The following is a 144,179-nucleotide window of genomic DNA, read 5'->3' as shown; positions in this document are numbered from 1 at the left end:
TCATCTCACAGTTACTCAAGTAAAAGAGTCTGTCAAATATCAGTTTCACACAATCAACGATTCCGGAATTAAACCTCGGACATCGGCCTTCTCAAAATCGCTCAGGTAAAATAGTTCATCAAATATCAGTTCATACAATTAACGATTCAGGAATGGATCTTTGGACATCGGCCTTTTTACAATCACTCAAGTAAAAGAGTTTATCAAATATCAGTGTCGCTCAATCAACGATACCGGATCATCACCGGGTATCGGCCATGCATGAATATGAGAGTGCATATGTAAATCGATCAAGTTCAATATCACAAGTACCACAACGGGGTACGCCAACAAGTATCATATCACAATACCAACAGTGGGTATGCCAACATATATCAATAAGTCAAGTACCAATGGGTACGCCAACAAGTATCACATCACAATACCAATAGTGGGTATACCAACATATATCAATAAGCAAGTACGAACAGTGGGTACGCCAACAATATATCCAAGTACAAATACCAACCACGGGTATGTCAATTCTATCCAAATCAAGACGATAAGACAGAAATTGATAATTACCAACTACACATGGCATCAAGCCAACACAATTGAGCAATCAGGCACACAAAACGGGGTGGCTAGTCCCAACACACATCTGGGCCCAACCTAAGGCAATATCCATCCCAACTTCATACCCGAAGGTTCACATGTTGTCTCCGACATTATAATTTAAATATGTAATTCACTATACGAAGTCTCACTAAGGTAAGTCATAACCTACCTGGACTGTCACACCGCAACACCAACAAGTCGTTGTTTTGCCTTGCCCTTCCTCTGAAGCTCAGAACCAATGTAGTCTAAGCATAATTGAATTCTATATTAGAAATCATGAAAAATGATGCTAACTTTGTTACTATTTCAATTCGGTCCATTTTAACCCTAGAAATTGGAAAATGGGCCCACAAGGGCAAAACAGGAAATTTGAAGGCAAAATATCAAATTGAGTCCTAGGTAATCATAACCCAACCATTAGTTGTTGAATTAGCCCAATGATTAGTCTAATTTCTGATCCAAGTAAAAACCCCCAAATTGGGTATGAACCCTGATTCTCCAAATCCGAAACTCAATGCTAAAAGTGGAAGATATGAGGTTACTAAGCATAGATTCATCAAATTTTAACATCAACATGTTTAATTTATCATATATGATCTTAAGGAAAAGTCTCCCAAAACCCTCCTTCAAATTCCATCTTTAAGGGATTGAAAAAGAGAAGGGGAAAATCTAAGATGATTGTGATTAAGGAAGAGTAAAGGATTAGGCAAAGTTTAACTCTAAGAATTTCTTCAAATTATCTCCAAGAACAATTTCTCTAAGCTCCAATATCGAGATATGAAATAATGAGGGTCTAAGACTTATTTAAAACACATTTAATGAATTTTAACTGCCTGTCACAACGGTTGGAGTGCCGCTACAGCGGCGCCACGACGGCGGATGGGATACCGCCGCAGCGGTATAGCCCATATCACACATGACCGCCCTAGCGGTCATCACACCGCCACAGCGGTGCCACTAGGGCGGCTCTGGTGCCGCCATTACGGGCACCAGACACCAGAATTCCAAAAAAATTCTAAGTCTTCAATCGAAATTCGTAGTTATTCTCGAGGCCATCTGCTCACAAACCAAACACACAGACCCACATAAAATTACGCTGAGAACGCGCTCGTGCTCTCGAAATTTCCAACGGAGGCCTCGTTGACCGAGTCAACCCCCGATGCCTTAATTTCAATTTCCCATCCTAAGTCCCGAAACGCATCCGAATGCATTAGGAACCGAACCAAATACCCATACAAGTTCTAAACAACCATCCATACCTCTCGGAATCGACAAACTTTTGAAAAAGGTCTGTTTGCCCAAAAGTCAACTTTCGGTCAACCATTTTTCACTTTAAGCCTATATTTTCACCAAAGTTGCCCGAATTCGATCTAGGCACCCCGGGAAGCATATCAGCGGTCTCCTCTGGTCAAAAGTGAGCTACTTAATGCTCGGGAACGGGCGAAAATGCCGAAAGAACTATAACGACCAAATGGATCGTTACAATAACTAACTCTACATATGTTTCGCTAACTGGAGTCTAACTAAAAGGTAAGCCGTAACCTACCTCACTGCCGAGCTGGTGCCGGAACAGTTAAATCTGAGCCTTGCCCTTCCGAAGAGCCTCAGAATATTCAAAGTCTAGCCATTACCAAAATCTAGCTTAGAAACGCGAAACAACGGTACCCATATTGCTATTCATTCGTTCGAATCATAATCAACTAATAGAAGGAGGCGAATCAAACCTACAAGGGAAAAACGGGTATTTCAAAGATGGAATTGTTAACCCAATGTGCTAGAAGTTCAATACTACTCTTCACTTGCTAATTTAGCTCAATTATTTATCAATTTCATCATTCAAGGCAGAACCCCCATATTAGGCATAAACCCTAGCTTTCCCATATTAAATTTGTCAACTCAAATTAAAGATCCAAGCCTATTGGTTACTAATTAATGAAATTCCATGCTTAGATTAGTCAAATCCATTAATTAATGTCACATTCAAAGCCTAAAATTCAAATAATATATTTAAGGTTGAAACTCATCTCCTCCAGCTAGCTTTCTAGATTTCCATCATTGATTTCAAGCTTAGAAAGGTAATAATGGATAACAAGGTGGAAAAGACTTACCCCAAGAAGAATCCACTCAGAAACACTTCGAATCGCCCTTGAATCACTATAGAGAATTAATTTTGAGAATGGGAAATGAAGGGTTTAGCTTAGGCATTTAATGATTCTGGTGCAGCGTCTTCCGCTCCAGTGAAAGTGGTCCCACTGTCGCGCATACTCCTCGGTGGAATACCATCCGTTGGGGTGGATTTCAAAAGAATCTCAAGAATTCCGCGCCTGCGGACCAAGCCTCGCTGAGGCGGGTTCGCTGGGGATAGGGGTGGGCATGGTACGGTGTGGTACGGTATTTGAAACTTCGGTACGGTAATTTCAGTTTTCAATTTCTAAAAATAGTATACCATTACCGTACCAAATTAATTTGGTATGGTTCGGTATTTTACAGTACGGTAAATCGATTCCATAGTTTGTCCGACTTCGACTTACATGTACTCATATCGTGGAGAATTATGACTTTCGCTACTTAAGAAACGTTTCAATTATTATATACTAAGCACCTTACACATGTAAAAATATTCAAAATAAAGTACAAGCAATCCCCTTCGTAAATTAATTACACACAAAAGACATTTAAATCAAGATAGAGTAGTCAAAGTTCCAACGTTTAAACAATTAGTTTTCTAATAATACTAGTTTATATATTTGTTAGTATTATAATTCTAAGATATGAATTGTATGTGTAATTATATACTTCGATATGGTATTCAATATTTCGGTATCTTCTTTATGAATACCGAATACCGTACTGAATACCAAACTTATTGAAAATGCATACCAAATACCATAATACCAAAATCGCGGTATAAAAAATTTCAATTTCGGTATGGCAATCGGTATTTACCATACCTCGCCCACCCCTAGCTGGGGATCACCCAGTCTCGCTGGGGCGAGACACCAGTAACCAGTGAAATTCTGATTTTTCACCAAGTTCACTCCAAATCCCGGCATACACTCGAGAAATCCCAAACACAAAACAGACATGCAACATACATAAAAACAATCTACGGACTCACTCGTGATCTCGAAATCCCATGAGAGGCCTATTTGACTGGGTCAACCCCTAACGGACAAAACAAACATTCCAACCAATAGCCCAAAACGCTCCTGAGTGCCTCAAGAATCGAATTGACATCCCACTAAGTCATATTCGACCCTCCGGACCTCACGAAATAGACGCATTTCTGAAAAATGTCTGTTTACCCAAAAGTCAACTATCTGTCACGACCCAACTAAGGGCCGCGACGGGTACCCGGGGCTAACCACCGAGCACCACTCATCTACTACTTATCATGCTCTTTTAACACTCTTTTATCACCTTTATACTCAAATCGTAGGAAAATCACATTTCATATGGAAACAAAAATACTTTTATATACATTGGCCTCTCGGCTATCAAAATAATATATATATATATATATATATATATATATGGTAGCAATCTCGTGAGACTATCTAACCCACACTGCGTATCTACGAGCCTCTACTGGAATGCTAAACATAAGGACGGGACAAGACCCCATCATGCCCAAAATACATATACAGGAATATACACAAAAGAATCGTCATAAGCACCTCCGGAACAAAAGAGTGCTTCTCGAGTCAGCTGACAGCTACTACGAATCTGGATCAAGCTCACCTCCCTGTCTACCTGTGGGCATGAACACAGCGTCCAAAGAAACGAACGTCAGTACGAACATTGTACTGAGTATGAGAGGCATAAACAATGAAATAAGACAATAATATAAAGGAAATATCAATATGGAACATCTATATCCGACTGTCAAGTATGAGGGAAATAAGCCATGCTGTCTTACTCATACTCATCATCATATCATGTATGCATATATGTATAAGCTGCACGTCCATATAGGTACGGTGTGGTAATGTGTAAGCTACCCGTCCATATCGGATCGGTGTGACAATCATAACATTAGCCTGCGTCCAGGCCTCCCGCGTCCGGGGTATCATCTCATGCCGCCCACTAGTGGTGTCTGCCCATGCCATCTGGCTATGGTGTATACGCTGCCCGCCTTAGCGGTGACTGCCCGGCCATATAGGCGTGGTGTATATCATCATTATAATATGCTCATCATGGTATGCTCATCATAACATGCCTATCATAGTACATGCATAAGGCTTAAGAACAACTATACTTTATCAGGGTGACGTAAGGTCGTGATCCCCCGATTTCATTATGGAACATTCATTGACATCCTGCCTCACTTTAAAGGAATTAGCATATAAGGTGAGTGTAAGCAATAAATGACATCATATCATACATTTTAGAATCTCTATACTTTAACTCATCATCATCATTACAGAGCTCATAACATGTTTCTTATCTTATATAGCTATTCATAGACACAGGCCCTTAGCTTTCCGGAATATAGGAACTCATGAAGAGGAAGGAAAGTCATGCTATAGGATTCATGCCATTAGAAAGAAAGGACTAGCCTCACATACCTTGTCGTTTAATTAGTCTAGTGTTCGCTTGTTCTCCTTCAATGTCACGTTTCTACCTTCAAGAGAGAATTCGCACTAACGTTAGTTAATCGACTATAAGAACGCGCTACTATTTCTAGGGAAAATTGGGCAGAATTTCCTTTGTTTATTCTACTTTTCCCCCATTCTATATCAACTCCCAAACGCTCATAACAACATTCACAATATTGCAAACGACAATCATCATTGTATACATTTACCACAATTCACCATTTCTCTTCAATTTCTCCATATTTATGGTTATAGCTCATTATCGCGTTTTCTCACATATAATACCTATTCCATGGTCTAGATGTCATTTATAACGTATTCACAATCACAGCATACCAACATTCATTATTCATACCAACCACTATTCAACAATGACACTATTCACTAATTTATGACCCATCTTCTATGTCTTTTCACAATTCAAGTGTCTTAGCTTTCCAATACCCTAAACAACATGATATGGTCATGAAACTTACCTTAGATGATGGAGGAACAAGCCTTGAATGGAAATACTCTTCTAGCACCAAAACCCTATTTCACCTCTCTTGGGATTTCTTGGTTTGGATGACTTTCTCTTGGTTTCATACATTTGTTTTCATGGATTTGGTATTGTTGATCTTGGTTTTCCTTTGAATTTCCTGTGGATGAGTGATGGAGAATATTCTAGAGGGTTCTTGACTTGTGGAGAGTGGGAATGAAATGAAAATAAAATGAGAAAGGTCCCTTATATTAAATCACAAAGCTGGCCCGACCAAGTTATACGGACAACCATACGGTCCGTATATTTTTCACTGACCGTATGTTGGACCGTATGTTTGGTCCAATGAGCTATGCTATTCTAGACTGAATCTACGGCCTGGACATACGGTTCGTGAATTTTATACGGCTAGTATGTCTGGCCGTATAATGTCCAGTTGTCCGGAACTTGTTTTCGTCGACTCGTTTGATCTCCGATCCTTATGGGACTTTCTTAACACTTGTTTAACACCTCAATACCAATCTAAGGGACGTCATTACTCGTCTCCAAGACATCATTATGCCATCATTAAATCGTCGCTCGTAATCCTTACCCAACACGAAAAACATATCCTTTACTCTATTTACCAAACTTCTTCCTTTTAATCAATTGTCTTCGAATCTCGATTAAGATCATCAAATGTTATCTCCTATTTATCAACTCATCGTATACGTCATGCCCTTCGCTAGCTTATTCACTGTACACTAACGGGGAATTTTCCAAGGTGTAACACTATCGATCAACTCTTTATCACTTAAAGTTTCTAATTCTCATAAGTCATCATACAACTCGCTCGATTACCTCGGGGATCACGTCGCCTATCCCCGCAGGTCAAAATCATACTAACAGGGCTCAGGGAAGGGCCTACGGGGGAAAATGGGTCAAAAGTGCAATAACGACCAAATGGGTCGTTACATCATATACCAATTAAACAATTGTTCGTCCTCCAACGACAAGGAGAGGAACGGGGAAAAGTACCTAAGTTGGTAAACAACTGGGGATATCTGGTACGCATATCTTACTCGGTCTCTCATGTGGCCTCCTCAACAGGATGGTGCTTCCATTGCACCTTGACTGAAGCTATCTCTTTTGATCTCAACTTTCTTAATTGCCTATCCAAGATCGCGATAGGCTATTCCTCAGAAGACAGAATCTTATCAAGCAATATGGAGTCCCAACGAATGATATAAGAACCGTCAGAATGGTACCTCTTCAGCATGGAAACATGAAATACCAGATGAACACCTGACAGGTCAAGTGACAAAGCTAACTCATAAGCCACAGCACCCACACGATGGAGAATCTCAAATGGACCAATGTACCTCGAGATCAACTTGCCCTTCTTCCCAAATCGCATGACACCCTTCATGGGTGAAATCTTCAGAAAAACCTGCTCACCCTCCATAAACTCCAAATCTCGAACCTTCCGGTCTGCATACACATTTTGCCTACTCTGAGCTACCAGAAGCTTTTCCTGAATCGGCTTCACCTTGTCCAAAGATTCCTCAGAAAATCTGTACCCCAAGGTCTCACCTCAAAAGCATCAAACCACCCAAGAGGAGAACGACACCTGCTACCATATAAAGCCTCAAATGGCGCCATATCAATACTCGAATGGTAGCTATTGTTGTACGCGAACTCTGCCAATGGTAAGAATTAGTCCTAATGACCACCAAAATAAATAACGCAAGCCCTCAACATATCCTGAAATACTTGAATAGTCCTCTCGGACAGACCATCAGTCTGCGGATGAAACGCGGTGCTAAGATCTAACTGAGTACCCAACTCACTCTGCAAATACTTCTAGAAATGAAGAGTTAAACTGAGTACCTCGATCGAAAATAATAGAAACAGGAACCCCGTGTAATCGTAAAATCCCTCGGAAGTAAATCCTGGCCAACTTCACTGCATTATACGTAATCTGAACTAGAATGAAATGTGCAGATTTAGTCAACCCATACACAATGACCTAAACCTAATCATACTTGCCCAAGGAGTTCGGAAGACCCACAACAAAATCCATAAATCTGGTCAGAATAGTACAAGAGCAACTAAGTACATATGTCTAGAATATACAAGCCGAAAATAATAAATCTGTCTCAAGATATGAAATAAGACAGTAGGATAGAAGAATCTCCGGGTAGCAGATCGGAACATGGCTCACCCTGGAAACTCACCCACGAGGCCTGAAGGGGAATCTGTAACAACTCTGCACTCAGAAAAGAATGCAGCAAGGTAGCACCAGTACAAATAACAAGTACTGGTAGGCATCATAGGCCGACAACAATTAGTTCACATATATGAAGAAAGAAATCAAAAAATAGGCATATAAGCAGTTAAATACAATCACTAAGCACATCCACGTAAGACTTAGAGTAGTATGAACCACAGTGGATCTCAGTAGTCTACAGTCATAGCCTAAGCGGAAGCCTGTAGTCCTCGAATCCATCAAGTGTCTAGGTAAGTGATCAACAAGCACACAGCAACTCAAATGAATCATCAACCAAGGAATCAATGCGGAAACATACCATACAATAAAATAAATGCAACAACCAGAATCAGTGATACGAGGGGAGGTAATGTAAATGTAGGTGCGATGCAATGCAATGCACTGGCCAACTGTCTCATACCGTACACACATGCTACGGACGAAAACCTCGACGTCTCAATAGTTATGACCCATGGGGAACGCGTGAAGTCCATGTACCAATCACTCCGCACACAGCCCAGAGATGACTTCCACAGCACCAGCCACTCCGCACAAAGCCCAGAGATGGCTTACATATCAAAATTGTTCATAGTCACTCCGCATATAGGTGATTTTCATACATTCACTTTCTTATCATACGTTTCCATAATATTTTTCTATCAATTTCTCTATTGGAACCACACCACATTACCATGAGAAATGCAAGATGAAATGCATATATGAATGTCGAATTCAACAATAATCATTAAGGTGGATAAACATAACAACATCCGTAAATCCATACCAATACAAACTTATTCCTAAATCTGTGCAATGTCACGCCCAAAACAACTTCCCTTCGGACCGCGTAGGTAACATCAAATAATAAATGAAAGAGATGCCATATGAAATATAAATGTAGCAAACACCACAATAAGAAGCCTCGGATGTTTCACTTTATCTCTTATCATTTCTAATATCAAATCACAGTTCATACCAATGAATCAGGTAGAATGTGTATGAATGATATGCTTGATATCAATCTCAAGTTTAAATCATAATCAAATCTCATTCGTGCCTCTACATGGGCACACATCACAATAACAATACCGAATCCAATTCTTGCCTTTATCTATGATTATGTCAAAATAAGTGAGAGATGAACGTATCACAACCACAATATAGAAATAAGCAACAAGCCCAATACCACACATATGGTAACAAGCCAAATCACGATAAACGAGGCGACAAGCCCACAAGTCATCAACAATACCAACCTAAGAATATCCACCCAACTTCATACTCAAAGGCTTAACATGCTTTCTCCATCAATAACTAACTTTTACATATGTTTCGCTAATTGAAGCCTAACTGAAAGGTAAGCCGTAACCTACCTCGCTACCGAGCTGGTGCTACGAATAATCAGATCTGAGCCTTGCAATTTCGAAAATCCTCAAAGTCTAGCCATTAACGAAATCTAAGTTAGAAACGAGAAACAACGGTACCCGTATTGCTATACATTTGTTCGAATCAAAATAAACTAACGAAAAGAGGGAAATCGGGCCCACTAGGTTAAAATGGGTATTTCAAGGATAGAAAAGGTAACCCTACATTCGAGAAGTCCAACTCTAATCAACTTTTGACGAAACATATTCTCTTCGATTCGTTCATCCTTTAATCCTTCCAACACTCACCAAACATGAACTTAAACCCTCGTACACTCATGATGAACACATCTAATCTCATATAGCCTTGAAAATTACTCCGCTTTCCGAATCCATATAAACCAACTGTCCATAGTCACTCTGCACACAGCTTAGAGGTGACTTTCATACATTCACTTCATTATCATACGTTTCCATAATCTTTTTCCATCAATTTCTCCATTCAAACCACACCACATTACCATGATAAATGCAGGATGAAATGCATGCATGAATCGAATTCAACAATAATCATGAGCGTGAATAAACATAACAACATCCGTAAATCCACTACCAATACAAACTTATTCCCAAATCTGTGCAATGCCACGTCCGGAACAATTTCCCTTCGGACCGCGTAGGTAACATCAAATAATATATGGATAAGATGCCATATGACATAGACATGTAGCAAACACCATAATAAGAAGCCTCGGATGTTTCACTGTCTCTCTTATCATTGCTAATATCAAATCACAGTTCGTATCAATAAATGTGTATGAATGATCTTCATGATATCAATCTCAAGTGTAAATCATAATCAAATCTCATTTGTGCCTCCACATGGGCACACATCACAGTAACAATACCGAATACAGTTCTTGCCTTTATCTATGATAATGTCATAATAAGTGAGAGACGAACGTATCACAACCACAACATAGCAAATAAGCAACAAGCCCAACACCACACACATGGCGACAAGCCAAATCACAACAAACAAGGCGAAAAGCCCACAAGTCATCAATAATACCAACCTAAGCATATTGATCCCAGCTTCATATCTGAAGGCTTAACATGCTTTCTTTGTCAATAATTAACTTTTACATATACTTTGCTGACTGAAGTCTAACTGAAAGGTAAGCCATAACCTACCTCACTACCGAGCTGGTGCCACGAACAATCAAATCTGAGCCTTGCCCTTACGAAGAGCCTCTAAATACTCAAAGTCTATCCATTACCTAAATCTAAGTTAGAAACAGCAAACAACGGTACCCATATTGCTATACATTCATTCGAATCAAAATCAACTAAGCAAAAGAGGGAAATCGGGCCTACAAGGGTAAAATGGGTATTTTAATAATGGAATAGGTAACCCAACATTCAAGAAGTTCAATTCTACTCTCCAATTGCTAATTTAGCTCAAGTATTGATCAATTTCATCATTCAAAGCCAAACCTCCAAATTAGGCATAAACCCTAGCTTTTCCTTATTCAATTTCTTAACTCAAATGGAAGATTCAAGCCTATTGGTCTCTAGTTAATGAAATTCCATGCTTAGATTAGTAAAATCTATCAATTAATCTCACATTTGAAGCCTAAAATTCAAATAACAAAGTTAAGGTTAAGACTCATCATCTTCAATTAGTTTCTAAATTCCCACCATTGATTCAAGCTTAGGAAAGATAAATAATGGATAATCAGGTTAAAGAGACTTACCTCAAGCAGAATCCACTCAGAAACACTTCAAATCGCCCTTGAGACACTTTGGAGAAATAATTTTAGGAATGGGAAATGAAGGGTTTAACTTAGGCATTTAATGATTCTGGAACAGCGTCTTCCGCTCCGGCGGAAGACAGTCCACTGCCGCGCATCCGCCTCAGCAAAATTCCATCCGCTGGGGCGGATTCCCATTGAATCCTATACTTCCGCGCCCATGGACCAGGCCTCGCTGAGGCAGGTCCGCTGGGGCGCACCCAATCTCGCTTAGGCGAGACACTAGAATCCAGAATTTCCTAATTTTTCACCAAGTCCTTCCCAAATCTCGACAATCACCCGAGACCTCCCAGATATAAACCAAACATGTACACACACATAAAACGCGCTATGGACTCACTCGTGATCTCGAAATTTCCATCGGAGGTCTATTTTACCGGGTCAACACCCAAAGTCCAAAAACCAATTTTCCAACCAATAACCCAAAATGCTCCAGAGTGCCTCGGGAACTGAATTGAACATGCCACCAAGTTATAATCAACCCTCCGAACCTCACAGAATCGATAGATTTTCAAAAAAAATCATTTACCCAAAAGTCAACTATCAGTCAAAGATTTTTCAGTTTAAGGTTATAATTCTCATAACTCATCATAAAACTCGCCTGATTACTTCGGGAACAAGGTCGCCCATCCCTACGGGTCAAAATCATACTAACAAGGCTCGGGGAAGGCAAAAATGAGGGTAAATGGCTCAAAAGTGCAATAATGACCAAACAGGTCGTTACATGTATCTCAAATCACGATACATCTTAGTCGCACCCGGATGAATAGAATACTTGGAACTATGAGCCTCCTCTAATATCAAACGAATCAGACCATCCACACGAGAAATGCACACGTGTCCCTTGATCCTCAAGACCCCCTCATCATCAAGCACGGCCTCCTTGGCCTCACCAGTCAACATATTATCACAAATCTTATACAACTTAGCATCATCGAACTATTGTGCCCTGATCTGCTCCAAAAGAGACGACCTCACCTCAACACATGTTGAGACCCTGATCGGATCCAAAATATCTAGTTACACAAGACTGTTAGCCAGAGACTGAACCTTCATGGCTAAAGGACATTCCAAAGCAATCAGCCGAGCTAAATCGCCCATACTCACAGCCTTTCAGCTCAATCTATCAGCTACCATATTAGCTTTGTCGGATGGTATAGAATGGCGATATCATAATCCTTAAGCAGCTCCATCCACCTACGCTGTCTAAAATCGAGATCCCTCTAGTCGAACACATGTTGTAGAGTGTGGTGATCGGTGAATACCTCACAATGGACCCCATACAAGTAATGCCTCCAAATCTTCAAAGCGAAGACTACCGCTGCCAACTTCAATATCATAAGTAGGGTAGGTTTTCTCATGAATCTTCAACTGCCTAGAAACATAAGCACAACCTTGCCCTCTTGCATCAACACGGCGCCCAAACCAACACGTGACACATCACAATACACGGAGAAATCCTTACCCTTCTCGGTTAATTCAAAAATCAGGGTTGTAGTCAATAAGGTCATGAGCTTTAAGAAGCTCTCTTCACAAGCATCGGACCACTGGAAAGTTACCTCCCTTTAAGCCAATCGATTCAGGTGAGAAGCAACTGAAGCAAACCCTTTCACAAACTGACTGCAGTAACTCGCCAAACCCACAAAGCTACAAATCTCAGTCACTGATGTGGTCCTCGCCCAATCCCTAGTAGCCTCAATCTTTTTGGGATCAACCATAATCGCGTCCTTTGACACTATTTGGCCCAAGAATGCCACAGAATCAAGCCAAAACTCACACTTAGAAAACTTTGCATAAAGTTTCTTTTACTTCAACAAACCAAGAACAATCCTCAAATGACGTTCATTCTCTTCCTTGCTTCGCGATTATACCAAAATATTATCAATGAAGACTATGACAAAAGAATCTAGGTATGGCTTGAAAATGCCATTCATTAAATCCATAAAAGCTACTGGAGCATTCGTAAGCTCGAAAGACATAACAAGGAACTCGTCATGACCATAACGAGTCCTAAAGGCCATCTTCGGAATATGCTCGGCCCGAATCTTCAGATGGTGATAGCTTGACCACAAATTAATCTTATAGAACACTGAAGCACCCTAAAGGTGGTCGAACAAGTCATCAATACGGGGAATAGGATACTTATTTCGAATGGTGACCTTGTTTAATGGCGGTAATCAATACACATCTGCATCGACCTATCTTTCTTTTTCACAAAAAGCATAGGAGCACCACAAGGGGAGATACTTGGTCTGATGAAACTGCGTCCAAGAGAGTGGAAGCGACCCAACGGCCCGACAATTAGCGAAGGACCTCCACCAAGTCTTCGCGTCCTCATGCAACTGGTAGGAATGAGGAAAATTTGTACCCATATTGTTATTCATTCGTTCAAATCAAAACCAACTAAGGGAAAGAGGGAAATCGGACCCACGAGAGCAAAACGGGTATTTCAAAGATGGAATTGGTACCCTAATGTTATAGAATTTCAATACTACTCTTCAATTGCTAATTTTAGCTCAATTATTGATCAATTTCATCATTCAGGGCAAAACCCCCAAATTAGGAATAAACCCTAGTTTTCCATATCCAATTTCGCAACTCAAATTAAAGATTCAAGCCAATTGATTTGTAAAGACCCATCTGGTCGTTATTGCATTTCTGACACTTTTGACCTGAGGGGACCATTGACACGCTTCTGGAGGTGTTTAGATTTGATTCGAGTGATTTCTTGTGACATTTTGGCTTAAAGCAAAAAAGAGTTGACTCAAAGTTGACTTTTGAGTAAACGGACCTTTTTCAGGAATCTGTCCACTCCGAGAGGTCCATATGGTCTTTTAGAACTTGTGTGTATATCTGGTTCGGTTCCCAATGCACTCGGGTGCATTATGGAAGTTAGGTCGAGAAATTAGAATCTAGGTATCGGATGTTGACTCGGTCAACGAGACCTCCGTTGGGAATTTCAAGGCCACGAGTACGTTCGTAGCGTGTTTTTATGTATGTCTGTGTATCTGGTTTGTGAGTAGATGGCCTTGGGAGTTAGTCGAAAATTCGGGTTGAGTTGTGAAAATAGGAATAGTTTTCTGGTGCTCGCTTTGGCAGCACCAATACCGCGACAGCAGTACCGCTATAGCAGTTACCCTACTGCTGAAGCTGCCCGTTCCATTTAGGCATGACCGCTGTAGCGGTCAAGGAACCGCTGGGGCGGCGCTGCTGAAGTGAACGGAGTGACTGCGGAAGCGATGATCGGGCAGTTAATGATATAAAACCCCAAGTCTTTTCATTCATTTATTATTTTGAAAGTGGTTCATATGGGGAGAAATTCTAGAGGATTCTTGGAGAAGATTCTTAGTGGTAAGTCCTTCTAATCTCCTTGTTAATTCATTATTCCTAATCATCTTAGAATCATTTTTCCTTGTTAGTTCATTAAGTGATGAAGATTAAAGTGGGTTTAATGAATGTTCTATCTAGGCTTCTAAGACAAAATTGATTGGGTTTATGCTAGATTATGATGTGTCTAAGGTTGTTAATCATGTACCTTCCATTATCAATATTGAATTCTTGAATTTAAGAGTTAGTACCCAAAATTGGGGTTTTGCTTGGATTTCGAAATTGGATGAATCCTTGAGTTAATTTAGCAATTGGTTGATAGGTTTCGATCATCTAGTGTTTAATTGGATAATTTACCCCCGAATTTCCCGTTTTGACCTTGTGGGCCCCGTTTCCCAAATTCTAGGGTTGGTTTTTGACCTAATTTGAATGATAGAAATATAGGTATTAATCTTCATGATTTCTAATCTAAATCTCAAATATGCTTATACTTTCTTGATTTCAAGGCTCTGCGAAATGTAAAGGCTAAGGAGTGATTGTTGGTGTTATTGTTGTTCGGCCATCCAGGTAGGTTATGGCTTACCCTATGGTGAGACTTCATTTAGCGAAGCATATATTTAGATGATATTTTCGGAGACAGCATGTAAATGTTTGGGTATGAAGTTGGGTTGGATTTTGTCTTAGGTTGGGCCATGTTGTGTGATTGGGGCTAGTCACCCCGTTGTGTTGTGACTTGATTGCTCTATTGTTATTGGCTTGTTGTCGTGTGGTAATAGTAGATATTGGAGACTATTGATCTATCTTGTTCATGATATTGTGGTACCTCACTTGTTGATGTTTGATATGAGGATAGTATTCCATATGACTTGTGTAGTCTTTCATGATATTGTTGGCGTATCCATGCTTGGTACTTGCGATATTGATCTTATTCTTGATGTTGTCTCATAAATTGCACGCATTCTCATCCTTCATGATATACTGTTGATACATTGATAATACTTGAGGAAACACTGTGATGAGCTGGGCTCAGTTTGGATGAGAGTGACGTGAGAGTCTGATATCCGATGGTTGTCCCAGAATTGTGTATTGAGTGGTAGCGGTTGCCGAGGTTTGTGTCGAAGCGGTGAGGTACATGGACTTCGCAGGTCCCCCAAGGGTTGTGCTAATGAAAATCCTCCGTGGGCAAAGATCCGGAGTCTCTTCTGTCTGTTGGGCAAAGATCCAGGACGAGTAGTACTTAGACTTCGCAAGTCACCCTGGGTTGTGCTACCGAGACGTCGATACTTCCGTTCGGAGTACATGTGTACACAGCATTGCATGCATTCATACATCATTGCATTGCATTGCATTATGGCTTATATTGTGATGATCTGGTGATTACTAGTGTTGGTTGGATTCGAATTGGATATATTGAGACTTGGCACACTTGAGTTTAGATGCTACAACATAGGTGATAGCGTGTACTTGGTTCTGACTTGTGTTTGACTTATACCTGTTGATTTATCTGCTTATCTTGCTTTATTATCTAAATTATGTTAGCTATACTTAGTCGGCCTATGATACCTACCAGTACTGTGGTTTTGTACGGACCTGCACTAGCTGCATTCTTTTATGAATGCAGAATTTTAGGTTGGACCTACTTCTGTCTCTCGTGGCTGATAGTCGCTATCAGTACTGCTTAGAGTCTACAGAGTGAGCACAAGACGTTCGCTGCCTTGAAGACTCCTCTTATTTATGTCTTACTTTCCATTCTGAGACATATTCAAACTTGATGTATTATTATATTTCAGACTTGTATATTTCTACTTAGATGCTCTTGTATGGATTAGAACCAGACCTTGGGTGTATTTTCTTATTTCCGTACTTGTTCTATATTACTATCGTTAGACTTATGTGATTTATTTCTTCCGCTTATTTAAGTAATTCTTAGTGTTTTTACTATTGTTGGGTTGAGGGTTCACCTACTAAAGTGGGAAAGGTAGGTGCCCATGCGACTTAGTTGAATTGGGTCGTGACATGGTTACTAATGGATGAAATTTCATGCTTAGATTAGTCAAATCCATCAATTAATCTCACATTCAAAGCCTAAAAAACAAATAATAAATTTAAGGTTGAAACTATCTTCCACAACTAGCTTTCTAGATTTCCATCATAGATTTCAAGCTTAGAAAGGTAATAATGGATAACAAGATGGAAGAGACCTACCCCAAGAAGAATCCACTCAGAAACACTTCAAATCGCCCTTGAATCACTTTGCAGAATAATTTTGGGAATGGGAAATGAAGGGTTTAGTTTTGGCATTTAATGATTCCGGAACAGCATCTTCTGCTCCAGCGAAAGTGGTCCCGCTGCCGCGCATTCATCTTGGCGGAGTACCATCTGTTGGGGCGGATTTCAATACAATCTCAAGACTTCCACACCAACGTCCAAAGCCACGCTGAGGTGGGTCCGCCCCAATCTCGCTGGGGCGAGACACTAGTAACCAGTGAAATTCTAATTTTTCACCAAGTTCACCCCAAATCCCGACATACACCCAAGACCTCCCACATACAAACCAAATATGCACATATACATTAAAACACGATATGGACTCACTCGTGGTCTTGGAATTCCCATCAGACGTCTATTTGACCAGGTCAACCCCCAACGGCCAAAATTAATTTTCTAACCAATAGCTCAAAACGCTCTGTGTGCCTCGGGAACCAAACTGAACATCCCGCCATGTCATATTCGACCCTCCGAACCTCACGAAATCGACGAATTTTTTAAAAAGTTCTGTTTATCCAAAAGTCTACTACGATCAACGATTTTTCACTTAAAGGTTCTAATTCTCATAAGTCAGCATACAACTCGCCCGATTACCTTAGGGATGGTGTCAGCCATCTCCGTGGGTTAAAATCCTACTAACAGGGCTCGAGGAAGGGTCAACGAAGGCAAAATGGGTGAAAAGTGCAATAACAACCAAACGGTTCGTACACATATATATATGTGTTGAAATTGATTTGGGATGAGTGTCTCACTTTGTTTGCTCAAGATCATCCCCTATTCTCCCTTTTCCCTCTTATTTGGTGTGTTGTGCAGAAGATATACACGAGGTATACAAGATATATATACCCCTTATGTACCTCAGTATATATTGAATTGTATATCGTATACCGTTGGCATATCATAATATTGCTTGCGAGCTGAAACTATTATCCAATGAGTGAGGCTTATCTCATTAATGCCATTTGTTTAGTAGTTGATTTGGGCCTTTCCCTGCTTATTCATATGTTTTGTCTTCGTTTGAGCCTTTTTCCTGAATTTTCCTTTGCTGGGTTATATTAAGATATTGGGCCTGTTTTCCTTTATCAATTATGTCTTGGGCCTTCACCATGTTGTTTTGTTTAGTGAAGTATATGAAATTGTGCTTTGATAAATAGGATATATGTTTAGATTACATTTGAGAACTAATTCGTGCTTAAATAGTTTGCTAAGTGGAGACACTAACCATATTTTTCCTTTTCCCCTTTCCCCTTTTGCATGGAACTCATCTGACGTGGGTCATTCAGGCCAAATACGCACAAGCCACGGGCCCAACATTCCTTTTTCCTTCTATCGAGTCCGAGTGGAACATTTGAAGGCCCAACTATGGGTGAAAATAGTTAACTTGTGGGCTCGGTAGGCCCACCAGCCTCACTTTCTCCTTTTATTTTTCTGTTGGTGTATTTAATGTATATAAATTGTATGAATATTTGTAAATATTGAAACCCTATTGGTTATGACTTAGAAAAATAGGTTGATGATACGTACATCATTTAGAATGGATAGGAGCCTAGTTATTATTTTCAAACTTAGATCCGACAAAAGATAAATGATTACATCTTCTCAAAAGTTGACAAGAAATAATCTTTTGCAAGTCTTTCTATAAACCAAAAATTGAAAATCAGTGGAGTATACATTTTAAGAAAAAATGGAACTTTTTTTTAAACTTAAGGATTTGCAAACATGACATCTTTGAAATGGAACTCAAATGATTTCAAGTTAGATTTATAAAGATTTTGGGCCAGGCCCACTATAAGTTGAAACAAACAAGAAGAACTATACTTGGGCCTTAGTTTGAGGAAAAGGTTCAAAATGGATTAGGGCTGACCTTCATTGTAATAATCACATTTGCCAAAACATTGTGGGCTTATGTATATCAATGGCACATTTTTTAAATGACATACACTTGGAGTCTTTTGATAAAACTTGTAAGAATAAGAGGACATAACGTTGGGACCAGATTAAGTGAAACTCTACTTAAGAGAAATCTTGTGTATTTTGGTCTGGAAATGAAGTGGCCACTTTAATTTTATATCCATTTTCCAAAAGGAACTCAACTCTTTTTTGTCAAAAACAAAAAAGGGATTTTTGCCAAATATTTCAAAATGATATGCCATGACAAGATATACAAGATTTTAAACTACTTTAGGCAAATAATTACAAATCACACAATGAAGCCCGAAGGTCAACCATATTCTACGGATTCTTAATATCGGGGTGTCTTAACGTCTTTCCCCGGGAATCACCAGAACCTTTACCTTGAACTAAGTTTTTTAAAGCATTTTTCTCTTGTTTTTGTTTGAATAAACCCTTTAACTTGGTTTTTCTAATTTCCCTTATAAATTAGGTGGCGACTCTAAAAAACAATAAATCCAAAAGTGTCCACAAATTCAAAGTAGCTTTTATGCCTCGGGTAAAAGTGACCGTAACAATCCTCCTTCAAGATGAAGTCAATGAAAGACCTAGATGGGTTCCTTGTCATGATGCTCTTGGAAGATTTGAAGACTACATGAACATGAACTAAAATTTTACAACCTATGACTTTATATGCCTAATTCTATTATCAAAACACAAAAAGATAATCCGCATGTACAATTATTTCATGCAATTGTAAAATCGTGAGTTCTGTTCTCCAGCTGTAACAATACTTGTCACACCATTTACAATTGAAGCAAACTCCTATTGGGATACTTGACTCTCTACCTTGAAACAAAAAGGAAGGATAAAACCTGAATAGGGAAGATAGAAGAGGATACATCAGTCACCAAAATAGATAAATTTTGACAAACAACGGAGAAATGAAGGGCAGAAATAAAGAGAAAAAATACAATAAGAGAATCGCAAATTCCATGGGAGAGAAAAGTAGATTTTGGTGTGTATACTCACAATCCGAGGGAAGCTGGTCGATAAGCATCCAAGAGGAGTGCAGCTAATGTGGTGGCTGTTGAATTTTTAGTTTGGACACGTTGAATTAGATATCAAAATGTCCAAAATGCCCTTAGATATGAATTTAATGTCATTAAGCTACATGTAGTTATAAATTTAGAATGTGTTTGTGTCACGACCCAACCGGAGGGCCATGACGGGCACCCGGAGCTAACCTACCGAGCACTACATACATACATCTCTTAGTCATACCTGAGTGGGCAATCATGCTTACTCATAAATATCATAAACTGTAGGGAACACAAGCCCAAAAGATAATATGTAACAAAATAATCATATACTGAAGGGAAGAAGGATAAGAATCAACCTGGCATTTCTGACTTTCCAATGAGAATCTAGCATCTATGTCTCTCTATACGCTCATGTGTTTAGCTACATCTATGTATAATACTTATCTACATCTATGTACAATACTATGTCTCTAACTTACTTATCATCCTTGTGCTAAATGCCCAACTGATCAGTGGTAACTGTCCGACCGGCCGTAGCACGGTGGTAACTGCCCATCCGATTATCGCTGATAGTAGAGCGCAACTGCCCGACTGATCAGTGGTAAATGCCCAACTGGCCGTAGCTCGGTGGTAATAACTGCCCAACCAGCCATAGCATGGTGGTAAATACATATTTTCCCAACCGGCCGTAGCTCGGTGGTAATAACTGCCCAACTGGTTGCATACCAGTGGTAAATATGAATGCATGTGCTGCGGAACGTGCAGCCCGATCAAAATATGAATACATATGCTGCGGAACATGCAGCACTATCCAAATATCCTTTATAGGTACCCTTTATATAATATCCTCTATAGGTACCTTTTATATACTTCTATTATTCACTCTTTATCTATTAGCTTCTGTGTAACCCTTGGTCTCGTTAACGTACTTCTAAATCATAAGGTGAGACCAACATCAACAACATTGTAAGAACATCAAGAATGTAAGCTTCTAGCATTTCTATGAGAGGAATCATTATGGACATCATTTGTGAAAGTTCATAAAAATAGAATCATGTCTTAAGAAAGAAAGGGACAGCCTTAACATACCTTGTCGTCTCCTTTACTACTTAACGTTTATCCTCCCAAACTTGTAAATCTACATTCAAGATGATTCGTACCAAGGTTAAGTCGTTGAAACGCTTATAAGATCAAACTACTTTAATTGGTATGCTAACAAAAATCGGACAGCATTTCCCCTATATCAGCTACTTCCTCCAATTTCCAAAACAGCTCCTAAACATCAATAACAACATCAACAACAACATAATCAAGATACTACATGACAAACATATACAAATCCATCCGAAACTTCCTTCGAAAATCAGTATGTAGGCCAACAACATCAACATATCAAATTACGACATTTATGCTATGTTTTCCTTTACTTAAGCTATTAAAATCCTCCAAAAATAACTCAATATCAAAGTCAAGATGAAGAACATACCTTATACTTAAAGAAATTCAACTCACATAACTTTCTTCAAGACCAGACTCACCACAACATTAATTAGAAGCAAGAACAATCATTTTTCACGGATTAGTTTAGTGTAATCTTGTTGAATGCTTGATCAATTGGGCTATATGTGCTTAAAGGATGTGTTGAGAGGTTTCTAGAGCTCTTGGAAGTATATAAAGATGAAAAATGGGGTTGATGGGGTATTTATATCCCTTTAAAGTTGGTTCCACTGACTCCAAGATTGGCCTTCGCATTCGCGAGGCCTTTGGCTCGCGTTCCCGGAGAAGCCTCTGGCAGCTCATCTTGAAACACCCACAACTTTCTATTCCGATGTCGTATCGACGAACGGTTTGTTTCATTGGAAACTAGAATAAATGAACTTCAATTTACATAGTTTATAGATTCAATAACTCTTCATTACCTCTGTCAAGTTGGGCCAGAATTCCCTGTCCAACATTCTGCTAAGTTTTTCCCAAAATTTTGACAAACTTAATTTCTTCGATTCTTTGATCCCGAAAATTTTAGACACTTCTTAGCACTTGTTAAAAGTATTCCTTAACCTTATAAGGGTTCCATGACCTCTTCGAGCTTACGTTATTTTACTTACAATGCAAACGACGCCAAACATTTTTGAGGTGTAACAGTTTGTGTGTAATAAGGTAGTTTTTTCAATTAACTTGTATCAGCAAAAACAAAAATAGAGTCAAGTGTATATATATATATATATATATATATATATATATATATATATATATATATATATATATATATTATTTTTATTTCTTATTTCAGCAAAAATACTCATTTTTTATATATATTCCCAGTTCCAAGATTTGAATGTCTTAGATGGTAATAACCTCTTGGATTTATTAAAAAGACTATCAAGGATCCAGAGCTTAGGTCTTAGATTATTGATATAGATTATTGATAAGATTAATGAAGCACCTGAAAAACCAGAAATTCAAACTGGTACAATTCAAGAATCTTCAAGACCATATACCACCATGTCAGAAGTTAAATGTAACGACCCGTTTGGTCGTTATAGTCCTTTCGGCATTTTCGTCTGTTCTCGAGTATTGATTAGCTCACTTTTATCCCGAGGGAACCGTTGGCACGCTTCCTGAGGTGTCTAGACCGGATTCGGGCAACTTTTGTGAAATATAGGCTTTAAATGAAAAATAGTTGACCCAAAGTTGACTTTCGGGAAAACGAACCTTTTCCAAAATTTTGTCGATTCCGAGAGGTCCGGATGGTCGTTTAGAACTTGTGTGTGTATTTGGTTCAGTTCCCAATGCACTCGGATGCATTTCGGGACTTGGGTTGGGAAATTAGAATTAAGCCATCGGAGGTTGACTCGGTCAACGAGGCCTCCGTTGGAAATTCTGAGGCCACGAGCGCGTTCGTAGAGTATTTTTGTATAGGTCTGTATGTATGGTTTGTGAGCAGATGGCCTCGGGAATGGCCCGGGATTTCGATTGAAGACTTAGAAAAATCGGGAGATTATGGTACCTAGCGCTGATGGGTCAGGTAATTTCACTAAGTGTGATTTAAATAAGCCTTAGACCCTCATTATTTCCCATTTCGAAATTAGAGCTTTGGGGAACAGTTCTTGGAGATATTTTGGAGGCATTCTTGGAGGTAAATCATGCCTAATCCTTTACTCTTCCTTGATCACAATCATCTTAGAGTTCCCCTCTTCCCTTTAATAATCCCTTACTGATGGAATTTGAAGGGAAGATTTGATGAACTTTTCCGTAGGCTCATGTATGAGGAAATTGATGATGTTCATGTTATAATTTGACTAATATAAGCTTATTAAGCATATATCTTCCACTTCTAGCGTTGAATTTCGGAATCAAAGACTTAGGTTTATACCCAAATTGGGGGTTTTGCTTGAAATCAGAAATTAGGCCAATCTTTGAGTTAAATCAGCAATTAGTGGTTGGGTTATGATCACCTAGTGCTTAATTTGATGTTTTGCTTCCTAATTTCCCGTTTTGCCCTTGTGGGGCCGTTTCCCCAATTTCTAGGGTTGAAATTGACCTAAAATGAATAGTAGCAATATTAGTATCATTCTTCATGATTTCTAATCTAGATTTCGATTATGCTTAGACTACTTTGGTTATGAGGTTCAACGAAAGGGCAAGACAAAGGAGTGAGTTGTTGGTGTTGCGGTTCGGCCATCCAAGTAGGTTATGGCTTACCTTTGGTGACTTCGTATAGCGAAGCGCATATTTAGATTATATTTTCGGAGACAACATGTGAACCTTCAGGTATGAAGTCGGGTTGGATATTGCCTTATGTTGGGCCCTGTTGTGTGTTGGGCTTAGCTACCCCGTTACGTGTGATTTGATTGTTCTAATGTGTCGGCTTGATGCCATGAGTCGTTGGTAGATATTGGATTTTGTTTTATCATGTTGATTATGATATAGTTGGCATACCCATTATTGGTATTTGTACTTGGATATATTGTTGGAGTACCCACTATTGGTACTTGTGATTTGGTTATATTATTGGCATACCCACTATTGGTACTTGTGATTCGGTTATATTATTGGCATACCCACTGTTGGTATTTGTGATTCGATTATATTATTGGCATACCCACCGTGGTATTTGTGATTTGGATATATTGTTGGCGTACCCATTGTTGATACTTGTGAGGTTAAGCATAATTGTTGATATGATTCATGCATTGCATGCACTCTCATTTTCATGATACACTGTTGAGATATTGATGATATTTGATGAAACACTTGATGAGCTAGGCTCAGTTTTACTTGAGTGACGTGAGAGGCCGATGTTCGATGTTCATCTCAGAATCGTTGATTGGGTGAAATTGATATTTGAGAGAACTCTTTTACTTGAGTGACGTGAGAGTCCGATATCCTATGTTCATCCCGGAATCGTTGATTGCATGGCCGATATCCGACGTTATTTTCGAAATCGTTGTTAGTGCATAGTCTCGGTGGGTCTCCCAGGGTGGTGCCGGTAAGAACCCCCCGTGGGCAAAGATCCGGGGTCCCGTTTGTCTGTTGGTAAATTTCCAGGACGGGTGGTACTTAGACTTCACGAGTCACGCTGGGTTGTGCTATCGAGACGTCGATATTTCTGTCCGGAGTACATGTGTACACCGCATTTGCATGGCATTGCATTGCATTCATACCGTTATTACATTGCATTGCATTGCATTATGACTTGGTTTGAGATGTTGGTGTTATATTGTGATGTTGGATTGGATTGGATATATTCAAACTTGACACATTTGGGATTAGACGCTTTACATTGGTGATGACAGATAATTGGGATTGGGTTTATTGTCTTATACTTGCTGGTTTATTTGCTTACTTGCTTTATTATCTGAATTGTGTCAGCTATGATTAGTCGGTCGATGATGCCTACCAGTACTATTGTTTGTACTGACCTGCACTTGCTGCATTATTTTATGAATGCAGAGTATCAGGTCGGATCCACTTCTGTGACGCGTGCCTGATCGTCGTTTCAGCTCTATTCTCGAGTTCCAGGGTGAGCATGGTCGCCCGCCGCCTTTAAGACTTTCTTATCTTATGTCCTATTTTATTCAGAGACATAGACATTTATGTATTAGTATTTCAGATTGTATTATTTCTCTATAGATGCTCTTGTATTATTCAGACTAGACCCTGGGGGTGTTTATTGTTATTCCGCACTTTCTACTACTTATAGATATATATATCGTGAGACTTACGTATTTGTTCAATTCTGCTGCTTAATTTCATTCTTTATGTATTTATTCATTGTTGGGTTGAGAGTTCGCTTACCGAGGTAGGAAGGTAAGTGCCTGGACGACTTAGGCAAAATAGGTCGTGACATTAAAAAACTTCTTGGGCAAAGGAGAAATATCATCAGTACTCATACCACAACTCAAGATTTGGAAAAAAAGATTCATAATCTCAAAAAGGAGATTTTCACTCTCAAAAAGCATAATATTATTGTAGATGAAAGGATTTCTCGAATCAAGGAATAAGGAAAACAAATGGTCGAACCAATTTAGGAACCTACTGAAATTGCAAATGCAATGAAAGGTACCAGCAATAACGAACATGGAGAATTTCTCAAAACATTAGAGATTATTACTTCTCAAAAGTTTTTTTAATAAAAGTCACTCTTTTAATTGATTATAATTTCAAAAAAGAATTTACTGCTCTAGTTGATAGTGGAGTTGATTTAAGCTATATTCAAGAAGGATTAATTCCGTGAAAATATTTTCATAAAACTACCCAGAGTCTTCGATCTGCTAATGGGCAGAAAATGGGAATCACTTTTAAATTACCAAAAGCTTATATTTGTCAAAACAAAGTTTGTATACCAGAAACTTTTGTATTGGTAAAAGATATTTTCAATTAAATTATTCTAGGAAACCCATTTTTTCAAAAAATATTTCCTATTCGAAAATGGGATAATAGAGGCATTAGATGAACCTTTGAAAATCAAGCAATAGAATTTCAGTTTATAACTGAACCATTTTCGAGGATTTTGAATGAAATCAAAGACAGGTTGATAAATAAACATCAACAAGTCAATTTCCTTAAACATGAAATTTATACGCTCAACATTGAGGAAATTTTACAAAATCCTAAATTACAGCACAAAATAGATTTTATAAAAAATCAGTTTTCATTACAATTTGTAGTGATCATCCTAATGCATTTTGGAATAGGAAAAAACATATTGTTACTCTTCCATATGAAGAAACTTTTTCTGAAGGAAATATTCCTACAAAAGCAAGGTCATATCAAATGAATTCTAAGTATTTAGAATTATGTAAAAAAGAAATTTTCTCTTGCAAAAAAGGATCTTATAAGATCTTCAAAATCTCCATGGTCATGCACAGCATTTTATGTTAATAAACATGCTGAACAGGAACGTGGAGTTCCTAGATTAGCTATAAATTATAAACCTCTTAATAAAGTTTTGAAATGGATTCGATATCTAATTCCAAACAAAAATGATTTATTAGACAGGCTTCATAATGCCCTAATATTTCCAAAATTTGATTTGAAATCTGGATATTGGCAAATTCAAATTGCCAAAGCAGATAAATACAAAACTGCTTTTAATGTCCCCATAGGTCAATTCGAATAGAATGTTATGCCATTTGGATTAAAAAATGCCCCTTCAGAATTTCAAAAAATTATGAATGATATTTTTATGCCCTATAGCAATTTTATCATTGTTTATATAGATGATATCTTAGTATTTTCAAATACTATAGAAATGCATTTTAAACATCTTGATATATTCAAGAAAATTATTATTCAAAATGAGTTGGTCATATCTAAGCCAAAAATGTCTCTTTTTCAAATAAAGGTCAGATTTTTGGGATATAATATTGAGAAGGCAAAAATCATTCCTATTAATAGAAGCATTGAATTTGCTTCTAAATTTCCTGATATTATTACTGATAAAACCCAGCTTCAAAGATTTCTTGGAAGTTTAAATTATATTTCTCCATTTTATAAAATTTTGACAAAAGACACATCTATTTTATATGATAGATTGAAAAAAATTCCAAAACCTTGAACTGATGGTCATACCCTAACAGTTCGCAAAATCAAGGAAAAAGTTAATAACCCTCCTTGTCTTACTTTAGCCAATCCTAGTTGGCAAAAGATTATTAAAACAGATGCTTCTGATATTGGCTATGGAGGAATATTGAAACAATATTCTCCAGATGATAAACAGGAGTATTTAGTCCAATTTTATTCTAGTAAATGGAATAACAGCCAGAAAAATTATGCAACTGTGGCTAAAGAAATCCTTGTTATAGTAAAATGTGTTCTTAAATTTCAAGGAGATTTATATAATCAAAAGTTTTTAATAAAAACTGACTGTCACGCAGCCAGATTTATGTTTAATAAAGATTGTAAGCATGATGTTTCTAAACAAATGTTTGCAAGATGTCAGGCATTATTAGCCCCATTTGATTTTGAAATTCATTATAAAAAAGTGTCAGACAATAGTCTCCCTGATTTTCTCACAAGAGAGTATTTGAGTTCATAACTCTTCTTTATTCAATCTGCAAGATGAGACCGCAGTTACAACCCCTCTCTTATAGAGGACGGGGAGCCGAGGAACTAATAAAGGAACAGGCAGAGGCACTGTCCTTGCCCAAATGGGCAACCAAAGGCTCATAGCTGCCAATATTGCAGGATCTTCCAGTAATAACAAGGAAGATATCACATATCAACAATATTTTGATTTTATAAAATCCCAGAAAAAGAAGGATAATATGCCACCTTCGTATTCTGATGCCCTCATTGAAAATAATAATGAGGACTAGGGCTGGGCATAAATACCGAAAACTGAAAAATCGGAATGAACCGAATTAATTTGATTTTTTCGGTGTTCGTTTTTTTGGGTTTTCGGTTCGATTTCGGTTTCGGTTTTCAGAAATTTCGATGTTCGGTTCGGTGTTCGGGGTTTAGAGTTCGGTTTTTCGATTTTTCCGATTTTTGGTTTAAACCGAAATTTTATATATTATGCAAAAAATATTAAATGGCTACTGGTTTGGTGCTACCTGGTAATTTTGGCTACTGGTTTGGTGCTACCAAACATAAAAATGGCTACTGATTTACCATTGAATTTTTGTTTATGATTCAATGTTCATAGGAAAGGGCAAAACATACAATTGGTTTTTTTGCATGTTCATCCACTGGACTAAGCTAAGACCGGGCAGACCTTGAGGATCCGTCATGCATATCAAAAAAACTGAATTGAAAAAATCGAAACCGAACCGAACCAAACCAAACTTCAAAAAACCAAAATCGAAAGAACCGAACCGAACTAGTTGGGTTCGGTGTTCAGTGTCCACCTTCAAAACACCCAAACCGAAATAACCGAACTGAAGTTTGAAAAAATCGAACCCGAACGCCCACCCCTAATGAGGACACAGACTCATATGATAAAAATGAGCATAAAGAGTTAATAATTCTCCTTGAAAATGAAGACCTTCGATGGAAGGATGAACCTTGGGAAATAATGCAAAGGTATTTTGATACAGCGTCATACACTAATTATACTTATAAGTACAGAATGAATTATGAGTTGATTCTTTCCTCTATAAGGTCAGCAGAATTTCAACATTTTTACCCTGCTAATAGCAAAAAAGTTTATAAATTTTCAAAAATTATTATAAAAAAGGTTTTTTCTCCAACAGAATGGGGAATAAGTACTCTCAAGGAAAAGGATTATACCCATCCTGAGCAGAAAATCCCTGTAAAATTTAATTATTGGGATTATATTGAAGGCTTTAATAAAGTCCTTTTATATGAAAACAATAATAGAAAACATTCATGGTTTATTAAAATATGTGCCAATGTTTATAAACAAGGCATTCCAAATCGGTTTTGTCAATGGTGGATTCATTATGGTCCAACCGTCCAAATTTTACCTGAGCCCTTCAAAAGCTTATATACTTAATGGGTTGAAGTTTCTCCCAAGATAATAGACTTGGAAATAAATAATACATTCTTTGAAGGAATTGCTAATATGTATTTCTTCATTGAATTTCCTATCCCATGGATTATGAAATGGTTTGTGGAAGTGGGTTACACTCCGCAAAATATACCTTGTCTTAACAGAATTTTTATACAAAATTCTGGAAAAAATTAATTAAAAAATCTACTGATGGCACCATCCCTGGCCAAGAGTTAATAGACCAAATTGAAGCCACTATAGCCAGCTATAGAGACTCAATCAATTCCAGATAGCAGAGGAAAATTCCCTGTCCTTTCCAGCACATCGCCAGAAGGATTCAAATGAAAAAAGGAGTCATATCTCAAGAAGAAATTATAGCAGCATACATGGAGGAATTAAAAAAGGATTTAATAAAAAATCGAGATATTGAAATCCCTTTAGATATATCCATGGCATCAGTTGGTAATACCACAGATAATGAAAATGATGATGCAGATGCAGATCAAGCATGCTTAGTAGGATAATCTCAAAGTCCTGATAATACTGAGGATTTTCAACAATTCATGGCCCAATTCAAAAGCCAGCAGGAAGAATCTTCCAGCTCAGCAAAAGATCGAGGAAAATAAAAAATGAAGTGATAAGTCGACCCCACCACAAGAATCTGCTTTTATAAAGCATATCTTTAATAAAGAAAAGTATTTTATTTTTTTAATTATTGTACTTTTACTTTTTAAAGTTGTAACTTTTTCTTGTCGGTCATTCTTATCTTTTAATTTTGTCTTTTTTATGTTGATCCATTATAAAAAGATCATTTGGTTGAAGAAAGATGGCAAGTTAAAAAAAAAACCCTTCTCTCTCTTGTGAAAACACTCTCTAAATAAAAATTTGTTGTTTGATATACATCCATCTCTGCTGAACACAACATTCATAAATTAGATAATTTTATTCATATTTCCTTCAGAAAAAGTTTCTTCATATGGAAGAGTAACAATATGTTTTTTCCTATCCCAAAATGTATTAGGATGATCACTACAAATTTGTAATGAAAACTGATTTTTTATAAAATCTATTTTTGCTATGATTTAGGATTTTGTAAAATTTCCTCAATGTTGAGAGTATAAATTTCATGTTTAAGAAAATTGTCTTGTTGATGTTTATTTATCAACTTGTCTTTGATTTCATTCAAAATACTCGAAAATGGTTCAGTTATAAACTGAAATTTTATTGCTTGATTTTCAAAGGTTCCTATAATGTGTTTATTATCCCATTTTTGAATAGAAAATATTTTTTGAAAAAATTGGGGTTCCTAGAATAATTTGATTGAAAATATCTTTTACCAATACAAAAGTTTCTGGTAAACAAATTTTGTTTTGGCAAATATAAGCTTTTGGTAATTTAAAAGTAATTCCCATTTTCTGCCCATTAGCAGATCGATGACTATGGGTACTTTTATGAAAATATTTTGAAGGAATTAATCCTTCTTGAATACAGTTTAAATCAGCTCCACTATCAACTAGAGCAGTAATTTTTTTTTTTTTTGAAATTATAATAAATCAAAAGAGTGACTTTTATAAAAATAAAAACTTTTGAGAAGTAATAATCTCTAATGTTTTGAGAAATTCTCCATGTTCGCTATTCCTGGTACCTTCCATTGCATTTGCAATTTCAGTAGGTTCCTGAATTGGTTCAACCATTTTTTTTCCTTTTTCCTTGATTCGAGAAATCCTTTCATCTAGAATAATATTATGCTTTTTGAGAGTGAAAATTTCCTTTTTGAGAATATGAATCTCTTTTTCTAAATCTTGAGTTGTGGTAGGAGTACTGATGATATTTCTCCTTTGCCTAAGAAGTTTTTTAATTTCTGACATGGTATATAGTTCTGAAGATTCTTGAATCTGTGTACCAGTTTGAATTTCTGGTTTTTCAGGTACTTCATTAATCTTATCAATAATTTGAGACCTAAGCTCTGGATCTTTGATAATCTTTAATAAATCACGTGGTTATTACCATCTAAGACATGCAAATCTTGGAACTGGAATGGATATTATAAAAATCCTCCTCCTCTTTGTTGCCTTTACTAGTACAAGGCTGTCCTATTTGACATTGTACGCATTCTTCATCTGAATCTGTTAAGGTATAACTCTCATTCTCAAGAACCCTAAGATCTTCATTTGAAGTAGAGTCCTCCGATTCATCTGAAGCCTGAATCCTCTGGTTCTGAATTTTGCAATAGCTTGAATAAGAATTCCTTTAAATCATCATCAATGTTAAGGCTCTTGAATTTTTCCTTAACTTTGCAGTTTTTATAATAATGACCAATCTGCCGCACTTATAACAGGCTTTTGGATTTTTGGATTTAACATAATCCTTTCATTTCCTGAATTCCTTTTTTCTTCTTGCTTTCTTCTGCAAGCGTTTGTCTTTCCAAGCTTAGAAATCTTTCTTTTTTTTTTCTTATGCCTATGAGGCGCTTTGGTTTGTGGAATATCCATGCCAAATTGTCCACAAAATTCTTGTAATTGTTGCCTTTCATTTAGACCATGTCTCTTAATTTGCTGATTTAGCTTAATCTCATTGCATAAGGCTAAACCTTCTTGCATACATATTCCTATTAACTTACCATAAGTATACACATCATAATTGATGCTAGCTTCTCCTTTCCTAAGAGCTTTTCTAACTCTTTCTGCAAAAAGGTTGGGTAATCCATCTATAAATTTGGACTTCCAATGAACGTCACTACATTCAAGTAATTCCATAACCCTACTAAAGAATACATCCTTGCACCACCTAAATGAGGTAAGGGTTTTACATTTCAGATTTTGAAGCAAGGTTCTAATAGTTTCACTATTATCAGACCATCTTCCTGAGAAATATTCTATAATATTGATAACTAGTGTATAAATAACATTTGGCACCTGGACAGATCCTTCCGTTCCTTGTTCTAATTTGATAGCGTTTAGAATATTACCACGCTGTCCTTGGGTTAAATAATTATCCTACCAACCTTTCAATTGGCCAGTAAAACCAGCAACAATCATTTCAACAATATTTCGCTCATTATTTTTATTAGCTTTGCAAATTGTAGTACATATTAGCATTCTATGTATCGTACAATAAATTTGCCTCTCACTATAACCATCTATATTCCATTCATAAATTTCTTTACCACTATAACTGTTGGTAATAATATGCTCATGTTCTTCAAGTAGAACATCTTGAGGAGTAGGGCGAGGATAGTAGAACATCCTTTGCTGAGGTTTTACAGCATAAGCCTTTGATATTTTATTTATTTCCTCCGATACTTTGGTCTTATAATTCTGATCGGAAAAGTCATCATCCTCTGGTATTAACGGACGAATTTGTAAACCTTTGAATATCTCATCAAGCATTTGCTCTAATTCTGAAAAAGGTTTTAATTTAAAATCTTTCATTTCAGGTGGAGGCTGTATACTCGGGGTGGCGATGGTCTCCTGCTTTTTCCCTTTAATAATAGCAGAATCATGTAATTTTTCAATTTTGGAAAATAATTTGTCAATTCTATCATGTAGTAAAAGAATTTGTTCACCCAAAATATTCATGTAAATATTGGCATAATTTTGTTGTTTCAGCATATTATTAATATGCCTAGCAGTAACCTGCAAAGTGTCAGTTTCAAATAATTTTGAAAAAGCTGCAAAATGAAGGACATAATCATCCTTACCAATTTGGAAAGACTATTGTGGAGGGAATACTGTATTAATAATTTCTCCATTAGTCAATTTATATTCCCGTTCTAAAATACAAATATAATTTCCAACATATTTAGCCATAAACCAAGGAACAAAAGATATAATCTTATTGTCTTTGAAAGATCTTTATAAAAATCTTCTTGGAAAACTCTTGTTTCATTATTATTAAAACTCGAAAAAAACCATTTTCTAAATGGTTCCCATCTGGGTGTAAAAAATTTTGCACTAATCTTTCCTCATGCGGGTGATCCCCGACTAAAATCAATTTTATGGTCTTGATCCATTAAATATGTGGAAAGTCCATGTCTGACTCGGTTAATTCCGGGTCTTGAATACTACTGACAATATTATCTTAATCAATTTTTAGACTACTGATTCTATTATTATCAGTTTTACTAATTTGAGAAGTAGAGGCTCTAGATGGAGACTGAACAATATAATCAACTGGTGAAATATAAGAATGACGTGAAGAATTTGATCTAGTTAGTCTAGATCTGGTGCTGATGCTATGACTTTCAGCTTTATCTAATAAAGATTTTGGTTCTGTTAACCTTAATTTAATAGTCCCATCTGGGGCCTGCTCAATTTCAGTAATATTAGTATTTAAATTATTTTGGGGAGGAGCAGCTCCCTCTATAACCCATTCTTTGGGAAAATCAATTTCATCCCATTTAATAGGTCTACGAGTAACAACTTTGGATTTACCAAAGTTAGTTTCTATCAAAATAGTTTCATTTTTGAAATTCATAATTTTACATATAGGATTCATAGTATATAATGGTTTAAAATATATTCTATAACAAATACATACAACTTCAGTATCGGGCATATGATCATAGCCATGTAATTTAACACTTAATATTAAAGCGTTTAAAGAATTCTCGTCCTACAAAGATACCTGCAAATTAGGATAAGCATTAAAATATACAGGACTATATGCCAAACTGGTTTGAACTGTCCCTATGAGGGATTTTTTTCAATTTTGATTTCTACCGTCTCTTAAAGCTGCTATAAAGCATTCTGATAAGCCTCTTAATGTAAGTGGTTTGAATGCAACCTCTACTAACCCAATATGCATGAATATATGAGTTTCCCTATAAGGGGCTAAATTACTTTCAGATAATAATCTAAAAGTGGCATGGTCACTATCAATCGTAATAGTATCAATGGTTTTTATCACTTGCTTGAGACCTAATTTTTCAAAAGTACCCATTTGATATATTAATTTGGGCTGAATTTAAGGAATAGTCCACTTATTAAGCAGATCTAATTGCTGAAGCATATCATATTCCTCTTTTTTACTATTTTTAATAGTATTTTTACTCATAATGATGTTCATTAAGAAGATGTGTGTTGAACTTATATCACCTATTACTACTGTGTACCATGGCTCTGATAGCATATTTCCTTCAGGATCGCACTTCGAGATGGTGCTGCAGAGGGACTTTTACTAGGTCAATAACCCTGGCAAGGAGGTTGTCCAATTCAGAACAAGTCCAACAACAGCCCTAAATGCCACATCGGCTTAGCGGGCACAACAATAGGACCACCGTCCGAATGTGAACAGTCCACTTGGGTTATTCTCTGTCTAACCTCAGTACCATCCTTGGTGAATCCTTGCCAATTAAAACATTTCCACCATAATACCTAATAGTCTAGTATGATATAGTTCAACACAAGGTGTTTAGCCTATCATTTAGGCTAAATATGAATATGTAATTTAAAATAAAAGAAAATAAAATTACCTAATTTATGGATGTTGTGTTTAGCAGAGATAGATGTATATCAAACAACAAACTTTTATCCAGAGTGTGTATATATATATATATATATATTTCCTTGTATCAGCAAAAACAAAAATAGAATCAAATAAAAAAATGAGTATTTTTTTTTATTTCTCCCCCTTTCAAACCGTGCATCTTCCTTGGCAATATCTTAAATCTCCATCCATTTTCTCTCCTTTTTTTGGCTTCTTCTACCCTCTTCTTGCCTATCTTTCCCTTTCGATTAATTATGTCTGCCATAACAGTGTCAGGGACTAAATCAGTAAGGCAGAATACCTCTGCTTAGGATGTGATCCCAACTGATTGAAAAGCAAATTTGATATAGAATTGGGATAAGGGAATATAAATATTGAATGAGTTCCACCTTCATTACCACAAAAAATTTGTTAACTCTTAAAAGGAACTAATTGTTTCAGCCATGTGATTGAGGCAAATCTTAATGAAAAGCATTTTGCAAATCAAGAAGTTCTCAATGATCACTTGGAGACGTGATTAGGCAAGACTTGACACAGTTGTTTGAGGCGTTGAGAATTATTTTTGAGATTATATATAATACGATGATATGAGAAGAACCCATGAAAAACGTCAAAATTTAGCAAATAACGCTAGAAAAGGAAATGATTTTGACTACAGATAAACTAGAAAATAATTTTATGCTGATGGTGCACAAAACTTAATTTCAAACAAAAATTATAAAAAAAAGAAAGAGAAGAAAACTTATCCACTTTTGAATTGTACAGGAAAAGACAACTTCTGAGAAGTAATTTCTCTACAAATTTCAATAGGAAAAAAGAAATGTTGCAAGTTACTCAAAGGGTACAATCTGATGGAAAATTTAGTGAGGAGCAGAGAAAGAGAGCAAATTTTCAGAAAAACAGTTGTTGCGAGATAACTTAGGCGGTGGAGAAATAACTATATATTATATATCTTATAATCTTCTGTTTCTTCCTCCTGCTTTTACTATTCAAACCATATGCCATTTTCATATTTTGTAAAAAAATGTTCCACCATCATTTCAAACATACAACTGAAAAGCTTCACCTTTGACTTCAAATAAATTAAGAAGAAAAAAAATAAGAACATCCACCTTCTTCCATCTCTTTCTCTGTCCCAACAGACTTTTTTTTTTCTTTTCTTCACTAAAGAACTCTCCATTTTCTCAAAAAAAAAAAAAAAAAAAAAAAAAGGAAGAAGAGAAAACGTTGCTTCAAGAGCGAGACGAAATGTGAACTTTGATTGGAGAAGAATTATCTCACCAGAAGCTCATGACAAGTATGGCAACAACAGTCACAGAAAATCATCGAAAAAAGAGGTATGAAGTTCTTTGATCATGAAGGAGGCAGAGCAAGAATCATGTTAGCATTGATTCAACAAAGAATGTGGGCGTATTGCGTGCAACAGCTTGAAATATTTGCACCTTCACTAATATGGGAATTTTATGCAAACACAGACCCTCAAAGTGATTCAACTTAGGTCAGAGGTAAATTATCGTCTTCTCTCAAACTGCGATCAATAATCTATATATGCTCGAAGAGGTAAATGACAACGATACTCAAATTGCAATTAATAATTTCAATGTTAATGAGGTTGTTGACACCTTGTGTCCATGCGGGGCGGACTGGATATATAGTGCAAATAGTCAACTGTTATGTTTTTGGGAAACAAATATGCAACACATGCATTGAGCCTTTAATATTTTGTTCATTGTCATCTGACGCCGAGATTGAATAATAATGATGTCAAAATTTCTTGTGTTGCCTTAGTTCATACATTATGACAAAATTTTCCATTGAATGTTGGACAAATAATCAAAAACAAATTAAATCATGCATAGATGAATGAAATAGAAGAACGTTCTGCTTTGCATCGCCAATAACTCGTTTGGTGGATACTGAAATAGGCATCCATGAAGATATACAAAAGAATCTGCCTAAATCTCCTATTAGATTATCATTTATGGTCATCTTGGTATATACTACTGATCTACTGAGGATGGCTGAGATAGCTGCAGGACAAAATCAAGCAACAGTCGAACATGTAGGAGATGTAGAACAAGAACATGTAGCTGTTGTACAAAAAAAATTGTCATTGGCCAACAAAATGAAGGCGGGAAAATTTAGACCCACAACAACCAAGAAGGAAAGAAGTCTAGGAGAAGGTATTAACTAGCTTGAGGAACAAAATGGGAATGATGCTGGTGCACCAGAAACGTATGATGGCTAACCGGGAACAAATGCAACAAGAAATTGTTGGGATAAGAAATCTGTAAGAAAATGGCTTCACATTTTCAATTTCAATGATGGTTTCAATAGAATCGCTAACAGGGAATCTCACACATATTTTCGATGTTTCTAATGTATAAATTTTCTATAATTATCATATGAATACATAGGATGGAGTACGGCCACCGGCACAAGCACTACCACCGAAAATAACACCACCCTCAATAGATATGTCTATGGGCGAAGCTAAAGTAATTTACGGGACATATAAAGAAAATTGATCTAGTCATAAGACCATACATTTTTTAAGATCTTTCTCGTGTGACTAAACCAATGATTTATGAGACTGGTGCTACATTAAGATCTGCTTCTCCGTTTTTTAGTATAGAACGAATAAAGTATATGGAGGAAAACTTTGACTATTTCAAGAAGGACGATAATGATGGATGATTCTTCGAGAAAAAAAACTCTCTCCTAGACCAAGTTTTACTCGAGACGAGTAAAATCTTAATTTTGGGGAAGTTGAGGTAGCTATCTCTGTCTCTCTCTCCCCCTCCCCTCTGTCTTTCTTTCTTCCTATGCTACGCCTTTATTGCTGAATTTATATGGTGAATGTTGAAGGTATGTTTTAATAGAGTTTGAAAAAAATGAATACTAGTATATGGTATGAGATAAGGAAATTATTTTAATTGTACATAACTTTCCTTATTCATATAAGTAACTTGGTATTACAATATGGTATATATAAGAAAAAACATTTTAATTGTACATAACTTTTTTTATTCGGATAGGTAGTTTAGTAGCGATATGTGGCATGGGATAAGTTAAGACATTTTGATTGTACATAACTTTTCTTAATATAATATCTATATAAAGTATGATTAATGTCAATCCTCTTAAGCTAAGTCAATAAAGGAGAAAATCTTGTGTTATGAAAGGCCTCAAATACCTTATTATAATTTTCATCTGTGCTTTGGATCTTTGCCTCTAATTATTTAAGTTATTCGATTGTCGTTTTGATTTCTTTATGAGAATGCTTCTTTATTATTTTGTTAAACTCTCAGTAGGAAAAAAAATGTATCTTCTCTTTTGGCAAACGATAGATTCATTTTTCAAATATACATACAAGTAAATTTGTAAGAATTATCATTAAGCTCATGAGTTTCCTTTTTTGGTATACGAAATACTAAACATGATAAAGAGCAATGACAGACAAACACTATGGACTATGAAATATATATATATATATATATATATATATAAAAGATAAGGTAAAAAATGACCATGAATTGAGCATAACAAATATATATTATATGGCGGAACTCGTTCACACGGTAATCACATTTGTCATTGATCTGTACGTTTAACCGAAATTGTTAATTATCATAAGAAAATCATGGAATAACAATAGAAATTAACAAAGTAAAATGAATGTACCTGGAAGTTTGCTACTTTCTTCTACTGTTTCTTCTAGAGATGAGGGTTATACATATTACTGTTTTATAAGTCCATTTAAATATTACGATTTTTATGCATATACATGTATGTATACAAATTTTAATTATATAAATTGATTAATCACGAATTCAAATACTTTTTTCAGTTAGTCTAACCCTCTGTATATCATTGATTTTACTTAAATAGTAGAAAATGAGAAAAAAAACATACACGATATAAGATGTTAAACATAAAGTTGGCCGACACATTTAAGATGACACTTCCAATCGAGCTTTAGTTTCGAAAAGATTCATAATTTTAGTTTTTGTGAAAAAAAAAAAAGACTCATTCTCGACCTAAAGAGATTGCATATACCATATCGAGGATTGTATTAAAGAATAGCTAGTTACTCGTATTGTTGATTTGTTGTGAATGGATCTTCGTAAAATTATGTGTATTTGAAAGTTTGTAATAGTATGTAATCACAAAGATTCATTTATAAAAGGAACATGAATATATGCTATTTATTAAGCCATTTATTAATGCAACACCTTAGGATACTATACCTTATTGAACTATGATTTGTTACAATTTTATTATTTTCATGTGTGACCTAGTTAATGTAAAGCCCATAACTAATATTTAATGAATAATAAATCTCGTCCGTTAGATCGGTTATTTGATGGACGTACCGGATTAAGTCAATTTTTTTATAAATTGGTCCTCTCCACACCCATTAGGGTTACCACATATTCTCTACACAATTCCATCACTGACGGCTGCGGTAACATGAAGTTAGGCCAAGGAGGTAGAAACCAATTTCAACGCTTTCGCTTTCTGATAATGTCATCCGCATAAGGTACATTTTGTATAATGATTTTATGTAAGATTATCATGTTCAAGATCCTGATATGAATTAAGTTAGGTTTACATGCTTTGCTCATTTGAAAAGATTGTATAAAAGTTTGAGAAGTCCCGATAGTTTTCGTAAATTGTGGCAGTTTTCATATTTATTTATAAAAAAGAAAAAGTACAATATTTGAAATTCAGATTGCATGTCGAAACACAATTAACTTCAATTAACTTCCATCCAAATCATGATTTTGTGTTTTAAAAAAATGGCTAAATGACTATTTTACCCTTTTCTAGAATATTCTCTCTCTCTATATATATATTTTTATTTTTTATTTGTTTTTGGTAATTAAGTTATTTTTAGTTTATCTTTGGGTCCTACTTCCACGTGTTAAATGGGGGCCAAAATTGTGAACTAAATAGTCACACCCAAAGTTCCTTTTAACCTTTGCAGCCTATTTTTTGTTTCATGTTCTCTTTTTTGTTTCTCTTCTCTTCTACGTTGATTTACAAGAGAAGTCCCTTTGAGACCTATAATTTGTCGTTGATAAAATTAGGGCTGAAATTAGGTCTTTTTTTTTTTTTCAAAACAATTTGAATGAAAATTTTTGCTGTTTGAGGCAGTGAAGTATTTAGGGTTTTTTGAGGTAAGTTTTTTTTTTCCCTTGTAAATTGTTAGTGTTCTAACACTCATGCATTGATCTTTAAGTGACTTTTTTAGTTATGTGTTTTCGTTTAAATCTAAATGTGATGTGAAGAATAGGAAAATTGGGTGTTAATTTGATGTATTTTATGAAAAGTTTGATTTTTTTTTTTTTGAAGGTGTAATTGTTACATTGTTTGAGTGGAATTAGGTTCTTGAAATTGAGCTAATTAACCCCTTAATTTTTGGTTTTCTTCCAATCTTTTTATTATAATAGAGATAATGGTAAAAAACGTACCTGAAATATCACTTTTTTGCGAGTTCCTTACCTGAGTGTAATTTTTTTTCTTTTAGGGGATTTTGTTTCAGTCCTTTTTAAGGTAGTTACATGCAAAAGTTGGTTTTTGGCTAATATGTGAATTACATATTTATTCTAATCTTAATGTAATGTGAAGAATTGGAAAATTGGGTGTTAATATGATGTATTTTGTGACAAATTTGATTTTTTCTTGAAGGTGTAATTGTTACATTGTTTGAGTTGAATTGTGTTCTTGAAAATGAGCTAATTAGCCCCCTGATTTTTGGTTTTGCAAAAATTGGAATTTGAATTAAAGGTGTAGTTTTTTTTTTTTTTTTTTTTTTTTGGGTTTTGGGTTTTGTTCAAGTCCTTTTCAGTAGTTACATGCATAAGTTGTTTTTTCGCTAATATGTGAATTAGATGAAATGTTGATAATTATTTCTATTTTTTCAGCATATCCTGATCTGGAGTGCAATGTTACTACGGTTTACTGTTGTTATGTTTGTTATATTGCTTCAGAATTTACATGCAGACTTTAAACCTTTGTGGTTAAACAAATTTAGTGAAATTCTAGTACTTTTCTTTTCTAATGTTAAGAAGAAGAAAAGAAATCCATGTTTTGTGATTGACTACTGTTGCTGCTAAACCTTGTCTTGTAGGTCAGACTATATCGAACTAGAATTATGAATGTTCAGGCATTTGTGTTTAAAACTAATTTTTTGTTGAAGAATGTATTTGGATGTAGGAAGCGAGTAATTTGTCCTTTTTTTTTTGAAGAATATGGCATGTAGGCACGGGCAAAGCTTTTTTTTTTTGGGGGGGGGGGGGGGGGGGGGGAGGGGGGTGCGCAAGGGGGTTTATCCAAACCCCTTCGCCGGAAAATGAGTTACACTATATATACAAGGTCTAAATTAATTTTTTGTGTATATATATATGTGTATATTTTATATATATAAATATATATATAGTAGATGTTGTATGTAGTAGATGTTGAATCCCCGTACTGAATATCGTGGCTCCGCCACTGCATGTAGGTGAACTGGAGTGTGTGGGGAAAACTATTTAACTGGTCCAACTGAATGAAATGCTTCACAGGATAACTGTTTTGTTAGACTGTGAAAAGTGGCATATTTCTGCAGACTTTTAAGTAATTTGTATGTAGCTAATTAAGGGATGGTGATTTCTATTATGCTCTTCATATTTTATCCTTATTAGTTGTCATCAGGAGATCATTAGTTTCCCATGCCTGTTGTTTATAGTGTGGATAATGGGTACTACAAGACTAATCTGAATTAATTTATGGTTTACTGTTCACAGGTGAACGTATGGCTAGTGAGACTCGATCTGGAAGGAAAAATAAGGATACTGAGAGCAATAATAAATCAAAGAACAAGTCTGATAAAGGTTCATTAAGTTCTGGCTGTGGGAAGACAGATAGGCCCAGTTTAAGAAGCTCAGATCGAGAAACAAAGCAAGCGGCTTCAAGCCCATCAAGTACAAGGAAGTCCGAGCGTCTTGAGAAGCAGTCTCCATCCCCGCTAGCTGTTAAGAAGAGAGCTGGAGTAATTGAGAAACCGAATTCTCCGAGCCCTTTAAGAAGGTCTGACAGGGGTAAGAAACATACCCCATCTAGTTTGTCAAGATCAAGTAACTTAGGAAGAGGATCCGGTTCATCTAGTGTTAAGAAGAAGGAAAAAAAAGAGAAAAGTGTGAAGGAGCTGATAATGGAATCTGAAAGTCATAGCACTAGCAGGGAAAATGGTGCAGCTTCTGTTAGCTTGAAAAGGACAAACATGGATTCCCATAGTTACAAGGCATTGTTCAAAACGCAAAGAAAAAGATTTACTGCACCAGGTAGACTAATCTCTCTCTTGTAGTTCTCATCCTCCTATAACAAGGGCTGCCCTTTCTTGTTAATGTTTTCCTTGTTTCTCCTTCTTGTAATTACAAATAGTCGCAGCATGAAGTACATTCTCTCCTGGAATGCTGGGAAAGTAAAAAGACTTACTGGATTGTCTATAGCTTTATCATGGCAAAAACTATATATATGCCCCTCAAAGTTCTCCTAATTTTTCATTTAGTGCAAGGTAAGGTTGCGTAGAATAGACCCTTGTGGTCCGGCCCTTCCCTGGACCCCGCGCATAGCTGGAGGTTAGTGCACCGGGCTGCCCTTTTCTTACACCTTAATTGAAGTCATAGACTTATTGACCACCAGATGGCTGTGCAAAATGTGCCTATTAGATAGGAGACACTGAGAAAGTTAAAAAAAAAAAAAGCGCTTAGTTCAGAACACGGCAAAGAAGCCAATGAAACAACACGTGGCCATCCCAAATAATTTTAATAATTTGAGCCAAAAAGATTTAAAAATCTCCTTTTACAGCCCCCTCCCCTAAGAGGCGAGTCCAGGATTTCGAGAAGATGTGTGCACTATTACGAAGGGGTGATTTAGGATCTAAATTTGATGGGTACCTTTAGTTTCTTATGATCGAACCCGTTACGCATTTGAATTTATAGGCTTATAATTTCTTACATACATATCTGTACTGCGTGTCAAAAATGCTAGGATCTGTTTAGCCCATTGACTATACATTCTCAATTACTACTAGTTTTAATATTCACATGTGGTTAAACTATATAAAATTTTACGTTGACGAAAGGAGAGTAGCGATTTCAATGTGTTTGACTTGGATATTTTGAAAGAATAAACCAAACAAACGAAGAAACAATAACATACCCAGTGAAATCTCACAAAACAAAGGAAGAAAAAAATAAGAAAAAAGAACTTAATTAGAACGCAAGGGCACGTCCATTCCCCCGGGGCTTCCAGAAAGAGAAAGGAATTAACAACAAGATAAACGTAGGATTTGATCCCCCCTGACCTTACTTAGAGAGGTGTACAAAATAATGACGACTCTTTGAGCTTGGGTGCACACATGTATGTTTAAGTATTTTTGAAAAGATATAGCAAAATATAGCATTACTTACATAGGGGTGTCAAAAAAATATGAAAAACCGACCCAACCGACCGAACCTAACCATGCCGAACCGATTTATAGTGTTTTTTCAATAAAATCGTGGATTTTATTTAAGCTTATAACTGTCCCAAATAATTAGGGTGGTCTTTTTAATTTATACAAAAAACCGAAAAATTCCCGAACCGAACCGAATAGCCTTACATGTATGAAATATATTTAATATATTACAAATATATTAAATGAATATATAAAATATATTTTATAAGTTTTGTTTCAAATATAAAAAAGAATTTTGCCCACTAAATTTTGGGCCTTTAATTGATTGGATTTAGTTTCAAAAGGATACCTCATATACATAGTCATACGGTCATAGATTTAGATGATTTAAGTAGGCATTTTTTGTTATAGTTAGCACTAACAAAAGTTTACCTCCATCTTGGTCTCCTCTACTATGTTGCTTGATGTATATGTATCAAATTCAAGTTGTGGTTTCTGTGACCTACAAGCTAATGTTTGTTTTGGCTCAATTCAACATTGTTGTCTTTGGCAAGTTATTCTTCTCCCTGGTCAATCAGTGAGGATTCACATCGCGATGATGCCATCGTTGTTGTCTTGCTACTTGATATAACACATTTCAGTTTAATTACTTTGTGTAGTTTTTTTAATAGCTTTTACATTAAATTTTCATAAGAAACAAATAGAAGCTTTATTTGATGGTGTACTACAAATAGGTTTGTGGACGTCTGTGTCGTTAAATTTTAATGGTGGTGTATTTTTAGTTGACACTTTAAAACTAAAATAACCGAAAATTAACCGAACCGTACCGATACCGAAGAAAAACCAAGATGATGGGACGGTCTCGAAAAGTCTAATTTTGGTTATACAAAATAAAATAACCGAAAAATTGGGATGGTATAATTTTTTTAAAATAACCGACCGAACCGTCCAATTGACACCCCTAAATATACATGATCTAGGGAGGGGGGAGCATGGGTTCACGCGAACCCATGCCCCCACCTAGATACGCCACTGCCTTTTCTCATCCTTTCTTCTTCGCTCATCTCAGTTTTATGTTTTTTGGGAGTAAAGTCTGTTGATAAGTTCTGTGTCCTTCAGGTATGAGTCCAAAAATGCTTTCCCTTGCCTGTTAACATTGTGTAGTGGTGCAGTGCATATTCATATTGGTTATGGGGGCTGCGAGTGTCGTTTAGTGGTAGCAGTAGGAGGGTTTTTATCAAGAAAAATGGAGCAGTCCTTCCCCATTAGGTGAATGTGTTTATGTACTATATGGTCTGTGGCAGGATGGTGTTTTGGATTTGTATGCTCAGAGTTTCTATGGGGGTCCTGTTGGTTTCAAGAAGGCGCAGTGGAGTCAAGTCTTTATTGTCCCGTCTCAGCATGGTGAAGAAATTATAAAGATGAGTCTTTGGTGTATGTGGGTGTTACTATGAGAGAAAGGTGAGTGTCGTGGTTCAGGGATTCCAGTGGTGAGGGTTTCTATAAGATATGGTGGTTTGAGGTGTTTATTTTTGATTGGAGTATGAACAGTGATGGAATTTTCTGCTGGTGGAAAGAAAGTGTATCGTGATGCTGTGTGCTTTGGGTGGTTGAGTGAGGAGGACTTATCGTCTCTGATAAAAAATGATGATGTGAAGAAGCTGGAAAAGCTCAAGTTGGCTTCTTATGGCAGTGAAAAAAGGGTGAATATTTTAGTTTTTTTTTTTTTTGATTGGTTCTTTTAGGGGTTTTTGGGAGATGGAGTCAAATGTTGAAAGAGAAGAAGCTTGAGAAAAAGCAAAAATAAAAACGAAATAGTTATATGTTTTTCTTGTATTGACCTGTGTCCTTGGATGTGTCTGCATAATTTAAAGTCAGTTATTGTACCATGTCATTAGTGTGGGACACATTTTCGACTTAACAATAGGTTTTCCATAGGTCACACCCTCAGATAAGGTGTCTAAATGAAAAATTCGGACAACTTTGAGAGGCTATCTATGTATTCTTTATAATTTCAATAAGAGTGAAGTTAAACTAACTGAATTGGTATTGTTTTATTTTGGTGTTTTGGAATTGCTGAAATTTCTATACTGATGTAGATGTTTGTTTCTCCTGTGTAGAAATTAATGACAAGTTGGAAAGACCAAAGAAGAAATCAAAAGTTGATAGCATTGCCAGTGGTGAGACAGACTGCAAGCTAATCAATGGGGATAATGAATCTCATGAAAGAGTTGCAAAAGAGTTGAAAGAAGATCATCCTGATGAGGTTGCTTCTGCGAGGTCCATTTCTAGCTTAGAAGCTTCTGTTGCAGATGCTTCGGTAAATGATGTAGAGGAATTGCCATATACAGAAAAGTCTGCTGCTCTTCCTGCAGAAAATGGTTCGGAAGTATCTAAAAATGGTTGTACAGTGGGAGAAATTTCTGGTGATTCCCAAAGGGTACCGGGGGTTTGCTCTGTGCCGGAGGATAATATGCATATCGCTGAGTTGGCATGTTCCACTTCTACAAATGGTGATATAATTCTGAGAAGTGGTGAACTAGACATGGTTAATTGTCCTGAGATGCATAATAATACATGTGACTTGGCTGAAGTGTCTGCTCCACCACTAGGTGATCTTGAAAAGCTTGGTTACGGTGGGACTTGTGCTTCATGCTCTAGACGGATAAGGTGACTGTTATGCTCTTTCTATTTACATTTTGTTTCTACCAATACTACGTTGCCGTATTAACTTGACTTTAGCATAGTGAATCATCACATTTAAAACTTAAAAGAACAGTGTCCTTCGGATATTTTAGGTGTCACTTATGCTAAAGACTCAAATGTATCACATGCAGGTCGATGTTGAACTTGACATATAAAGTATTCTGGAGATAACCAAAATTTCTCTCTTCTTAGTGCTTTATTGTTATAGGTAATGTGAGAATATTATCGATGTAAACCAGCACTAGGAGAAGAGTACATCCAAAAAATAATGTTACAATGTGTATAAAGAACTGAGGAAGTCAACCAAGGCATCCTACTCTAACACATTTGCTGTGGCCCCGTCAAAAGTATACACTTGTGTTTAAGATTAACTACATTGCCCTTCTGTTTCAAAAACTCGAGCATTTCTTTCTCCTCATATGACCCACCAAATCATGGAGTTCTTGATGCCCCTAGATGATTTAATCATATCCATTTTATGTCGATAAGTGAGAAAATCCACCACATCTCCTTTTCTTAGTTTCATTCCAGTGGGCGCCTTCATCTCCTTATTGTTCTTTTTTGCCTAGCACTTAGCATCATATTTTCTCTAAACTGTGTTCGAACAAAAACAATATCTGATGTTTCATGTGGGTCAAATGTCTAAATACGTGCAGATCCTGCAAGTGTATTGACCTTACTTGTGTTGGGATGTTTCCAAGTATTTTGTCAATACTAAACTCAATTGGTGTGAGACTGTTTAAGGAAGAGCGGATTAGTTTCTCTTTTTTTGTGTCTTTAGGGGATATTGTTTTTGTTCATCTAGACTGATAGTTTCTTATTAAAGCATCAGTTCAGAAACGATATAAAACAATATGCTTCTAAGATCAAGATGAAGTAATTGACCCTTTTTGTCTTTTTGGGATAAAACAGAAAATTATTAGGTTTGAACTTTGGCGAACTGTGTCCTGTACAACAAAAACGACAACGACAATGGCTCAATGCCACACTATTTGAGGTTGGCTATATGGATGGATCCTCTAATTCTATGACACCCCAATTTGGACTACTTCTAGTCCAATATGCAATAATTCAGTCTTTGAACACAAACTAGGGGTTCTTAAACCAAATACTCTCTAAATCTCACACTTATCCCTACTTATTAGAAAGAAACTCTCACTTATCCCTATACTGACATACAAATCTCTAATCAAATGAACAAACAAAAAGACTCATCATGAGTCACAAATTGGCAAACATCAAACCTAATGTAAGTGCGGTTTACCAAAAACGATTAAACCTGAATTCCAATTAGTGGTATCACCTATTTTTCACCAAGTCCTTGTGAATTCCAAGAGATTGTAGGTCTTTTGAGGCAATCTCTTTATATGATTTTAGCTTTTAAAGCCTTCAATCATTACAGTGCCACACCTTTGGACCCGTGCAATAAGAGATTTAGAGGTCTAAGTGGGATATGACAAAAGCATTTCAGGCGACATTATCTTATTTTATCCTTTGTGTAACATTTGAATCTTATGTCAGATGTTATCGTCGTCTCTACTGAAGACTTAATTAAGTATATAAAATTGTGTTAACAACTTGCTTTGATAGTCACACACTTCAAACATGGTATCAGAGCAAACAAAGGTAAAAAATAATTTCCACATGCTTAGCCATTAAAAAGAATTAGGCCGCATGTGAGGGGGTGTATTAAAAACATAAATAAGTAAATAAAAGTGAGCTCTCTAACAACTTAAGCTTTAAAATTAGATGTTCACATACCTCAAAAATTCCTAATATTGTCTAATTTTGTACGACATATCCATCTTAAAACATTGTCATTTCTACGACACACTTGTGGATATGTTGGGTTGTAGATGTCCAATATTCACTTGCATGACACTTCGCGCACTTTCATTTAAATTGTCCTATTTTTGTTCTTTCTGTTATATCTTCATGTATCATGCATCTTAGCATAGATATTTGAATTGCACGCATTAGAAAATCCATACTGATTAGTTATATATCAAGTTGTATTTTCTTATGTCATTAGGAAAACAAAATTTGGAGATTCAAATCCAAGAATCATTCATGCATTTTAAGTCAATAGTTAATGGTTCCTATTTTCATAAAGTTGAATTTTGGGATAAATTGTAATAACAACAACAACAACATCATGCCCAATGTAATCTCACAAGTGGGGTCTCGAAGGGTAGAGTGTACGCATACCCTACCCCGATAGACCCTCGGAGAAAAGCAAATCAAAGCAGACCGGAAAAAGAAATAACAGAAGTAAAGAAGCCATGACAAAATACTAACTAAAGCATGACAAAGCAATCTGGATAGAAGCAATGATAATGTAACTACTACAAAATCTTTCGACAATCAAAGTACAAGACATACCAGATAGTGACAGAAATCAAAGGACAAGAAACTACAAGAAAGATACGAAGCGTGATAATGCTCAACTACCTACTACCCTTCTACTCTGATCCGTGCCCTCCACAACCTCCTATCTACGGTCATGTCCTTGGTGAGCTGAAACTGCGCCATGTCCTGTCTAATCATCTCTCCCCAATGCTTCTTCGGCCTACCCTTCCCTCTCTTGAAACCATCCATAGCCAACCTCTCACACCTCCGCACAGGGATCCGTGCATCTCCTCTTCACATGTCCAAACCACCTCTAGCCTCACTTCCATTGATTAATCCATCTAATATTTGGCTCAACTTTGAGTTGATGAGATGTGTTAACCTTCTTTAGTCCGCTAAGGCTTTATACCTACTTGCAAGGAAATTTGCTCCTTTTGTGCATCATTGTTCTTGGATTTCTACGCACTTCTCAATCATCTTATGGCCTTTTATTAATCCTATTATTGATGTATTATTACTTTTTTGATTTTCTTTTAATCCCTTCCCAGTCCCCAGGAGCTCCCCACTTTGCTTCCGTGGTGACTCGAACCCACAACCTTAGGGTTGGAGTGGAGGGTGCTCACTTGAGCAACCCTTTCTTGTCTTATTGATGTATGTTTAACAGTATGTACTTCCATCTGTCAGAGACAAAAGTATGGTTTAAAGTTTATATCTTTACTTCTGCAGATGTTTACTTTTTTCCATTCATAACTTGCAGGTTAAATCATGACTCTCCAGAGGAGGAGCTGTGTTCATGTGCTGGAATGTCAGGCAGGGATTACAGTAACCTTTCTTGTCTCAAGGTTCGTCCCTTTAGACATGGAGAAGTAGAAGCAGCTTATATTCATATGTTACATTTTCAACAAAAAAAAAGAAGCAGCTTATATTCATAGTAGAAGCGGCGGTCGTAAAGACCCAATAGATTATCTAAAATTGCTTTAGGATCCATATATAATGTATGTAACAGTTTTTTCGGTAACTGCAAAAGAAAGCAGCTAATGGTTAATTGGTTATAAGATTTGGAAATTATTGGTCAATAAGAAAAGAGAAAGATTTGGAGATTATAGGACCAACTATACATCCTAGATGAAACAACATACGTCAAAAATATACAAGCAGCTGAATATAACACATTTATATGGTACGAAACTTTTCAGTTGTCAAAAAACTGGGAAGTCCTAAATCGCCAACTAGCTGTCAGTTTGCTATTATTCTCTTCTTCTTTGTAGTATGAGCATCATCATGTCCTTGCCACTTTGTCTTAACAAGTAATTGGACCTGTTAGTTCAATTATCAGTTATTCTCACTGTTTATGCTCCAATTCTTTTAACAAAGGGGATTCACAGGTCAAAATAAAGAACTTTTCTGTTATGTGGTTAGCAGCTCTGCAATTCCTTTTCGCCAAGTATTTCAGAGTATTATTTTATTGTTATGAATTTGCTTTCTCAATATTTAATATATTTCTTGTGGTCAAATGCATTCCATTCTAGGATAGAGTTGGTTCTGAAGCTGCAATTCTTTTGGATTCTGGGGAAGGATGCAATATGCAATTGAATCAGGCGCTTTCAGTAACTCCAAGGGGCAGTGATGAAAAAATGTGCGCCATATGCAAGCAAGGTGGAAAGATACTGTGGGTACCATTTGCAATTATGCACAATTAATGTTATGGTCAATAAAGATCTTTTATGTCATAACTGAGAAAAAAATCAGGTCTACTTAAATGCATTTGCTTTTTCTGTTTTTATTTTGTCCCCAAGACTTCCCTAGTTACTGGATTGTGGATGCGCCCAGTAATGATTTTTCCATTTGGGTAATGCATTAATAGTTCTAGTACTATAGCATTACTTAGAATGGATATGTGTATGTCTCGATCTTTTTTATCATTTGTACTCTTAACATACTTTTCAGGATCTGCGATGGAAGAGGTTGCAAGAGATGCTATCATCTCTCTTGCTTAGATCCCCCACTAGATGATTTCCCACCAGGAGCTTGGCATTGTACCTGGTGTGTCAAGAAAAAGATTGAATCTGGTGTACATTCAGTGACGGAAGGAGTAGAATCAATTTGGGATGTTAGAGAAGTGGAAGTAGCAGGTGCCAAAGGTTTGAATATTACATGCATAAGACATTTGTACTGGAGCTGGATGAATATGTGTTATGACTAGTTATTGACCTGTGTGATATCTCTCAATATTGCTTGCCTTCTGTTGATTCTTGTTCTTTACTATTTTGTTTCTTCCTTGCTTTTATGTTAGGAATGCATAGGCAGAAGCAGTATCTTGTTAAATATCAAGGTCTTGCTCATGCACACAATCATTGGGTTGCGGAGGCACAATTGCTTACTGATGCACCATTGCTTATTGCAAGCTATAATCATAAGAATCAGGTCAGAACTATTTCTTTGAAGACTTTTATATGTTTTCTTTTTTCTTCTCGTCATATTTTCTGCCAACTTGAGTAAATGGATCATTATTTGCACAAACACATGCAAAGAATGATATGCATTTATCATAATAAATTCTTTTTGGAGTTTTCACAAGTAGCAACTTTTCCATCATTTTAGGATGTGAGGTGGATCTCAGAGTGGACAGTGCCACATCGTCTCTTGAGGAAAAGATCACTGATGTTCTCCAAGCTGCATGGTCATGATGCAGGTGATAATAACAAATGCCTGTTTGAATGGCTTGTGAAATGGAAGGGCCTTGGTTATGAGTATGCTACATGGGAATTGGGGAATGCTAATTTTCTGAACTCACAGCATGGTGAAATCCTCATCAAGAAATTCAATATTCGTCGCGAAAAGGCAAAAGAGAGAATTGACAAGGTGCATATTTTCGTGATATTTCTTGAAAATTATGCCAATGATCTGACTTCTTTAGTCTGATAACTGATAAGTATCTTGATGTTGCTAAAGTACTTCAAAGTGCCTTGTACTAGTTGTTTTGTGACTTATAATCCCAAAATTTTGCTCTAATTTTATGCAACCTCAGTGTCATGCATGTCGACATAAATGGTAGGACATCCCTGCACGAAACATAAAATTTTGGCTGGTGTTTGAGGATATTTTGAATGATCAATCCTGAAGATTTTTTTTATGTGTTTGTGTGCTTCAAGTCATATATTTGTAGTAGTCGTCAATTTTGTAATCTTAATTGTATGTCTTCTGCTGCTGCTACAGAATCATAGGGGGCCGCTTGTCAAACTGTCAGAACTTTCTGCAGGAAGTTCACTTATAACAGATTCTAAAATGCTGAACAGTCTGAACAAGCTGCGCGAGTGTTGGTTGAAGTGCCAAAACACTGCTGTCTTTGAGGACCAGGTGAGTTCATTTTGCAGGGAATGCTCTTCTAGGTGGGAAAGAGATACTGAATAAATTATGGAGGTGGGAAAGAGATACTGCTGAACATTCTATATAATGCGAATAAATTATGGATGGCAGAAGGCGATATATTATACACACGTTAAAGCAGTTGAAAACTATTTGAATGTCGAGTTTGATTGATAATTTTGAAGAATAAATTATGGATGGCAACAACAACAACAACAACAACATACCCAGTGAATCCCACAACGTGGGGTCTGGGGAGGGTAGAGTGTACGCAGACCTTACCCCTACCTTAGGTAGGGAGGCTGTTTCCGGAAGACCCTCGGCTCAAGAAAAGGCATATGAAAGGTCAGATACGGGCAAACAAATCAAAGCAATTATGAAAATGAAAACAATGAAAGTAAATAAGCCATTATAAACCAACAGATACTCGCAGAAATCAAGAGACAAGAAACTATAGAGCAATATAACTACTTGTAAGAAAGGATAAACGCGACTACCTACTAGCCTTCTACCCTAATATGAGTCCTCCATACCCTCCTATCTAAGGTCATGTCCTCGGTAAGCAGGAAATGCTCCATGTCCTGTCTAATCACCTCTCCCCAATATTTCTTCGGCCTACCTGTACCTCTTCTGAAACCGTCACTAGCCAGCCTCTCGCACCTCCGCACTGGGGCATTTGCATCTCTCCGCATCACACGCCCAAACCATCTCAGCTTCGCTTCCCGCATCTTGTCTTCCACTGGGGCTACTCCAACCTTGTCTTGGATGACTTCATTCCTAATCCTATCACTCCTAGTGTGCCCACACATCCATCGCAGCATTCTCATTTCCGCCACTTTCATCTTCTGAACATGAGATTTCTTGACTGGCCAACACTCCTCCCCATACAACATAGTTGGTCTAACCACCACTTTGTAGAACTTGCCTTTAAGTTTTGGTGGCACCTTTTTGTCACACAACACTCCGGAGGCAAGCCTCCATTTCATCCACCCTGCACCAATACGGTGTGTGACGTCATCATCAATCTCCCCATTTCCTTGTATAATAGACCCAAGATACTTGAAACTATCTTTCTTCTGTATGACCTGGGTGCCAAGCTTCACTTCCACGTCCGGCTGGCGATATAATATATACACATTCAAGCAGTTGAAAAGGATTTGAATGTCGAGTTTGATTGATAATTTTGAAGTTCTCATTTTATGCTTGGTCAATGTCATTGTTCCTCTTATGTGCATTGGCTATTCTTTGGAATAACTTAGTATTCCTGTCTCCCTGCTTGAGCCACAGCACCCTGGATCTTTGCCTCCTGGCTATTTCTTCCCTTTTATAGCATACTCTTCAAATTCCATTAAGAGGTACTTTTTTGATCATCTCCTCCTCATTCAGACACTTTCATTGTTGAATAACATCCATTCTGAATAAATATCTTCCTGGTCTCCAGGTTGCCATAGTTATTTAAGCTCCATTCTTTCAAATTGCCTTTGAGAGCTTTGAGTTTGCCTGCAAGAATGTAATCTGGTCTTCCTTCTATAATAAAGGATGAAATATGATTTATGTTGTTCCCAGCTACCACACTGTAAAACTAACGGAGTTTGGTCAGAACAAATTCTGGGCCGGATTTCTTGCTTGATGTTCCTGAAACAGTCATTCCATTCCACTGAAATAAGGAACCTATCAATTCTGGATGACGCCCAATGGTCCATGTGTAATTTCTCCCTTCCAGCTGAGGATCAATTAGCTCCATATCTTCAATGACTCATAAATCTGGTATTTCTATCCAGTTTCTCTTTTCAGAGGGGAATCTGACTATGTAGAAATCTCCTCCTACCACCCAAGGTACTGTGAAAAAGCCCTTAAAACCCCAATTTCCCACCAAACTTCTTGACTTTCTCTGTTGCAATTTGGAGCATAAATCTCTGTCATATGCCAATTGGAAGCCTGAGTTTGAGACTCAAATCTGCATGTCAATAAGAACCAGTAGTGACCACCTTCCCCCTCCATATTTTACTATTCCAAATCATTAGATTACCCCACATCATTTGCTTTTTCTTCCCCCTCCCCCCCCAAAAAAAAAAAAAAAAAAAGATTACCCCCTAGTTCCACTAGCCCCCAAATGCCCATACTTTATTCCCCCTGAGGCCCCATATACTGCTTGGGAGTCATCATGACTAAAGGTTTTGTCTCGTCTCTTTTCTTGCCTGCAGCTATTGGTTTTCATAAATAGAGCCAGTGCGTCCTTTTCACATCCATGAAAATCAACTTGTTTACTTAATTTTATCACATTCTGATGAACTCATAAAGATGCCCGCATTTCTCCCTCTATCTCTTCCTCCTGCAACTATCTCTTCAATGGTTCTGCTTTCGCAACTTACCAGATGTCTGCCTCTGTAGACTCAAGCATATGTGTCTCCTTTGCCCCCCTATAATGTCAATTTGTGCAGCCTCTCCTTCGAGGTTAGTCATGGCATCTTCATAATCATCGACTTCTTAAATCACCGTCTGCTTTGGTTCCTGAAATTGAGATATGGTGAATCTTCTCTTTCTTCGTTCTCCATCTTTCCATAACTTCACAGGGAGTTCACAAGTGCGGACTTGTTTGCCTCAATTTCAATGAGCAGTATGTCGATTCTATTACGGATAGAAGTGGAGACCGATTTTAGAAGTTGCGCTTCAGTAAATGTGAAACCTCTGTTCCACCAGGGAACTTGGGCTGTTGAGTTGGCCCAAAATCTGGCTCCTTTAAATTTTTGGCCCTCTGATTTCTGCCACGGACCCTCCCCTTTGCTTAGCTTGAATTTTAAGTTAGGCACATGTTCACATGCCCCCCCCCCCCCCCCCCCCCCCCAAAAAAAAATCCATAATACAGCTAACTCCCCTACCCTCCTCGATAGAGGGCTCTATTGCCCAACGGTCTTTCATAGGCTCTGCTTCTTCTCTAGAGAACACCCTCGTTGGCGATTCACACCAAATGGGTATAATGATAAGTAGACCCTTAACCAAATGGGTATAACAAAAAGTAGACCCTTAACCAGTCACAAAAAGAAAGGGTAGACCCTTATCTGCAATGGTCACCTCCTTCAGGACTTTCCAACCATCTCGTTCTTGCCATTTTAGATGATTCAGAGAAGTTTCCTCCTCTTTTCCACCCATCCACCACAGTGATCTCTGATGGCTTTGAAGACTTTTCTGTTCAGAGATGAAGCAGTAGACCCGTAGCTCTGATCCATGTCCTCTTCCTGTAAATTCTTTCTCGATTAAACATGAGAAACTAGGGCTAGCCCATTCTCCTCTTTCTCCGGTGCTTTCTAATGTTCCTCTTTTGATGTTTTGACCTACTATCGACATCAAATTCAAATGGCTTTAAAGTTATGTGTGTAAACCTATAATTGTTGTCAGACTTCGCAAATATGTAATTAATCTTTCTGTTCGTTGTGAGTCTATAAGTCCTTTCTGATAGTACTGCTAGCTTGTATTTGTTGATAATAAGGGGTGATTTGGTTGAGGTATCAGCCAAGTTAATCTTGGTATGTAAATTGGTATTGCTTTATACCTGATTTCCTGTATTAAAATCGGTGTTAGTTATTGAAGATTTTTAGCAAGAAGAAAGGGCTTCTTGTATTTCTGAATGAATATACAATCCATAAGAATGGGTACTTATACATGAGTTCTAAGACTAAATAAGGAAAGACAATATTACACAATCAATTCCTAATCATTCACATCAATACAATATATTCCTAAAATTAAGCTATCAATTCCTAATCATTCACATCAATACAATATATTCCTAAAATTAAGCTATCAATCTTAATCATCAATATCAAATCAACATCTCAATCTTAGTCATTAATACCAAATCAACACTCCCCCTCAAGTTGGTGCAAAGATGTCGCACATGCCCAACTTGCAAACCAGTGTATGAAAAGTCCGTTTGTTGAGGCCTTTAGTAAACACATCAGCTAGTTGTTTTTCTGATAACACGTGGAATAAACTCAAGACACCACCTGTGACTTTTTCTTTGATGAAGTGTCGATCAATTTCAACGTGCTTTGTTCGGTCATGCTGGACTGGATTTCGAGCTATACTGATTGCAGCCTTGTTGTCACAATACAAGGAAAGTTTCCTTTTTTCAGACAATCTCAATTCTTCTAGTAACTTTTGTAACCACAAAAGTTCGCAAACACCCTGGGCCATAGCTCTATATTCTGCCTCCGCACTTGATCTAGCAACTACACTTTGCTTCTTGCTTCTCCAAGTGACCAAGTTTCCTCCTACGAGTGTACAGTAACCGGATGTAGACCTTCTGTCATCTAAAGACCCAGCCCAATCTGCATCGGTAAAGGCTTCTATTTGGAGGTGACCATGTCTGGAGTAAAGTAGACCTTTTCCTGGAGCAGACTTCAGATACCGCAAGATGTGAAAGACAACTTGCATATGAGGATCTCGAGGATCATGCATAAATTGACTCACTAGGTAGACTGAATAGGCTATGTCTGGTCTAGTGTGAGAGAGATAAATGAGTCTTCCAACTAGCCTCTAATATCTCTCTTTATCAACTGACTTTCCAACTCCGCTTTGTAGTTTGTGATTGCTTTCAATGGGTGATTCTGCTGGTTTGCAACCTGTCATACCTGTTTCTTTCAAGAGATCCAGAATATACTTTCTTTGAGAAATAAAGATTCCTCTTTTTGATCTAGCAACTTCAATTCCCAAGAAGTACTGCAATTTTCCTAGATCCTTGATCTCAAATTCCTGTGCCAACAACTTCTTCAATCGGGTCATCTCATGTCATTACTATGTCATCAACATAAACTATGAGAAGAGTGAGTTTACCCTTTAAATGTCGTATAAAGAGGGTGTGATCCGCATTGCTTTGTTGGTAACCAAAGGAGATCATTGCTTTATAGAATCTGTCAAACCAAGCTCTAGGAGATTGCTTCAATCCGTACAAGGCTTTCTTCAGTCTGCATACATTTCCTTGACTTTGTTCAGTACCAAAACCAGGAGGAATCTCCATGTACACCTCTTCTTCTAAGTCTCCATGAAGAAATGCATTCTTCACATCAAACTGTTGCAAGTCCCAATCAAGATTAGCTGCACAAGATAGAAGAATTCTAATAGTATTCATTTTTGCAACAGGAGCAAATGTCTCTTGATAATCCACTCCAAAAGTCTGAGTGAATCCTTTAGCCACCAATCTTGCTTTGAACCTTTCAATGGAACCATCAACTTTATGTTTTATAGTGAAGACCCATTTGCAACCAACCAACTTCTTGTCTGGTGGTGATGCGACAAGTTCCCAAGTCTCATTCTTTGATAAGGCCTTCATTTCTTCCATCATAGCTTGCTTCCACTTAGAATCTGTAAAAGCTTCCCTCCAATTCTGGGGAATAGACACAGAAGAAATAGACAAGGAAAAGGCTCTGTAGGAGGGCGATAAAGAATTGTAGGAAACAAAGTTAGATAAAGGGTGTTGAGTGCAAGATCTGACTCCTTTCCTGTGAGTAATAGGCAAATCTAACTCATTAGGAAGTATAGATAATTCACCAGAAGAAGAAGGTTCGGCTTCGGCAGGTTGCATGATGGCTTCTTCTGCTCTATTTCTCCTTGAGTAAGTAATCAAATCAGGCCTATCCAAACGCCCAACAGTCTCCCCCTGAATTCTTTCACTTTCTCTTATGGCAGTAGTTTCAATAGTCTCCCCCTGAATTCTTTCTCCAATTTCACTTTCCCTTGTGGCAGTAGTTTCAACAATAGAACTAGGAAAAACCATCTCTTCTTCCTTATAATTCTCCCCCTGAAGAGGTGATGGTGTAATACTGAAATAGGGCTCAGATTCCCGAAAGGTAACATCCATACTGACAAAGAATCTCCTAGAAGGAGGGTGATAACATTTGTACCCTTTCTGTGTTGGAGAATACCCAATAAAAACACATTTAAGAGCTCTAGGTTCAAGTTTCCCAGAGTTCCTAGCGTGAACAAAGCAAACACACCCAAATATCTTTGGAGGAACAGTATAGTCATTTTTACCCTTTAAAGCTTCTAAAGGACTCCGGAAATTAAGAGTTTTAAGTGACATTCTATTGATAAGGCAGGCAGCTACTAGAATGGCATCCCCCCAGTAAGGCTTCGGCAGATTCATAGTAAACAAAAGGGATCTTGCTACTTTTAACAAATGCCTATTTTTTCTTTCAGCAACCCCATTTTGTGCACTAGTATAAGGACAACTAGTTTGATGCATTATCCCAAAAGACTCCAAGTAAGCTCCAAAAGTTTTATCCATGTATTCTGTGCCATTGTCAGTTCGAAATATCTTTATCTTAGCCTCAAACTGAGTACAAATCATCTTATGAAATGACTTAAAACAGGAGAAAACTTCACTTTTGGCTTTTAACAGATATACCCATGTCATTCTAGTGCAACAATCGATAAAAGTAACAAACCATCGACTACCAGACAAAGAAAGTGTTTGAGTAGGACCCCAGACATCAGAATGAATAGTCGAAAAGGGAATTGTGCTTTTATTGTAACTCAGAGGATAAGAGTTTTTAGTGTGCTTGGCATATTCACATGCATCACAAGACAAAGATTCAAACTCAGTTCTAGAAAATAAACCAGGGTATAACTTTTTTAAAGCAAAAAAAGATGGGTGTCCCAACCGTCTATGCCACTGTATTATTTCTCGGTTGACATCCTTATTTCCTACAAAAAAGGCCTGACCAGAGTCTCGAGTTCCATCGATCAAATATAAGCCATCATGCAATCTACCACTACCAATCTTCTTCCCTGTATGAAGGTCTTCAAAAACACAATAATTAGGAAAGAATCTGACACTACAGTTTAGTTCTTTGGTGATAGCGCTAACAGATAATAGGTTAATAGGAAAATCAGGCACATGAAGAATGGATGATAAGGTAATATCAGGAGTACAAAAGATTGAACCTGTTCCAGAGACAGGGGTTAGGGAGCCATTGGCTATTCTGACATAATCTCCTTTGGGACTAGGAGAGTAATTTTGAAAGCCTTTAGAAGAGCCTGTCATGTGTCTATTCGCACCAGAATCAATAATCCAACAATTAAGCTGAGCATTAAAAGCAATACCTGACTGCACATAATTGGGGCTAGCAACATTAGAAGAGCCAAGTTTGTTCAGAAGACGGTGAAGATATTGAACTTCATCTTGAGACAAAGTCTCTCCAGAAGTAGTGTCACCCATATTATCTGGATGGGAAGGGTTAGAATAGGCCTATGACCCGAGAATTGAAAAAAAAAAAATCGCCGGAAAGTTGGCTACCACGCCGGAATCCTAATTCCGGTGATCGGAAAAAAATCAAAACTGATAGGGATGGCTCAGAATGTTCCAGCGACCCAACAGAGAAAAATAATCCAGAAACGAACTGAACGGGAGGAGTTTTTTGTGCGGACAGCCACAAAGAGAGAAAAAATCGACCTCTTTGATAAAACACGGAACCCTAGTGCTGCGAGGGAGAAAACTCACCTCAAAAAGGCAGCAATGGCTCTGATACCATGAAGATTTTTTTTTTTGATTAAGCACCGGGTGTCCGGGTCTCTTAGAGCCCCGACTAATCCCGGGGGTGCACAGGCCCTCGGCAAGGAGTTTCCCGCAAGTGCACCACGGTTAATTCAGGTTTTACCCAGTCCGATGGCCCTCAGAAATTGTTTGCACCCAGTGGGTTTCGAACTTGAGACCTTGAAAGGGAGCACCCAAGGCTCAAGTCAATTGCCACCAGGCCAACCCCTGAGGGTTATGATACCATGAAGATTTTTAGCAAGAAGAAAGGGCTTCTTGTATTTCTGAATGAATATACAATCCATAAGAATGGGTACTTATACATGAGTTCTAAGACTAAATAAGGAAAGACAATATTACACAATCAATTCCTAATCATTCACATCAATACAATATATTCCTAAAATTAAGCTATCAATCTTAATCATCAACATCTCAATCTTAGTCATTAATACCAAATCAACAGTTATGCCGAATTTAATACCAGAAACCAAATGTTGTATGACTAATACGGGTTTAAGTTATACCGTAATTTGTGTATTATTTTCTATGGGATAGAAGGTGGAATAAGTAAACGTGTATTAGTAGTACGTGCATAAGAGTATCTAAAGACGAGAGTGCCCTTACAAGAGGTAATCCTTAACAGGGTTGTGAAAAGCGAGCGCTTCTGCGCTTAAAGCGAGAAGCGAGGCGCAGCGTAGCCCTTGCGCTTTTCTGCTCTGAAGCGAGGCATTGGTAAATAAGCGCGCGCTTTAGCCCCAGAAGCGTGAAGCGAGGAAAGCGAGAAAAGCACAGAAGCGTGCGCTTCATCCCCTAGGATTTTTTAAATAAATTTTTTTAAGTGTTTTAACTTAAAACACCCTTCCCGCTTTTATTGGGACTCTTACGGCTGCTGCTCCTCAACTCTTTACGCCTCTTTCAAGTCTCAAGGTTAGTTTTCTCTCCTCTTCTTCTCTTCCTTCTCTTCTCTTCCTCTTCTCTTCTCTTCCTCTTCTTATTTTCTCTCTTTTACCTGCTGCTACGACTGCCAGTTTCTTTTTTATTTTTTTATTTTTTCAGTTCTTCATTGGGTTGCTCTTTTTTCTCTTCTTCTTTTCTATTATTTTTCAGTTCTTCAACTGGGCTGCAATTTTTTATCTCTGTTTTGTAATTTCTTTCACTGTTCTGCCCTGTTTTTGTCTCTGTTCTTCAATTTGTTTCTGCTCTGTTTTTTTCATCCCTCTTGACACTTCAAGAGATTGGAGATCTTGTTGAAGAATAGGATGTTGCTCACTTTGTGATTTGGTTTTGCATTTGCTTAATATGTTATGACTTATGAGGATTATTGAATATCTAGTTCTAGTATCTATTATTTACTTCTTAATTTAAGTTATTTATCTATGCCTATTTAATATTTTTTATTTTTGTATTAAACTGCGCTTCACATGAAAAAAGCGCGCGCTTCGCTTCACGCTTCTCGCTTCGGTGAAGCGAGGCCTCGTCGCTTTTTTCCGTTTCTCGCTCTCCAAAACCTTGATCCTTAAAAAAACAATTCTTGTAGTATTATTCACTGTATGACAATCCTTGTATTATTTGTTCTCCGCATAATAATTGTTATGTCCCACATCGGTGGGATAAGTGTGCTTATGGGTTTAAATAGCCTTGGGCTTTCCCACCTTAATAGCTAGCTTTTGGGGTGTAGAGTTAGGTCCAAGGTTGCTACAAATGGTATCAGAGCTACCCACCGCCCTTCGTGCCTGTCGTTCCTTGGATGGTGACGCCGGTATGGCAGTTTTCGACCGGGGCTAGTAATGTCTAGCGCACAGCCGTCAAGGACGGCGGAGCGTGGTGGTTTGTTATGTCCCACATTGGTGGGATAAGTGTGCTTATATGGGTTTCAATAACCTTGGGCTCTCCCACCTTAATAGCTAGTTTTTGGGGTGTGAATTAGGTCCAAGGTTGTTACAATAATCCCCGTATAAGTAATCCCTGTTCAAACAATCCATGTATTACAATCCCTATAAAATAAATACATCAAACGTAACCACCCCTAAGTTCTTGAGTTTAAGACAATAACCTAAAATGATCATTTATGGGCGCATAAGATATGGTTTGACTAATCTGGCAATTGTTTTTGCAGGATCGTATGATGAAGATGGTTTTGTTTATTCTATCTTTGTCTGATGTCTGCTGTCCAGTCCTTATTGTCACAACTTCAAGTTTACTTTCCCAGTGGGAAGCTGAATTTACACGATGGGCACCAAGTATTGATGTTGTAGTGTACAGTGGAATCCGAGATTCTAGAAGGAGAATCAAGTCATTGGAGTTCTATGACGAAGGTGGTTTCATGATGCTTCAAGTGCTTTTATCATCTCTGGAAGCTGTCATTGAGGTATGTCTTAAAGTAGATTATTTTAGATTTAATTTTAAATATCAGGACCTCGACAGATAATCAGGGCCAAGATTCCTAACTAAGTAGCTTGCGATGATGTTTTCATCACGGCTATTGGACGTTCTGCTAAAGGTGTATCATTTTGGTAAAATGTTCTCTGTTTTCCTATTAGTTGGTCGTTATTTTTAGTTCCCACTTTCTTGAGGATACATGTTTCTCAGTGGATGAAAGCCGGAATCTATTTGAAATTGACCTGTATTCATGCAGACATGCTTCTCCTCAAGAAGTTTAAACTATTGCCAAGAAAGCTTGCGCACTTGCATGATTCTTGCGACTCTGAATAAAAATTTCCTCCTCTGGCTAATTTTACCGTTAAATTTTAAGCTGGAAGCAACTTTTAAAACCCAAGCAGAGTAATAGAATTTCATTAGTGCTTGGTGGATAATACATGACTATTTGTTTTCAAAGACTAGGATTTCACCTAATATTTTGGGGTCAGTTTGTGATGATGTAAATGAAAGGGAAACAGTGTGTACTTGAGTTTTTTTTTAAAAAAAAAAAGAAAGAAAGAAAGGAAGGAAGGGAAACGATGGTGTAAGTATAGAAATACATTTTCTCAGTTTCAAAACAAAAAGTATAGAAATGCATTTTTATTTACCTATTCCTTATGTTTCCCTTACTACCTATTCCTCCCAACCTGTCTTAATGTAAATGTGGCACTTGTAGAGGTCTACCTCTATAATCCTTGGGATTAAGATTAAGATTTTAACTCTGTAAAAGTATAATCAAAATAATATGTGTATTAAATCTGTTAATGCGAATGGAGCTTTGGTGTTTCTAGTGTCTCTCTTGGTTTCTTTCTCGTGCAATCTTTCTTGTACTTTTTAGCATTGGGGATTTTAATGAAAATTTGCTGCCTTTGAACTCAAAGGTTTCCCTTAGTATCCTAGCCAATTCAGCCCTAAAGTTTCTCTTTTATGATTTGGATTCAGATTGTATTTCTATTTGTTGAATGGATTTTTCATTTGTTTCCTCAAAGGTCGGAAGGTTGTGGAGGTTGTGGAGGACTCAGATTAGGATAGAAGGCTAGGTGGCTAATCTTTTCACCATAGTAGTTGTAGTTTTGCTCATTTGTTTATTGCCATTTGATTTCTGCTTATATTTGTTGGGCCGTTGTACTTGGGTATCTTAGTTATCTATAGTAGTTAATGCTCCTTTCTTTCCGGGCTGTTCTACCATGACTTTCTCGCTTTTGTTATTCCTTGCTTTCATATTGTTTTCGATAGGCTTGGTCCTATCTAACCTTTTGTCTTGTTTTTCCTCTCTTGTTTCTCCTCTCTTGTTCTCTTCTTGAGCCGAGGGTTTTTCGGAAACAGCCGCCCTACCTTTCAAGGTGGGGGTTAGGTCTGCGTACACTCTACCCTCCCCAGACCCCACATGGTGGGATTATACTGGGTTTGTTGTTGTTGTTGTTCCTCAAAGGTCGGAAGTTGTTAATTCTTCTGTTTCCCCAGAAATTGGAAAGTTCTTACTGCTTCAAAGTTAGGTAGCCGTGTTCTTTATTCTCTCTTATTTCTGCAGGATGTAGAAATATTGAGCGGCTTGAGTTGGGAAGTGACTATTATTGATGACTGCCAAAAATTAGGAGTTTCTGCTTGTGTGGAGCAAATTGTGGAGCAAATTAACATGCTTTCTACTGGTGTAAGGGTGCTTCTTTTTAATGGTCCAAAGAAGGTATCTTCCATATCTTGCCTTTTTCCTTAGTAGAACCGCTTTCATTTAATACATCATTCTTACAAGACCCTCTAATTTTAACAGATCACCTCATCTGAGTACATTAATCTACTCTCGTTGCTCCAATGTAAATTTGGTCTGGACAAGACTGGTGGCGTGGAATCTGACGTCAATGACCATCTTGGAAAACTGAAGAGACCCACAGAGGTCGCTGCACCTTGCAGCAAGCCTGAATCTTCACACACAAAGGTTGCTGCACCTTGCAGCAAGCCTGAATGTTCACACACAAAAGTCACTGCACCTTGCAGCAAGCCTGAATCTTCAGACACAAAGGTCACTTGCAGCAAGCCTGAATCTTCACACACAAAGGTCACTGCACCTTGCAGCAAGCCTGAATCTTCCAAGTTTGTGGAGTATTGGGTTCCTGTTCAGATTTCTGACTTGCAGCTTGAGCAGTATTGTGCTACCTTACTCACAAATTTTGATGCTCTTCGCACTTACTCTAAAAGTGATCCTGTTGGGGCTCTCCGCGATATTTTTCTTTCTGTGCGAAAGGTTAGGTGTGTCATTTCATTTGACTTTTTTGCGTTTTTGGATGATGGTAGTGTTGTTACCCTTTTTCTTTGTTCTGTTTTCTCTTGGAGGTGGGTAAAGGTGATTGGTTCTTGTGGCATTAAACGTTGAGAAAAAGGGAGCTTCTAAACAAAAACATGTATCTTGACGGTAATTAACGAGCTAGCTTAGTGGCACCCAAGGGTGAACCCTAGTTGTCAATGAAGTGAGAGGAGAATCATGAGGTCTTAGGTTCAAATCCCAGTGGAGGAGGCAAAAAAATACTAGGTGATATTTTCCCATCCGTGTAAGCCTGGAAGGCAGAGTTACCTTGTACCCCTCCTGGTGGAAGGTAGTAGGTACCTGGTGGAATAGTTGAGCTGCACGTAAGCATGCTCGGACACTAGTGTCATTAAAAAACTAGCTTAGTGGCACAATGAAAGTGACAGCACTGTTTTGGAATTAGGATTTACGTTGAACTTGTTGGTGTTCCATTTCCATATACAATATTAACCTTTAATGTTCATCCTCCTCGTCAGAAGTTAATGAAAGCCACTGCTATATTGATAGTTCTCTGAATTATGTATGATTGCTTTTGTTTGTAGTGTTGTGATCATCCATATATTCTGGATCCATTGCTGCAACCCTTCAATAAAGGGCTTTCTCCTGCTGAAATTCTGGAAGTAGGAATAAAAGCAAGTGGAAAACTACAATTCCTTGACAAGATGCTTGCGGAGATGAGACTCCGACAACATAGAGTGGTTGTCCTTTTTCAGGTGTGTGTTTCCAGTACTTTGTCTTAGAACTAACTGTTTATTCTTGGAGTCATATTTGAGTTCCTATATAGAATGGATCAAGTAAGATAGACTCAGCTTGTTTGTAGCATCTCACAACCATTTAAAGACTGTTGCTTGAATATATAGAGAGACAAAATTGAAGGATAGTAATAAACAAGCACTAAATAGTCTAGACTAAGGTGAATTATACATAATGCAGACAACTAGGCCAACCCAGCCCATTTATTTTTTGAACCCCGAGTCCTGGGCTGGTCCTGTTAACTTCCTTAAGGGACAGTTGCGGGTCCGTCCTGCTAATAAATTTAATGGGCCCAGTCCGGAAGGCGAACCACTGAGCCATTTTAAGCAGGCTGAACCTGGCCTGGTAACTAAAGGGGATTTAATTTTAAAATTTCATATACCTTACCTTTTGTGTTAACTTATGTTTATTAAATCATGTTATAAGTTGTCATAATTCATAAGTAAATTTTTGAAACCATTCATAATTAATATGGACATATGTAGAGATATTATCTTTAGCAACAATAACATTTTGTTCAAATTCATCACCAACTTGTAGATGCGTATATAATAATTCAGTTAATTGTTCTGCTCTACCTAATTTCATGATGATTTGATAGAATATTCATTTGACAAATGTCAGGAACAAGTTGAATGTATTTTTGAATTTTTTCTTCCAATTGACTCATGACTGTTAAAACTATTAAACAATGAACTTTCAACTAAATGAAGCAATATACTCAGTGATTGATTGGACACGGAGTTCAAGAATAAATCTGATACATAAGAAATCTGATACATAAGTTAAATATATGCAAAGTACCACAATTGCCCTTATAACCAGTAATTAAATGCGTGGTGGTGAGAGTTTCATATGTCTTTTCATTTTTTTTACTCCTAGTAATGCCTTTGAATCGAATATTCTGATGAAAGCGGATTCTCTTTCCGTCCCTCATCATCGAGAGGAAGAATCTCTATCTGTCTATCCATATACGTATCAACAAATGGGGTTTCAGGGATCGATTGATGGACTTTTATATCAAGCGGGCCCAAATAAGTCATGTCATTACAGGTAAAACTGGGATGCTAATTTTTAATAGTTTCCAAATTAAAAGATGTCCGTTTCAAACGCTTGTCACATAAAACGGGGCAAATGGAGTAGTATTTGTGGTAGAATAATAAAGCTGGAAAAGTTCAATATAATGATGTAAAATTGCTCTAGAGCTAAAACAATATTATCTATGACTTCCTAATCACTATCATTTAAAGTGTCCTTGTCCGACTAATCAAATGTGTTGTATGTGTCAGGAGTAGCTTAAACGGTATTCTTCTGGCTAACATTAAACAAGTTGGGTTTCACTTAGCTGGAATATCTATAGAAGTTGTGCATACTCGTAATCTGTGCTCCTTACATTTTCTCTCTTAAGGTATAGAAAATAGTATTGATTACAAATATAATTGCGTTTCTGACAATGGCAATTGGTATTTCGAAATATTTAAGGCTAGTTTGAACTATCAAATTCAAAATATGACATGCACATCTAACAGGAAAATATTCAGGTAATTCTATACCCAATTGACTTTTAAAAGTCTTCATTGCGTATAATCTATTAATTTAAAGCACTTTAAGATGAATATCATAAAAAGCAACATGTTGCAAATCATCCTTGAAATTGAGGAGGGTCAAAATTTTCCCTGTACTATCGAAGTTGCTCAATTTTGCCTTCCGTTAGACTGTTGTTCTACTCTTATTCCCGCAGTTTTTATTAAGTCTTGTTTCTACACTTGGCCCCTAACAAAACTCCAACTTTAAACCACTGATAAAAATTGACGGGTGAATTTGGACCTTTTTCTCAAAGAATTTGAACACGTGTAGTTCATCAATTTGACGCTGACCTCTGTATGTCCGTCAATAAAAGGGCAAGTATGAGAATTAGTTTACAATAAACATTCATATATGCTTGTTTACAGAAAGCATATGATAAGACCAAAACTATAGCGGAGGGAAAAATTGAATAATTTTGGATAGTACAGGGAAAATTAGGACATTTTTCCTTCCAATTTTCGTTTCAACTGGATGAAAAGATAAAATTCATTTTTGTATTATCCAATTATGATTAATCCAATGACATGGGCAGTCCCCTGAGTACCATCGAGCATAGTGGTCGCTTTATTGCATAAGTGGATTTGGTGGTTGTTGTTTTGTGTGTGTGTGTGTGTGTTTTGGGTTGGGTTGTGGGGTGGGGGGTGGGGGTGGGGGGGGTGGGGGGGGGGGGAGGGGGGAGAGCACCTCTACCTCCCGCGAACTCAAGTAAAGTGGACCAGTACTTAATATATATGTGTATATACACACACTGATAACATACATTAGGACACCAGCATCCTTATGTCTGGAGTTATTTGGAAGTGTGTTGTCACTTTCTCTTCAATTTCTTCGCCTGATTGTCAGAATGTCCTTGTATGCAGTCTATTGTTGGCAACAAGGCATCGATTGGTGATATTCTGGATGATTTTCTGCGTCAAAGATTTGGTGAAGATTCTTATGAAAGAGTTGAGTCAGGTGTTGTTTCGTCCAAGAAACAAGCTTCGCTTCACATGTTTAACAAGAAGGAAAGTGGGCGCTTTGTTCTTTTACTAGAGAATCGTGTTTGCCTTCCGAGTATCAAACTGTCGTCAGTTGATAGTGTTATTATATATGATAGTGAGACAAATCCCGCAAATGACTTGAGACAACTTCAGAAGATATCAATAGATTCACAGTCTAAATATATCAGAGTTTTCCGGCTGTATTCATGTTTTACTGTAGAAGAAAGAGCCCTTGTCCTTGCTAAACAGGACCTGAATCTTGATAGTAACTTGCATAGCATAAGTCGGAGCCCCAATAACACCCTTATGTGGGGAGCCTCAAATTTGTTCAGTAGATTGGATGAGTACCACTCTGAAGGCACTCCAACCTCAATTTCAAGTAACTCATCAGGGCCATTGCTTTTAAATGACGTTATTAGCGAGTTTTCTGCAATAATTTCTAATAGCTCTGACGACAAGGACATATGTCATTCCATTATTTCAAAAGTTCAAATGAGCATGGGAACTTACAGTGCTAATATCCCGATGCTTGGTGAGAAAAAAATGGAGTTGAAAATTGGAGAAGAACCTCATGTTTTTTGGAAAGCGCTGTTGGAAAGAAGAAATCCACAGTGGAAAAATTTAAGCAGAGCAACAACCCCAAGGAACAGAAAGAGAGTTCACTACTTTGATGAATCCCCGCATCCACCTAATGGAAATGATGAAATAGGAAAGAAACGCAGGAAGGTGGTAACCCATAGTGTGGATGCAATCCCCACTCACCGCTCACCTGGAAGAGGTGAAGTTGCACCCTCCAAAGGAGGAGGTATGTATTTAATAAGCTATTTTCAATAAATTTCCTGTTAGAGTTCGTTTGTTGTTTCATATGTACAAAAATGTCGAGAAATATCAGCTGCTAATTCTTAGTTGGGTCCAGGTGCTCATGAAAATGATGATATTGGTGGGGAGCATGTTTCTAGGTCTCCGTCTCATCTGTTGCATGAGGCAAAACTTGTTAGGCCTGAAGAAAGACAAATACTCAACGAGCAGAAAAGCCTACACATCCATCTGAAAGCTGAGTTTGCAAAACTGTTTGAAGTGCTAAAACTTTCGGTATTCATTTCCTGCCTGCCCTTTCTCAGAATTTTTAATTGTTTTAGTTATAGTTGTCTTTGGAGAGTGTACAGGTGCTTTGATAAATACTTAAGGTAAATTAGCACTCTTCGCTTGTCAAGATTAATCATAATGAGTGGGTTTTGGGAGGGCCATGTTCTGAATCTTTGAATATGTTTGAAAGATAAAGCTCTTCACGTTAGGAAATTATACCTTTTATATTCCTGATGAATAAGTATGATAATTACCTGTCAAAGGTTTAATCTTTTTATGTATGAGTTCCTGGTCTTGTGATTGCCTCTGAATTAACATCTTTTCTTTGATTAAACTCTCTTCAAGTAGATATATAATTAAAAAAAAAAAGATATATAATTTTGCAGTTTTTGGCAAAACAGTAAGCACCACAACATCCTTTCTGTGGTACTCGTACATCCAAACCTGTCCGAGGTTTGGGAAACCTAGTATGGTTGATAAGACCTCCATCCCTCATGTTACCATTATCAAAAAAAAAAAAAAAAAAAAAAGACCTCCATCCCTCTGCCTTGGCGAGGGTGAATTGCCTGCCATAAAGCAGTCTGTCCTACATTCACATTGTCAAATGGCATAGAACATGCTTTTTCGGGAATAGGGTAACTAAATTTCATTAAAATGGTCAGAGCCCGCATACCTTTATACCCCACAAAAATAGAAAACCTACAAAAAGAATGGTTTTCTATGAAAGACACCTAATCTTCTATACAATAAGGAACCTCGTGGTGCACCAAATAGAAATAAGGGATGACAGACTACTCCTCAACTTTACAAAAGTCATCTCTACCTCCTCAAAAGCTTATCCTATTTCTTTCTCACCAAACAACCCACGTCAGTGCAAGTGGGGCAACATTCCAAGTCCTCCTCCTTCTCCCGCATCTCCAGCTAAACATCAACCCTTTCACAATGCCTGGGCCATCACCCAATAAATTCCACGTCGTGTTAGGATTTCCCACCATAACCTTGAAGCAACCCGACAATGAATCAGGAGGTGGTCTACATTTCCTTGCACATAAAACACCAACAAAACCACTCTTCTTGTTGCTACCCATGTGAAGAAAGATACATTTCTTGGTACCTCCAGCATGCACACCGAGTTATGTGGCACCTCTCCCTAATCAAAGCTTCTCATAAACAGTCTTGACAGGGAAGATACGATTGTTCCCCCAACCAAAACACACACTCACACACCCCTCCATATGTCATGGCTACCTTGTGGGCACTTTGTCTGTGAAGTAAATCGATCAAGCTTTGGAACTTTGTTACCTCCCGCTCTTGGAAATTCCTCCTAAAGCTCGAGTCCCAACAAATTTCTCCATCTTGTAGCTTTTGAACTCTTCAAACAGCGGATTCCTTTTGGCAAGCTGAATATTTCTAGGAATGATACCTTTCAAGTATTATCCCCACACCACCTATGCTCCCAAAAACTTAACCCTCCTCCCATCCCGTACCCTAAAACACACATTATCACTAAGCTCCTCCCATCCCTTTAAAATGTTCCTCCATAATCAGCATCTATTGGGCATAGTGACGTTTTTAGTTCTCCAACCCTATGACCTCTCTGCAAAAAGCATCTTCCTCAGTGCCAACACTCCAGAACCATGTCCCTAATAATGCCTTATTGAAAACCTTCAAATCTTTAACGCCTAATCCACCCCAACTCCTAGGCGTCGTACCTGTTTCCCAGCGCACCAAATGGTATAGAACATGTGTAGCATGAGAAAAGGCATCCTTCATTTGCTTGTTCCGTCTAGCAGCATAAACGTGTATGTCCTGGCTGTTAAATAGCTTTTTATACCTTTGGTTTAGTAGCTTTAAGTTAAATAACAGAATCAGGAATACATGAGCCGTATGCATCTTGCAGTTTATTTGGAATTCTACACATGACAGGACAGTGTGCTGCTATAGCTCTTTCTTCTAACACTTGAAGCATCCACGTTTTTGAAACGATCATTCAAAATTAGCCGGTAAACTAGTTTATCTTCCGATAAAAGGGGTAGAATTGTTTCAACAAAAGTAATCAAGGGCACTAAGTTTGCTATTTCAAACTTTTGTATTGCCGTCTTTGTGATAAAGGACAACTTTTATGTTTGTGTTTTATTACTCAAATTTGTGAATTGTATAGATCTCCAATAGTTTAGCAACATTGAGGTTTTATTTTCCTGTTCTTATATTATCCGAAAAGTTTTGGTGCTAATTTTACGAAGTGTCTTTGATTCTTATTGTTCTATTGAAGGCCTTTCCACCTGGTTCTTTTCTTAGTATATGCTACTGATTTTTAATTGTTTTCTTAAATAATGTGCCATCTTGTTTGTTTTTAGCTACCATCTCATCCTGTAATTTAATTGTTACGACAGTGGTTTACCTGGGGAATTTTGGAAGAGCGCGAGCTCGGTAGGTTTGGAGTGGCTGACTAGGTTATTTAATGTCATCTTTAAGACGGCAAGGATGCCCGAAGAATGGAGGTCGAGCGTAATGATCCCTCTATACAAGAACAAGGGGGATATCCAGAGTTGCAACAACTATAGAGGTATCAAGCTGCTAAGCCATACTATGAAAGTGTGGGAAAGGGTGGTGGAGATGAGGGTGAGGAGAGGCGTGTCTATTTCAGAGAACCAGTTCGGATTCATGCCGGGACGCTCAATTACAGAAGCCATCCATCTTGTGAGGAGACTGGTGGAGCAGTATAGGGAGAGGAAGAAGGATTTACACATGGTATTCATCGACCTAGAAAAGGCTTACGACAAAATTCCAAGGGAGATCCTATGGAGATGTTTGGAGGCTAAAGGTGTACCTGTGGCGTACATTAGAGTGATCAAGGACATGTATGCGGGAGCCAAAACCAGGGTAAGGACAGTAGGAGGGGGACTCAGAGCACTTCCCAGTTGTGATGGGGTTGCATCAATGATCAGCTCTTAGTCCGTTTTTATTTGCCTTGGTGATGGATGGATTGACGCGACAAATTCAAGGTGAGGTGCCATGGTGTATGCTTTTCGCGGATGACATAGTCCTGATCGACGAGACTCGTAGCGGAGTTAACGCTAAGCTGGAGGGTTGGAGACATACCTTGGAGTCTAAAGGGTTTAAGCTGAGTAGGACCAAGACAGAGTACTTGGAGTACAAGTTCAGTGAAGCACCTCAGGAGGTTGGCGTGGAAGTTAGGCTTGGTACCCAGGCCATCCAGAAGAAAAGTAGTTTCAAGTATCTTGGGTCTATCATGCAAGGTAGCGGGGAGATTGGCGATGATGTCACACATCGTATTAGGGCAGGGTGGATGAAATGGAGGCTCGCTTCCGGAGTACTATGTGACAAGAAGGTGCCTCCACAACTTGAGGGCAAGTTTTACAAAGTGGTGGTTAGACCAACTATGTTGTATGGGGCTGAGTGTTGGCCAGTTAAGATCTCTCACGTTCAAAAGATGAAAGTTGACAAGATGAGAATGTTGAGATGGATGTGTGGGCACACCAGGAGTGACAGGATTAGGAATGAGGCTATTCGGGACAAGGTGGGAGTGGCCTCGGTGGAAGACAAGATGCGGGAAGCGAGACTGAGATGGTTTGGGCATGTGAAGAGGAGAGACACGGATGCCCCAGTGCGGAGGTGTGAGAGGTTGGCCATGGATGGTTTCAGAAGAGGTAGGGGTAGGCCGAAGAAATATTGGGGAGAGGTGATTAGACAGGACATGGCGCAGTTACAGCTTAGCGAGGACATGACCTTAGATAGGAGGGTTTGGAGGACCCATATTAGGGTAGAAGGCTAGTAGATAGTCTCGTTATTCTTCCTTATTAGTAGGCGCAGGCGCATTATCGCAGTATAATTCCTTGTGCTCTGATTTCTGCTATTATCTGTTATTTCCTGTACTTGGATTATTCTATTTTATCTGTGTCGCTTTCGTTATTTGCATTTCCATATCGCTTTGAATTTCTTAGCCTTATCTGACCGCTTTTTATGCTTTTTATTGAGCCGAGGGTCTTTCGGAAACAGCCGTCCTACCTTGGTAGGAGTAAGGTCTGCGTGCACTCTACCCTCCCCAGAACACACGTTGTGGGATTTCACTGGGTTGTTGTTGTTGACAGTGGTTTACCTGTCCTTATTTTAGTATCTACAATTTTTAATAAGAAGAATGAGGTTCTGATCCCCTACCAACTTTCTTGCTGCTAATTGTTTGTATTAACCAGGCTTCAACCCAGAACTACTTGGTGCTCTTTATGTAAATGAATAAAAATGTTTTTTCTGGAATGACTGTCATACTTGTGCATTCCTGCTTGCGAGCACTCCCCAATATAATATACCTAAAGAATAGGTTATCCAAGGTGTTATATCCTAGTTTTGACTTGCTGGCCATGTGACCAAAACTTAATGCAGGACGCTGTCAAACATACAGTGGGAAAGTTTCTGGAATATGTCATGGAGAATCATCATGTTAATAGGGAACCTGCAACAATTTTACAGGCTTTCCAGTTATCTCTGGTTAGTATCTTTCTGCCTCCAGCTACCCATCCTATCTGCTTGCATCCTTCTCTAATTATTTTATTTTTGTCATTGGAATCTATCCTTACTATCTTAAAAATTCAGGTGAAAAACTATCAAGTCATAATAATTAGGAATCCGAAAAATGAGGAGGTTTTTCTAAAATTTCATGTAGCTCAAATTCAAAATTCCTATATTTAGGATTAATATAAAGTCCATAAGAAGTTTTATGCCTTCTAGTTTCACTCGGTATTAGAGTTTCTATGATCTTGGTAGAAATGTGAGTAGCTTCTTGGAGGCTGCTCAACCAAAGTTTTCCTTCACTTTTTTAGTTTTACAAATTCTGTATGTTTGATGTTTGTTTCAGTGACACCAATCTCATTATGTTTCTTTTGTGTTCTTCATTCCACCCAAATCTGTTCTCGTCAAGAAGAATATAACAGTGAAAATCTCGTCTTCAAAATCCGCACTTTGCGGTTCGTGCTTTATTGCCTCACTTGGACATATTAGTCCAGTTTAACTGACCTGTCAAATCGGCATTCCACATTTGTCTAGTTATCACTTTACATCAACTAACCTGTCGAGTTAATAGTATATATTATTTGACTATCAAGTAATTTTCCTATTGCCAAATCATCACCCATTCGACACCATGGTTTATCAGATCCGATTAATCTGGTAATATGCATGTTCTCAAATTCAATCATGTCTAGCAAGTAACCCGTGGAATTAGTCGGGGTGGCACAAGCTCGTCGGTCACCACGATTATGAAATAGTAGTAGTAAATGATGATAATTTTATATTGTTTGGTTGGTGTTTCTGTTTCCTGCATAACTAATATGCACAGGTTATGTACGAATATATTTTTTGTTTTATTGCGAAAGAAGGTGGAATAATACGAGGATAAGTAATACACGGATTAAAACAACCAAAATGACCAAAATAACCCACCTGTATTAAACAAATTTTTTCTAGAAGTAAACAATACACACAGCTTAATTCCTGCGTAACAAAACCTGCATTACTAGTTGGGTAGTTCCTACATTACAATTCCTGCATTATTAATCCCTGCACCTTGTCTATACACCTAAGGACCTCTTAGTGTGCTTCTTGCTTCAAGAAAAACATCTTTACCGTCGCTGTGATTTCCTTATTTGACGTTTACTGTGAATTCTCAGTGTTGGGTTGCAGCTTCAATCTTAAAGCAAAAGATTGACAAAGAGGAGACATTCTCGCTAGCAAAGCAGCACTTACAGTTTGGATGCACTGAGGAAGAGACAAACAGTGTCTGTCTGAGGATCCGTTCCTTGAAAAAGTCGTTCCTACAGCAGTTGGATCAAAATGATAATGCTTCAAGTTCTTCCAAGTGTTCTTTATCAGCTGTGAGATCTGTTGCAGAAGAACCATCAACAGGAAGCATGTCACACGCTGTAGAATCTCCCCAGCTGAATGTGCAAAAGGAAATGGAAGAAAGATTGCAAGTTAAAAAGTTGTCCAGGGAATGCATTGTGATGCCTAAAGAAGAACTTGTGGATATTGAAAGGGAAAACTTCATTAAGGAGGTCCAGTATAGATGTGAGAGGCGAATGTCAAAACTGGTACAAAAGCAAAAGGAGGAAATTGAAGAGTTCCAGAAAATATGGGAAAAGAAGAAGGAAGAGCTTGAGGAGGATTACAGACTGCATTTTGCTGTTCTTCGGTCTATATATGGTCAGAATGCTGCAACAAAGGATAAACAAAAAACATTAGAAACTGAATTTTCAAGAAAAATGCAAGAGCTCAAATGCCACAAGGATCAGCACCTTAAAGAGCTTGAGGTAGAACACTCTGCTATGAAGAACGAGGAAATACAGAAGGCTGCTTCTTGGTTGGCCAAAGCAAATTCCTTTAGGGGGGGTGTTGGATCTTATCCGATAGATGGCGTAGGGCACTCTCAGGAAAATGTAAATGTCTCTCACAATTCTCTCAAGATTGTTCGCTCTGTATCCGAACATCGTGTTGAGGAACTGAATGCAGGTAATATTTTGGATAGCATGCGGTCTGATGTACCAGCATCTACTTCTGATGAGTTAGATATTCTTCCTATTGAATCTACAAATGTTTTATCAACTCCAGCTACAGAGGACCTAGCTGGGGTCAAGTCTGTCGATGGAGGATTGGTTGCTATATCCAAGCGGTCGAATGAATTAGGTGATCCAAATGTACCTGCATCTACTTCTGATGAGTCAAATATTCTTCCTATTGAAACTACAAATGTTTCAACAACGCCAGCTATGGAGGAGCAAGTTGAGATTGTGCCCACAGCTGGAGAGTTAGTTGCTAGATCCAATCAGCTAGAGCCTAATGAACGTGGTGATCTAGGTGGTAGTTCAGAGGGAATTGGAGCATTGGATGCTAGATCCAACCAGCCTAATGAAGTAGGTGATCCAGATCTACCAGCATCTACTTCCGATAAGTCAAGTGTTGTTCCTGTTGAAACTTCAAATGTTTTAACAATGCCAGCAACCGAGAAGCAACTTGCTGATGCATTGGTTGCTAAATCCAACCAGCCTAATGAAGTAGGTGATCCAGATGTACCTCCATCTACTTCCAATGTGTCAAATATTCTTCCTGTTGAAACTTCAAATGTTTTAACAACACCGGCAACAGAGGAGCAAGTTGGGATCCCCTCCACGGCTGAAGCATTGGTTGCTAGATCCAAGAAGCCTAATGAAGTGGGTGATTCAGGTGGCAGTTCAGAGGAAATTATTTCTGTGTTTCCTCTGCCTCCTGAAGAACATACTGAAGTTCTATTGGAGGATCCAGCTGGAGAGCATTTGTTGGGGAATGTAGGTGTGGGGAATGATCATTCAGAAGTAAATAATGTTATTGAAGAATTGAACACAGAACATGATAGTGTGGAAAATAATTCTCATTTGCAAAATGATGAACATAACCCGAGAGGTGCAGTTAGATCCACGGATAGAAACCAAATTTCTCCCAAGGAATTGATAGTTGGCGTGCCTTCGATAGCAGCAGTTCTTTGTTGTGATGATGGTGGTTCTTTACCTCAAAATCAAGTAAGTGGTCTTTGTCTTCCAAATTTATTTGGTGTTTGTATTGTGTTATTGTAGAACATCTGGATTCAGAATGCACAGGTATATAAACTCTCCCTAGGAAAGTAAAGATGTCTCAAATTGCAAAGACATTCTCTGTTTAGATTGTTTTGAGCTAGTAATTGGTAAGTTACCTCCTAGTTTTATTCAAGCTGCAAAACGGTAAATTGGACCATTGTTTTCTGGTGACTTGCAGTTCCCGATATATTGTGGAAACATCTAGGTTGTTCCATTATTGATGATTTTGCACTTAAACTGGATGAGCTAAATCAGTACGAATGTTTCCAGTCTTCAGGATATAATGAAACACTCACTCATGAGATGCCGCTCCCAGAAAATCAGAGTGGAACACAAGTTGAAGTGGATGCTGGACAGTATGGAGCCAACAATCCTGAAGCTGTGTTAATTAATAGTTCTGAGCAACAGCAGCCAGCTTCTGATGTTTTTTCGCTTGCTGCTAACGAGCCACCGAGCGACGTTACGCATCATACCCATAATGATCAAAGGAACTTTACCCCAGACCTTGGGTCTTCTCGTCATGTTGATGGGGAGACGATGGAATCCTTACAGGCAGGGCGTAATTCGGAAGAGTGTCCATCTGTTAATGTTGAGATGTCACCCCTCAGCTGTGATCGGACTAATTTCTCAGAAGTCGGTAGAGTGGATCCTAGACCCATTTCAGAACAGGTTGCATCTTCCCAGAATATTGGAACTCCAGTTCAAGCGCCAGGTTCCGCTGAGCTTCCTAGTCAAGCAGTTCTGCAACATAACACTAATATTGCCGTTGTTCAAGGACCCAGGAACATACCAGTTCATCCTGACCATCAGATGGCCGCTTGGAATTCAACTCTTCCTGTCAATGCTGATCCTCTGCATAAAGATTGGGAAAGGATACATAAAGAAAGGGAAAAAGGCGCCAAGATTCTTGAGGACATGGTTAGTTCCAATTTCGTTCTTCGTGATTCTTTGCTCCAATTCCTTTATTTCTTAAAGGTCTTCTCTTTTTGAACAGAAATTGCGTCTGAGATCTGATTGCGAGAAGGAGATAGAGGATATGATTGCACAAATCCGTAAGAAATATGATGATAAACTTCAGGAGGCTGAGACAGTATTTCTTCGGAAGAAGAAAGAACTTGATGTGAATCAGAACAAAGTTCTCATGAATAAGCTTTTGGCAGATGCTTTCAGATGCAAGTGCATGAATCTCAAACCTTCGGGGCTTCCAGGCATGCGTCAAGGTATGTAATCAATGTTGGTTATGCATTTCCAAAGAGTGGTTAACCTTTCTTGTCATCATTTTGAACTGACACTTGCGTCCAGCTTTTATTTAAAATACAATTTTAATCCCCTATATATCATGTGATTGAAAGATGGTGCTAGTTTGTGCAACTTTTACTAGGTTATACAAGTCAGGCTGGTAACTTCTCAAGTAAAAATTGTCTTTTCTTGTGTACTGAAGTATTGTTCCTTGTAGTTGTGCCTTCTAGTTATTTGCAGCATCTACATCAGGTATCCCAGCAGCCTAATTTGAGGTCTTCTCCTGTGACTGGTTCGTCTTCAGCTAGCCTGCAAAATTCAGTCCCAGCTTCTTTGAGAGCTTCCCCTGTCACCGGTTTGTCCTCAGCTGGCCAAGCACATGTTAGACAGGAGACTTCTGTCCCCTCAAATCGTTCAGTACATTCTGGTGGGATTTCTCAGCCTACAGTTAGATGTTCACCTGTTACTGGGTTGTTTTTAGCTGGCCAACCAGCACCTACTCAGCAGACAGCTATTGTTAGTCGTTCAGCAGCACAGTCTGCAGGCAGGCCTCCTCTCATCAGTGCAATTACCCCGTCCACTGGTAATCTTAGGGTAGGTGGCGAGATCCGTGCTCCAGCCCCACATCTTCAGCCTTTCAGACCTCCTACATCCATGTCTACTAGCAGCAGCCCCTCAACTCTGTGCACCACTAACATGGCTGCATCATTACCCTCACTTCCCCCACATGTTTCTCTACAAACATCATCCCCATCCCAACCTCCACAACATCAAATACTTACGCCGTTGGTTCCACAGTTAGCTGTAGATCTTTCTAGTTCTCGGAATGCGACTCCGCAGCATGACATTGGCGGATTGCCTGCTGCACGAAACCCGTCCATCTCTGCACAGGAACTGCTTTTTAATGTGGAGAATCAACCTCGTGCAAATAGGCCGAACATTATGCCACCTTTACCAGATGTGGGCTCTGACTTTGATGTATTGGACCTATCTGAATTTCAAACACTCGATGGTGTACAGGGAGGTCCTACCTCTTCAGCCATAGCAACTAATGTAAGTGATGTTGTGTGTGTGTCTGATGATGACTGACCTGTGACAGATGAAGTGTATTTTGTAGTCCGCGGGTCGTGTTTATCATGTGTTTATAAAAATGAATTATAAAAAAAGAGCAGAAAGGAAAAGAAAGGTAAAAGGAGAAAACTTGACAAGATTAAATAGGCTTGCATGTCCTCTCCCACACCCCCCCTTCTTTTCCTCTGGGATTCCATGAATGCAGCTGTACATGGTCCATTCATCTTTCTGTATTATACTAGGACGCAATATCATCTGTTCACGTGTTCCCTTATTTGTTGTGTGTTCTATATCGATGTTTGGTTTACGCATGCAAAGAGGTGTTTGGTTGATGTTTAAGTTGGACTGGGATAAAATGAGTTTTTGAACTTGAACTTGAGCTGAAATTGTGTTCGGACATGAACTTCACGTGAAAACTGAAGATTATTGTAAACCTGTGTTTCACTTCAAACATACTTCCAAACTATTCACTTTTGAATACTGAAACTCTAATTTGGTTCTAAGTGTCTGGAGCCGCGGTACTATGGTGTATTGGGAAGTCCGTTCTAAAGAATTTATTTGGATTGATTTCCGAGGTTAAGTTACTGAAATCTCAAATAATATGAAAAAGGATTCTGCAATTCATTTAACGTAGACATATTCACGACTTCATTAGGGAATGAGGTAAACTGCACTGCTCTTATAATCCTAGCACTCAAAAGCCATTTCTTTTTTATGCAACTACAATTTGGGTTTACTGAAGCGTGTATGTTTCATTGTTGTTTTGGGCTTCTTTGTCATCTTAGTTGCTTTTATGAGGAAAAATGGGTCCATCCCCACACTCATTTCTTGGATAAAACAACTAACGAATCACAAGAGGCTAAAAAATGTAAATCGGAACCACATTTGGAGACCAGGATGTTGTCGTTTCAATGAAAAGTGTCACGCTAAATTACTTTTTACTATATGGAGTTTTTCTCAAAAAAAAAAAAAAAAAAAAAAAAAAGGTGGGGAAGTCACACAAATACAACTTTTTAAAATGACAAATAAAAAGATTACAACTACTTTCTAAAAATTACATAAATACAACTTATTTGAAATTTTAACTTTTTAATTACAAAAGTGCAACCTTTACATTCCTAAGATATTAATAATGCTTAATTTTGGGAGTTCCAACGATTAATGCTACCCACTTTTTAATTGATCTTTCTTTATAAATCATTCCCCTCAAATCTATGAAAAGGGCATAAGAGAGAATGTAATTTTTAAAATAAACAAATCAAAATTAACCTCAAATCCCATATTCCATCAACTGTTTTAAGAAGATTTTTTTTCTTTCATTTCCTCTTTATTCTTTTTTATTATTATTATTTTCACTTGATGACTGATGCAATTATTTTTATTTTTTTGTGATTAAAAGAAATTATTTGAATATATTAATATTAACAAAAGTACATGGAAAGATATGGTATATGCAAGTATGGCACACATAAAAAATAATTACTATTTTTTTTTGGTTAAAATAGTATATTTGGTAAAGGCTTAATACCCAGATGGACCCTTAAACTTAACATGTTTTGTAAGATAGGCATATAAACTTATAAGGTGACCAGATAGACACTTAAACTTACTCAAAGTGTATTTTTCAAGTTTTTCAGTTGTTTTGAAAACAAAAATTATATTTTTCAAACACTCACAATTTTCATGGTCAAACAAGCCCTAAATATATCACAAAATATTTTTTTTAAAATGCAAAAATAAAGCAAACGCATATACATGAGACTATAAATGTGCACTTAAATCAATAAATACTCGCTAATCGCAATTTTGCAGCTTTCAAGTAACTCGGTTTTTTTTTTACACTTGAATAATTAAAAAACAATAACTTTAACCAATAAAAATCCTTAAAAAAAGAAATTTCAAATTAAGAAATTTCTTTTTTTAAGGAGTTTCTTCTCGGCTTTACAGATTTCTTAATTTGAAATTTCTTTTACACTTGAAATACTGAACTTAGAAATTTCTTAATTTGAAATTTCTTTTTTTAAGGATTTTTATTGTTTAAGGTTATTGTTTTTTAATTATTCAAGTGTAAAAAAAAATTCGAGTTAATTGAAAGCTGCAAAATTGCGATTAGCGAGTATTTATTGGTTTAAGTGCACATTTATAGTCTCATGTATATGCGTTTGCCTTATTTTTGCATTTTAAAAAAAATATTTTGTGATATATTTAGGGCTTGTTTGGCCATGAAAATTGTGAGTGTTTGAAAAATATAGTTTTTGTTTTCAAAACAACTGAAAAACTTGAAAAATACACTTTGAGTAAGTTTAAGTGTCTATCTGGTCACCTTATAAGTTTATATGCCTATCTTACAAAACATGCCAAGTTTAAGGGTCCATCTAGGTATTAAGCCTTTGGTAAATTAGTGAAAATGCAAAAGTGATTATTTAATTATAAATGCATGTTAAGTATACTATGTTGCATGTATAAATTATATATATACGATATATTATTTTAAGTATAAATCATGTATTACGAGCATATATGAATGATATATGGTATAAGTATACTTCATGCTAAGGATGTAACTAATATACTACTATACACATATAAATAGCATGGTATATTAGTGCAAATGCAAAAGTGATATTAATTATATATATGTATGTTAGGTATACTATACTGTATGTATAAACTATATTTATACGATACATTTTTCTTACTGTAAATTATATATTAATTGTATATGTTTATATCAAGCATATACCATTAATATATTATTCTTAAAAGGACTATCAAATAAGATTTTTAGTACAAATTGTTATTGGTGGCCATTGTAATATATCATTCTTACATGAAAAACATTATTCATATATGAAACAATACCCCTTTTTTTTTGGGTTAAGGATTCTTCATATATCGCCTGACAAAAGACTACGTTTTCTAGATCTGATTGTGGGATAATTTTCTAATTTAGTAATGGCTCTTACTATGAATAATAACGATATAATTATTTGATAAGCTTAAATTAAGGAATTTTAATATAATATGAACTCCTTGACTTTGGGAGAGGAAATAGGTTCCTTTTTGGTATATCATGTAAACCTAATTGTTGTACTAAATGTAATAATGAAATTGGTTGTAGATTATGAGCCCGTTTGGATTAGCGGAAAAAAAGTGGCTTTTAAGCATAAGTGCTGAAAGTGTTTAAAGGGTTTTTAGAAGGGTAGTATTGAAATTAATAAAAAATATAAAGGATAACAGGGTAAAGTTGTTGATCAAACCAAAATGGCTTTTAAGTAAAAAAAAAAAAAAGTTGGGGTTGAGCAACTTCTTGGTTTTGACTTATTTTAAGCACTTTTTAACTTAATTTAAGTTGTTTTCTATTTTTACCAAACACCCAAATAAATTAAAAAGGGCTTATAAGAACCAGCTTATAAGCCAATCCAAACGGGCTCTATGAAATTTCTAACTCATTTACTAGTATTTATGAAACTTCCAAAAAAAATAATACTAAAAGAAAGAGGAAATAGTAAAAGAAAGAGCGTAACATAAATGAAACACATTTAGAGTGATTTTAATTTTAACCGTTATCTTTGCCCACATTGTGCAATTTATCAGCACTTGGTACTCCAGTAGTGGTCTTTCTCCTCTCTTGTAGATCCATAGCTGAATATTTTGGTTACGAGTTTATATCACTAAGGGAAAAATGTAGCTTCTTCCCAACCATACTCTTGTGTTGGTTCCATTTCAATTTTAAAAGTTCGAAACATTTCTCTTCATTCTTATAAAATCCATAATATCAGTGTTGTTTGCCCCCTACCTCCTGCTTACATAGTACTCCCTATGTATCTTATGTGGCACAATTTGATTGGGTGCCGAGTTAGAAAAAAAAAAGACTTTTGAATTGGTGATCTAAACTAAACTTTAGACATTTATCTAGCTATAAATCATTTCATTAAGAGTAAATAAAATTTTTTATCTTTAGTTGTCGTCCTTACTAAAAATAGACGGTTCAAAATAATTGTCATTTTAGAAAATCAAGATACATTATAGTTAACCACTAGTTTTCACCTTTGTCCTTACTAAATAAATGTGGAGAGATATTAATGTGGTGAAAAAAGAGAGTAGTATTAAATTAAAATCAACCAATACATAGGATAATTTAGTTGATTACCCTTTTATTCAAAGCTTCCTTAAGGGATGTGCGACAAGTAAAATGGGCCAGAGAAAGTACTCTTTTTGGGACAAATAAAAGAAGGGTAACTTACATAAATAGAGCTATAGTTTCTAGACTTCTAACCAACTGTAGCTACTTTTTTCTTAATTACATCTCGTAGCTATGTTATAGCTATTTCGCTTGTATTTAAGTATATTCAAATACACAGTTTCACGTGTATTCGGATGTTCAAATACACAGTTTCAAAATATAGTCAGCGAAATACATTTGTATATACATCATTCAACAACACATACAGTCAAATACATCTAGTTTGTCCAAAAATACAATCAGTCAAATACATATACCTTATATTTATACTAAGAAAATGATGAATACACTCAGATCTGGAGATACAAGAAATAAAATACACTCAGATCTGAGATACAAGAAGGAGAAGAAGCCATGGATTCTGGCCAGAGATGTAAAAGTTCCTCTGAAAATTGAGCAAATACACTCAGATCGACGAATACACTCAAATATTTATACTCAAAAAATGACGAATACACTCAAATACACTTAGATATGGAGATACAAGAAATAAAATACACTTAGATCTGAGATACAAGAAGGAGAAGAAGCTATGAATTCCAGCCAGATATGTAAAAGTTCCTCTGAAAATTGAGCAAATACACTCAGATCGATGAATACACCCAAATACATCGTCGCCTAGGTCTTCTTCTTCAATGGCGACGTGATGTGTTTATGTTGTTGTTGACGCGACGGAGTTGATTGTCATTGTTTAGATATTCTTCAAGAAAAAACATCATTGTCTGGGTCTTCTTCTTCAATGGCGGCATAGTGTTTATGCTACTGTTGACGTGATGGAGTTACCCGCGATCACCTCCTAGGGTTGCCGTTGTTCGTGGCTTGTTGCGTCGCTGCTTGCCGGCAAATACACCAACTCTGGCGAGGCATTAATGGTGGAAACGGAGAGACAGAGGAGTGAGGGAGAAGACAGGAATGAGGGAGAAGAGAGAGAGAGAGAGAGATGAGAATACATTGAATCTGGGAGAAGGGTAAATGCAATAGAGCTATGAGCAGTAAATTGAATACACAATATAGCTACGGATTGTTGTAGTTCTTATACATAAATACCTCCTAGTTATTACATAAAAGAAAGTGTACTACATAAAATGAGACGGAAGGAGTAATTGGCTTTGGTCGTTGTCCCTTTTCTTTTTCTTTTTTCCTCGCATTTCATTCAATGTAAAATAAAATGTTTCTACATTCAACAAACAATAAATCAAGCATCATAGTTAAGTCTCGCCATTAATATCTTGTCAAAATAAAAATTCGTATATTAATTTTCCGAGTATAGAACATTTTCGACGGTTCCGAGAAAACAATTATACATTCAACTACTGTAATTTACTTTACATACTGATAGGCGCGGGCGTCTAGCAAAATGAACCAAATGACAACGAGTGTTTTTGTTAAAAACGATTAAGTAAAAAAAAATTGACTTTTGAGTCAAGATATCTTTGAAGGGTCATTGATTTCAGATTATTTTTTTAGATGGCATCAAATTTCTTTTAAACCATGACCATCCAAGTCATTCCTCAAGTCTAGTTTATCATTTTGAAATGTAGTCTTAATCCTTTTGATAAGTCTATGAATAAAAGAGGAAAAACAATTCTTTTTCACTACCAAAGTAAGTTCTTCCTTCCCTCTCAAATTATTAAACCAACTTTTAAAACTTTTAGTTTTTTTGAAGCTCAATTGGATATTTATTTCTGTTGCTCCGCAAATTATAACAAACTAATTTTTGCTTAGTTAATAATTATCTACTTTACTTATATACTTATTTATTTTATACTAAGTATATATTTTCCTTGTTAATGTCGATGTTCAACTCCTATGCTATTTTCAGACGAAACAAGTTTTAAATATGGCCTTAGCTAATTAACTTAAGTTCGGAAGGGAACAATACTTTTTTTTTTTTTTTGCAGATTTTAAAGATTTCCTAACACATTTCCTTTAGAATATTTTAACTCATACCTATCACAAGTTTCGTAGACTAGCCGGAGTTATATTTTCAGTGACACATAGGTTCCTTAATATACTTTAAATACTAGTGTACATGACCGCGCTTCGCGCAGTCACCAAAACCATCGAAATACAACTAAAAATGAATGTCATAACTTTTGTTAAAAAAAATAATTAAACTAATCAAACACCTTTTCCGGATTCCGATCACTTTTTAGAGTTTTTCCCAACATTCCTTCATTAAAATAATGGGACAAATATATTTTAGAAATTTTATAGGTTCAATATGAAATAATCCATTAAAATCGGTATATGTAAATTTGAATAAGAGAAACAAAAAATAAGAAATTAATAAAAAGGAGAAAAAAGATAATGTATCTTTTTACTTCTTCATTTAAGACATTTTTCTTAATACGGAAAAGGGCCTAAAATACCCTCCAACTATTAAAATTGGTGCAAAAATACCCTCCATCCACCTTTGAGCCCCCAAATACCCCTGTTATTCACCTTTGAGCTCCCAAATACCCCTGACATCCACACCTATGGGGTCTAATGTACCCTTATTTCTAACAGTCCCATGTTGATGCCCAATTTTGTCCATCCTTTTGTCCAATTTACATCGTTAAGCTTCTATTTTAATATTAATTATATTTTTTTTATCACAACCTATAGTTAAATTTCTTGATGATCTCTATTACTAATATTATTATTATTATTATTATTATTATTATTATTATTATTACTGTTATTATTATTAGTAGTATTACTATTATTATTATTATTATTATTATTACTATTATTATTATTACTATTACTATTATTATTATTACTATTATTATTACTATTACTATTATTATTATTACTATTATTATTACTATTACTATTACTATTACTTCCCTCTACTTTTATTATCATTATGAAAATGGGGAAAATCTATTTGAAATTACTAGATTCCCCAAATAAACCAAATAAATTTTTTTCACCTATTTCCTAAAGTTTCTACCCAGCCCATAATCCCTTTCCAACTAAAAATTCCCAAAGGCATCAGGTTACCTCCAAAACCAAATATCCATAACTCATTGTTATTTACTCAAAATTCTTAAGACCCCGTCATCTCTAAATTTCCTTAAAATCAAACATTCTTCGATTCTCGTCGAAATTCCCCGGCTACAAAATCCCTTTCTTTGTGCCTTTTATATTCTTTCATTTATTCTAGTTTGATTTTCTCTTCTCTTCTCTTTTCAATTCCACTTTCTTTCCTTAATTCATTCACCTTAATTTCTTACTAGTAATCATAAAAATCATAGCTTAATATCCTCCTTCATTGCGAAATCGAAACTTTGCTCTTTTCATCTAATATGCCAAGAACAAAATGACAGAAATTTGGACCCGAATCTATTCGAAAAATCCGTCCAAGTTCAAGATTAATAATAATAATAATAATAATAATAATAATAATAATAATAATAATAATAATAGTAGTAGTAATAATAAAAGTAATAATAGTAATAGAGATCATCAAGAAATTTGACTACAAGTTGTGATAAAAAAATATATAATTAATAATCTAATAAAATAGAAGCTTAACGATGTAACTTGGACGAAAAGATGGACAAAATTGGGTGTCAACATGGGGCTGTTAGAAAATAAGGGTATATTAGACCCCATAGGTGGATGACAGGGGTATTTGAGGGCTCAAAGGTGGATGACAGGGGTAATTGGGGGCTCAAAGGTGGATGGAGGGTATTTTTGCACTAATTTTAATAGTTCAAGGGTATTTTAGGCCCTTGTCCGTTCTTAATATGAATGATTATATATCCATTATTGTTGCCTGTTGGGTCAAATTTATAGTTTCTACTCATTTCCTAATTTCTAGTTTCTAATCTAGCTAGTATTTTTTTTTACCCACCCCTCCTTTCCCGGAGCGTCCCGGTTTAGCTCCTTTGGTGACTCGAACCCACAACTTTCGGGTTAGAGGTGGAGAGTGCTTATCATTTGAGCAACCCCTCTTGTCTCTAATATAGCTATTGTGTCATGAACAATAATTTTTTCCTGATCTTCTCGATTTTTATAGAATGCCAAGATAAAAGTGTACATTCTTTTCTTCTCTGTTATGTCTAGTCTATCATTTTTTTTCACTCATTAATGTAGCACAGATCCAAAAATCTACATGAACTGAAAAGTCATATTCTAGAGTCACATAACGCCATCTTTAACACATATTGATAAACATTAATTACAGGTAAGAAAGCTAGTATTTGGTACAAGAAGGAAACTTAAAAAAAAAAATTACAACTCTAAAGAAAGAAAACAATTTTGCTAACTTCTTGTGGGATCTATAAAGTCTATGTTCATATTTTTTTTTTTTTTTTTTTTTTTTTTTGCAAAGATCATAAAAGCACCCCCTATGAATCATTCTCAATAAAATAAACTTTTTTCTCAACTGAACTGCCTATCATAGGCTTGATTTGCTTTTGTTTCCCTAGAAAAGTTACAAGCTAACATAAGTCACATTAAAATTTAGAACAAATTATGTATATATTTTACATAGGAGAAAAACATGCAAAAAAATTCATCTTAAGTAGCTTACCTTTCAGATAAAGATTTTTCACCAGAATCTGGATCCTTGTCATTCGTTTATCTTCATCATCCAAAATAATATTTTCTTCAAACTTACCTAGATAAGAAAAAATATAATATTATCGTTTAGGTGACAAAGAAGTCAAACAATAAGGTGGAAGAAGTTGAGAAACATAAAGGATTTTATTAAAAAATATATATATACAAATATGCTTAGAAGAAACTAAAAATTAATAGGCCAGAATTGGAAAAGCTAAAAGACCAAATACTATCAAAGGTGCAACAAAACTTTTGCAAAAATCGTACGATGGCCAACTCTTGTTGTCTTATTTGGTTTATATATTCAAAAAATATACAGGGCAAATGAATATCACATTTAATATATATTAAAATCGTAAGAAGTGGAGTGAGAAAATAGTGCAAGAGTAATTAAGGGGATCAAGATTGATAGATTATGTAAATATTAGTTAGAATATTTTGTAATCTCCTATTTTAGGTTAGAATATTTTGTAATCTCCTATTTTAGGTTAGAATATTTTGTATATTAACCAATTCAAGGAATGAAAGGAAAGAGGGAAAATATTTCCTACATGGTATCAGATTAGAGTTTCTTTCTTCTTCCTCCTTCCGCTACGCCCTAGTCCCTCTTTCTTCTTCCTCTTTTTCTGTCACCAACTTTCTCTACTACAGCCGCCATGGCCGAGGCAACCCCAACTCCGGCTAAGTCCTCGTTCCACCCAGCCCTCGCGGTCTCGAATATCAAGAATCACATCTCTGTTACTCTTGAGATGGAGAACTCACAATATGGAACATGGGCTGAGCTTTTCAAGATTCATGCTCGTTCCCACAAGGTCCTTCATCATATCATTCCTCCACCCAAAGGTAAGGAGAAGCCGGCTCCAACAACTGATGAGGAAGTCGAATTATGGACGACCATTGACGCTACCGTGCTTCAATGGATATATTCGACAATTTCGAATGATCTGTTAAACACCATCATCGAACCAGACGCTACTGCCATGGACGCTTGGGTTCGCTTGCATGATATATTCCAAGATCATCAAACCTCTCGTGCGGTGACTCTCGAACAAGAATTCACGACGACTTGTATGGAGGATTTTCCCAATGCCTCCGCCTATTGTCAACGTCTCAAGAGCCTTGCGGATCAACTGAAAAATGTCGGGGCTCCCGTGACAAATAGCCGCTTTGTCTTTCAATTGGTTTCGGGTCTCACTGAAGCGTACAAAGTGGTTGGGACACAAATTCGCCATGCTAAGCCTATCCCCCCTTCTCCGAGGCTCGGTCTTCCCTTGTTTTGGAGAAACGTGAACTTGCGGCAATGGTGTCTCACAGGTCTAGTTCGGCTATGGTAGCCGCGATCGACGTCGCGGCTCCGCCTTCTGAAAACACACGCTCACGCTGAGGGAAAGGAAAAAATTCTCACCGCCAAAATTTTGGGACTGCCCATCACAGTGGTTCTGGCCGCGGCTCAGGCGGCCGAAAATTCACCGCCAGCGGACGCGGTGGTCCTGGCCGTAGCAGCAGCCAGCGGGTTCCTTTTCCCCGCCGTGGACTGCCGGCCAGTTTAGTCACTGGCAGTGGGTTCCACAGCCTCGCTGGGTGGCTGCTCCTCCCCCCTGCCCGTATCCGACTGCTTCGTGGGCTCGTCCACCGCCTGGACCGCCACGGCAGCAGGGTATATTGGGCCCTCCTCTAGCCCAGTAGCTCTACACGGCAGTAGTGGCGTCTCATGGGTCGTATGTTCCCACCGACGTCGAGTCCGCCATGCACACCATGACCTTGAACCCGCCCGATCAAAATTGGTACATGGATACCGGGTCCACTTCTCATATGACATCCTTGGATGGTAATCTCTCATCTTATTTTAATTTGAGCAATCAAAATAATGGTATTGTTGTGGGCAATGGTCATTCGATTCCAATTCGTGGTTGTGGTCATACTAGTTTACCTCCCCCAAACCCCCCTTTATCCTTACGGAATGTCTTACATGCTCCTAAACTCATTAAGAATTTAGTTTCAGTCCGGAAGTTTACTACTGATAATTTTGTGTTTGTTGACTTTGATCCATATGGGTTTTCTGTGAAGGACTTCCAGACGGGGATGGCACTAATGCGGTGTGATAGTTGGGGAGATCTTTATCCAATTACCACCATCAAATATCCAACCACCACTCCATCCACCTTTGCGGCGTTGTCCTCTCCTTTTTGGCATGATCGTTTGGGTCATCCGGAAAAGTCTATTTTAGATTATCTTAGGCGTAATAAAAGCATTGAATGTAATAAATCTAGTCATTCTAGTATTTGTCGTTCTTGCGTTCTTGGTAAACATGTTCAGTTACCGTTTGATTCTTCTATTTCTGAAACTTTGATGCCATTTGATATTATTCATAGTGATTTGTGGACCTCTCTCGTGTTAAGTTCATTGGGTCATCAGTATTATGTTCTTTTTTTGGATGATTTTTCGAAGTTTTTATGGACTTTTCCTTTAGCTAAGAAATCCGATGTTTATGAGATATTCTTGGTTTTAAAAGCCCACATTCATACCCAATTTGAACGTCATATTAAAAATGTCCAATGTGATAATGGGAGGGAATATGATAATGGACAATTCGGGAAAGTTTGTGAGTCTAATGGGATGTCCTTTCATCTTTCTTGTCCACATACGTCATCACAAAATGGGAAAGCCGAAAGAAAAATCCGCTCTATCAATAATATCATTCGGACTCTCCTTGCTCATGCCTCTCTCCCCCCTTCGTTTTGGCATCACGCCTTACAAATGGCAATATATCTTCTTAATATTTTACCAAGAAAATTATTGGGTCATGTTTCTCCTCTTCAAGTGCTATATCAAAGAAAGCCATCTTACTCTCATCTTCGGGTTTTGGGGTGTTTATGCTATCCCCTCTTTCCTTCTCCGACTATCCACAAATTGCAAGCCCGGTCTACACCGTGTGTCTTTTTGGGGCATCCTACGAATCATAGGGGGTATAAGTGTTATGATTTATCGTCCAACAAAAACATTATTTCTCGTCACGTGATTTTTGATGAGAATGTTTTCCCATTTTCCAATTTACATTCTCCCACTTCGACTACTTATGATTTTTTGGACGATGGGATTTTGCCATTTTGGTTGCATCATATGGCTAATGATATCCATAATCTGCCCAGCTCACCCCCCCCCCCCCCCCCCGCTGCACCCGTGACCCACCCGACTGCCACCCCTCCCACCGTGGCACCCGTCACCCAGTCGACTGCCCTCCTCCCACCGTGGCACGTACTGCCCAGTCCCCTCCGTTGGCAGCCGCCTCCCCTACCGCGTCTACCCCTCTCCCCTCTGCCTTGGGCCAACAACCCTGGGCTCCATCTCCCCCACCCGCACCAACATCACCCCAACCACCCCACTCTACCAATCCGCCCCGAATGGTGACCCGGAGTCAAAATGGTATTTTTAAGCCAAAACGTACGTTTAACTTGAATACCATGGTTACGAAATCCCCTCTCCCTCGTAACCCTGTGACCGCCCTTCGTGACCCGAATTGGAAAATGGCTATGGCTGATGAATTTGATGCTCTTATTAAAAATAAGACGTGAGAGTTGGTCCCCCGTACACCTAATGTTAATGTTATTCGTTCTATGTGGATTTTTACTCATAAAGAAAAGTCTAATGGTGATTTTGAGAGGCATAAAGCCCGACTTGTAGGTGATGGCAAAACTCAGCAGGTTGGCATAGATTGTGGTGAGACGTTCAGTCCGGTGGTGAAACCGGCGACTATTCACACTATTCTTAGTCTATCTTTGTCCAAGCATTGGCCTATACATCAATTGGATGTAAAGGATGCTTTTCTTCACGGTGAGCTCAAGGAAACTGTGTACATGCATCAACCTATGGGTTTTCGGGATCACACACATCCTGATTATGTTTGTCTATTGCGTAAGTCTCTCTATGGACTTAAGCAGGCTCCACGTGCTTGGTATAAACGATTTGCAGATTTTGTGTATTCCATTGGTTTCTCAAATAGAAGGTCCGATAATTCTTTATTCATCTACCATACGGGGACTGACATGGCATACATTTTACTATATGTTGATGATATTATTCTCACTGCATCCTCAGACACTTTCCGTCGTTCCATTGTGGATCGTCTTGTGTCCGAATTTGCTATGAAGGATTTAGGTCCTTTGAATTATTTTCTTGGCATTGCTGTGACCCGTCACAAGGGTGGGATGTTCCTCTCTCAACGGAAGTATGCTGAGGAAATCATTGATCGCGCTGGTATGTCTTCTTGCAAGCCCTCTCTCACTCCGGTTGACACAAAACCGAAGGTGTTACACCTCGGAAATTTCTCCGTACTTGTATGATGAGTGGAATGATGAAGAGTTTGAGTGAATGATGTTTTATTAAGTCGGGAATGGCTAATTAAGAATTTTTGAAAATAAGAAAGTCGCGGAAAATTTTTCAGCCCAGTGGTCGTATATGGCACTATACGGCCCGTAAAGTGATTTACAGACCGTATAGTGCAATCGTCCTCCAGCTTGTCCAAAATCTCAACTTTCTGTAAATTGTGAAAATGGTTAAAAACGACTTGGAGGACGGCCCGTAAACTGGTTTACGGACCGTAAACCTCAGTCGTAAACTGCCATGTCCATCAGCCAAAACTTTCTGTCTTTGAAATGGTTAAATACGGCCATAGAGGACGGACCGTAAATCGAAATACGGTCCGTATATGGTAGTTTACGACCACTGTTCATCCCGACAAGAATTCATTAAAGATCAGATTTTGTGATTATTAAAATGGACTTGGACTTCAATTCATTTCATTATTCATCCATACAACTCAAGAACATTCTAGAACTCTCCAAATATTTCCTCCACAAGAATTCAAGAGAATCAAAGGGAATATCAAGATCATCACCACTAAATTCATGAAAATAAGTGTAAGAGCACATCAAAGGATCTTCTAAGTCAAGAAATTTCAAAGAAGGTGGAACTAGGGTTTTGGCTAATTGAAGTATTTCCACTTAAGGATTGTTCAACCATCATCCAAGGTAAGTTTCATGATTATTCCATGTTGTTTGAAGTATTGGAAAGCTTAGACACTTGAAATGTAGAAGAACATAGAAATGGGTCATTTTTGAGTGAGTAGTGACATAAATGAATGATAGTGAATTAAACAATGAATATTGAAGGGTTGTGCGTACAAATATGTTATGAATGATGTTTATATCATGAAACAAGCATTAAATGCATGAAAACGCAAGGAGGAGCTAGAAGTAGAAATAAGGGAAAATTGGAGGAAAATGGTGGATTTTGCCAAAAGTACGTAAATGACGATTGTCGATTATGACATTGCGGATAATATTAGCAATATTGGGAGTTGATATAGAACGTGAGAAAAGTAGTATGAACAAAGGAGACGCTGCCCAACTTCTCCTAGAATTGGCGACGCGTTCTTATAGTTAGTTTACTAATGTTGATACGAATTCTCTTATGAAGGTAACGACGTGATATCGACGGAGAACAAGGGAGAGATATCTTAGCTAAACGACCAAGGTATGTGAGGCTAGTATTTCTTTCTAATGGCATGAATCTTTTAGCTTGAATCCCTATTCTTTCCATGAGTTCTTACATTCTAAGAAGTTAAAAGCTTATACCTATGAATGTCTATATGAGATAAGTTATACGATATGATGACGCTAGAATGATGGTGATGTTATTCCTTCCCTACACTCATCTTATGTACTAGTCTTTTCAAGGTGAAGCAGAATGTCTATAATGGTCCCATAATGTAATCGGGGGATCACGACCTTACGTCACCCCGATAGAGTAAAGTTGATCATGAGTCCTGTATACGCATTATGATAAGATAAGTATTTTATGATAAGCATATTACTATGAGTATTTACGTTAAGCATGTCATGATTGCATTCACACCGGGCCTAGTTGGCCGGGCAGACACCGCTTCGGCGGGCGGCTATACGGATACACCACGACCTACGGGCGTGGGCAGACACCAGTAGTGGGCGGCATGAGATGGTACCCCGGACGCGGGAGGCCTGGACGCGGGCTAATATTATTGATTATCACACCGTTCCGACATGGACGGGCAGCTTACATATGATGCATACATGTCATGATGATGAGTATGAGTAAGATAGCATGCATTACTTCATTTATGATTATCAGTTAGATCCAGATGTCTCATGTTGATGTTATCCTCATATTATTGATGTTTCCTTTCATTATGTATGCCTCTCATACTTGGTACAATATTCGTACTGACGTCCTTTCTTCGGACGTTGTGTTCATGCCAACAGGTAGACAGGGAGGAGAGCTTGGCCCAGGTCCTCAGTAGTTGTCAGCTGATAGATAGCACTCCATTGTTCGGAGGTGCTTATGGCTATTCTTTTGATGTACATTCATATATGCATATTTTGGGCATGACGGAGTCTTGTTCCGTCTATGTATTCATTATGTTAGTAGAGGCTCGTAGATACGCAGTGTGGGTTAGATGGTCTCACAAGATGTTTTCATATGTATGTATATTATTTTGATGGCCAAGAGGCAAATGTATATAAAGTATTTATGTTTTAATTAAATATGATTTTCCTACAATTGGTATGTAAAATTGATAAAAGAGTAATAAATGAGCAAGACAAGCAGTAGAGTAAGCGGTGCTCGGTAATTGCTCTGGGTACCCGTCGCGGCCCCTAGCTGGGTCGTGACAGAAGGTCAGTGCTACTTCGGGTGCTCCTTATGAGGATCCCACTCTTTATCGTAGTCTCGCAGGTGCTCTTCAGTATCTCACTTTCACGAGACCAGATATTTCTTATGTTGTACAACAGGTGTGCTTACATATGCATGATCAGAGGGACGATCATATGCATGCTCTTAAGCGAATTGTGCGCTACATTCAGGGCACTCTTGACCATGGATTGCATCTCTACTCCTCCTCAGTCACCGACCTTGTCTCATACACAGATGCAGATTGGGGTGGATGTCCGGATACTCGTCGTTCTACGTCGGGGTATTGTGTATTTTTGGTAGACAACTTGATTTCTTGGTCGTCAAAGCGACAACCTACTCTTTCTCGGTCTAGCGCTGAAGCGGAATATAGAGGTGTTGCTAATGTTGTTTCTGAGTCTTGCTGGATTCGCAATCTTTTATTGGAACTACATTGTCCAGTTCGCAAGGCTACGTTGGTATATTGTGACAATGTGAGTGCCATATATCTTTCAGGAAATCCGGTGCAACATCAACGCACCAAACATATTGAGATGGACATTCATTTTGTGCGTGAAAAGGTTGCACGGGGACAAGTTCGTGTCCTTCATGTCCCGTCCCGATATCAGATTGCAGATATTTTCACTAAAGGTCTTCCTCGGGTCCTTTTTGAAGATTTTCGAGACAGTCTAAGCGTTCGTAAACCTCCCGTTTCGACTGCGGGGGTGTGATAGATTATGTAAATATTAGTTAGAATATTTTGTAATCTCCTATTTTAGGTTAGAATATTTTGTATATTTTGTAATCTCTTATTTTAGGTTAGAATATTTTGTATATTAACCAATTCAAGGAATGAAAGGAAACAGGAAAAATATTTCCTACAAAGATAGTGACTGTCGGAATTGGTAGTAACGTAACATGAGTAATATGTAGTGTAATTACACATTTAGTTCATAAAACAATAGACAATAATCATAGGGAATAATTAAGAGTGCCTAATTTTCTGAAGTATTTTAAATATAAAATAAGGATAAAATTCAAAAAATTGAGAAAATAGATAAATGGTAATGGTGGCCATAGAGAGGTGCCACCTCACCTTGTTTATGCCTAGCTTTATATTATACTAGTGAATTTGGTCACGAAGAATAAAATTAAAATATAGCTAAATATTATTATTAGATTTTTTAATTAAAATCATCAATCAATTTTTTTTCTCTATTCTTCAATTGTAACATTACTGTTGTTCTAATTATATTTTTCAAATGGGAAAAAACTTAGCTCAACAAATTCAATAACGAATAAATAACCCTCCTTAAATTTGATCATATTCTTATTACCTTGAAGTTTTTGAAATCTCTCTTCTTCTTTTTTTGTTATTTTTCAAGATTATTTACTCTTCTATTCTTTTCTTTTTTCCCTACTGCTTTCCATTAATAATTTTATTTATGAATTCTACCATTCTTTGTATTCATCCTAACATTATTTCTAAGCTCCTCTTTACCTACTCTCTTTTCCATTCATTTCTTTACTTTTGCTTGTTCAATCCCATCAAAAAATTAGTAATTGTTGTTATCTCTCCTTAAAATAATATAGTTAATTGGCCTTTTGTTTATTCAGTCCCTTCAAAAATTAGTATTTGTTGTTACATGTCCTTAAAATAATCTAATTAATTGGCTTTTATCTTTCTTATTAATTTTATGGAAAATGCCAAAAATCAATTTTACTCTTAATTATTTTTTAAAAAAATATTTTTCATAATTATATGTTGTATAAACATCCAAAAAGTAAATAATTTTAGTTATGATTGGTTATCTTCCTCTTCTATCTCCCACGTTTTGAAGTATATAAATATCACATGCCGATAAAGTGAAACAACAAACATACTCTAATATTTCTCGAAAATTATTGATAAGAACTTTTACCATTGCTCTGTTCATCCAAATATTATACTCTTTTCATTTTAGAGGATCCACAATGTAACCATTTTCTTTAAGATTACATATATAATTTTTATGTAAGATATAATTTAAATATTGTATTAGAAGTTATAAATCGTGTTACATGTTTTTCTTTTGCTTCTTTCCTTTTCTTTTTTATACTCTTCATAAACTGTTATCCTTCCATAAGTAATGAAATCTCCTATTATCTTTTACTAATCTTATGAAGCATCCTAAAAATTACTTTTTATGTTGAATAATTCCTCTTACCATTGCTCATTTTGTAATATTCATGTTCTGAACAAAGAAAAAGATATTCAATACCAGCACAAAATATTTGTTCCTCTATAAATATGATGAAATAAATAAATGTTGAATCAAGGTTAAGAGAAAAACAACAATTCCAGTAGAGAGAAAGAAACAACTTTACTAAATTATTTTATCCTAGCCCAATATTTCTGCATATTTCAAGTAGTACGCTCAAAGAGTTTAGGCCCAATTGACAGTAGTAATAATTTATGAAAGTCTAAAAAACTTGAGAACTTTTAAGTTTTAACTATTACAACAAAAAATGAAAAACTTAAAGACTGTCTCTTTACATATCAATAAACAACTTTCCTATGAATTAAACTTTATTCTAAAAATTAAAAACAATTTTTACATTCTCATGTTCTATCATTAGGCTTATTAAAAGTTGATCTACATGACTACGGAAGGATATATACATACATACTTTTTTAAGCAGCAGCTCGCATGCACGTATATATTGGACTTCTTTTTTCTGCTTCAATTATGAAAACACTCTGCCTTAGAGACACAATATAACATAATCAAATTCTCCAAAACACCATAAGAAGAACTATATTATCAACATGACATAATCAAAAAGGAAAGAAGGACTATATATGTTGTCAACGTAACATAATCAAATTTTCTTAGAAGAAAAAAAAAAGCAATGAGATAAACTAAAATTACTTTTTAAAGAGTTCCTACATTCATATCATCAAGAACCCAAACAAATGCACACAATCGGTAGTGGCTGTTGCACTTAAAAAATAGAGGATAACCAACATTGCTCAAGACAAATTTATTTGTATACATATTAGTGTGACTTTAAGGTGTCATAAACTTGTATAGTGAATGATTGGGGGTTATGAACATGAAAAGTTTGGGGGTTATGGATACTATTAATATTAATTAAGAATATAATTTATGTAAAATGAATAGGTATGAGTTATGGAGATGATTTTCCAAAATGAATAATTGAGAAAAATTAGAGAAAAGGTCAAAAAAAGGAGAAAAAAGATAAATGCCAATGGAGGCCATAGATAGATGTCACATAGGATTGTCTAAGCCTAGCTTTATATTAGATATTGATTGATATGAATTGGGTGGCGACTCCTAAACCCATTTCAACTCATTCCTTAAGTCTAGTTTATCATTTTGAAATGTAAGTCTTAATCCTTTTTATCAGTTTATGAATAAAAGAGGAAAAACAATTCCTTTTCAACATCAAAGTAAGTTCTTCCCTTCCTCTCAAATTATTAAAGCAAGTTTTAAAACTTTCAGCCCGTCCGACGACGTCGAAGGATTTAGTTTTTTCGAAGCTCAATTGCTCCAAGTTATCACAAACTAACTTTTGCTTAGTCAATAATTATTAATTTACTTATCTACTTATTTATTTTATACTAAGCATATTTTCTACTTGTTAATGTCGATGTGCAGCTCTTATATTGTTTTCATAAGAAACCAATCCAAGTTTTAAATATGACCTTAGCTGATTAACTTACGTTTGGAAGAGAACTACTACTTGCAGCTTTTAAAGGGTGCCTAACACCTTTCCTTTCCTTTAGAATAATATGAACTCTTCCTAGAATCTCACAAGCTTAGTAGATTAATCCAAGTTATATTTTTCAATGACACATAGATTTCTTAGTATACCTTAAATATTAGGCGGCGACTCCAAAACTTATTCGAGCCCCAAAATTGGCCAAAGTTGTGTACTGTTTTAACTAGTTTAAAATAGGGTGCAACAACAAACAACCAATAAATATACAAAATGTTGACATTTTTATAGACAGAATACTTCTTTGCGACAAATGTGCATCGGTGAAAAATGTTTCTTTTTCTCTAATTAAGATGGTTGAAAGAGGATTCCCTTTTTTTTTTTCTCCCTTAAACTGCTTTAACGTTAAATATTTGAAATACCCTAATTTTTCCTCTACGACATTTTACACGTCGTTTTTTTTTTTTTTTTTTATGTCCATTAGGAAATTGGACTGAAGCACACACATCGCTCAGTTGAAGGTCAATGTGCTCATTTGAATATTACGGGCATTGAAATTGGAATGCGGCAATTAAAAAGGAGTGCAAATGCTATTTCCCCTAAATATTTAAAGATTGCACTTCAATCCAAAAAAGAAGGAAAATTACACATTTGGCTGGATGGCAAAAAATAATAACATTCATCAGTCAAATATACAAAAAATATATAATATTATGTATAAAATATGTATAATTTTATATTAATTTTAATATATAAAAATATACATTGGTTAGTCATTATTCTGATGGACGGCTATACAGTGTAAGCAATTAAAAAAAAAAAAGGAAGAAGAACTCAAAAATGAAGAAATTGCACGGGTTTACTTTTAAATGGGTTGGTCTTTGATTTTTTTTTCCCTTCAAAATCAAACTTATGTCTAGCGGGGCATAAATTCTTTAAAGACACGAGACATATTATGATGCGAAAAGAAAACTTATCTTAATAGTTGCATTACATTATGAGTGCAAAACACTTTAATAGCTGTATTGCGTTGTAAGTGTAGAAACTTTTTATTTTTTCACAAAGAACTGTCGCATTTGGTCAATATATATATTAACTATATAGAAGAGCGGGTTCAGCCCTTGGATCGTCGTCATGCTTGTGGGGCATTTTGGTCATTTCACTGTGAGCTGTAAACTGGATAATACGTGGTGTATTAGTGTATGGCCAGGTGTACTTACTTATGTTAATGGTCTTTTTAAGTTGAAACCTGAAAGTGAACAGCCACGTGCCAATTTGTGTTTCCATCTGGCTTAGTATCACTTCAACTTCATCTCTTTCAATTTGTCAAACACATAGTTTATCTGTGTATAGAGTTCCTTAATCTGCTTCTCTGTTATGCTAAAAAAATCATGCACTTCAACTCAATGGTCAACGCCCAACAACAATCTTCTCAAAGAATTATTATCCGTCCATTTAAAAAAAAAAAAAATATGGGTCCCGTACTAAACACCAACCAATATAAAAAAAAAATGGAACCCGCCATTTCTAAACTCACGGAAAAAAAAGTGGACTCCATATTAACAAAATCAAGCAATATCAAAAAACAAAAGAGTAAATCCCATATTAAAAAAATAAATAATGTAAAAAAAAAAGTACATCCCATATTAAAAAATCAAACAATATTCATGTAATTTCCAAAGTATCTCATTAAATTAATAATGATGGATTCATTGCCACATGCGTATCAATCCATTAGTGGAGTGAGTGAAATTTCTAACTATATAGAAGAGCCGGTTGGGCTCCTTTTTCGTCGTCCGTTGTGGGCCCCATAAAATAAAACAAATTGTGGGGTCCGTTGCAATTTAATAAAAAAAATGTGGGCCCCATATATATTAAACAACAACTAATATAAAAAAAATTGTGGGCCACATAATTCTAATATATATATATATATATATATATCCGTTCCAATTTAATAAAAAAATTGTGGGCCCCATATATATTAAACAACAACTAATATTAAAAAAATAGTGCAAATTAATAATGTAAAAAAAAATGCACCCCATATTAAAAAACCAAACAATATTCATGTAATTTAAATTAATAATGTCCAAAAAAAAAATGCACCCCATATTAAAAAATCAAACAATATTCATGTAATTTTCAAAGTATCTCATTAAGTCAATAATGATGGATTCATTGTCACGTGCGTATTCGTAGCAAACACTAATATAATAAAGTTTTAAATACGGAGCACAAACTGCAATGTTATATTAATCGTGTTTTGAACATAGTATCCCATATTGACAGAATCAAGCAATATACAAAAAACAATGAATCTCATATTAAAAAAACAAACAATGTAAAAAAAAAATGCAAAAAAAAAAAATTGTGGGCCTCATAATTCTAATATATATATATATATATATATATATATATATATATATATATATATATATATATATATATATATATATATATATATATATATATATATAGTGCAAATTAATAATGTCAAAAAAAAAAGTGCACCCCGTATTAAAAAATCAAACAATATTCATTTAATTTCCAAAGTAGCAAACACTAATATAATAAAGTTTTAAATACGGAGCACAAACTATAATATTATATTAATTGTGTTTTGAACATAGTATCCCATATTGACAAAATCAAGCAATATATATATATATATATATATATATATATAAAGTGAATCCCATATTAAAAAAATAAACAATGTCAAAAAAAAAGTGCAGACTTTGTATTCGTAGCAAACACTAATATAATAAAGTTTTAGATACGGAGCACAAATTACAATGTTATATCAATCGTGTTCTCAACATAGTATATATATATATATATATATTATATGCATAAAAATAGTGCAAACTAATAGTGTCCAAAAGGGTGGGCCCCATACTAAATAACACCAAGCAATATAAAAAAATAAAAAATAAAAAGAAGAAGAAACTATATAAAGCATGGGTTTATGTCACGCCCCGAACCATGGTCTGGGCGTAACACGACACTCGGGCCTTGCTTGCATGTATCCGAGCGAACCTCATGGCTTGCTTGTCAACATGGGCATCAAAACAATATAATTTACATGATGCAATTTAAATGAATCATGAAAAATGTAATTTGCGGAATAAGTCTTGAAATTATCTCATAGCATGAAGTATCATGAAAACATAATAGTCTACAAACATGAAAGCATAACTGAATCTGTGAACTACATCTGTCTATGAAACCTCTAAAACATGTCTGGATACTAACTACCAGGACATAACCCTGGACTACTATAAACTGAATACTAATGCAAACTCCATGTTGAACCCCGAGAGAAGTGGGGCTCACCAATAAGCTGATATCTGAAGTGATCCTACTGCGCAGGTGTATGCTCCTGAAAATCGGTATCTGCACCGTGAAGTGCAGGCCCCGGGCAAAAGGGACATTAGTACATGGTGAATAGTACTAGTATGTAAAACCTGCTGAAATGAAGAACATGGCACAACATAGATATAGGATATGAACTGAAATTGAATGTAACTTGAACATGAACATGAAACGTGAGTGAAGTCTTAAAACAGTAATCAATAGAAATACTTGTATGTAAAACTACTTGTAACGTGGGGAATGCTATAGTATAACCGACAACATGGTCTGGTACTTGCGTTCTACCAGCAGAACACTCACAACCTTACCAGGGATATGATATTTAAGTAATAATAAGCATGTAAGGATCCAAACTGCATAATGAAGGTGTTGCCTCCTTGCTGACAACCCTTATCCTACGGTGGCAACGTAGTTTCAGGCTATCTGAGCCTTCTCGGTTAACTAAGCAATTCCCAAAAACATGAACATGATATAGTTGGCTAAGAAGCCCATGATTTTCGTGAAATAACTTGTAATCATGATTTCATGAAATAAGTTGTAAACATGGTTTCATGAAATATCTTGTAATATGGTTTCATGAGATAGCTTGTCATAGTTTTGCAAACATGTTCTTGATTCATGAGTAATAACAATAGTTCATAATTATATATATATATATATATATATAATTGACTTGAAAACATGCTTGTAACTTGCTACATAAAATCATAAAGTTTCATATAAACATAATGAGAATACATGAGGAAGAATTCATGATTCATGGATTAAGCTAGGGTTCCTAATAACCGTAATGGAAGATTAGGAATACAATAACGAATATAGATACAAAATTCATGTACATAAATACGGGCTACCAATATGTTGGGTTTAATGCCCTAGAGTTTGAACTTCATGGATATCAAGAAACGGAGCATGGGGAAGAACGTACAGATTCCCACATGTGGATGGAAGTTCTACATACCTTAATTGCTCCAAAACTTGAATTAAAGACTTGAGCTTTGAAGAAGATTTCCAAAATCTTGAATTCTTGAACCTTGAGATGGGTTTTCTTGAAAACCCTAGTTTAGGAATGATAATTTCTTGTTTAGATTACAAGGATAGGTATTAGAATTGATTTGGAATAATTAGAGTAGGCTTACCTTGGTGTTCTTGATGATGCAAGAGGGTAGGAAGTCGTTCTAGGGCTTGAAGGAATGAAAAATAATGATTTGAACTGATATGGACGAATATATACTGTTCTGGAAAAATTCATTTTTCGGCCCAGTTAAATACTGGCCATATTTCAAAATACGGGCCGTATTTTGAAATACTGGCCGTATTTTGAAATACGGACAGCACTGCCTCTCTTCAGTAAAATGACCATAACTCTTTGCACAGATGTCCGTTTGACCCCCATAATATACCGTTGGAAAGGTATTTCAAAGATCTACAATTTTCATGAAGGAGGTTTTTCCAAATTTCAAATACATTTTGAAATACGGATCGTATTTAACCATTTGACATCAAATTGCCAAATTCCAGAATGCTCAGAAATCCTTGGTTTCAGTATACGATTTGAAATACGGGCCGTATTGTGAAATACGATCCGTATTTAACCATATGACATTCAACTACCAGTTTACGATTTGATTTACGGCCCGTAAACTGAAATACGGTCACTGTTCATGGGCGTAAACCACCATCTTACAGCTGAAGAGGAAATTTCCAATTCCCACATTCTTTATCTGGTTTTCTAAGTCTAGGATCATGGTCAAAGCTTAGGTTAAAGGTACGGGGTGTTACAGTTTAGACCCATGCTTCGTCGTCCGTTGTCCCTTAAAAAAAAGGGTGGGCTCCATACTAAATAACACCGAGCAATAAAAAAAAAAGGAAGAAAAAAAAGTGGAACTCACCATCTCCAAACTCATGGGAAAAAAAAAGTGGACCCTATATTATCAAAATCAAGCAATATCAAAAAAAAAAAAAGTGAACCCCGTATTAAAAAAAATATAATGTTAAAAAAAAGTGCTGGCTTTGTATTAGTATCAAATACTAATATAATAAAATTTTAGATACGGAGCACAAATTACAATGTTATATTAATCGTGTTTTGAACATAGTATATTTATATATATCATATGCATAAAAATAGTACAAACTAATAATGTCAAAAAAAAAAAAAAGAGTGCACCTCATAAAGGGTGGACCTCATACTAAAAAATATCAACCAATATAAAAAATTAAAAAAAATAAAAAAAACAAAAAGTGGAACCCACCATCTTCAAACTCACTGTAAAAAAAGGTGGACCCCATATTAACAAAATCATGCAATATCAAAAAAAAAAAAAAGTGAACCCCATATTAAAAAAAATAATGTCAAAAAAAAGTGCAGACTTTGTATTCGTAGTAAACACTAATATACTAAAGTTTTAGATACGGAAGTACAAACTACAGTGTTATATTAATCGTGTTTTGATCATAGTATATATATATGCCTAAAAATAGTGCAAATTAAATAATGTCAAAAAAAAAGTGCGCTCCATATTCACCTTTAAATTAATCAAATTAAAATTGAAAGTATCAACTGATGCTTAAATATTGCTATTGTTTTATCTCAAAGAGAGGAAAATAGTTTCCTTTTAAACAAGTCTTCTCTTTTAAAAAATATTAATAAATTTGCCGATTTTGTATTCGTAGCAAACATTAATATAATAAAATTTTAGATGCGGAGCACAAATTACAATGTTATATTAATTGTGTATATATATATATATATATATATATATAATCACTATTAAAAAACAACTACATACACATAGATGCACTATAATCTAAAGTGTTGGGCCCGTACGCAGCACGGGCATAGGCCGTCTTTTTGTTTTTTCTTTTTTTTCCCCTCCCATTTTTAGGAGGATTTTGTTTTTTCTTTTTTTTCCCCTCCCATTTTTAGGAGGATTTATAGTGTTTCCACACTTCCCCTCCAGTGTGACTCGAACCCAAGACCTACCGATCGTGGGTGGAGGTGCTTAACCACTGAGCCATCCCTCACTTGTCGCATAGGCCGTCTAGTATATATATATATATATATATATATATATATATAAACTTAAAAAATGTTTGCCGTGAGTGACAAAAACTAAAGACCAACACACAAAATAGGATTAAAAATGCAAATGACCTCTGGGTTATCTTTATTTATAGATGTAACAGCCCCAAAAATAAAGGGCCATATATATTATTAGCCCAAGGACCAAAACCTTTTTTGAGCCTATCATATAACACTCTCCCTCCAAGGACTGCCTTACACTTTTACAGAGAAAACAGAGCATTTTCTTTTCTGATGGCCGGAAAAACGGGGTCGACGGCGAGTACATATTCACCGTCACCTGCAACGCGCAAAAAGAAGAGAGTCTCCTCTACTGCTGATTGGGTTCGCCCCGATAATCGTACCTTCTATCAATGCCGTCCTGCTTGTATGTCTTTCTCTCCTTACACACACACACACTCTCTCTCTCTCTCCTCTATTATATGGATTATCTTTCAGTCTTTTATTTCTCCTTTTTACTAGTATTATTTACTTATTCCTTATTCTTCTATCTCTATTGCTTCATTTGTTTTCCTGTCCTCTCTCTCTCCTTCCATATTTCTGATTTTTTTACTTTTTTTGTTTTAATGGACGATTATTTAGGGGTTGTTTGGTAGCTGGTTAAGTTATGTACGTCTTAAATCCTGCATTAGTAATACTACCCTGTTTGGTATGCATGAAATTCAACACACCTAATACAGTGTTTGCTATGCAATTTGAACCCACATAGCTAATATATGTAGTGTATAAGTTGAGGTCTCAAGTTCAATTCTCAATAGATAAAAAAGCACTAGGCGATTTCTTCCCATCTGTTCTAACCTTGGTGGATAGAGTTACCTGATATCACGTGGAATTAGTCAAGGTGCGCTCAAGCTGGCTCGGGCACTAGGGTTATCAAAAAGAAATATTATTTTATGCGAATGGAATAACTAATACATGAAGTGCATCAAGGACGAGCATGGCAAAGTATTGGTAGAGGAGACTCTCATTAGACGGAGATGACAGTCATACTTCTCCAAACTCTTAAATGAAGAAGGGGACAGAGACATTGTGTTGGGAGATTTAGAACATACAGGAAGGCGTCACGATTTTGGGTATTGCAGGAGTATTAAGGTTGAGGAGGTTAAGGGTGCTGTTCGTAGGATGCGTAGGGGAAGAGTGACCGGACCTGACGAGATTCCTGGGGAATTTTGGAAGAGTGCGGGCCCGGTAGGTTTGGAGTGGCTGACTAGGTTGTTTAATGTCATCTTTAAGACGGCAATGATGCCTGAAGAATGGAGGTCGAGTGTAATGGTCCCTCTATACAAGAACAAGGGAGATATCCAGAGTTGCAACAACTATAGAGGTATCAAGCTGCTAAGCCATACTATGAAAGTGTGGGAAAGGGTGGTGGAGATGAGGGTGAGGAAAGGCATGTCTATTTCAGAGAATCAGTTCGGATTCATGCCGGGACGCTCAACTACAGAAGCCATCCATCTTGTGAGGAGACTGGTGGAGCAGTATAGGGAGAGGAAGAGGGACTTACACATGGTATTCATCGACCTAGAAAAGGCTTACGACAAAGTTCCAAGAGAGATCCTATGGAGATGCTTGGAGGCTAAAGGTGTACCTGTGGCGTACATTAGGGTGATCAAGGACATGTATGAGGGAGCTAAAACCAGGGTAAGGACAGTAGGAGGAGACTCAGAGCACTTTCCAGTTGTGATGGGGTTGCATCAAGGATCAGCTCTTAGTCCGTTTTTATTTGCCTTGGTGATGGATGAATTGACGCGGCAAATTCAAGGTGAGGTGCCATGGTGTATGCTTTTCGCGGATGACATAGTCCTGATCGACGAGACTCGTAGCGGAGTTAACGCTAAGCTGGAGGATTGGAGACAAACTCTGGAGTCTAAAGGGTTTAAGCTGAGTAGGACTAAGACAGAGTACTTAGAGTGTAAGTTTAGTGAAGCACCTCAGGAGGCTGGCTTAGAAGTGAGGCTTGGTACCCAAGCCATCCAGAAGAAAAGTAGTTTCAAGTATCTTGGGTCTATTATGCAAGGCAGCGGGGAGATTGACGATGATGTCACACATCGTATTGGGGCAGGGTGGATGAAATGGAGGCTTGCTTTCGGAGTGCTATGTGACAAGAAGGTGCCACCACAACTTAAGGGCAAGTTCTACAAAGTGGTGGTTAGACCGACTATGTTGTATGGGGCGGAGTATTGGCCAGTTAAGATTTCTCACGTTCAAAAGATGAAATTTGCTGAGATGAGAATGTTGAGATGGATGTGTGGCCACACCAAGAGTGACAGGATTAGGAATGAGGATATTCGGGACAAGGTGGGAGTGGCCTCGGTGGAAGACAAGATGCGAGAAGCGAGATTGAGATGGTTTGGGCATGTGAAGAGGAGAGACACGGATGCCCCAGTGCGGAAGTGTGAGAGGTTGGCCATGGATGGTTTCAAACGAGGTAGGGGTAGGCCAAAGAAGTATTGGGGAGAGGTTAGACACGACATGACGCAGTTACAGCTTACCGAGGACATGACCTTAGATAGGAGGGTTTGGAGGACCCACATTAGGGTAGAAGGCTAGTAGATAGTCTCATTATCCTGTCTTATTAGTAGTCGCATTATCGTAGTATAATTTCTTGTGCTCTGATTTATGCTATTATCTGTTATTTTCTGTACTTTGATTATTTTATGTTATCTGTGTCGCTTGCGTTACTTCATTTCCATATCGCTTTGAATCTCTTAGCATTATCTGACCTCTTTTTATGTTTTTTATTGAGCCGAGGGTCTTTCGGAAACAACCGTCCTACCTTGGTAGGAGTAAGGTCTGCGTACACTCTACCCTCCCCAGACCCCACGTGGTGGGATTTCACTGGGTTGTTGTTGTTGAACAACTAAACCCTGTATAACTACTCTTTGCAGTGAATAATTCATAGATTCCTGCGTAACCAATCTTTGCATTACTAATACCTGTATAACTCTAACCAACTACCAAACGGTTGTACTGTTGAATTTACTGTTTCCTTTATTTCTGAAGCATCAATTAATTTTCTTCTATCTGTGAAGGTGCTACTCAAAAGGTTGCAATTGTTTTTGGAAGATGGAGTGTTGTATTTTGTAGTTAGTTTAAACATATGTTGCATTCATGTAAACAAATTGCATAGTGTAATATTTTTGGCAATGTTGTGATGGCCTTATGAAGATTAATTCTTACTAAGTGGTATTCTCCTGAATTTTTGATGAAGTGTCTAATGATAAAGTGTGCACTTCTTCATGTGTAACTTTTATTTCTACATCTATGAATTATACTCCATAGATTTCTTAAAATAAGGATCAATACCGTTGCATGTGTAAAGGGGGAAAGGAAACCAGACTGGAGGGCGTCTCAGGTTCAAATCCCAACAGAGACAAAAACACTAGGTGATTTCTTCTCATTTGTTCTAGCTTGGTGGATTGAGTTAGGTAGGTATCCCGTGGAATTAGTCGAGGTGCGCTCAAGCTGGTCCGGACACCACGGTTATTAAAAAAAAATATACAAACTATGCTGTAGGGAGGGAGTTTTGCTGGTTTTTGGTGGAAAGGGGGAGAGGAGGGGGAGGGGGGGGGGGTATGTGCTGCTGTAAAATCATAGGAAAAGGAGTGATGTATGATTTACAACATCTTCTGCAAAAGGATTTAGTGGAACTGTAAAAAATTGATGTAATGGTCAGTGATATGGAGAATGCTGGGTAGAGCATGCAAGCAATGTGCTGGTCCTGTTTGAAGTAATGAAACATGGTTAAGGAGACACACTGATGAATATATGAAGTCTAAGACGGGTGCATGGTGGTGGAGGTGGAGAAGCCAAGGTTTTTGTGTGCTTACTTGGATTGAGGTGATGAGATACAGATAATTCCATATTTTAATTCTCCTGAAACGCTAAACTTTGGATAGTGGAATTGATATTTTCCATTATATCAGGTGATTTCTTATGTGGAGTAGAGTTATGTGCTTGTAACATTTCAGTTTTCTCTGATTCCTGGATACTAGTTCTGGAGAAAAATATGAATTGTCTCTATAGGCATGAGATATATTTGAGTTTATCTTTTGTTTCATGAACCTTAGTGATTAGTAGAATCCAGGGGAATTGCAGGCCCATCTTTTCACACAATCTTATGATGGTGTATTGGTGTTCTTTGGTGTTGGCTTGTCTTCCACTTTTTAACATCATCTTGTTGCTCTTGCATTCTGGTCTGTTTCCCTGAAAAAGTTAGGCGCGTCTTCTCTCTTCTGTGTTAATAGTCTACTTTCATGAAAGTAGATCTAGCATACCCTGTGTAACTTAAAATCTCTTATTTCGTGTGAGATATAGTTGCAAGAATGAACTTATTCTGCTATTAAGTGAACTTCCCTTCAAGGACATCTGATAAAATGGGAATGAATGCTATTAGGTGAATAAAGCTGTCCATATTAGTTGAAGTCCATGTGTGCAAAGTCTAGTGTTTTTACATGATAACATTCTTCTGCTCTATTTCAAGTTATTGCTTGCATTTTTCTTATATCGCTGGTTTCTGTGCTGGCTTACGCACATCTCAACTAGCTCACTGCATAGTCCGTCCTGCCCAAACACAAGTTGTCTAGGTAACTCTGCCCACCAAGATTGGATGGGCTCACACAAAGTGTTATAGTTGGGATGCGAACTTGTGATCTCCTGGTTGTTGCTCCTAAACTACGAGCTGTCCCCTTTCGCCATATTTGCTTGCACTATATGTTCCAGCTAGTTAGTGGAGTATGAAATGTTCTGATGGATACTCAGTTAGTTGATATTTCCAAAAGATCTTATGTATTTTTAAACCATTTATCATCAAAAGGTCTTATGTATTATTAATGTTGTAGATATACTCTGTGCTAAATCTCTTGTTTGTACTGCCTTCCATTTTTATGGATTTAAGTTCTTTTTCATATCCATTTTCATTTACATATTCCGTCCTCTTTCTACTCCCGAGTTTTTGTGGTGTGATATATGATTGATTATTAGGCCACTCATAAGCATGCAATATGATCTAACATTGCAGATCTGAGGACTGGTGCTGTGAGCACAGCAGCAGGATCAGCATATGCAGAGTTTGGAAACACCAAGGTCATTGTATCTGTGTGAGTAGATGATCTATCTACAGTTTTTTTTTTTTTTTTAAATTCGAAACTTCAAAGCAGGTGAAAGAATCAGTCTGGTGGAAATTCTGCTCGAGATGTTATAGTTTTCTTCATTTTTGTAGAAAATACCTACATTCTGCCCCTAGTTTGGGGAGATTACCTAAGGTAAAATGATAAAAGATGAATTGTTCTCTCTTCTCTCTTACGAGTGGATGACGAAGAAAAATTATCTATGCAAGCACTATTTGGAGAAATTTAACTACGTGTTATCCTTTTTTTTTCTTGGACAAGGTAACAGGAACAGGTATTTTATTAACAATTGAAGTAGTCCTTAGCACAAAGACTGCTAAGAGCAAACCAGTGTTACATGATCCCAAAGTGGAAGATGGTTCCACTTGCGCTAATATGGGTTGTTTGGACAGAGAGAAATAGGAGAGCTTTTGAAGGTGTAGAGTCGAGTTTCTCTTAGTTGAGGAGTAGTCTCCGTTCCCTTATTTTCTTTTGGTGCACACAGAAAGTTCCTTGTTGTATAGACAATTGGTTGGAGTTCGTAGAGAATCATATCGTTTTGTAAATTCTCTACTTTTTTGGTATATCTCTTGTATACAGCCGTTGTAGCCATGTTTATGAATGAAAATACACGTACTTGATCAAAAAATAAAAAATAAATAAAAAGGCCCCAAAGAAAACCCTTAGTCCTAAACTAGTTACAAAGACCCCAAGATGTCAACTACTGAATCTACATCTTCTACTAGTGCCTCTTTGCACCAAAAATGAAAAAAAAAGATACAATTCATAATTTTTTTTTTTTTGTTCAGAGTTTGTTATCCCTTCAAAGTATTTTAAGTTTCTTGCCTTCCAAATTGTCCATCAAATGAATGCAGGGACCCAACCTTCTCTTCTTTACTTTCTACCCTTCTGTTTTTCTTATTACCTAGTTTCGTCTGTCCCTGACCTTCCTCTTTTTCTTCATTGTTGATCACCTCTTTCCTTTATTTCTTATCCCCTTTACTGTTCTAAGTTTTCAGATTCTTCTACATGAATAATTAGATAGCGTGTGCAGTAAATTTGGTGTATTAATCTGTTATGCATTGAATTGGCAAATTGACCTCTAGACTGGTTTTCAAGGCATAAACACGAGTATATTTATGAGGTATTGGAACGAAGAATGCCAATAATGAGGGTGGCTTCAACTACATAGATGTTGAGAGAACAAAATACTTACTAATAAAGCTACAATAGAATATTCATATTTGTGCTTGTTATCAGATAGACATACCAATATAAACTGATTTGTAAGAATAAAACTGCTGATTTATCCCATTAGGAAAGGGAAAAAAATCTCCTGCTTTTCTTGTATGTAGAAAGTCCGTAGAAAAGGAGCTCAACATAACTTGAGTGTGGTATTAACACTATTGTCCAATTCTACAACAACACGTCTACGAAGGCGTGTTTATTAGGTTGCTGTATATGTTTACTAATTTTGTGAAGTGGAGATTGTCTAACCATCTTAGTCTCTTCCTTTTAGGTTTGGGCCAAGGGAAAGTAAGAAAGCAATGATGTACAGTGATACAGGACGCTTAAATTGTGATGTTAGTTACACAACTTTTGCCACCCCTGGTCGTGGGCAGGTATAACAAGGATGGAACAGACCTTTTATCATTCTTTCCCCTTGTCATTGATATTCTTCGTTTAACTTCCATGTCTTTAACTGAAATTTTACTTGCATTAGGGATCAGACAACAAGGAACTTTCCTCAATGTTACACAAAGCTTTAGAAGGTGTTATAATTCTAGAATCCTTCCCAAAGACTACTGTGGATGTTTTTGCTTTGGTATTGGAATCTGGTGGAAGTAAGTTCTGAATCCTAGTTTTATACTTTACATTCGTGGTTTATTTGCTATCCTATATAGTACGTGTCTTTGGCTTGAGACTGGAAGAAGATTATCCTTGAATTTCTTAAGAAATGAAAAAGTACCTCGAATTATAAGAGATTAGAGGAAGGAGCACGGGGAAATTGTCAACTCTATTTTTGTTCATGCATCAAAGAAGTACATTTACGGTTCTGAAGGGGCACAATTATTATCCTAATCAACTGCCTTTGTTCAGAATCAGCACTCATTTCTTAATGAATAATCAGCACATTTTCAGAATTAGTACCTTTTCATAGGGCAAGAGGTTGGAGCAACAACAACATACCCAGTATAATCCCACCAGGTGGGGTTTGGGGAGGGTAGGGTGTATGCAGACCTTACCCCTACCTCCCAAGGTAGGGAGGCTGTTTCCGATAGACCTTCGGCTCAAGAGAGGGCAATAGGTTAGAGCAAGATCCTGAATTGACTTACCAGTCTTATGATATATTTCAATATTGAGGGTAGATAAAAGCATTCAATTAGTTGAATTAGATTGTGATCTAAGTTTGCTTTACTCTATATTTAGCCTTCTGGAAAATAAACTTGCATTTTGCTTCCTATTTTGTGCTTTTTTCAGGAATAGGCTATTGGTATTAGTTTGACTCCGAAATGATGACTTTTGAACTAACTTCAAAGAGGCTTTGACATTATAAACACTCTATGTTATGCTTGCAGGTGATCTCCCAGTGGTCATATCATGTGCTAGTCTAGCTTTAGCAGATGCAGGAATTTTGCTGTATGACTTGGTTGCCGCAGTTTCTGTGGTATGCATCAGACTACTTGCTTGTCCTTTGTTATCTGAGTTTACTTTTTAGGAATAGAAGTAATAGAAGCCCAGACTACTGATGTCGTTTTCTTTTAATTTTCCACTCTGATGTCATAAATTTGAAGGGAAAAACTATTACGTTTCTTCGCTTAATTACTTGGTATGGTCCCAAAAGTGTGACTATTCCTTTGAAGTATATATTTGTGTAGGCCTAGGAAACTTGTTTGTTGAGGAATAGTTCAAACTATGGGTGGGCATAATAACTGAAAAACCTGACCGCACCGAATTAATTCGGCTCTTCAGTTTCGGTCTTCGGTTTTGATTTTTCAAAAAGTTTGGTTTTCAGTTCTATGGAATCGAACTCTTATATTACGGTATCACTGCTGCTTTAGCTAAATCGGTATTTCGGTGCATCACTGCTGCTTTAGCTGCTGCAGTGCTGCTTGTGAGAACTTCTTGGTTGTTAATTAGGTCCAGACAGGATAGAAGTGTAGTGTGTGAATAGCTGATTATAATTATTGGAATTGTACACTTACTCTTAACATAATGACTCATGCGATTCACAATTTCACATGATGTGAAATAGGATATATGGATGAAAGAATGTTTGAAATGTGCCATATATTAGGATGGAACTGTTATTGTATGGTAATCTTACCGCTAAAATAGTGAAACCCTTTCGAAACGTATAATTATAACAATAGTAGTAACATAGTTGTAACAATAATATAATAATACAGTGTAATAGACTTGGTAGTCCACACAATTCACATTGATATTAAGGTAAATATGATTTCGTAGTTAAGAGAATTCTTTTTTATTGTGTAAAATAATGCAATGGGAAAAGGGATTAAGTAAATTTAACCCATAGTGGGTTATAGCCTAGTAATAATTAGTGGGATCCATCCAAAAGGAAGTGATTAAGTATTTTAGATCCTGAATGGTACTCAATTATTAATGCAAAGTGTTGAGTTTTGCTGCTTTAACTGCTGGCTGCTGCTGATATTATTTGCATGTATATAGCTGCTGCAGTGCTGCTTGTAGCCTTATTAGTTGTTCCGCAGGTTACGATCAACAATGGAAAGGGACGAAGGGTTGGTGGAATGAATGGAAAGAGATTGGATAAATGTGCTACGTATACACTTAATGGCTTAAATATGTGAACTTGCTTAATCATCATATAAGAAGGGACAATATTAAGCAGAAAATAGCCTATTTTTTTTAACTTGAAAAAATAGTCCAATATGCTAGGCCCGTACCGAAGAACCGAGCCGAACTAACTTCACTACGGTATTCGGTATATACCATCCAAAAACCGAAAATCAAAGTACTGTACCAGAATTCCGAACGCCCACCCCTGGTTCAGACAGTAGAAGTGTCAAATGGGTGGATTGGGCTGAATTTGAACAGGTCAAAATGGGCTAAATGGGCTGAGTAGTAAAATAGTTGGGGTTGAAATGTTTTGGGCTAAAATGGGTCATAACCCAATCCACCCAATTCTTACAACACAACAACAACAACAACAACATACCCAGTATATTCCCACAAGTGGGGTCTGGGAGGGTAGAGTGTACGCAGACCTAACCTCTACCTTGGGACGTAGAGAGGCTGCTCGAAATCCACCCAATTCTTACTAAGTTTAATTTCTTTGTTTGTTCTTTTATAATTTGTTTAAGTACCTTGAAAACAAAAATTCTCTTTATTGTTATATATAAAATATCAAACAAATAGTCTTTTTAAAAACATTTTGACAAAGTTTTCGCATGAATCAATTTGGGCTACATATCAACCAATTTCTGAGTGACCCTCCCAAACCTATGTGGGTTGGGCGGGTCGTGTTTTCATGGACTCAGTTCGCCACCCCTAGTTCCACCCCTAGTTCAAAGTGTGAGTTCTGATGAATCCTATAGGACCTATGTTGTATCTGGTGTTCCCTATGTTCCAAATTGAATGTCAGGTTTGCCTCCCCCCTTTACTCCGCCTGGGAGCATCGCTCTTTTGTACACTCTCAAGGCATAATGCCATGCCATCTTTATTTCACTATAGTGTGGCAGCTTTCAAATATTGGCTTATGTAAATTGTAATCATATGGTACCATAGGTTTTTCCTTATCGAAAAAGGTGGTACAACAGGCTTTTCCAGATTCTCAAATATTCGGGGTCTACTGATATTCAGACATCTATTTTTTTTTTCCGGTGTTTAGTCTTGTCTTGGAAAGAACCTTGTCATTGATCCTGTTTCCGAGGAAGAAAGTTACCAAGATGGAAGCTTAATGATTACTTGGATGCCTTCACGTAATGAGGTCACTCAATTGGCTGTAACTGGAGGATGGTCGACACCAAAGTTTCACGAGGTATGATATTTGTAACACATCCCATGCTACCTCTCTGCCTTTAGAGATTACACTTAACGTTTGTCTCTGATTGCAAATTTCCCGATGAGCTACTTAAATTATCTTCAAAAGAGTCGCATCTTGCCAATATTTGGAGCTCCATTTAAAACTAATCTTTATTTCTGTAGGCAATGGAGCTGTGCCTTGGTGCTTGTTCTAAACTGGGAGAGGTTATGAGATCATGTTTAAAAGATGTTGTTACTGATTCAAAAGAATAGAGCATTGTACTTTGTGCTTCTTTAGTCAAGATTACAGAATCAGCTATCAGTTTTCTCCTACAGGGCCTGTAAATTTTGCCATTCCAGATTAAACTTTTTTCACACGGCCTGATTTTGCGCTGTGGATTCTGTCAAATCAATGGAACATTTTTTTTTTTGGATATATCAGCAAGAATATTGAAAATGAGTTCATCTCTTTTATATAACCCTCTAGTAGTAGGGATACAACTTCCTTGATCTGTGAACTTTACTTAACAGGTTGTTACGGAATATAGCTACTTGGATCTAGGGCTGGTTTTGTGGGTTAAAGTGAATTCATTACTCTCTGGCTCAAACTTGAATTATAGATATGTATGCAAAAAAGAATCCAAAATGTGCACATAATATAATTACACATGCTGAATTTATTGGCTTTTGAATTTTGATTTACTTTTGCCACCTAGAATGGGAAAAGTAAGAAGGGAAAAATCAAATAAAAGCATACTCTGAGGAGATGAATATGTCTAATTATCTTATAAAATAATAAATTAAAGGTAGTCGTTACCAATTTCAAAAATAATAAAAAAAAACAAATAAATAAAGGCTGTTGCCTTGACTCATAATTCAATATGGCCTTTTATCTTTGCTAGTTGAAGAACCCGGAGCAGCCCGCAACTTTTTTAACACTTTATGAGAAGCCAGTAATTTGCAAAACATAGTATACAAACAGTTATTTTTTTTAATTCTTTTTATGTTATAAGCGAAAACAATATACTCCCGCCATCCTATTTTATATGAAGGTATTTAACTTGGTACTTTTTATGTAATTTTTAAATATGTAAATTTTATCATAAAATACTCGAAGAGTTTATGTTTACATCGAGTCAAAGATTATCTGCTTTGACCCTCGTACTTCAAATTTCCTAAGGAGGATAAAATAATAAATTAAAGGCTGCTGCTTGACTCACAATTCAATATGGCCTTTTATCTATCTAGTTGTAGAATCTGAAGTAGTTCGAAACTTTTTAACACTTTATGAAAAGCCAGTAATTTGGAAAAAATGATAGATTTCTTGTGCATTCTATCGTTTAAGTAATTTATTCTTTCTGATATACTAACTCAAACAACAAAATGCAATGCGCATTAGCAATCTTACCTTATACAACCTAGAGTGCCTCACAATCCTTCTGTTGATGTATTTCAAATGAGTATGTAGCATTAAAATTCAGTAGAAAATAGGCAATGTCCATTTACTATATTTTCGGTCAATATGTTGAACAAATAAAAATATTCGTCAAGTAAAAATAGAAGTGTCATAGTTAGGTTTGACCGGTTTCTTAAGAAATTTATATCATAAAATTTTGTTAATTATTCTATTGCGTATAAACAAAATTAGACTATTAAAACCATCTCCGTCCTCTTCTTGTAAAATACGGTACTTATATTTCTACTCCAATTGGAGTCAATATGTAGATATAGAGTTTAGCCTAAACAACAAAAACATAACTAAGAAGGGAACGAAATAGAAAAGATCATATACAAAGAATCAACTATGAAAATAAAATATCCTATACAAAAAGAAAGACAATAAATATAAGATCCTATAGTGCAAGGAAATAAACTAATTACAATGAAATCAATTATTTCCACGTATATATCATGCCGACAAGTGCATATATCAATCCTTATTACTTTGGCAAAGATGGTTCTCACCAATTCTCATTAACAAAATGTTTAAGTAACGAAGAAAGAAGAACAAACGAAAAAACAAAAGTTGATCAGCACAAACACATTTTGTATCTCTAGCATAACAACAACATATCCGGTATATTCCAACAAGAGGAGTCTGGGATGGGTGAGTGTACGCAGACTTTATCCCTATCTTTGTAGGCAGACATTTTCTATCTCTCGTAGCATGTCTTATGTTTCCAAATTCTTCATAGTTCTAACCAACCCTTTGATATCATCAATGAGAGATTCGAGGTTATTGTACGAGGAACCTCCTTCTCCAACACTTAGTTTCGCAAACTTCGATAATTTCTCAACTGATTTCTTGAACTCATTCTTTTTTGTTGCCATAAGATCTTTTACAATTTTCCCTACAACGGATATGTCAAAGATGTCCTTCATGTCAAATCCAATCTCCCAAAACTCATTTACTAATCTACTTGTGACTCTCTGGTCCACATATTTAGGCCAACAAATCATGAGCTTTCCCTTAACGATGCTTTCCAATGTTGAGTTTCATCCACTATGGGTCAAAAACCCACCAGCGGATGGGTGGGATAATACCATCTTTTGTGGAGCCCAACTCACTATGTAACCATTTTCCTTGCTACCGCCTCTACAAGTTCCTTCATAAATTGATCATCCAATTCGCCTCCCTTTAAAATGTTAGGCCTCATGACCCGGAAAAATTTAACTTTACTATTTAAATAGGCCATGCCAAAATTCTAAACTTTCTTCTCTTGAAAGAATTGCTAGACTTCCAAAGCTCACATAAATTACGGATCCCATGGACTGATGATCAAGCCATTTAATGGAATTATGGACTTCTTCCCACAAACTATTTGAGGACAACAATTGTTGAGTAGTTTCTGCAACAAGTCTAGTCTTCAAGTGCAAGTGCAAGTGCGGAGGGCCGATTGCATATGTTTTAGAAGGGGAAAATGACATAATAATACTTGTTAAGATCCTATATTGCAAGACATAAGGATACCTTTCTTTATTTACAAAATATACCAATTTAATTACAAAATTACAAAACATACCAGATCTGGAAAAAATTAAAAACTCACCCTTTTCCCTATATTATGGGCTGAAATTCCAATTTCATGTATATGATGCCCTAATATTCCAATTCCCACGAATATATATACAGAACATCAAACTTCGGATATAAGTGCTCGTGGATTTTCCTCCAAGCACACTGATAAATCTTTAGCAAATATGGGCCGTCTAATAAGCCATTTAGCAAAGGCAAACATGTTCTTGAGCCCTGCATCTCTATATTAGACGGAATTTAAAAATAAATCCTCTTCTTCTTTCCCATTTGTTCACATTGCTAAAATCATTTGTTAGTTGTTCCCTTTGTTATTTTCAAAGTACGAATACTGCAGTAAACTAGATATTAGAATTGTTGTACAACATATCATAATTTCGAGAAAATGATCAAAATGGTCCTTAAGGTATGGGTTTTGGTTCCATTTGGTGTATACACATTATTGGAGTAGTCCTTGATGATTTAGTTTTGCTGCGACAGTTGGGGGTTTTGGATTCCATGAAGGATAATTTGATGAATTTGTTGAATAATTAGTTTGTGTTTATGTTTTTAGGTTTTACATGATTAGGGATTTGAATATAATTAGTTTCTGGAAAGTTTTCTAATTATTATGGTTTTTAATAGTTTAGTTCTTAGGAGATTGGGCAATGAATTGTATGAATAATGGTAGAATCGTGAATTATGTAAAGCATAAAACTGTATGAATGATGGTAGAATCATGACTTATGTTTCAGATTTTTTTTTTTTTTTTAAAGTTTCCTATGTTCTTGTTGTTGTATTAAATTTGTATGAATATTGTATGAACGTTGTATATAATCTAACTGAAAATTATACATATAATCTAACTGAAAATTATACACAAAAATATGAGCGAAATACTAATCCTTAAGCGGGATATACATATTTCATACCTATTTCACTGTTCATACAAGAAAATTTGAGTGAAATTTTTAAGCCCTGAGTGAAATATACACATTTCATATATTTTGCATACACAAAATTCTGAGTGAAAATTTTAAGCTTTGAGCGAGATATACACATTTCATACACAAAATTTTTGAGCGAAAATTTTCGTATATGTTTTGTAAGAAATCTATTGGTATGTTTTGTAAACTGAAAAGTATCATCATATTTTGTAAATATAACATATTCTTATGTATATATAGGTTATTCTCCCTTTTAGATGAGTAAGAGCTAATACAAGAAAGAAAAAGCCCATTTAAATCCTCAAATGTGTTGAATAGGAGGAGTCCATGGGCTTGTGGCGTCTTTTTGGGTGACGTCAACATTCTGCCTATGGAAAGGCCCACGAAGGGGTTGGGGTGGCCCGGATCAGAGTCATGATCAAACCTGCATGGCGCTTGCTTAATGGGTTTAGTTAAGAAATAAAGTTGTGCTCTTGAGATATAGCTTTTGACATGATGGTAAAGCCCTCATCCTAACATACATTAAGTGGATAGTTTAATCTGTTCACTAGGCTGGAATGAGCTAGCTCTTGTGAGAAATTGAAAACATTTCTTTTCCATTTGATTTTAATTAACGTATCTTCACCTGTAACCCTCGTAACATGTGTTAAAAGGATATAATACACCATCAACCAGCTAAATAATTAATGAATGACAGATGAGAAGTAGAACTTACATTTTTAGAGCAAATGCTGCACAAACTCCATATATAAAATATGGGACTCCAAGCTTAATTTCACCAGCTCAGAAAGAAAACAAACAGTAGGTGTATATACAATTGGCATGGAGCGCCAGCAGGAAGAAACAGTCATTCCTCACGTTCTCTTCTTCCCTCTCCCGTTACAAAGCACAATCAATTCCATGCTGCAACTAGCCGAGCTCTTGTGCCTTGCAGGTAGGGGGTGTCAAATGGGCTGGTTGGGTTGGAATTGGGTGAGTCAAAATGAGCTAAGTTAATAAATAGGCCGGTTATTAATCCACCCAAAAGTGACTTGGGCTGAAATGCAATGAGAAATTCCATAAGTTGCTATAGTTTAGAGCGTAATTACGAAACATAGCTATATTTTTTGTATTTACGAAACTTAGCTGTACAGTTGTAAAGCTGAAGAGCTATATCAGGCGGGGATCAAATGTATCAGCGAAAGAGCTGTATTAGGCAGCGGGTATCATGTGGGTATTAGTGCATACTATACCAGACAACTGTGTTAGCGCATACTGTATCAGCCTATATGGTTACGCGTGTGTACTGTGTAGTTCTACAAAACCCCAAATGTAGCTACTTTTCGTAATTTTTTGAAACTTTAGCTATGTACCGTAACTACAGTCAAAATGTTAAAATTTACTTTAAATTATACTAGCTTGAGCAGATTGGACGGATCATGTTTTATGGGCTAATTTTGTCACCCCCTACTTCCAGGCCTAAAAGTCACCTTTATCAACACTTTTCACAATCAAGAACGTCTCCTTCGTCACACCAACGTGCAATCTCGTTTCTCACAATATCCATAATTCCGATTCCTCACATATCGGATGGCCTCCCCGACGACCACCCGCGCTCCGTCAAACAATTCGGAGACATCATCACCTCCTTACAAATCATGGCGGAGCCTTTTCTCAGAGAAATACTTAGCGATGTTGTTGAAACACCAGTCACATGTGTTGTACCAAATGGGCTGCTTTATTATGCTGTTGATATTGCAAATGAAATGGGAGTTGCTGTTATTCCCTTTCACACTATTAGCTCTTCTTGCCTCTGGGTTTATCTCTGTCTACCAAAACTCATAGAGGCTGGCGTTCTTCCCTTCGAAGGTATTCCTTTTCTCCTTTGTTTTGCTACAGTAATATTGATTTTTGTTCCAATGGTTGTTTTTAGTAAATGTTACTCCCTCTATTTCAAATTATTTGTCTTAGTTTGACTTAACACAGAGTTTGAGAAATTAAAGAAAATTTTGAATTTTAAATTAAAGATATGAATAATGTAACAAAAAGCTATTTAATTTTGTAATTTTAAACATGCCATGTGTTATGTTGAAACTAAAAAGTTGTTAAATTGAAAAAGAAGCATTCTTTTTAAAACAGAATAAAAAGAAAAGTACGGAGACAAAAAAATTGAAACAAAGAGTGTATCTCTAAAGAAAAAAAAAGATTTTTCTAACGTGTGATTTTAAATAAGTAATTATATTTCTTTGACTATAAAAATATGACACTTAATGTAAAATAAAGAATTTGAAATTAACTTTTTTAATACAGAAATATTTCTTTTTAAATAAACAGAAAAGAAAAAAGTCTCACATTAAATGCATGGAAGGGAATACGGAGTATATTAAGATCAAGGTCACGGCTAGGCACTACTTTGACTTGCATTCATCTTTCTTTTCGTTATAGAGAGCATCCCAATGGGGTCCGGATTCCCTTCCGTACATTTAGCTCTCAGTATATTTTTAATTTATTTTGTTTAATAAGTAAGAAGAAAATACTGTCCAAAAAAGTATGTACACATGCAAATATTATGGTGATGGGGTGGTGGTCAGAATTAAAATACTATGTTTCAACTTTTACTCATCTTAATATTTAACAAGTTATATTTTATTAAACTAAAAGTTATGTGCTTATGTATACTACTTATTGCAATATTCATGAATTTTTATATATAGATTTATAGTACTCCGCATTAAAGTATAGGTTCATAATCCTTGGTATTCTACATCTACCTTTGGATGGAGGTGGGGGCTATGAGAGTGGATTTAGAAGCGGAAAAATGAGATGTCACTTAATTATGAAACTCGTCTTCTTTACTTTCACTTGGAAAAAGTAAAATAGACAATAAAATGATGAAAACTGTATTCCTCCTTCTGTCTCAATTTATTCGTATGCCCTTTAAATATTTTAAATTGTTAATTATTGTGACTTATAGTTTTTTTTATGTAGTTACGAAATATGTAAATTTTTTTTTTTTTTTTAAAGGTTGTGTATTCAAATTCATCGTCAAAATAAAAAAGTTTGACTCTTAAAATCTGAACTGTATCACGTAAATTGAAATAAGAAGGGTTATCATGAATTCACGATTTCTTTGTTTTACTAGCTTTCACTTCCCCATTAATATTAGGCATGCACCGGGTCTTCTGTGACCTCGATCACTGTTCCCAAGTTGGCATCAAACTCTCATTTGACTTACATTTTCCAGGGAATACTATTTGTTCCACTTTTGAAGAAGTCAATAAATTTGGAAAGCTACAATTGTAAATACTCATAACCAGAACCAACTTTATATTTTCTTCTAGGAAATGACTTGGATGCACTGGTAACACATATACCAGCCATGGAAGGTCTTCTCCGACAACGAGATCTTCCACACTTTTGTCTCTTGGATTATAAGACCAATCTATATTATCAAACCGTTTTAAAGGGCATTGAGAGGATCCCACAAGCTCATGGTGTAATACTGAACACATTTGAGGATTTAGATCGATGAGCCTTTTCTTTCTTGTATTCGTTCTTACACTTCTAAAACATATGCAATCGGCCCATTACACTTGCACTTGAAGACTAGACTTGCTGCTGAAACTACTTTACTATTGTTGTCCTCAAATAGTTTGTGGGAAGAAGACCACAATTATGTTAAATGGCTTGATCAACATTCTATGGGGTCTGTAATTTATGTGAGCTTTGGAAGACTAGCGGTTCTTTCAAGAGAATTTTTTTTAGAATTTTGGCATGGCCTACTAAATAGTAGAGTTAAATTTTTATGGGTCATGTGGCCTAACATTTTAAAGGGACGTGAATTAGACAATCAATTTATGAAGGAACTTGTAGAGGGTAGCAAGGAAAATGGTTACTTGTTGGTGGGTTTTTGACTCATAGCGGGTGGAACTCAACATTGGAAAGCATAGTAGATTGTTGGCCTCAATATGTGGACCACGGAGTCACAAGTAGATTAGTAAATGAGTTGTGGGAGATTCGGTTTGATATGAAGGACATATTTGATAGATCCGTTGTAGAAAAAATGGTACTCCCTCCATTCCATATAAAATGATCTTTTATGCTTTTTATTTTGCTTCAAAATAAGTGACACTTTAGGATTTTAAGAAGAAATTAATTCTATTCTTTCAAACTTACTCTTATTTATAATCAAGAATCATTAAATAACTTTTATTTTTCTAAGCATTAATTAGAGGTAAGTTAGTAAAAATACTCATAATTTTCTAAGAATAAGTAATTTCTTAAAGGATGTGCATGAGTTAAAAGAGTCACTTATTATGGAATGGAGGGAGTAAAAGATCTTATGGGAACACAAAAGAATGACATCAAGAAATCAATTGAGAAATTATTGAAGTTTGTGAAATTAAGTGTTGGAGAAGGTGGTTCATCGTACAATAACCTCGAATCTCTCATTGATGACATCAAACGGTTGGTTAGAACCAGAAAGAATTTGGAAACATAAGAATTTGGAAATGTGTTTGTGCTGATCAACTTATGTTTTTTCGTTTCTTCGTTACTTTAACATTTTGTTAATTAGAATTGGTCATAAGTCATAACCATCTTGCCAAAGTTATAAGAATTGATATATGTACTCGTCGGCATGCTATATATGAAGATATGATTGATTTTATTGTAATTAGTTTATTTCCTTGTACTATAGGCTTATATATTTATTTTCTTTCTTTGTGAATAAAATATTTAATTTTCCTAGTTGATTCTCTATGTGTGATCTTTTTAATTAATTTTGTTTCCTTCTTAGTTATGTTTTTATAGTTTAGATTAAACACACTCTCTCTCTCTGCCCCCTCTCTCTCTTGAAGTAGAAATATACGAATCATATTTTATAAGAAGAGAAATCGAAATGATTGGAACGGTTTCAGATAGTCTAATTTTATTTATACGTACATAGTAGGATAATAAAAACGATTGTATGATACAAAATTTCTTAAGAAACCGGCCCAACCTAACTATTAACACTCCTATATTTAACTGACGAATATTTTTATTTGTTCAACATGCATATTCACCGAAAACATAGTAAATGGATATTGCCTATTTTCTAGTGAATTTTAGTGCTACATACTCATTTGAAATACTTCAACATTACTCCAACAGTCTCTATAATACTTGTACCTTAATCTAAATGAGTAGTTTAACGTGTTATTCAGCCAATTCTACAAAATTAAAGGTCATCCTAACATATTAAACAAGTTAATTTTAGGAATTCAAAATATATTTAATTATGTATAACGTATCATCATGTTTTTTTTCCTTTCTAGGAATAAGTTTTTCATGGAAATTTCATATATAAGAATATATGTAAAATTGCAATTTATGAATCTAAAGCATTTATCTGGTGGTATGTTCAATTCTAGAAGGAGAAATGTATAAGTTCAAAAGTGAGAACGCTTGCCTTTTTGACTTGCAGATTTACAGAAAAAGCTATTCCTAACATTAATGACCTTTTGACTAAAAAAAGTCAGAAGTCAGCCCATAAAAAAAAGTTTGGTCAATATAATTTTGAACATTTCAACAATAGTGGCTTACCTATAATTAAAATTACTAATAATTTCTCACCTATAAATATCTCTGCCTTATTAGACTTTCCTCCACACTTGTCAACTGATTCATACAAAGATGAACTTCTCTTCATCAAGAAAACATTACTCATATTTCTTTTTTCTTTTTGCATTAGCTATAGTAGTTGATGTTCCAAGATTAATCTTGGCACAAAACATTACTCCTATTTCTGATATTGTCTCTGATGCATTCTTTAATGGAATAGCTGATCAAGCAGCTTCTAACTGTGAAGGAAAAGGGTTTTATACAAGGGCTAGGTTCTTTGAAGCTCTTAAATCTTATCCTAATTTTGGAACTGTGGGTTCTACTGATGATTCTAAGCGTGAGATTGCTGCTTTCTTTGCTCATGTCACCCATGAAACTGGACGTAAGCTTTATACTTGCTTTTCCATTAATTCCTGTTGTAAAATTTGCTGGTGAAAGTACAATAAACTATAGTTGAAAAAATAAATTGAACAATAAATATATAAATAAATATTCAGGCTGAGGCACAGATATCTCGCTGTCTTTAAGGAGTTTCAAGCCTACTGCGGAATAATCTTCACTGGTTCAGCAGTATAACTCTTGCTTGTCCTAGCAGCCCTACAATATCTTATAACCCAAATAACTCCGGATTATTTGAAGAGACCAAAGCCGCACCAATACAAAAAAGTTTACATAGTTTGAGGTCTAAATCCTACCTAGGAGAATTTCATTTGTCTAGGAAGACTTAAAGTTAAAATATCAATTTCGGACAAAATGACTTAAACCTGCTTCTCTACTGTTTATTTTTCGCGCATTCTCCTTCAATTTTTAGGTCATACATTCGCAAAATCATTTTTAATACAGAGTTTCACCTCTCGAAATAGCACTTTCATGCCAATTAGTCGAACCTTTTTTATAGACGGAATACCTAAAGACCACCCTAAACTTGGGGGTATTTTTAGACCAAAAAGTGAAGGGAGGGTATCTATGAACCATTTTCCATACTTTTTTTTTTAATTTAATTAACGTACAACTAATTTTGTGTTTCGTTTTACACACAGACATGTGCTACATAAATGAGATAAATGGTCCTTCAGGCGACTATTGTGATGAGAACAACACAGAGTACCCATGTGTCTCAGGCAAGAACTACTATGGTCGAGGACCCATTCAACTATCATGGAACTTCAACTATGGACCTGCAGGAAAAGCCATTGGATTCGATGGCCTAAATGACCCTGACATATTGGCAAGAGATGGTGTTATTTCCTTCAAGACAGCCTTGTGGTATTGGATGAACAATTGTCATTCTCTCATTACTTCTGGCCAAGGTTTTGGCCCAACTATTCGAGCCATTAACGGTCAGCTTGAATGTGATGGTGGCAACCCTCAGACTGTTGCTAGAAGGATCGAGTATTATACTCAGTATTGTCAACAACTTGGTGTCGAGACTGGGGATAATCTCACGTGTTAGGACCCTAGACAAGTTGGCATGATACAACAATATACATTTTACTTACACGGTTGTCAGGCTTGCATAGATATGTTTTGAAAATTGAATAAGACTTTATTATACTTGATTTTGGTTACAAAAAACATACTCCCTCCATCCCTTTATGTGATGCATTTTCACCAGACATGATATTTAAGATTTTTTCTTTACGAAAATTATTGCCTCAAATAAATTATACTTAGATATTTATGCAATTATAAATCATTTCATTAAGAATACTAAAAATAAGAAGTTTAAAGTTAATTAATCCAACCGTTTTAATTTATGTAAACCAATTTCCTTATTATATATTTCATGCCAAAAAAAGCACCTCTTTTTATATTTAGAAATAATTTACCTTTAAGCAATGATTTATAGTCGCACAAAATATATGTAACTCATTTAACACCACAAATTTAAAAGTTTTTTTTTTTTTTAAACTTCGTGCTCAATCAAAAAGTTTCCCATAAACTGAAACATAGGAAGTACTTTTTAACATACAAAGATACTCCCTCCGTTTCAATTTATATAAACCCATTTGACTGAGCATGATATTTAAGAAAGAGGAAAGACTTTTGAAATTTGTGGTTCAAAATAAGTTTTGAAAATTTGTGTGGCTGTAAATCATTCATAAAGTGAATTTATTTTCAAATTAGGAAAGAGATCATTTATTTTGATACGGACTAAAAAGAAAACAAGTTCAAACAAATTAAAACAGACGGAGTATCATCTTTTGGGATTGAGTAATCGAGATGCACACGAGGAATATTTGTTTTTCTATATACGCGTTTTTGTTGACTATTACACCACTTCCACTGTCGATCTATCATTGTCAAATCATTATCCTCACTATCTCGGCATCGTCACGCAGTTGTAGGTTAAATTTAAATCGTGCCCTAGGAATATATCTATAAAAAATTGACATGCTTAATCTTTGACAGTCTATAATATTGCGATTTTATAAAATAATCTAAAATAATTCTCGGGCACATGCCTAGCACGGGAATCACCTCACCTAGAGCCTGTTTGGATTGACTTATTTTAGATGCTTTAAGTCAAAATAGCTTTTAAGTATTTTTGTAGTGTTTGGATAAAATAAAAAAGTATTTTTTAACATTTGTTTTAAGCCAAAACAACCAAAAGCCACTACAAGAAAGTATAGAAATGACAACAAAAAATTTAATATTTGGCAACAACTTAGTTTTATTGTTGACAAATGAACTTTTTTGTTGCCAAACAATTTAATTTTGTTGCAAAAAGTATTTTTGACAATAAAAAAAAAAGTTGTTGCACGCCGTTGCAATAACAGCCGTTGGGAAATGTTTATGCAACATTTTTTTTTAACCAAAAATACTTTTTGCAACAATAATCAATTTATGGCAACAAAAAAATATTTGTTGCCAAATATCTTTTTTCTTTTAGTGAGCCATAAGCCAATCCAAACGGACACCTAGTATTTTACTACTATATAGAAAGGTGAGTGTGGGCACCTTTTGGTCGTCCGTTAGCACTTTTTCGTCGTCCGTTTGTGGGCCCAAAAAAAATTGTGGGTCCACATATTTTAAACAAATACTAATATTTTTTAAAAAAAAATTGTGGCTCACATATTTTAAACAACTACTAATATTTTAAAAAAAAATTGTGAGCCCCATATTAAACACCAACCAGTAATAAAAAAAAAGAGAAGAAAAAAAAGTGGAACCCACCACATCCAAACTCACGGGAAAAAAAAAGTGGTGATAACGTCCAAATCCACTCCTCAAAGAGAAAGTGTACACGGTCGTATGCAATATAATTTACCCAACTATGAGTCGGGGTCGATCCCACAGGGAACAATATGCTAGGCGATTAAGAAAGTAAGGAACTTTCACCAACTAAGCTAAAGCCAAACGATGGATAATATTTTGGTTTTTGGAGAATATTATAACTAATGCGGAAATGTAAACTAACCTAGAAAGCAAGTAAAATGATCAATGACCACAAGTTTGGATACAAAGGAAATTACACTCAAGTAACGATCCAATGTATTTCATGATTTTACAACTAAGAGCGGGTTTATGTTAATAGATAATGATTTCTAAAATCTCATTGAAAGTCTTCCAAACAAATCAATGAATTTCACTCTAAGCTTTTCCAAGCCTTAGAGTGTGATATTAGGCACAATCAATTTAACCTCAAGTAACTATCCTCTTCCGAGCTCAAGTTATTAGATGGGTTTAATGACCCAAATCCTTGTTAACTAATCTTTCCCAACCTAGATTTCCTCTTCCGAGCTCAACCTAAGTAAATGGGTGAGTCCTAGGGTTAGCTAATCCCTTTGGAAACATTCAAGAACGAGATTAATTAAATAAACAATAACCCACTTCATTAGGAATAAAAATCATTCAATACATAAGCATAACGAGAGTTTCAAACCAAACTTTAATCAAGAATATTTTCATAAAAAAAATTCAAGTAAAGAAAATAAATACTACACACCGATATACAATACAAAACAAGGAATTGAAGAAAGGATTAAGAAATATCTCATTAAAGTGCTTCCAATCTTCTCCTCCAATGGTGTAGGTGAAACCCTAGCCTCCAAGCTTGTAAGAAAAATGGCCAAAGATGTGTTTAACAAACCCTAGTTGGCTTTTTATAGGAACAGGAATAGCAGAAATCGTCAAAGCCCAAGTTCTGCTCGGACTGGGCTTAAAATCCTTCAACACGTTCGCGCCATTGTCCTGCGCGAACGCGTGGAATCACTCTCTTTTCTTCAGCGCGAACGCGTGACATCCGAGCGTGAACGCGCAGAGTTAATAACACGCGTGGGCGCGAACGCGTGGGTTACCTGCGCGAACGCGCAGAGTAATTTTCCACCAAAATTTCCAGAATGTCCAATTGTTTCCAGTTTTGCAGCTTTTTTTGCTCTTTTTTGCTTGGTTTCCACACTTAGGCTCTAGGGACCCCGTATTACCTGAAACATACTAAAAACCACGTAAAATAACATAGACTTGCTTAAAAACAAGTAAAACTTATAGCCGAAAGACATCGATTGTGGCGTAAAATCACGCCACATCACAACCCCCAACTTAAAGTATTTGCTTGTCCTCAAGCAAGCCATACAAAACAACGACTCAATCTAACACCTAGATATCATAGAGTAACAATGTCTACATTGGTTTTGATTCTGAACTGCCAGCATGTATGTTTTTCTTCCAAGGACCACCCCAATTTTCTATTTTAAAGCAATATACACAACTCAGGAACACTACGACTAACAATGAAGTTTCAATGCATGACATTACGTTATCGAACATATCATGGTGCACACAAATGCTACTTTAGGCGGTCACTTTATTTTGTTCAATTCTCATCCTTATGCCCTCACATAGACCAAAGAATGTCCCAACACACATATATACGACAAGAATGGGACGAAGATGAAAGAGAAGAGAAAAACACTCAACACTCACAAAGAATTCATATCTACACATGCAAATACCATAGGCTTGCCCTTATTTTCTATGTTCTCATCCTAGGCTCGTTCGGTTGTGATCACATTAGGACTTGTTTCGGCTTGTAATGTAGGTTTAGGGACGGGTCGGATACTTTTTGGATATTAGTGACTCACCCTCCTTGAACACTACAACATCTAGTCACCTTAATTTGCCTCTTTTCTTTCCACCCCTTTATTTTCTTTCACGTTTTCGACCTCGATGTGGTTTTACTCCTACCCAACTTACAAATCTTTTTGTGTTACAATTTTCTGATTTTATATATATATATATATATATATATATGTGTGTGTGTGTGTGTACCCGCAACTGCCACATCGAATCTCCACTAGCAAACTCCACCACCCCCAACTTATGTTTTTAACATCTACTCCACATTTAATTCACCCCCAACTTAGGCATTTTGCCTCATCTAACTAGTAGCAGCAAGGAGGGAATGGGTGCGAAGATGGATTAATTGCACAAAGGGTAAGGTTTCATAATTGGCTAGCCAAGAAAAAGGTCAAAAGGCTCAAAAAGGGAAACTAGGGGTATTTAAAACTTTTGGTAAAACTTATTTAGGCAAAGTGACTATTTCAACAAGAAAGCCTAAGATCATCTCACAACCAAACTAACTTTCGGATTTCATACAAGACCAACCGGGCAAGTTCTAGATTATACATGCATAAACAGAATCAAACTAACAGCTCACACACACATTGGCATAAGGACAATTATTTTTACACTTGTGACCTCCTAAGTAGTCATTTATCACACACAATACCCCAATAATCATAATGTCATATAAAGAATCAATCATGTTAATCAATCCTGTTCTAAGTATGCATTTTTCAAAATTTCGAGGGGTCCAAAATTTCCAACAAACCACAATACATGCCATTAGTTACAAAGTAGTACCAAATAAGCCAAAATTACTCTACTCAACCTAAGTAACATCCTAAACATGCCAGTTTCAACAAAATAAAACCCCCCTCAGGAAAAGAACTCTGGCAAAGAAAAGCCGAGGGGGTTCCTAAACACATATTTACAATACAACAATACCAGATAGCCACCCCCAACTAAAACATTTGCAGTGTCCTCACTGCATCACATAAGCATACAAAAAACAGAAAAAAAAACAAAATAAAAAAAAACTTAGGAATACCTACTAGCACTGAGTGCTATGGTCATCTCTGCTCACCCTCGGAACTGGAGCTGCTGGGCTCTGGTAGGACAAAATCTTCCTCATTTTCCCCCTCTTCATGCTGTGCTCCGCATACACTCCTCAGAATACTCATCATCTTGTTCAAAAACTTGCTTTGCTTTTTGGCGTGCTCGCTTGCCTTTTTCTGCCTCCTCTCCATCTTACCCTGCTTTTCCTTTATATTCTTCAGTTCCTCCACCACACCTGCTAATGTCGGACCACCAGGACCAGAGGGAGCTGTAGATGTGCCCTCTCCACATGGGCCCGAAGGGATACTAGCCACTAGCTGCTGAATCCGATTGTCCACCCCATGGACCTAGGTGGAGATATACTGAAAAGGCCTGGCGACTTCTTGCAGTGGTGGCAAGATTGATATAGCCATGGGAGGAGCAGGTGCCCCACCAGTTGAATCTGATGCAGTAGAGGTGAACTGCCCAAATGACGGGGCTGCTACATCAATCCTCCTTTTCTTCTGCACATTCCCGGGCCCTCTCTTCTTCAATGGATGAATCGGTCCACCGGGGCCCTTTTCTTTGTCACCTGGCCTTGTGGCCACCCCATCAGTGGCGCACAAATAAGTGATCAATGACGGGAAGAATAGACTCTTAGTCCTTTCAAGCACCACCTCCTGTATTTCTTGCATAATAAGCCTCCCCACATCAACCGGCAATCCTTCCATCACAGCACAAATTAATTTAGCCCTCTCAAGGGGCACCTCTGAATCATGTTTAGAAGGCAGCACCCTGGATGTCACAATATCTATCCAAGTTTTGGCCTCAGCAGTGAATTCTGTGGAGTCAATCTTCCTTTGCATTGTGGTCAACCACTTTGGTTGCTCCCTACCGTGAAGGTGGGTCACAAACCATTGTTGCCTCATTTGTTCATACCTCTGTGCCATCTCACTGTTGTCACCATCCTGCAGATTGTAGTAGGCATTGATTCGAGAAGTATTGCACAGGACATCTACATCTTTGACTTTGACAATTTCCCGATGTGTAATGTCTGCCTCTGCAGCATTTGCATAGAACTCCCGCACAAGGGTATAATTTGCCTTGATTGGTTCATCCGCAAAGCGTATCCATCCGCTTGTTACCAGCCTTTCATAGAATTCGGACATCTTTTCTTCCAAATTTTCTGTTACGATGCCCCTTTCTTCGATGAAGCTCTTTCCCAGCAGTCTATCATAGAGCTTCGAACATTTTGCTGACTGAAAGGTGGTAGTGTCGTAGTATTCAAATAAGGGCACTTGGGCAACATTGGATGTCGAAGCCATTTTTCAAGCGTGAGTACCTACAAAATGAACACACATGCCGAGCACACATATGAATACCTAAAACAATGTATAATGAGGCAATTAGGCCAAAGGAATCGGTCACAGAAGTTTTGAGCAGCTCTATGCGAGCATTCTGTTTGTGAGCTGCCTATTTTTATTCAACGCGATCGCGCAACAAGTGGACGCGTTCGCGCTATTTCTCTTCTCTATTACTGCGCGTTCGCGCAAAAAATGGGCGCGTTCGCGCTACTTTATTTCACTGTTTCTGTGCGTTCGCGTCATGTATCAGCGCGAACGCACTGAGTCGTTTCAGATTTTCAGAAGGCATTTTCACAAACATGTTATGGGCATGATTTTTGGGGCTTCGATTCAATGATTTTAAGCACGTATTTTGTCCTATTTTTTTTTCACAACAACACCCACTCTCAACTCACATCACTCAACAACTAAAAACAATTTATATGACAAGAAATTCAACAATTTCATCAACTTTTTATGCTCAAACAAGTGAAAGTAAAAATTTTCTTTCACAAATTCTAACACGAAGAGATGATAAAAACAACCATATGAACAAGAGAATGAGAGAATCACATACCTTGTGGTTGCAAGTTGAAGAATTCTTCTTAAGATGTGAAATTGGGTTTGAGAGAAAAGTGAGAAAAAAAATTGAGAGAAAAGTGAGGGAAATGGGGGTTATACCCCCTTTGGTTCTGTTTTGTAACCTGGGAACTGCGCGTCAGCGCGTTCGCGCTGACTATTTTTTCTTTCATTTTCTTTTGTTCTGCGCGTTCGCGCCAAGTTACACGCGTTCGCGCCAAGTTACACGCGTTCGCATAGAGGTATATCAAACCCCATTTTTCCAGAGAGTTTTTTTTTTTTTAGTTTAGTTTAATCAAAAATAATAAAATAAACCATTCTAAAAATTTATAAATGATGGGTTGCCTCCCACCAAGCGCTTGAGTTAACGTCGCGGCACGACGGTTACCTTTACCACTTTTCACTCCACTTGGAGGATATGAATTTGCGCCCCAACTTTGAATCAAGATTCCGGTGATGCTCGTGAGGCGGTGGTAGGAAAGCAAAGAGGCCAACTCTCGGGTGTCGCATTTTGCACTTCTTGGCCCGTAAGTGAGGCATGCCATTTTGTCTTCTTGGCATAACAAACTTCAAAATGAAAACGCTTTCTTCTTCATCTCCAAAATTCTCCATAGGCTCGGTTAGTTCAACTTCCATATCATCAACCAAGCACAATGTTGAAAAATGGTTGGAATGTGGTCCAATGCGCTTCAATTTCAAATTCGCTTCATTTTTGACATCCTCACTCAAGAATGAACTAGAGTCTTCAAAAACCATTTCATGAACTTTTTTATGCAACTCTAGTATCATTTCTTCAATCTCGGCATCTTGCATTATTTTCGGATTGGTCGGTTGGCAATTCACCATTAGCTCATGAATATCAATCTTGACCTCTTCTTCATTGGAAACCAACTCAAAATTATGATCCATGGCCCTTTGATATTGAGCATTACATGCTTCAATCTTTGCATTCAATTCGGCCTCCAATTTCTGGATATCAATTTCAAGTAGCTCCATTTCTTGACTTTGCTCAACATGCATTTTTAGAAATTCTTCCATCATCCATGAAATGCCTTCACGGTGATCTCCATAGGCTTCAAGTTGTTGAGCTTGATTCATTAGCCAATCTTGGCTCAAAATTTCCATTTTGTCAAGTTTTTCTTCATTGTGAGAGTCGTCCAACTCTTGTAAAAATCCATCCATAGTGAGATACACCTTTTGGACAGTTTCATCATCTCCATGTTGAAATTCTTCCCACAATTTGGTCAAGACTTGCCCATATTTTTCATTCTTACCCCTTATGCTTTTCAAGATTTCCTCAACTTCTTCTTTTCGAGAATTGGAGATTTCTTCTTCAAAATTTTGCTCTTCTTCTTCAAGTTGAACCATTTCTTCAATTTCACAACTTTCGTTGTGGTTACAAGAATTTTCGGGCTCATCTTGCAAATTTGAAATCTCTTATTCAACCAATTTATTTTGAGGAGTAGACACTTCCATGACAATTGAGGAATTTGCCCCTTCTAATGAGTCATTCATTCTTTTCATAGCTTCTCCATTTTCTAAAATGGATTGTTGGATGAGTTTTCGCTCTTCCTCCATTTTAGCTTCCCGATCTAAGTATGTTTGGAGCATTGCCATGATGCCTTCATATCCGGCACTTTGTCCTTTATTTGTCATGTCATTGTCTCTATCAAACTCAAAAGCACAATTAGCATTTTCGTTAGAACAACTTGGGGGAGGGGGAGCAAAATAATTGGGACAATCACCCCAATGTCCACCTTGACCACCACATATATTACAAATATTCCCATCATAGAATTGAGACGGTGCACTCATCTCTCTCCCGGGAAAATTTTCACAATCTTGTCAAAAGTGGGGTTCTCCACAATATGGACATGGGTCATCAAAGTATGAACAACTACCATCCGACCAATTTTCATTATATGATGCCATTTTTTTTAAGATAAAATAAAGCAATGAAAGTTTGAACCAAAGCAAGTTAGCTTAAATCCCAAACTAACCCAAATACGCCAAATTGTTCCCCGACAACGGCGCCATTTTTGATAACGTCCAAATCCAATCCTCAAAGAGAAAGTGTACACGGTCGTATGCAATATAATTTACCCAACTATGAGTCGGGGTCGATCCCACAGGGAACAATATGCTAGACGATTAAGAAAGTAAGGAACTTTCACCAACTAAGCTAAAGCCAAACGATGGATAATATTTTGGTTTTTGGAGAATATTATAACTAATGCGAAAATGTAAACTAACCTAGAAAGCAAGTAAAATGATCAATAGCCACAAGTTTGGATACAAAGGAAATTACACTCAAGTAACGATCCAATGTATTTCATGATTTTACAACTAAGAGCGGGTTTATGTTAATAGATAATGATTTCTAAAATCTCATTGAAAGTCTTCCAACCAAATCAATGAATTTCACTCTAAGCTTTTCCAAGCCTTAGAGTGTGATATTAGGCACAATCAATTTAACCTCAAGTAACTATCCTCTTCCGAGCTGAAGTTATTAGATGGGTTTAATGACCCAAATCCTTGTTAACTAATCTTTCCCAACCTAGATTTCCTCTTCCGAGCTCAACCTAAGTAAATGGGTGAGTCCTAGGGTTAGCTAATCCCTTTGGAAACATTCAAGAACGAGATTAATTAAAGAAACAATAACCCACTTCATTAGGAATAAAAATCATTCAATACATAAGCATAACAAGAGTTTCAAACCAAACTTTAATCAAGAATATTTTCATAAACAAGATTCAAGTAAAGAAAATAAATACTACACACTTAAATATACAATACAAAACAAGGAATTGAAGAAAGGATTAAGAAATATCTCATTAAAGTGCTTCCAATCTTCTCCTCCAATGGTGTAGGTGAAACCCTAGCCTCCAAGCTTGTAAGAAAAATGGCCAAAGATGTGTTTAACAAACCCTAGTTGGCTTTTTATAGGAACTGGAATAGCAGAAATCGTCAAAGCCCAAGTTCTGCTTGGACTGGGCCTAAAATCCTTCAACGCGTTCGAGCCATTGTCCTGCGCGAACGCGTGGAATCACTCTCTTTTCTTCAGCGCGAACGCGTGACATTCGAGCGTGAACGCGCAGAGTTAATAACGCGCGTGGGCGCGAACGCGTGGGTTACCTGCACGAACGCGCAGAGTAATTTTCCACCAAAATTTCCAGAATGTCCAATTGTTTCCAATTTTGCAGCTTTTTTTGCTCTTTTTTAATTGTTTTCCACACTTAGGCTCTAGGGACCCCGTATTACCTGAAACATACTAAAAACCACGTAAAATAACATAGACTTGCTTAAAAACAAGTAAAACTTATAGCCGAAAGGCATCGATTGTGGCGTAAAATCACGCCACATCACCCATATTAACAAAATCAAGCAATATTAAAAACAAAAGTGAATCCCATATTAAAAAAACAAACAATGTTAAAAAAAATTGCTTAGAAAATCAAACAATTAAATCAATAATGATGGATTCATTGCCACATGCGTATCAACCCATTAGAGGGAGCAAATGAAATTATTGAAAAATTGTGGGCCCCATATTAAACACCAACCAGTAATAAAAAAAAAGAGAAGAAAAAAAGTGGAACCCACCACATCCAAACTCACGGGAAAAAAAAAGTGGATCCCGTATTAACAAAATCAAGCAATATTAAAAAAAAAGTGAATCCCATATTAAAAAAACAAACAATGTTAAAAAAAAGTGCTTAGAAAATCAAACAATTAAATCAATAATGATGGATTCATTGCCACATGCGTATCAACCCATTAGAGGGAGCAAATGAAATTATTGTACATCAACATACTTAAATACAAAAATGCTTAGAAAATCAAACAATTAAATCAATAATGATGGATTTATTGTCACATGCGTATCAACCCATTAGTGGGAGCAAATGAAATTATTGTACATCAACATACTTAAAATACTTATATATATATATAAAAAAAAAATTGTGGGCCCATATAGCCTGATGGATTCATTGCCACATGCGTATCAACCAATTAGAGGGAGCAAATGGAATTATCGTACAACAACATAATTAAAATACAAAAGTGCTTAGAAAATCAAACAATTAAATCAATAATGATGGATTTATTGCCACATGCGTATCAACCCATTAGTGGGATCAAATGAAATTATTGTACAACAACATACTTAAAATACTTTAAAAAACAAAGTGTGGTCCCCATATTAAACACCAACCAATATTAAAAAAAAAAGAAAAACACCAACCAATTAAGCATTTAAAAAAAAGTGTGGTCCCCATATTAAACACCAACCAATATTAAAAAAATAAAAAAAACACCAACCAATATTTTTTTTTTAAAAAGAAGTAAATAAAGTGGAACCCACCATCTCCAAACTCACGGGGAAAAAAAGGTGTACTCCATATTAACAAAATCAAGCAATTTAAAAAAAAAAGTGAATCCCATACTAAAAAAACAAACAATGTCAAAAAAGAGAGTGTAGACTTTGTATTCGTAGCAAACACTAATATAATAAAGTTTTAGATACGGAGCACAAACTACAATGTTATATTAATCGTGTTTTGAACATAGTATCCCATATTGACAAAATCAAGCAACATAAAAAAAAAGGTGAATCCCATATTAAAAAAATAAACATTGTCAAAAAAAAAAGTGCAGACTTTGTATTCATAGCAAACACTAATATAATAAAGTTTTAGATACGGAGCACGAACTATAATGTTATATTAATCGTGTTTTGAACATAGTATATATATATATATATATATATATATATATATATTATATGCATAAAAATAGTGCAAACTAATAATGTCCAAAAGGGTGGGCCCCATACTAAACAACACCAAGCAATATATAAAAAAAAAGTGAACCCCATATTAAAAAAAATATAATATTTTTTTTTAAAAAAGTGCAGACTTTTTATTCATAGCAAACACTAATATAATAAAATTTTAGATACGGAGCACAAACTATAATGTTGTAGTAATCGTGTTTTGAACATAATATATGTATATATATTATATGCATAAAAATAGTACAAACTAATAATGTACAAAAAAAGAAAAAGTGCACCCCATAAAGGGTGGACCCCATACTAAACGACATTAAGCAATATAAAAAAAAAGTGGATCCCACCATCTCCAAACTCACGGTAAAAAAAAGTGGACCCCATATTAACAAAATCAAGTAATATAAAAAAAAAAAAAAGTGAACCCCATATTAAAAAAAAATAATGTCAAAAAAAAAGTGCAGACTTTGTATTCGTAGTAAACACTAATATAATAAAATTTTAGATATGGAATACAAACTACAATGTTATATTAATCGTGTTTTGAACATAGTATATATATATATATATATATATATATATATATATATATATATAGTGCAAATTAATAATGTCCAAAAAAAAAAAAAAAGTGCACCGCCTATTAAAAAATCAAACAATATTCATGTAATTTCCAATGTATCTCATTAAGTCAATAATGATGAATTCATTATCACGTGCGTGTCAATCCATGAAATTGCTTTTCTTCAAAAGGTTAAGTAGTCAAACCATACAATTTTCTTTCTTTTTTTATATTAGCCTGAGATCTAATCTAAATATTAAACTGTTGTATTTGCTATTTCGCCATGTCATTTATTTGTTATGTTTACTAAAATAAATATACTTAAAATATTTATATTTTAAAATAATATAGAATTTAATTACTTTTTTATATTTATTCTTACTCTAATAAATGTGAAAAGAAATTAATGTCGTAAAAAAAATATATCAAATGCAGATCAAATAATCAATAAGGTAAATTAGTCAAATTATAATTCTAATCGACGTTTTCTTAAAAAACCATACAAAAGACAACATGACAAGTAAAATGAGCTAAACCGAGAATATTTACTAAAAATTTAAAAATAGTATTTCTTCGTTTAAATAAAAAATCAATTTCTACTTTGTTTCGTTTTAAACATGTAAAATTAATTTAATAATTTGAATTAGAATTGTCCAAATCAAAATTTGATAAAAAATAATAAGTATTTTACACCTTTAAATTAATTGAATTAAAATTGAAAGTATCAACTGATGCTTAAATATTGCTATTGTTTTATCTCAAAGAGAAGAAAATAGTTTCCTTTTAAACAAGTCTTCTCTTTTAAAAAATATTAATAAATTTACCAATTTTGTTTTCATAGCAAACATTAATATAATAAAATTTTAGATATGGAGCACAAACTATAATGTTATATATATATATATATATATATATATATATATTTTCACTATTCAAAAATAACTACATACATATAAATGTATTATAATCTAAAGTGTTGGGCCCGTGCGCAGCAGGGGCATAGGCCGTCTAGTTACTTATATAAGAGGGAGTATGCAGGCTCTCTGTCCGACAACATACCTGCTTACTAAGGTATTTTCAACATTTCACTAGATTACCTTGATTGAGAGAGTTCTTCTTGGTTGATAGTGGGGATATACGTTGCCTGCTTGTTGTCTGCTCTGTCCATGTTGAGCTATTGACTATTATTAGCTAGAAGTTAAATCTTTGAAAATTCATAAATTAAATGGTACATGTAACATGTATTGTGGCGGTTCATATTATACGGTATTTTTTTTTTTTTTTATCTTTAATCTAAAATAAATATTCTTTTAACATGATCAAGAAAGTAGTCACTACTAAAAAATCAGAATTTCCCGACCTCAAAAAACCGACCTCATGAGATCGGTAAAGTCGTAATATTTATTTTTTAATTTTTTAAAAATAAACCGACCTCATGAGGTCGGTAATATTGTACCAAAATTTTAAAAGATAATGTACCGACCTCACTAGGTCGGAAATTTATTTGATGCCTAATATTATAATTTTATTTTTAATTTAAAAGAATACCGACCTGACGAGGTAGGTATTCTTTAAAATTAAAAATAAAATAATTAAATATACCGACCTCATGAGGTCGGTATAATTAGGAAAATAAATTAAATTAAAACAGACCCAAATAAACCCTTCTCTCTCTTACCCTCTCACGTTTTCTCTCCCCCTCTCTCTCAAACCCTAATACGTCGTCGACGTTACCATCATTGCAGGGAGTCATCGTAGCCGCCGTCCCTAATTAGTACCATCGTTGCCATCGCCGTCCACAGCCAACCATTTGAGGTATGCTTTCTTTCTTTTCTTGGCTAAGAAATTTGCTAGGAGGACCAGCTGAAAAAAGCTTGTTTCAGATATGACATTGAAAAAAGAGTTTGCCTAATATTGTTTCTGATTTACAAAGTGAATTCCTGTACTTAGAATTAGAGTTCTAAGGAATTCCTCAGTTTTACTAGTTGTGGAATTGACAATATATTACTTTTTCTTTTTTGTCTATTATTAATTTGGGTAAATTTTCAAACTTGTTCAAATTAACAGAGGTCTAATTATTATTATTATTATTGTTCAAATTGAATTCCTGTACTTAGAATTAGAGTTCGAAGGAATTCCTCAGTATTACTAGTGTTTTTTTTTTTTTTTTTTTTTTGTTTATGATTAATTTTTGGGGCAAATTTTCATGTGTTTGGATTTAAATTTTCTGAATTTGTGATGGTTTCTTGATTCTAAGGCACATTTAGCCAAAAGAGTACTTCAATCTCTTGATCTCTAAGGTCCATATACCCTTTTTTTAGTGTGTTAGGTTTATGGTGCAATTTTTCATGGGTTTGGCTTGAAATTTTCTGAGGTTTTGATGAGTTTGTGATTCTAAGGTCCATTTTAGACAAAGGGTACTTATGAGACTGAAATCTTGCTCTATAAGATTTATGTAATGTGGTATAGGGCAACTGGTGATTTGGGTCTCTGTTGAAGATCTAGTAAATATTTCCTAGTCTGAAGCTTTAATTGCTAATTTGGGCAACTGGTGATTTGGGTTTTGAATGTAACATTGAATTAAATTATTCATTGAATTTGTTCCTTAACAATTTCAAATTTGGTACTGTTTGTGTAGATGGAATCTCGTAGTTGGATGTATAATAGGACAAACGACGGCCGAGAGGGGATGAGGCAAGAATTTGTAGACGGTGTTGATGCTTTTGTTGACTATGCAATGACACTTGAAACTTTTTAAATTCATGCTTGGTTAGGTGCCCATGTGTGAAATGTCAATGTAGGAATTACGAGACACCAGAGATTGTTAGACTTCATCTCTATAAAGACAGCTTTGAAAAAGATTATACAGTGTGGACTAGTCATGGAGAAACGGATAATAGTTTTGGTAGATTTCAAAACTTTGTTGTTGGTGAAAGTAGTAGGGCGGTGGAACCTAATGTCCAAAATTCTAGAATGCACGATATGGTTCAAGATGCTTATGGGATGCATTCCGATTTTGAATCTGGCAACCATGATGAAGAAGCTCCAAATGAAGAAGCTAGTCGTTTTTTTGAACAGTTGAAAAATGCTAGTCGACCTTTATATGAAGGGAGTCCCCACTCTCAATTGTCTATTGTTGTTAGATTATTAAGCATCAAAGCATATTGGAATGTTCCTCAAGGTGCAATAGATGCTGTGATTGGCCTTATACATGAATTAGTTGACCCGAAATTAGAGATACCTGAAAATTACTATAAGGCAAAAAGATTAGTGTCTAAGTTAGGACTCTCGTCAATGAGAATTGATTGTTGTGAAAATGGATGCATGTTATACTATAAGGATGACGAAGGTCTAGAATCTTGTAAGTTTTGTGGAAGAGCTCGTTTTAAGTGGAGTCGTAGCGGGAAGAGGGTTGCTGTTAAGGTGATGCATTACTTCCTATTTATAGGTTCTATCTGGAATGGTTTAGCTTTATACTTTCATATTTTCTTTACATGTTTTTAAATTTTTGCACAACAAAACCTTGTATCACTGAACCATTTCTGCTTCTTGCTGTATAGGCACCTGTTGCAATCTCTCTTGTATAAGTGTGGTCCCTTGTATCCCCTTTTTTTGGCCAATAAACTGCTTCTATATGCTGTATATGTTCTCTGAAAATTCTACAGTAGTTAAGATCTTGTATGACTTACCTCTTGTGATCATGTTGTGAATAGCCACTGCTGCATATCACACCAGCAAACTTTGCTATTTCTGAGCTGTAGCAGCCCTTCCAAAAGTTGAAAACAATAATAAGTGTACTACATCTGTTGAAATCCTGTATGCATGAATTTGTCCTGTAATGTGTATACCAACTGCTGGTTCTAGTACATCAGCTTGTATCTGATATTCCATATCATTTGCTATTTCTTCTGTTTGTTTGTGTCAGATATTTACTAGGAATTATTCAATAAATTTCTAGTACTCAATAAATAACTTTCTTGTGTTGCTACTAGCTACCATGCATTTTCAGAGAATTTTATTTTTTCAATGCCCTACTTCTGTAAGATTAAATAGATTTTGGGGTTTCAAAAATGGGATTCTTTTAGTGCCAAGGATTTGACCTTGTAAGTTGGTGATGTACTCAATTTTTCTCTATGTGATGTTCTGTTTCAGGGTCAGGATTGATAAAGAAGAAAGGTTTTAAAGGATCCTTTAGGGAAGCAGCAGCTTCGACAAAGATATTTTTTTTCCAATAAAGTCCACTAGGCATTTTGGTGCCTAGGGCTAATTTTATAATTTTTCTCAAAGAAATCTAGAAGTTCCTAATGTAGCCAAAAAAACAGTACCAGAAGTGAAATGCCTGCTGTTAGTATGTTGACAGCATTTATTTGCAGTTGTGTGTAGCCTGTGTCCCATATGAATTTCTGTAGAACAATGCCATATTTCAGACTGCAAGAAAACAGTTGCAATAATCCATATTGTTTGAATTTCTTTCTTCCATGATGAGCTAGTTGTCCCAAACTGTTTCTTATGTTAAAGTAAGCTTGAATCACATCATTTCCTAAACTAAGATCAGTGATACTAGCTTTTCCTGATATTGTATTAATTGTGAACCAAAGCTGCACCATATCATTTCCTATTGGAATAAGATCAATGTGCAAAAAGAAGTACTCATCTGCTACAGTTTGTGAGAACCAGGTTGGGACATGCACCCAATTTGTTGTTCCAAGCTATGCACCAGTATTCCTCTTGGATCAATGAGCTGAATATGATATTCAAGCTTGTAATATATCTGTGTCACATCCAACAGGATTTGAGTATAATGATAGTATCCACTTCCATCCATTAGTCCTCCGCTTCATCCCACCAGTAGTCACAATTAACCAGGTCTGTCCATTTTTTCTTTTGTTACCCTTACTATTTTCAAACCAACTGCGTACCAAATCCTTTCCCAAGAGAATGGAATCAGTGCTGCACAGTATATGCATATTTCCTGCATGTAATGCTTGTGACCTTCTATACTAGCAAAACAAAAAAAAATGTAGGCTCAAATTAGAAATGAGATCCAAAGAAGTGATACATATAGGTAAAATATTTGCGCTCTAGATCAAACAAGAAAATAGCCACAGATTTATCAAAAAACAGCGGTAATTATTCTTACAAGTTATGATTGGTTTGACGAATGACCTCAGGAGCCATCCAGTATGGTGTGCCCTTCATGGACTTGGCACCTGATACAGTAGCCTAATGTAAACATGTTTCATCAATATCCTCTTCATTACATCCAAACTAAACGAGACAAATATAGATTGAGAATGGATGGTGAACATACCAGTTCAACAACCTTCCTTGATGCCCCAAAGTCAGCCACTTTTATGCAACCTTTGTTATCAACAAGGATATTGGCCCTCTGAACCCAAATTAATACACGAGATTATTATTGGTCATAATTTAATAGAAAGAAAAGAAAGGAAACAAGATACCTTAATATCTCTAAGAATGATTCCATTCTTCTACGAGGATATTTCTTGCTTATTAACAACCCTTAATTTGCTTTGAAAGGGAAATTATTTGGTTAATAAACAAAGTGGACTTGAATAAATCGGAATAGATAGGGGATTCATACGACTGACCTCAACCCAACTGCTTTTAGATTGAGATAGTTGATTGATTAATTTGTCTTTAATAATTCACACATGTGTCTTTCTATTCCCGTCCGTCTATCTCAGACTATAACTTCTGTTTCAGCAATCGATCACGGGAGCTTTAACAATAGCGTCGCAGAGCAAGAGGTTTGTGCAATGTTCCTTTAAGTTATTGACTTAAGGAGATAACAAGAATAATTGGATGCCATATGCTCGTAAATGATATTGATTTCAATTTCTCAACAAATCAGGCTTTATCTTGAAATTAATTGCTATAATCTTCAGGTTTTTTACTCCTATAAGTAGCTGGATTTATTGGAGTTTGTAGGTCTGATTGTTGATCTGTAACATGTTGATTTTGCTAGATTCTTTTGTGGTTTTAGTTTAGCTCTAAAGGGGATTTGTGTGACATGTTTTGATGTTGAAATGTGCCAAGATTCATTTTGCATGTTCGGTTTTATTTTTAAAAATACATTTAGTAGCTGTGTAATAATTAGGGAACCATCTTGGATGTACTTATTCATAAATTCAAATCAATATTCTCTCTTCTTTCTCCCCTTTGCGGTTGACATCATAGTTGTTAGTTGTATATACAAACAACGTACTGGTTAGGTCACTGTTTTCACTATAAAACATTATTGTCATTGTCCAGGTCATGGTGAACTTGTTATCTCATCATTCGTGTTCAATCCAATACTTTTTTTTTGGGCTCAATCCAATACTCAAATAATTTATATGATCACGTCAAGAGTTTGGTCTTGACAGGATGAAATGATCGTCAATACTTGTCTAGAATCACCAATAAATGTGTTGTCACATGTCGTTAGAAGTTCCACAGCCAACACGCCCGGCACACATACCTTTGGGTTTCTTTTGCATTTTACATGGAAGTGGACATACTTGTTCAGAAAGTTGGGTAGGCCTTAGGAGGTCTAATTGATTGTTTCAGAACTCCTTTGTAAAGATAATACCACTTGGCCTGAAATCAATGAATTACCTTGCTTTACTTAAAAAAAAAAACATAAACTCGTTGAGATAAGGATAGTCAGTGGTTATTCGTCACCTACATAAGAGGCAACAACAGCTTAAAATGTTAATGGGTCGTCCCTAGGACCTATCGACATACTGTCTCCCTATTTTCTATCCCTTTGTGAGCATGTCACATTCTGATCACACATTAGTCATCATTGATTCAGGAAGGATTTCAATGTGAGTTGCTTTAGTAATATGGCTAATTAATTAAGAAAAGAATTCTCCATGCAGTCATAGTATGTCCTTTCGATGTGTTGCTAGAAACATTTTTTTTTTAAACATTTCATAGTTCCTTAGTTTTTAATAGTCTTGCTAGCTTATCTTGCTTTGTAACTTGCAATTTAGAAAGGCAATATAAGAGATAATCTTATTTTGCTTTTTTCAGTTTGGTTTTTTGACAATTGACCTATTTCGAAGTACAGTGGAATATGCATTTCTGAAGCACTTCATTTCTCAGGTAGTTTTGGAAACCGTTGCTAGGATTCATTACAGGCTATGTACTTCTTCAAGGTCTCCATTTTATCACAAAATTAAAATACTAAATACTAGTGGTACTATTTTGTGTTTTTATTAGGTCATTCAGTGTCTTCAATCTGGATATAACATCTAAAAATGTAGCTATACAACAGTCTGTCAAGATGTCTTAAGCCTTCAGATTCAATATAACAACCTTCCATCTTCACATAACTATCATAGAAACATCTCCTTTACACAATGTCGATCACTACAAGTAAACAAGAGAATAGCTAACGAATTGAAGACCAAAACTGCCACCGGTACTCATTGTGATGCACCATATGACTTGTTACCATATCATATCCTGTGCACAAAGGATCAATGGAACTGCCATAATATTCTACTTTGAGCCATGTTTCAACCAAGTCATGCCCTCTGGTAAAAAAACCAGCAACTATCTTTATGTTAATGATGTTTTTGTTTTCCTTTGTACTTACAAACCAGGTGCTGCTTTAGATTGGATTAGGCCATCTAAGACTGAACAACATACTTTTCTATTAATTTATATTTGAGATACTTACATATATTATTGTATAGATGGCAGGTGAAAAGAGGGCTAAGAAAACAAAGAAGGCTAAGGAGACGGGGGTTCCCCAACGACTGTCAGAAAACCTTGTGATTAGAGATAGAAGCCCGTCGCCACGTCTCCCACCACGTGGCGCTCCATTGCCTCATAAGCCCCTCATGAACATCATTGCATATAGTCTTCCATCTCCATACAGCTTTGGTTGGCCCTATATGGCTCCACGACAGGGCT

General features: G+C 36.4%; 3 protein-coding genes and 2 pseudogenes across 7 annotated transcripts; 4 read left to right on the top strand and 1 right to left on the bottom strand.

Annotated features, from left to right (window-relative positions):
• The first annotated feature begins 39,038 nt into the window (after window positions 1–39,038).
• Window positions 39,039–77,800, top strand: LOC132605982 (helicase protein MOM1-like). 5 transcript variants are annotated; one of them, XM_060319279.1, is made up of 21 exons: window positions 39,045–39,253; window positions 40,865–41,401; window positions 44,640–45,189; window positions 48,332–48,416; window positions 49,104–49,243; window positions 49,522–49,715; window positions 49,868–49,998; window positions 50,176–50,436; window positions 50,791–50,931; window positions 60,591–60,842; window positions 62,424–62,576; window positions 62,661–62,909; window positions 62,946–63,131; window positions 63,734–63,904; window positions 66,392–67,316; window positions 67,428–67,603; window positions 71,999–72,103; window positions 73,282–75,162; window positions 75,487–76,134; window positions 76,211–76,436; window positions 76,673–77,800. In XM_060319279.1, the coding sequence occupies exons 2-21, from the start codon at window positions 40,873–40,875 to the stop codon at window positions 77,542–77,544; spliced, it is 7,875 nt and encodes a 2,624-aa protein (XP_060175262.1). In that variant the 5' UTR covers window positions 39,045–39,253; window positions 40,865–40,872; the 3' UTR covers window positions 77,545–77,800. The 5 variants fall into 5 exon arrangements, with proteins under 5 accessions (XP_060175264.1, XP_060175262.1, XP_060175263.1 ...); XM_060319280.1 differs by having other exon boundaries at window positions 62,661–63,131; window positions 73,282–74,119; window positions 74,219–75,162; XM_060319278.1 differs by having other exon boundaries at window positions 49,522–49,706; window positions 62,661–63,131.
• A 25,556-nt stretch (window positions 77,801–103,356) lies between these two features.
• On the top strand, window positions 103,357–113,792 carry LOC132605981 (exosome complex component RRP41-like). Its single transcript, XM_060319276.1, has 7 exons — window positions 103,357–103,584; window positions 108,238–108,316; window positions 109,845–109,947; window positions 110,049–110,169; window positions 110,905–110,993; window positions 113,199–113,348; window positions 113,516–113,792. The coding sequence occupies exons 1-7, from the start codon at window positions 103,452–103,454 to the stop codon at window positions 113,603–113,605; spliced, it is 765 nt and encodes a 254-aa protein (XP_060175259.1). The 5' UTR covers window positions 103,357–103,451; the 3' UTR covers window positions 113,606–113,792.
• A 1,668-nt stretch (window positions 113,793–115,460) lies between these two features.
• On the bottom strand, window positions 115,461–117,655 carry LOC132607715 (7-deoxyloganetic acid glucosyltransferase-like; annotated as a pseudogene).
• Window positions 117,656–118,114: 459 nt separating this feature from the next.
• Window positions 118,115–121,841, top strand: LOC132607714 (7-deoxyloganetic acid glucosyltransferase-like; annotated as a pseudogene).
• A 1,079-nt stretch (window positions 121,842–122,920) lies between these two features.
• LOC132605979 (endochitinase EP3-like) lies at window positions 122,921–124,434 on the top strand. Its single transcript, XM_060319275.1, has 2 exons — window positions 122,921–123,257; window positions 123,916–124,434. Exons 1-2 carry the CDS (start codon window positions 122,948–122,950, stop codon window positions 124,326–124,328), a joined length of 723 nt encoding a protein of 240 aa, XP_060175258.1. The 5' UTR covers window positions 122,921–122,947; the 3' UTR covers window positions 124,329–124,434.
• The last annotated feature ends 19,745 nt before the right edge of the window (window positions 124,435–144,179 follow it).

This window comes from Lycium barbarum, chromosome 8 (genome assembly GCF_019175385.1).
Source record: "Lycium barbarum isolate Lr01 chromosome 8, ASM1917538v2, whole genome shotgun sequence".
NCBI classification, from domain to species: Eukaryota; Viridiplantae; Streptophyta; class Magnoliopsida; order Solanales; family Solanaceae; genus Lycium; species Lycium barbarum.
Note: the sequence above shows the minus strand (reverse complement) of the source record. Positions and strands in the feature narration are given on the sequence as shown.

What these genes read in the sequence shown, in the direction of transcription:
- LOC132605982 (XM_060319277.1), top strand. Translation starts at nt 40,873, where the DNA reads ATGGCTAGTGAGACTCGATCTGGAAGGAAAAATAAGGATACTGAGAGC. An exon ending in AAGCAAGGTGGAAAGATACT is followed by an intron (nt 49,244 to 49,521) that starts GTGGGTACCATT and finishes CATACTTTTCAG; the next exon opens with GATCTGCGATGGAAGAGGTT. An exon ending in CCAAGATTCTTGAGGACATG is followed by an intron (nt 76,135 to 76,210) that starts GTTAGTTCCAAT and finishes CTTTTTGAACAG; the next exon opens with AAATTGCGTCTGAGATCTGA.
- LOC132605981 (XM_060319276.1), top strand. Translation starts at nt 103,452, where the DNA reads ATGGCCGGAAAAACGGGGTCGACGGCGAGTACATATTCACCGTCACCT. An exon ending in CCACCCCTGGTCGTGGGCAG is followed by an intron (nt 109,948 to 110,048) that starts GTATAACAAGGA and finishes TACTTGCATTAG; the next exon opens with GGATCAGACAACAAGGAACT. An exon ending in GGTATTGGAATCTGGTGGAA is followed by an intron (nt 110,170 to 110,904) that starts GTAAGTTCTGAA and finishes TTATGCTTGCAG; the next exon opens with GTGATCTCCCAGTGGTCATA.
- LOC132605979 (XM_060319275.1), top strand. Translation starts at nt 122,948, where the DNA reads ATGAACTTCTCTTCATCAAGAAAACATTACTCATATTTCTTTTTTCTT. An exon ending in TGTCACCCATGAAACTGGAC is followed by an intron (nt 123,258 to 123,915) that starts GTAAGCTTTATA and finishes TTTTACACACAG; the next exon opens with ACATGTGCTACATAAATGAG.